Genomic DNA, 144,179 nt, shown 5'->3' with positions numbered 1-144,179 from the left:
GAGCAATCGTCTTCTCAGTTTAGAATTTAATCTGATAAGGAATAACCTGCTGTTGACATCAGTTTGGTAGGGTGGATGCAGCACTTGGACATTATGTCCATGTGTTTCATGTCTGGATGGCATTCAACCCTAGTCTGAGGAAAGAGATGCCTTTTGCAGCTGAATACAATTGATGTTGGTGTTATCGGGGTCTTCTAGGATTCTGAGGAATACTTCACTGAAATGAGGAATAGGATCTGAATAAAGGAGAACTCTGAAAAAGGAAGTACATATGAGGTGGACAGGGCCTTTGGAGTGCGTGGAATGCACTTGTCAGCAGTTATTTTTGTGCCAATAGGATAGATAAGTTTTACTGTTTACATACCAATTTGCTCTGTTATTGAATAATTTCTGTAGTAACCAGGGCAACAGTTCCATCACATGATAAATTCATTACTCCAAAGGTACACATCTTCATAAAGGAAATTCATATCATCATGTTATATAGATGCTTGGAAAATTTACAGCATTTGTTAGACAGGAATAGGTCCAGCAAATAAACAGGGTTGTCCCAGACTTTAGGTGGTGTGGCCACAGTCTATGCGTACTACAAGAAGTCTTCCCCCTGATTAGCCTGGATTAGATTAGATCTAGTTTAAGATCTGCCTAATAAAACCATGCTCTTGAATTTCTTTCCTTCTGTTTCTGCTCGTAGATATTGGAACAGAAGCACCCAGGTGAGGTGCTTCTCACCAGGTGAGGTGCTTCTGTCAGCACAGGATGGGAACAATAAATCACAGAATCATGGAATGGTTTGGGTTAGAAGGGATCTTAAAGCCCATCCAGTTCCACCCCCTGCCATGGGCAGGGACACCTCCCACTGGATCCAGTTGCTCAAAGCACTATCCAACCTGGCCTTGAACACCTCCAGGGATGGGGCAACCTCCAGGGAATGTCCATAGCTGGACATCTCCCAGACAGGTAAACTCTATTCCAGTACATCAAAGTAAATTAGCAAATCACTTCTATTAAAAGAGATGAGCCACTTCATAGGTCTAAACATTTTTCAGTGTGTGATAATTCTGGAAGTCAAAAGCTTTTATAAAATTAGTGGAAGAATTTCATCAGGATTGAAAACAAGGACTTTTTGTAGCCCGTACAACACATGGCATGGAGTGATGCTGAAGCTGTTGAACAATAGTTTTTCTTGTATGTAATGATACAGACAATATTCTGTCCAAGTGAAGGAAAGGTAGGAAAGAGGAACATAAAAACTAAAATTAAGAGATTCAAGGTGCTAAATTCTATGCAATCTGTGGAGAAATATGTCTTCAAAGTCTTCAGACCAAGAGAGAACAGGGAAGCAGCTCTATAATTACTCCAATGAGATAGTATGCCAACAAAAAAGGAACAATTAGTGATGTTCCCCAGTCAGTAGATATTTCTCCTTAACAGAGTGAACTATTGCAGAGATATGTAATTAGGACCACATAATGATAGGTTTGGTAACTCTATTCCTGTCAAAAAGGGAAGAAAATCCATCCTACTGATAATTGCAGGTTTCTCTGTGTCTCACTTTTTTCCATCCTCCCTTTCTCTTCATCAGATTCTTTAAAAATACCTGGCTTTTGGCTCACCATAGTTGAGTTTGACTCAGCAAATGCATTTATAGATGGCGTTCAATGAATTAGTAAAAAAACTGAGAGTGTGAACCATATAATTCAGAGATAAAAGTTCCTGGCTTGTGAAGTGAGAATGAGCGGAAGCACAAAAAAACCCTCTGTGATAATTGTAAAAATCCTGTTGGTGTCCTTTCGCATGGGTCAGTTTGGTGGTGGTGCAGTGTGTTTGGTTTTTTGTTTAATATAGACATTCCTTTGAGAGCCCCAGTGGTACTGAAGGACGCAACATGATGTGACTGCAAGTTCTCTGATCTCTTGCCACCTTACCAGCTCTTTGGTTAAGGATGCAATACAATCAGTGAATATTCCTTCTGCAAAAATATAGCAAGATTTCAAGTAGGAGGACCCTGGGCCCTTATGAAGCGTAGCCAAAGACTCCACAATTTCCATGTAAACCGGTGATGTGATGACAGATACTGCATTGCTTAAAAAAATGGAATCCTGAACAGCAGATAACGTTGAACAGACAAGAAGTGTCTTGGAGCCTTTGGCAAATCAATATGCAAGAAATACTCTGCACACGATTTTTACAGGCTAGATGGCATAAGAGATGACAACTTCAGCAACCAAATGCTGAAGCCATTATCAGTTTGTAACAACCTGTAAATGCTAGGATAAAAGTGATGCGGGTCCAGGGAGGTGGTTGATTCACCTTCCCTGGAGGTGTTTAAGGCACGGGTGGATGAGGTGCTGAGGGATATGGTTTAGTGTTTGATGGGAATGGTTGGACTCGATGATCCGGTGGGTCTCTTCCAACCTGGTTATTCTGTGATTCTGTGATTCTGTGTGATTCTTTGAAGTTGTTGGCTTCAGTGAAGTCTGAGCATTATGTCTAGGACTCCTTAATGGGATTTCAAAATGAGATCTCCAGGTTAAAAACTCAAAAATGTGATGCCAATTCCTGGGGAAAGGACTTAACTGCTCTTCCCAGGAAGAATGATCATTTTGCTATGCTAGGTCTGAGGACAAGGATTAATTTCATGGCATCCTGAGTCATTCTTGAGGTCAGCCAGACTCATTATTGAAAAACTCTACTTAAGAAAGAAAATGATAGAATGAATCACAGAATGGTTTAGGTTGGAAGGGACCTCAAAGCCTATACAGTTCCAAGCCCCTGCCATGGGCAGGGACACCTCACACTGGATAAGGCTGCTCCAAGCCCCATCCAACCTGGCCTTGAACACCTCCAGGGATGAGGCAGCCACCACTGCTCAGGGCAACCTGGGCCAGGGCCTCACCACCCTCACATCTTTCTTCCTAAGATCTCATCTCAATCTCCCCTCCTTCAGCTGAAACCCATTCTCCCTCGTCCTAACCCTGCATTTCCTGATCAAGAGCCCCTCCCCAGCTTTCCTGGAGCCCCTTTCAGTTCTGGAAGCTGCTCTAAGTTCTCTCTGGAGCCTTCTCTTCTCCAGGCTGAACAACTCCAACTCTCCCAGCCTGTCACTGCAAAAATACCTCCTCCAAAAAAGTTAAAAAGCCTAGTGCTAACTCATGCTCTTTTGGAGGAAACTGCTCATACTGCAAGCTGCTGAGTACTTGCTGAACATCAGTTATAAGTAGACAAGTTAACTGCTTGCTCATATTGGGGTTCTTGGCACCAACTTGGTGTTGGTTCTTCTTCTTCCTTGTTGGAGGAGTTCTCCGGTTGTCATGCATGAGGGATGGGCCTGAAATGCACCAGTTTCACATCTGAACTCAGTCGATGTAGATACCATGCCACCCGTGAAGCATGACAAGTTGACCATTCCTTTAGGTGACACCTCTGCATGCGCATTACCTGCAGCTCCACCTCCCCCAAACTGCTCTTTGGGTGGCACTTTTGCATTAGTAATCCGTTATAGTTTCCACTTTATTTGTTTCAGTAACCATGATCTTAGTAATCAGTTAAGACCTAAGTACAAACTAGTTAGATTACAGCATGACCTGGGCAGTAGGAGGTGCTCCAAGGTGTGAACCTGCTGCCCTGGGTAGCATTAATGGTGACAGTGAGCTGCTGACCAAACTTTGTCCACTCTAATACTGGGGAAGCAGTGACTGTGCTCCCCTTCTGGCATTGATGGAAGGAGGTGTCAGAGGAAGCCACTGATGGTGCACAGGTCATGTCAGGGCTACAAGTCACTCGAGCTGTGCCACATATTCTTGAGCACCATCTACTGGCCCTGTTTCTGGAATATTAGTAGCTATTTGCGAGTGTTATGTTGATTGTTTGCATCTAAAACCTTAACCGTATGACATCTGCAGCTTTCCTCAGCAAAGCAAGGTCAGTGAAACCAAAATGTGCAGCTGTTTATATTGTGAACTAGGAATCTGACTCTGTGACTTGAAAGGAAAACCTTCCTTTTGTTTTACTCTTACCAATGACTTCGTTCCTTTCCCAGAAATAACATCTTGCTTCTGCTTTATGAGGATGGCATGAAGCTGCCTCTAAAGAAATAATCAAATACCTCAAGCAACATCACATTGAGAGCAAAAGTCAATTTTCATCTTTGCAGACAGCTGGTAACACCAGGGGCCTCAGGAGGCCATGGACTCCACTCTGCTTTCTGAGTAGGATTGATCTTCATTTTCAGTCTGGCTGCAAGATCATGAACAAGGCAAGCAAGAAGTTTCATGCATGACCTGATGTGTTTAGGAGCCAAAGCCAGCAGTTAAGTTCTGCCAGGCTGGCAGCTGGTGGGTTTGCCCCCTGGGTGCTGCGACTGCATCATTTGATGCTACTGTTCCCATGGAAGTCCCTCTATAGTCCTGATTGTGACATATGTTGGAGATTCTGCATTGCCTGTTGTATTTATTCGCATCATCTTGTCTGCTTTACATCTGTTGCGCAATCTCTTTTGTAAAGAGTAATAACTGACATTACATTCCTGTGTGTAGAAAATGGGCATGAGAAAGACAGGTTGATTTATCTAAAGGATGTGATCGGCCAGTTATGGCTTATTCCCATTTTTAATGTGCTGGTAATACCACTACGTAATTAATAGGAATGGATTTTGCCAGTCTTCAAATTTTCAGTTGACTTGAGTGTATTCCAATATGGTTTTTTGAACTAGAAGCATCATCTGTCAACATCTGAAGTATTTTTTCACTTTACAGAACAAGCAAAGGAGCGAGTCTGTTTTCTAATGCTGATATAGGAGAGCTCGTTAAACGAGACGCAGAGTTATAGCAGCACTGAAACAAAAACCAGCTTTCCAAAAATGTAAAGAACAAGGTAGGCTTGAAATCTTCTTCCTGAAAAGATCTACTACCAAAAAAAGATTTTTACAGTGGCTTCTGAGATAAATTACACAAAGTCAACAAAAATTGTACACGACTTAGATGAAGTGGCAGGTGGAAACAGAAAGAAGGAATATTTATTCATGTGTGAATTTGCAGTTTGGTTTTCTCTGCTGACCTTTACACCAGCAAACACACTGTTAGGGGACCAAAGGCAGTAGGTACCTGCTGCCTTCAGGAGGGGGTTTGCACCTCCTCTTATATCCTGCCCAGCAGCAAGGATGCTCCTTTGAGGGGGACTCCATTCCCAGAGAAGTGCGTGGTTGTCCTGGGTATCTTAAAAACATGATTTCAAGTAAGTGTAGCGATGACCACTCAACTGTACTCCTATATCCAATAGGATGGGGATCTCAGCTGCCTGAAAGCAGTTTAAGACTTCCTAAATTTGTTCAAATAAGTAAGCATCATCTTTCAGAAAATTACCTACCGAATTCAATATAGATAATTAGAAGCGAGATCATATAAACAGTATAATAGTGTACCTTTCATCCCCATAATCTGTGTCCCTCCGGTGTTCTTAGATAACTGACTCAAAACAACCACACGTTGACTCAAATCTTTTTGGAGAGAACCAGGATCTTTGTTCCTAGGGCTATTTCTTCCCCCCTTTCTCTTTTGTCATTAAAAACACTAAGCCAAGAATATTATTCTTCTGAATTCCCAAACTTCTTGCTATGAATGCAATTCCTTCCATTACTACAGAGATAACGATCTATACTTACTCTCCTACTGTCAGCAGTAGCTCTCGCCTCCCAAGTACTGCAACCTGCAGAGATAAAACTTAACCACCTTGCTCCACAATTCATACTTTGTTTCTCCAAACAGCAAAATGGCTTATTTGAAGGCAAGAACACACTTTCAAGCGTGTTCATTTCAGTATAGAATTTGGTTCCTTTTGGATAATTTGTGATCTAACAAAACCAATCAGAACTCTAGTTTTGCTTGCAGCCTTATTTCCACCTCGACACACTGACCTTTACTTTTCTGCATATGTCCACTCATCTAACTTACAGAAATTGGCCCATTCTGCCCCCTAACTTTGGGATTACAGTAGGTGGGTTCATTTTTTACAAGGGCATGGAGTGATAGGATGAGGGGAAATGGCTTTAAATTGGAAAGGGAAAGATTTAGATTAGACATTAGGAAGAAATTCTTCACAATGATGGTGGTGAGGCCCTGGCCCAGGTTGCCCAGAGCAGTGGTGGCTGCCCCATCCCTGGAGGTGTTCAAGGCCAGGTTGGATGGGGCTTGGAGCCCCTGACCCAGTGGGAGGTGTCCCTGCCCCTGGCAGGGGGTGGGACTGGATGGGCTTTGAGGTCCCTTCCAAACCAATGCATTCCATGACTTTGGTTGGGTGATCAGTGCTGCTATTGTACATGAGAAAATGGAGAAATGTCTCTTGTAGCCTCGTTCTTGCCCTGATTCATGTCACAGCCAGACCTAGTTGAGTGGGAAGGATCACATTCCACTGCAGAGGGCTAGAGTTGTACAGCAGGACTGGAGTTATCAGCAGTGAGCATCAGGGTCCTCTGTCAGGATGGAGCATACTGACAACCTGTGAGCTTTAACCAGCACCACCTGCCAAAGTGGGTTACCTGGCCTGGGTTCAGAGCACCACTTCACTTACGCTTGCAAATCCAGTCTGTGGGCAGCATCAGGGTGACTTCATGGGGTTAAAGCTATCACGAGATCTTTGGTCTGCCAGCCTGTGAGGAAGGAAGATGCAGGACGAGTGTCTACCAGATACTCCAGGGCACTGAAGTTTGTAGATCACACCTTTGTGGTGCAGTGAGCATTTACTATTTGTAATTCAGAGCAGCATCAGGAAGGAAAACCCGACCATTTGGTAGGAACAAACTTTCTCATTGCAGTTAGAAGATGGTAGCTGGAGTGAGTTAAGGCTGCTTCCAAGCACAGAATCTCTAACGCTTCCTCAGAGGGGAGAAAATAAGATGACTGCTATTGTCCTTGCTGCCCCAATCGTTCTTAAAGGTGAAAGCACTGACTGCAATGTGAACATAATTTTAGGTCCTCTCCCACTGCCCATATGTGACTGTAAACAAAATACCTCCTTGTTAAATAATTAGCTGCTGGTGCACTACAGGCTCTCAAGCCCCAGCTGTGAAGTTTTGTCAAAGACAAACTCTTTGTTTACACACAAAAAGAAAATAAATAAAGAAATATTTATGTGAATTTTAAACCAAGCCTCTGAAACAATTAAGTGGAGCTGAACAAGTTCATAAAACAAAGACGAATGACGTGTCCCCTGCACCGCTTGGCTGGGTGCCCCCATTGATTGACTCGTAGAATGTTACAGGCGTTAAGTTGGTATTTTTCATTAGTTGCAATGAAATATGAGAATCTCTTACCTTTCCTTCTGTCCAGTTCTGCCTTGTAACTAAAGCTATGCTAGCATTATTTATTTGTGCGCAGGAAAGACTCAAGGCTACTTCACAAACTTGGGTCCTCCTCTAATCTCTTCAGTAGGTATTCCAGAAGTTTGTCTTATCCATATGGGACGGGTTCATCATGTGATAATGCACTTGTGGGCAAGAGGAAAATTTTATCAATAGCAGCCCTGCAGAGAAGGACTTGGAGTGCTGGTGGATGAGAAACTCGACATGAGCTGGCAATGTGCGCTCACAGCCCAGAAGGCCAAACGTGTCCTGAGCCGCATCTGAAGAAGCGTGGCCAGCAGGGTGAGGGAGGTAATTCTGCCCTTCTACTCCTTTCTTGTGAGACCTCACCTGGAGTCCTGTGTGCAGTTCTGGAAACCCAACATAAGGAGATGGATCTGTTGGAACAGGTCTAGAGGAGGCCACGGAGATGATCTGAAGGCTGGAGAACCTCCCCGCTGAGGACAGACTGAAAGAGTTGGGCTTGTTCAGACTGGGGAAGAGAAGGCTCCGAGGAGACCTTAGAGCAGCTTCCAGTACTGAAAGTGCTTCAGGAAAGCTGGGGAGGGGCTCTTTACCAAGACATGGAGAGAGAGGATGAGGAGGAACAGTTTTCAGCTGAAAGAATGGGGGATTGAGATGAGATGTTAGAGAGAAATGTTTTGCTGTGAGGGTGGGGAGCCCCTGGCCCAGGCTACCCAGAGAAATGGTGGCTGCCCCATCCCTGGAGGTGTTCAAGGCCAGGTTGGATGGGGCTTTGGGCAACCTCAGCCAGTGGGAGGTGTCCCTGCCTATGGAACTGGATGGGCTTTGAGGTCCCTTCCAACACAGACCATTCCATGAATCTGTGAGTCTATGAAAATATCAGATTTATTTGCAGCAGAAGTGTTTCATGGATTGCTTTGCATTCTGTTCCTCTTCTTCTTGCATGCGCGTACCAGTCAGAGCATTAGGTTTTAGCAAAGCCTGTTATAGCATCCACCTTAAATTTTATTTAGAATAACATGAAACAATGCTGTGGATATAACCCTGGAGGCAACTACATGTGAAGCCATTTATCACCTAAAAAAATGTGAGGAATGTTGAAAATAAACTTACCGTTCATAGTCATATTTTCATTTTTTTAACCTGTAGTGCTAAAGGCATTTTTCTTTGTTCTCTAAGCATTTTCCTTTCTTTTTATTCTTTATTTGTTTGATACCAAAACTGCTCCTGTATCAAAAAGCAACTTGAAATTATTCCTCAAAGTGTGAGAAATGCGTGAACTTAAGAGCACAAAGAACCAGACATCTTCACATCTTCCCCTCACCTTCCTCCAGCCAGAGGGTTTGTTGCTGCCTCACAATACATCAAAAATAAGCTCCTATGCCAAGGTCTTAACTACCAAAGCCCCCTCTTGTTCCTCATCACAGCGTAAGCACAGGCAGTGGGATGTCTACACAGTTACAGTACCCAAGGAAGGGACACGATGGGGCAGTCGTGCAGCTTCAGTTTAAGTCACAGAATCGCAGAATCACTAGATTGGAAAAGACCTCCAGGATCATTGAGTCCAACCATTCCTTTCAGTCACTAAACCATGTCCCTGAGCACCTCATCCACTCATCTTTTAAATACCTCCAGGGATGGTGACTCAACCACCTCCTTGGACAGCCTGTTCCAGTGCCCAGTGACCCTTTCTGTGAAAAAAAAATTTCTGATATCCATCCTGAACCTCCCCTGGCAGAGCTTGAGGCCATTCCCCCTTGTCCTGTCCCCTGTCACTTGGGAGAAGAGACCAGCTCCCTCCTCTCCACAACCTCCTTTCAGGTAGTTGGAGAGAGCAATGAGGTCTCCCCTCAGCCTCCTCTTCTCCAGGATAAACACCCCCAGCTCTCTCAGCCATTCTTCATAAGGCCTGTTCTCCAGCCCCCTCACCGGCTTTGTTGCTCTTCTCTGGACTCGCTCCAGAGCCTCAACATCCTTCTTGTGGTGAGGGGCCCAGAACTGAACACAGTACTCGAGGAGCGGTCTCACCAGTGCCGAGTACAGGGGGAGAATAACCTCCCTGGACCTGCTGGTCACGCCGTTTCTGATCCAAGCCAAGATGCCATTGGCCTTCTTGGCCACCTGGGCCACTACTGCCTCATGTTCAGTCACTGTCAACCAACACCCCCAGGTCCTTCTCCTCCAGGCAGCTTTCTAGCCACTCTTCCCCTAGTCTGTAACACTGCAGACTATTCATGAGAGCAGTTTGGTATCCGCAGTCAGCAGTGAACTTAGCAGGCTAGAGGTTCCTTTTGGTGCTGTTATTATTAGCACAAATAATGGGAGAGTCCCTCCAGGGCAGGGAGAGGTTAGTTTTTGGTTTTTTTTCATGTGGTTCTGCTTACAAGAATTGCTGCTCTAAGTGGTGAATTGTTAATCTGAACTGTATTCTCCAAGAGTGTGTATGAGTCTGGGTGTGCAACCCAGCTTATCAAGAAAGCACTTTCTTTCCTTTAATCTCCCAAATTCTCTCTTAGTCGACTGGAGAAGTGATCTGTATTCATTTGACGGTGACAACACCAAGGCAAGAGGTGGCTGTTTCAGCAGGAGGATGGAAAATGGCAAGGTCATGGCCTTGGGTCCTGCCCAGCCTTCCCCCAGTATCATGCCTTAGCTGAAATGCAGGAAAACCCACCAGCTTCAGCAGAGGTTATTTATACTGGCCTAGAGCAGAACAGGACTTCAATGTCCCACCAGGGAAAATGCTTTCCCTTTCCCCCAGTAGAAGGAATTCCACTACCTGGAACTACTACGCGTTTTGAAAGCATTTCAGAGAGTTGCAGAAAAGGTCGGAAGGGACCTCCAAGCCCATCCAGTTCCACCCCCTGCCATGGGCAGGGACACCTCCCTCTGGATCAGGGGCTCCAAGCCCCATCCAACCTGGCCTTGAACACCTGGATTGGGCAGACACCACTGCTCTGGGCAACCTGGGCCAGGGCCTCCACAGCCTCACAGCAAAACATTTTGTCCTAAGATCTCATCTCATCTCCTCTCTTGCAGCTGTAAACCATTCCCCCTCATCCTGTCCCTACCCTCTCTGATCCAGAGCCCCTCCTCATCTTTCCTGCAGTCCCTTTCAGTACTGGAAGCTACTGAGGTCTCCCTGCACCCTTCTCTTCTCCAGGATGAACAACCCCAACTCTCCAGCCTGGCCTCATGTGGGAGGTGCTCCAGCCCTGGGGATCATCTTTGTGGCCCATTTGATTGCACTTTATATATATAATTGCCAAATACGTTCTCAGCTTGGTAGGTGTAGAGGTAGCATGGATGCCAGTAAAATCCTTGGTAGGAGGTAGAGTAATACCAACCTAAGTGCAGCATGAGAGAGGAGGAACAAGGGAAAAGAACCCGTTGAAACCTGATGAAACTGCAAAGATTTGATTTGGAGTAAGTGTGAGGAGTAACCACAGGAACCGAGCTGCTTTTCGGAAGAGTGGCTCTTCCAGCAAGTCACATGCTTTTAAACCAAAGTTTCTGTCGTGTGTCCCCTGCTCGCCGCGTGGCTGGTGTGGAAAGATCCTGCAGCCTAGGGCTGTATTGCAGCAGCTGATGAGTAGAAAACTGGTTGTGCAGCCATGAAGGTGGAATTACAAATCAGAAAGCCTCAGGATTAAGATTCCGAAGGAGTAGAGTTTAATTACAGCAAGCTCTCTCAAGCATTACTACACAACTTGCAGCAATGTACACAATGCTGATAGATGCTAGCAGGCTGCTCGACAAGTTGTTCTACCATTTGACAACACAATTTTAGAAACACGTTTTCCCGACTGTGCTGTCTCTTAAAGAGCCAGGTGAGAATGGACTTTGTGTGGCTCAGAGGTCCCACTGAGTGATGGCGTCTTGTCTTCGACTGGGGTTCTTGATCTTTGGGCCAATAGAGCCCACCAAGAGGAGACACTGACAAACTGTTTAATTGTTTCTGTTCAGGATTGCTCGGTGTGCAAAAGCAGTAGCTGAAGAACTGGTGGCTTATAGAAAGCTTAAACTGACTGTGTTCCAAGTCAAACACAATGAACCATAAACCCAGTGGAATGTGGATGAAATTCATACCTTAGTGAACCATAAACAGGATCACTGATAATAAAATTCAACCAAAATGGAGCATTGCCTTCAGGACTCGGCTCCAGTGCCTTTTGATGACTCGCAGTATTATCAAATGTAGATGGTGTGTTGAATGCCGTAGTGTTGTAACGTTGCATTCTCTGGAACATCAATGCCAGAAATAATTTAACACCTGCACATAAATCATTTTGCAATTATCTTTTGGGAATTATTTTATCTTCATCTTTTTATTTTGTTCCAAATAAAATTAGAGAGGAGCACTGAAAGATGACACTAGGTGAAACGGAGGAAGGGTAGGAGCACTGTCAGGTTACATAAACTAAGTGAAATGTCTGTTTTCAATTATTTCATTTTCAGATTGACGTGCAGCTTTGGCTAAGGATTGTCAAACAGGATCTATTTGTGTGTGTGTGCATAGAGGTAATTAAGTGAAACTTTTAGCAACAGCGATATTGAAAATATATGTTCTGCACTCTTTAGCGTTAAGAGGAGAGATGATCCTCCTTTCCCTAAAGCAAAACAGCCATTTAATTTTGGGACTTTTTAGTCCCAATTTAAGAGGAGCTGGAGGTATAAAAGCCCTGTGCAATAAGAGCAGGATAACCGCCCGGGGTAACCTTTCAAAGTGGTGCTGAGTGAGTCATTGAAGTTAATGGAAACATTGCCGCTAAATCCCCTATGTCGTCCTTTGAAAGCCTAACCCCAGTTTTGGAAGGATATAATGATGGGCTGTATTTACAGAGCCGTATAAGATAGAAATAAATTATTTCATTTCAGTGCACTTTGTGTTTCAGTATTTGATGGGCTTTGTTTCAGCGGTGTTTTGAAAGCGGATTCTTGAAACCCTGTTGCAAACAACTTTATTTTCTACTCTGAAGAAGCACTTTGTAGTAAAATCTCCAAGTGTTTAATCCTCGCATTTCTGATAAGAGAGCAAACTGTAAATGCAACAAAGTAGATGCCACTTTATATTAGGTCAAAATGCCTCATGCAGGAAGTGCCACTAAATAAATAGCAGGGCACGCTCTGTCCCGAGGTATTTTCCTGTGTGCTTGTAGGAAGCAGCAACTGGCTTTTAGATTTATATAAATTCCCTGGAACTTTCTGTACCTTTTTTTTTGTAGCAAGGTTTCCCCTTGTGTGGAGAAGGGTGTGGGAGCGGGCTGTACAGAGGGAAGGGGCTGGCTCCCCCTCCATTTGCCAACAGGAGGTGAAAAAAGAGCCGTGGGGAGGGTTGCCCTTTTCAAAGAACAGGAAAAACGTTACTGGCCTGTTTACTAATTTTTAAATCATAGAACAGTGCAGTTAAAGGAATTGTGTAAGAAATAGTGTGAGGTCTTTGAGTAAAATGATCTTTCTGGAGGTGAAGAGAGGAAATGGCCTCAAGTTATGCCAAGGAGATTATATTGGATATTAGGAACAATTTCTTTCCTGACAGAGTGGTGAAGCCCTGGCAGAGGCTGCCCAGGGCAGTGGGGGAGTCTCCATCCCTGGAGGGGTTCAACAAGTGTGTAAATGTAGCGCTTTGGGATGTGGTTTAGCAGGCACGTTGGGGGTTGGGCTGACAGTTGGACTGGGTGATCTTAGAGGTCTTTTCCAACCTTAATGATTCTAGGAAAGCTCAAAATGCGCCTGGTTTACTTTCACACTCTGCATTCACTATAAAATATAATGTATGTTGCAGTAAAAGTCAATGCAAAACAGTAGAGAACATATTAATCTAGTTCATAAGAGTGATAGTCTCTGTTTAATTTTATTTTAAAATTAAGAGTATAACATCAACCTAACTATGATAAACATAGCTTATGCAAATCCATGACCAGTGATGGAAACGTTATACCTCAATCAGTGCCAAACAAGAGCCTTTTTTATTTGAATTAGAGATTCAATTTAAGATACCGCTGAGGAGAAAGATGCTTTATACACATGGGATTTCTTCATAGCATTAGTGCCTGAGTTAAGAGGTTACTTCAAATTTCTCTGTAGCCCAGTGGGATTTTCACCATTTCTTAGTTTACTACAAAACTAGAGCATCTCTGCTATGAGGACAGCCTGAGAGAGTTTGGGCTGTTCAGCATGGAAAAGAGAAGGCTCCAGGGAGGCCTTAAAGCAGCTTCCAATACTGAAAGGGGCTCCAGGAAAGCTGTGGAGGGGGACTTTTTATAAGGGCCTGTAGTGATAGAATGAGGGAGAACAGCTTTAAATTGGAAGGGGGAAGATTTAGATGAGACATTAGGTAAAAATTCTTCACAATGAGGGTGAGGAGGCCCTGGTCCAGGTTGCCCAGAGCAGTGGTGGCTGCCCCATCCCTGGAGGGATTCAAGGCCAGGTTGGATGGGGCTTGGAGCCCCTGATCCAGTGGGACATGTCTCTGCCCATGGCAGGGGTGGAACTGGGTGGGCTTTGAGGTCCCTTCTAACCCAAACTGCTCTATGTTTCTATGAAAAATGCCTATGCTGAACATCTAGCGTGGTGTTCATTGCCAAGATTTGGCTTCCACACCATCATTTACACTTCCACTAAACTTTAGAGATGTTGCAGTATGGAAAAATTATGGTTTAGATTTGAAGGATGTCTGACTGACCTTTGAAACATCTTTGTTTGAATAGTACTTGAGGGAGGCAGCACAGGGAGTTAAGAATAGAACTGAAATTCCCTGAATTCCTCTCCTTTGCCGCTTTCTCAGGGCAGTCTCTTTCACCGTACATTTTCTCCAAGTGTTTGCATGACTTTGGGATAGGTACACAGCACAGGGCTCTGACAGAGGGGATATGGCAATTCTTGCCAAGCTCTACCCTTGTCCTGTCCGGGAGGGGCTCCTGCACCTCTTCACTTCACAGTCCAGTGAGCCCTTGTCCTGTCCGGGAGGGGCTCCTGCACCTCTTCACTTCACAGTCCAGTGAGTCGGTGTGAATGGATGGTGAAGTAGACTTGATTTTAAAATGCCAGGTGAAACTGGAACTTCAGAGACCATAGGACATGTTCTCTTAATCGCAGCACAGCTGGAGATTTTGGTGAACGGGCAGCAACAAAATGCTGAGGGCTTCCCTTGACCTCACATCTGCAGAACTGGAGTCTCACATCAAGTTTCCCGTTATTAATGGTTCATATTCTTCGTGACGACTGTGGCTAGAACCACAGATGCTCCACCCATTGAAAAGAAATCTAAAGGGAGAGAGGAGACAAAAATTAGAATAGAAAAGCAAACCCTACTTAGAACAAAGTGAAATTTTAAAATTTAAAGCCTATTCTATAAATGTTGATCTAAAAGTGGTCAAAATACATAACTGATTCATGAGGTGTTGGTTTCTTCTCCCAAGTAACAAGGGATAGGATGAGAGGATATGGACTCAAGTTGCACTAGGTGAGGTTTAGGTAAAAAAATCATCAGTGAGAGGGTTCTCAGGCACTGGAAGGGGCTGCCCAGGGAAGTGATTGAGTCCCCATCCCTGGAAGTTATTTAAGTGAAGGATAAGTGAGGTGCTCAGGGATGCGGTTTAGTAGTGAACAGGTATGGTTAGACTTGATGATCTTAAAGGTCTTTTCCAATCAAAAGTTTCTATGACTCTATAGGTCCTCTATAGGTGATCACGTAGTCTCCTAGGCAGCCATGGCATAAGTTGTTTGGGGTTTTTTTATTAGGTCAGGATTTTTTTTTTTTTGTCTGTTATTAAAACAAAGTAAATCATACAGAAATATCACGTGAAATTGTGACTTGTTTCTGCTTTAATGCAGCTCTTGAAAGAAGTTCTAGTCAAATAATGTCTAAGTTAGTTGCCAGGACTCCAGACAAATAAGTAATTTTCTCTGGTTTGGGCTAGTACATGCCTGTTTTATTGCTTAATTATTTTTTCCAATTAAATAGCACACGCACTTGTACTGCAATATGGTATGAAAAAAGGCAGAAAGGTTTCAGCACCCATTAGACTCTGTCATCAGTTTAAGAGTGTTTGGATCAGAGGGGGAGGTCAGAAGTGGGGGTGACTTCTTCAAGTACTCTATAAAGCTTCAGATGCCTTGAGGCTTTTTGGAAATGGTAAGGTGTCACTTTAAAGTTTTTCATAGAGATGATATTCCTGTAGCTGGTGATCTACTCTATCTTTTGTTGAAATGGACAGATAGAGAGAATCTGGGGCTGCTCGTTGATGGGCTGTTATTCAAGACTGAGTATTTCAGTGTGCTTATAATTGCAGCAACGCCTCTGCCACAAATATTCACAGTTGGGGAAGGCTTCTCAGCACGTGTTTAGATGTCATTGACAAATACAGATTATTCTTACTTTATAGATGGAAATGAGGGCATAGGGATATCCTTTCCTATCATTCTTGGGAGTTACTCTTGCTGAACAGAAAGAATACTAAGGAAGCAAAGTGACCTCCGCAGTCAAAGGCAGAACTCCCTTTGTCTGTGATTAGGTGTGTGCTCACGTGATGTACTTGTTTCCAGCCAGCTGTTTGTGATTCAAACTCCTAGGTTTATGAAACGCAACAGTTTGTTCTTCCTCTGCTTCCTGCAATGGGACGAAAGGCAGCAAGGCTCCTCTTGAAATACCAGCCCTGCAAAGTGATGTACTTAGGCAGCCTTGGAGTATGTTTATACTGATTTAGCAAGTATGTGAGGCAGCAGCATGGAAGTGAAGAGCTCTACAGAGAGCTAAACTGCAGGACAGAGAGGAGATGGCATGACCTTACTTCACAGTTCACCATGAACTTCACACAGAATCGTCTTTTCAGACTTCCTAGAAAACCTAGTGGGGGCCCACCAGACAAGAAGGGCTTATTTTGTGGCTAGTGCTCTGCCCCCAGAGACCACTGTGCAAATTCTTCACTGCTTTATCATGGGACAGTGTCAATTGCCAACTCAGCTCAGGTCCTCCAGCCTAAGGTTTTTGGTGGGGAGGTAGAAGGGGAAAGGAAAAAAGATCATGTGAAACATATACTGCATGAAGTGAAAGCATTAAAATTAATAATGATCCTCTCCCTGTGATATCAGGTATTGAAACAAAGTTATCATGGATTCATGGAATGGTTTGGGTTGGAAGGAACCTCAAAGCCCACCCAATTCCACCTCCTAACCATGGGCAGGGACACCTCCCACTGGATCAGGCTGCCCAAGGCCCCATCCAACCTGGTCTTGAACACCTCCAAGGATGGGGAAGCCACAACTTCCCTGGGTAACCTGTTCCAGTGCCTCACCACTCTCATCATGAAGAAATTCCTCCTTCCATCTAGTCCAAATCTGCCCCTCTCCGGTTTATAACCATTGCCCCTCATCCTATCACCACAAGCCTTTGTGAACAGTCCCTCCCAGCTTTCTGCTTGACAGGATAAGAGGGAATTGCCTCAAGCTACACCAGGGGAGGTTCAGGCTTGACATCAGGAAAAAATATTTCATGGAAAGGGTCATTGGGCACTGGAACAGGCTGCCCAGGGAGGCGGTTGAGTCACCTTCCCTGGAGATGTTTAAAAGACAGGTGGATGAGGTGCTGTGGGGCATGGCTTAGTGATTGATGGGAATGGTTAGACTTGATGATCTAGTGGGTCCTTTCAACCTAGTGATTCTATGATTCTTGTAGCCCCTTCAGGCACTGGAAGGTCGCTATAAGATCTCCTCGGAGCCTTCTCTTCTCCAGGCTGAACTCTCAACCTGTGTTCTGTTTGAGGCATGTGGGGGCATTAAGAGAATCACAGAAAGTTACATGTTATGGGTAGGATATGTTAGGTTCTAGAACCACTGACACTGAAGACATTTTAAAGTGTTAGCTTCCACCTTAAGGAAAGGTTCAAGTAAATTGCATGTAAAACATCCCTATGTTTATTCTAGGGTGAAGTGTTGCCTCACTTGACTGTAAAAATGCACTTCTTGAAACAGAAAGCTAAGCTGAACTGGTTTCGTTTATCGTATCTGTGAAAGTGTATCACATTTCTTTCTTTCTTTCTTTCTTTCTTTCACTTTTCCTAGGAGAAAACAGAAGGAAAAGCTTTGATTGTAGGTTAAATAGCGTGTATCCTCAAACTGTTGCACCAAATTATTTCTTCTGTGCTTAATGCGTTTACTTTGAATCCAAAGCCTGGAGGTTTAACTTTGGATACCTTGAAATGCAAGTACACTTTGGTGATGGAGAAGGCATTTGCCTTCAGGTTGGGAAAAACTTAAACTAACGTCATCTCAACATGATTAGAGCTCTATGTTCTACTGACCTAGGGGCATGCATCAACAGGCAAGAGTCAGCAGAAACAATAAATTCATTCCCTTACTTTGGAGATGCAGCACTAACAAGGTGAAAATCCCTCCAATAAGAGTAATAAAGGTCATAATTATTAAGAAATCAGGGGATAAAAATATTTGGGTGTGTCATTGCAGTACTTACAGTATTCAGAATAAGGTGTGTGTGTGATGACATAAAGAGACATTATTAATAATCAACACAAAATTAAAGATCAGTCTTAGGAGTGAGGCTTAGTTTAAGGAAATTTTACCATGCTTATAGGCTTGCAGGGTCTGCATTTCCATTAAACAGTAGAAGTCTAAAGAATCAGACTTTTCTACTCCAGAATATATATCCTTATGCCAGTTATTAGAGCCAGTCAGTTCAGATTTATTACCTTTTTAAGAAGGGATCAACTTTTTGCCCTCCGGTTCTGTAGTGGTAGCACCTTGGCCCTCTACTTGGCCAGGCTAATTAGCAAAGGAATAACACTGTGCTATTTCCACAGTAGAACTGAATCATTTTAGTGATTTCTAGGTCTGATTCCATTATCACAGTGAAAATACATTGATGTGCAGCTCTTGTTCTCTTAAAAGGGGCTCCAGAGAAGCTGGGAAGAGAGTCTTGATCAGGGAGAGCAGGGACAGGAGGAGGGGGGATGGAGATGAGATCTTGGGAAGAAATGTTTTCCTGCAAGGGTGGGGAGGCCCTGGCCCAGGTTGCCCAGAGCAGTGGTGGCTGCTCCATCCCTGGAGGGGTTCAAGGCCAGGTTGGATGGGGCTTGGAGCCCCTGATCCAGTGGGAGGTGTCCCTGCCCATGGCAGGAGGTAGAACTGGATGGATTTTGAGGTCTCTTCCAACCCGGATCATTCTGTGTGTTCCTTCCCCTTTTTTCATTCCCAGTAGTTTCTAACAAGCAGTGGAACAGCTTGGGGTGGATGAGAATGCATCGTTCTTCTGTTGGTAGGGTGAATGTGACTCCTTGACTTTCAAATATCTACTGAACCAGCTACACAGGCTAGTGGGATCCCACAGAAGTTCTGCAGTTCATGTGTAAACTCACTCTGATTTTCCTGTATCTGATTTCTGTCGGTGTATGATGTATTTCTGGTTTGTGTGCATAGGATGTGTGTAAGTGCCCATCGTGGGTGCTGAAGTGAAATGCACTTTCTTCCCCAGAGAAGTTTCTAAAGAGTGGCCCTAACACAGAAGTAGCCTGGAGGCTTTGAAGGTTGGGAGGGGTGGAGCGATGGGATTGACTCTCTGGTGGAGTTGAGGCACCTGCAGACCCTGGACACCTGCTCAAAAGCCATTGCAGAGCTTGCATAATTCACAGCAGGGCTGTGTTGCTTCTGAGGCTGGCACCAGGGCAATGGGAGGTGTCAGCAGGTTCAGCAGGACTTCCTCTCTTTACAAAATAGGCTGTTCCTGCTTTCATGAACTTGGCAACTAACACCCATCACATCTGCAAGGCCTCAGGCTGCCTCTCTTGGCAGCATTCTCACCCACCAAATACTTGGAGGGAGCTCCACGTTTCTCAGCTCGCGTCCTGCAAAACTTCTTCTAACCAGGAACTGCAAGGTTTGACCCAAGCCAAAGAGCATTTAATCTCTTTAGGTTCTTTCAAGGACTTAGACTCGTGGGATGGTTTGGGTTGGAATGGACCTTAAAATCCATCTAATTCCACCCCCTGCCATGGGCAGGAGCACCTCCCACTGGATCAGGGGCTCCAAGCCCCATCCAACCTGATCTTCAACACCTCCAGGGATGGGGCAGCCACCGCTTCTCTTGGCAGCCTGATATGAGGTGTCACAAACTCTTTAAGCCATGGTACCTCACATTTCTAGAGCATATTTTGGGAATGAGAAGTACTATTCAGGAAGAACGCAATTCTTATCTTTGGAACTAAGGAATGGCTGCATTTATAGATGATTCCATGTATAAACACTCTAGCAGATCTGTGTAACGCCCTTAAAGTGTGTGTGTTTCCTCTCAGTGATTAGGAATTGGATTTTTTATTTTAGCTGCCTCTGTAGTTGAGAATATACAGTTTATAAATTCTTGTACTTCCTTAAACAGAATTTAAGGATGTCTTAGCAACATCTTTACAATTAAGAAAACACGTCACTCATTTGATCTGCTGTTTAAAATCTCAGGAACTGGTCTTTCTACCAGAAAAATAATGGAGATCATTTCTCTTTTTTACATACTAATGCAATGGTTCACTTCCCCACCTTTCAGCAAATGGGAATAGCCCAGCCTTTAAGTACATCTGTGCAAAGCCAGTAAAGATGAAAGTCCAATGCTTGTTATTATAATATAAATACTTCTACCATTTGTTCTTTGTGCGTGGAAAACTGACAGTGAAACTATGACAGTGACAGCCTGAACAGTGGAATGATGACGCAGCGGAAAACTTCACAAGATGCAACAGATGAGAACAATAATGCTGAGCCTTTCTAATCCAGACTTAAAATTTCAAAACCCAATGAAGTTTTGAGGCCTGAAACTCTTTTTACTGCACTATTGCCTATTTCCATTGAAAATATCTTCGTATACTTTGCTATTGAGAGCTAAATGGGCTGCAGGAAAAGGTTTCACCATGCTTTATCCTGGAGGACCAACATGGAATAAATGCATAACCCTGCTGATGTCTCTGAACTGGAACTGGAGTTAGGTTAGTTAGCAATCTGTCTGCTCCTTCCTCATGAGGCTCCTGGTCTGTTAACTCCAGAAGGCCTGGGCTGAAGTGATGCAGAGACGTCTCAGTAGAGAAGTCACCTAAAGCTTCGTAAGCTCCATTGCCACAGACTGCGCTTTGCTTTGCTGTATCAGCCTGTGGCCATGGGGGTCCTGGGAGACCCTACCAAGCTCCTCTTCAAATGGGGAAAAGGGATACCAATTAGGTGCTCTGCCGATGTTTCATTTGGGTTAAAGCTAGGGTAATCCATGCACATTTGCACGTATTGATTGCATAGTTAGTGTTTACGAAGGCATAAATGAGCTGAAGTTAATTAGTCATAATTTAACATGAGCTCAAACTCAAGCCTAGCAATACGTTTGAAGTGATAGAAAGGGAATAAGTCTTGAATCTTCCATGGGGAGAAATATTACCAAAGGAGGAGAATCCTGAAGTCTGAGAGCCTAAAAATTCTCTGTGGAAGAAATGCCTTCACTTCTGCAAATAATGCTCACTCTTTAGCCATGCAGTCCCCAGTAACTGGGTGTCTAGGGGTTCATTTCCATGGAAAATACATTTCTATATTTTACTGTGGCCAATTTTGTCATTATAATCTCTCTCATCTGTTTCTTTCTTGTTACACTGTTGACCCCAGCAGGTCCATGTGCTGAGCTCTGTTCTCCCACCCATGTGCTACACCAGAAATTGTTGGGCTTTCCGTCTTTGGATCCGCGTGGTGTATGTAGTGAGCTGTGAGAGCATTTGCCAAGCTACAGAGCTGTGCAAATGTTAGCTAGCTTCTCATCTGGCTACGCTTCAGACACATTTCCAGGGTATATTCATTTCTAATGTCAGATTTTTGCCTTCTGTTTTGATGTTCTCTCCTTTGGAATTCCTGAAACCTTTCCAAAATTTCAACTCCACACCAGACAGACCTATCTTTTAGGCTTCTTTCTCCATGAGGTTTTGTGAAGCCCTGTTGGAAATGAGGAGTGGCTTTTGTTTCCTCCGTGGTTTGCTATGAGACTACACTTAGGAGACCCAGCTCCACAAGACAGTGGTTGACTAGACTATCTTACCAACGCAGTCAGTTTTGCTGTCATTGCAGGTATGTCCTCCTGCAGATACAGAAGACAGTCATTTTTTGCAGAGGACAGGCTGAGAGAGTTGGGGTTGTTCAGACTGAAGAAGAGAAGACTCCAGGGAGAGCTCAGAGCAGCTTCCAGTACTGAAAGGGACTCCAGGAAAGCTGAGGAAGGGCTCTTGATCAGGGAGTGCAGGGATAGGACTAGGGGGAAAGTTTTTCAGCAGAAGGAGGAGAGATTGAGATGAGGTCTTAGAGAGAAATATTTTCCTGCGAGGGCTGGAAGGCCCTGGCACAGGTTGCCCTGAGCAGTGGTGTCTGCCCCATGCCTGGAGGGGTTCAAGACCAGGTTGGATGTGCCTTGGGCAGCCTGATCCAGTGGGAGGTGTCCCTGCCAGTGGCAGGGGATGGAACTGGATGGGCTTTGAGTTTCCAACCCAAACCATTCTATGATTGTCTAAGTTTATACTAAATAGCTGTCTTTGAAAGATGCCTGACATCTTCACTCTAGGCAACCACTTCAAATCAAGCATTGTACCTCACCAAAATTTGGTACGCTTTCTGCCGAACAGCCATGTGGCACTGCAGCTCACTGACCATCGGTCCTGTGCCTGTTCTCTCCTTTGAAGAGTGGTGTTTGTTGCAACAGGATATGTTTAGCTGAAGGAAACCATTGAGAGAACTGTGAAGAATTAACTTTGATTAGACATGTGAAAGTAAAAATATTCTTCTGCTTTGCAACCACTGGGACAGCAACACTGCCCAGGGAAGTGGTGGGGTCCCCATCCCTGGAGGGATTTAAAAGCTGGGGAGATAACGTGCGCAGGGATATGGTTTAGTAGTGGACAGGTGCACTTGGACTCAATGATCTCAAAGGTCTTTTCCAACCAAACCACTTCATGATTCTGAGTGACCTACCTCCAAGGTAGTTTATAGTATTGGTGCACATCACAGTAGCATTTTCTTCTGCTAGCAAGACTGACCTAAAGCAGAGCTTTCTCTTTCAGCCATTTCTTACTTATTCAAGAGTCTTTAAAGTGCTCCCTATTATTTTTCCTTCAGTTTAGCATCACGGGGAGCTCCCTCTCCCCTACTGTTCTTGGTCCGATGTGAGGTAGCAGCATCCTGTGGCACAGACCACCCTTGCTGAAGGAGCCACATTTCCTGGAAGTGACAGTAGTGCAGGGCATGGAAATAATGACAGCTGTCTGTAAAGTTGAGGTTGAAAAGAAATCCTATAAATATGAAAGCTTTCTATTACTTTTGCCTTGTAAAGGTGGATCAGGTAGAACCTGAAGTATAACTCCTGTTGCTACAGGATAGCATCTTGTGTATTTCTTCGGAGTTTTTATTCATGTGCTGGGAAGATCAATGGCATATCTCTGTGCTTCTGTCTCTGTGAGGGCTAGGAACCATAAATGAGCTAAAGAAATAAATAGCAGAGCTGTGGAGAGCACATGGGGTTTGATGGCCTCTTCCTGGTTCTACTCAGATAGCCCAGTGTGCTCATACGTGGGACGGTCACTGATTATTCTGCCGACCTTTGACGTAATAAAAGTTTCTTCTGATGGATAAAATTGTGCTGAGCCCCCATCCTGTCCAGATGCAGAGAATTGCCAGCAGGTGGCATGCAAAGGGTGCTGTTGCCATGGTGGGTTCCTTCGGTGGGGTTTGCCCCTTAAATTGAAATAAAAGATGGTGAAGTGAGAAACGCCCTGGCGATTACTGTTCTACTGTGAATAAGGACAACAGGCCAGCCGGCCTCCCCGCTTCCTCCAGAACAGCGTTGAGGAACCTTTTTGCTTTTGGAGATCTCATCACTGAGCTCGGGAGCCAGTGTCCATCTGTCTGTCCGTGAGGAGTCCGTGAGCCACAGCCCTCGCCTCCCCGAGGCTCCCGGCATTGACAGCAGCGCTTGACGGCTGGCGAGAGGGGCGGAAAATACAAGGCACTTTGTTTTGTGGTGCCATTGCGAATTTTTCTGTGACAACAGCTCAACGGGCTGGCCTACTGCCACGGGGAAACTCCGTCTGGATGAAAGCAATACTATTTTTTGTTTGTAGCCTTATTACAAATGTCTGGGTTTAAGAAACTCCTGCTTCTCCCACATTAGCGCTCTAGACAAATCTTGCGCTACCTTTGTGGCCGGGCCTAACAAACGCTGTCACTTTGACCTAATCCACTTTTCTGCACAGCTGTCCTAAAGTCACCTTTAGTTTTATCACATTTTAATGCAAACAAGGCCGGAAGGGTGCTTGTTTGGATTGAAGAAGCTGTGACAATTCATCTGAATGGGAACTTCAGTAACTGGGAAGAAAAATGTGACAGGGAGCTTTATCACCGCGCACAACGATCTGAAAATTATTGCTTCTTTAGAAGCCTATTCTCCTCTTGGGGCCGAGCACAGCCTATGCTAAGCAGCTAGACAGAGCTCTGAATGGTTTGCCGATCCTAAAGACAGATTTTAATTCTATTGTTTGTGGGTATCGCTGACTTTCCTAAGAGGTTTCAAAGACAGAACGAGGCAGCTGACAGAAGACGTCGGCGGATCTTTAAAATTCAAATAGCAAAGAAGGCTTTTGACCAAAATCAGTCAAACTCCAATGATGTTTGCTTTCAAAATTTGTCAGGTTCATTTAAAATGAAGTGAATTTGCAAAACATGCTTTTTTAAGCCTTTTGAAGAAAGTTTATATAACCATTAATTTCCTATAACAGCATGAATAAAGTAGAGAGATATTTTTTCTTCCTAAAAATCTGGAATTGCCGATTTTCTTTTCAGAAATTATCTGTTGAAACATTTACCAAATGTGGGCAAATATTTATACAGGCACAACACGTGTTTGTATTAATTATTTTTTGTACTTGAAGTAAATTCCAAGTGAAATCGCAGAAGTGCTTAAATATTGAAAAGCTTTATCACACACTTCGATAAAGCTGTTGCAAACTGAATATTTGAAGTATTTGCAGAACAGCGTAGAATGGATCCTTCTTGCAGCTGCAGAGTAAAATGTAGGTGCTGGGAAATAAGGGATTCAGTCTCCTAGGAGACAGCAAACTGGGGCTCATTGGGATCGAGGAAGCTCGGAGCTGCTTGGCTGGCTGACTCTGCTGTCCCGTAGCTGTGAGCTGAATTGGCCAAGCTGTGCACAGTGTAAGGAGCCTTGTGCAGCAGAAAAAGTGCCTCTCCAGGAGTTCACACACCTACCTCTGCAGCTGAGAATAGTGAAATATGTTCAGGAGCTGCACATCTTCAGCTCATGGTGCGGAACGCTTTATACAGATATTAAAATAACCCTTTGGCACGAAGATTAGAAATGTATTTACCTCCTACTGAATTCTCACAGGTGGAATTATAGTGGGGAGGTTTTATAACAATGCAAACAAATACCTGGAGTTGAGACGTATCTCCCTCTTAATGCAAGTGCATGCAAGTAGACAGGAGATCAAGAACCAAAAAGTCCACTGTGTGCATGACAGCTCGGCGTTTGCTGTGAAAAAGCTACTGAAATATAAGATTTGCATAGTCTTTTCTCTCCTTCCTCCTACCCCTGATTTCTAAGATTGCAAACCTTAGCGAACAGCAACAGTGCCAAAAAAAACCAAATGAAATCAGGGCAATTCCACTGTCAAACAGAAAGGATGGCACCTGCCCAAGGTGGTTTTGGTGACCACATCTGCCTGAAAAGAAATGGCTATCAGATCCCATTACTTTTATTCAAAGAGAGTCTACAGATTGTGCCGTGGCAAAGAAATATTTCAGTGTGATAGGGCGATTTTTGGTCTTAAAGGGACTACGTATTTTGAACTTTGATAGTCTTTAATAACAGCAACACCTTGCAGCACCATGATTTTCCTGGTTGCTTTCAGAAGCCATGTGCTTTGTGGCCAGTGGGACCAGTAGGGTGAGGGATGGGATTCTCCCCCTCTACTCTGCTCTTGTGAGACCCCACCTGATGTCTTGTACCCAGTTCTGGAATCCCCAGTGAAAGAAGGATATGGAACTGTTGGAATGGGTTCAGAGGAGGCCGTAGAGGTGATCCAAGGGCTGCTATGAGGAGAGGCTAAAAGAGTTGGTGTTGTCCAACCTGGAGAAGGGAAGGCTCGAGGGAGACCTTAGAGCAGCTTCCAGTACTGAAAGGGGCTCCAGGAAAGCTGGGGAGGGGCTTTTTGCAAGGGCATGGAGTGATAGGATACAGGGGAATGGCTATAAATTGGAAGGGGGAAGATAAAGCTTAGACATTAGAGAGCAATTCTTCATGATGAGGGTGGAGATGCCCTGGCCCAGTTTGCCCAGAGCAGTGGTGGCTGCCCCATCCCTGGAGGGGTTCAAGGCCAGGCTGGATGGGGCTTGGAGCCCCTGATCCAGTGGGAGGTGCCCCTGCCCATGGCAGGGGGTGGAACTGGATGGTCTTTGAGGTCCTTTCCAAGCCAAACCATTCAATGATTCTGTGATTTGTGGGATGCGCAAGAGACTGAGCTGGTACTGAAGACCTTAGAGGACTGACAGCTCCTGTTCCCATTGGAACTGCAGAGTCAAACCCAGCATATTCTGTTTTGACAGAAACCTGTGGCGCTTCTCATATGGGCCTGGGGACACAGCGGGGTGTTGCTGGAGAGAGGAGCTAAATCTGTAGCTCCGTTGAGCAGCTCGAGGCATGCGGGCAGCCTGGCCCCAGCCTGGCTGTGGACAGCTCCTCAACAGCTGCCGGCGCGGGCGGGAGGATTTCTAACCTCAGCAGAAACTCATTTGTGCATAAAGACAAAGTCTCCTACAGCAAGCAGGGCCTGGGGAGGGGTCAAGGTCTCTAAGCTGCCACCCTCAAGGACCCTGGCTGGAACATACCTAATTAGTTTCATAAAGCACCAGGACTGCAACACATCTTTGTATAAGAATTGGGCTGCTTCTGCCTGGGTCCTTTGAATACTGCCCTGGTGATAGCTAAGAGTGCTTGCCAAAGGAACCTGCCATCCTGCAGAGGTTGCATCTTTCCTTCAGGTAATTACATGCATTTCAGCCTTTCCTAATGCATATGTTAAACTGCAAGGCTCTTTTCAATCTGTTTGAAATACAATTAGAATTATCTTTAATTGTTATGACTCATATACCAAGACTTCTCTGCAGTGTTGCAAGTGCTGCTTCATAAGTTCTCCTCCATTCTTTCCATTATATCCTTTGCATCTTCTTACCACTTTCCCTAATATTTCATCGGGTCATGGCATGTCCTGAGTTGGACAGGACCTACAAGGATCATTGGGTCCAACTCCTGTCCCTGCACAGGACACGCCAACACTCACACCATGGGGCTGAGGGCATTGGCCAAAGGCTTCTGGAATATTGTCAGGCTTGGTGTCGCGACTGCTTCCTTGGGAGCTGTTCCAGTGCTCCACCACCCTCTGGGAGAAGAACTTTTTCCTAACGTCCAACCAAACCCTCCCCGGCAGATCTACCTGCGGTTCACTCGAGTCCTGTCATTGGTCACTAGAGAGAAGAGCTCAGCACCTGCTCCTCCTTCTCCCCGTGTGAGGAAGCTGCAGAGCACTTCCCTCAATTTCCTCTCCCCCAGTTTGAACAGACCCAGTGACTTCAGCTGCTTCTCACACAGCTCCCCCTCTAATCCCTTCACCAACTCCATGCCCTTCTCTGGATGCTCTCCAGTAGCTTCAGATCCTTTTTATCCTGTGGTGCCCAGAACTGCCCCCAGTGCTCAAGGTGGGGCTGGATCAGTGTGGAGCAGAGCAGGACAATCCCCTCCCTTGCCTGGCTGGATGCACCCCTGGACACAGTTGCCCTCTTGGCTGCCAGGGCACTGCTGGCTCATTTGCTGATCACCTTTCTGAAACAGCACACTTTTCATCTTTTCCACAAAATCGTGACTTAATCTGCCCATTAATTACTTAGTTAGGTTAGCTCAGTTATTTACTAAGTGGCAAAAGCAAGAGAGGAATTGAAGTCTGGGAAGCTACAAAACCCTATCTCCTTATACAGGAATGTCAGGTTGTTCTCACCTTAGCACTTCCATCCGTTTATAGTCAGGCACTTTCCAGGGAAGCAAAAAGAAACGATCCTTCTCTTCGTCCCTCCATACCTGCATGCCTCACGCTGACTGTAATTACCCTGAGTTGGTAAATTCTTCAGCTCCAGTCTGCTCCTGCGCTCGGTGGGTCTCTAATGGATCTGGTTATGCCCACAACAGCCCTATACACAAACCACTGGCATGGACTCCAGCGTGAGATAATTAACCACAAAGTGAGTTATATGTCCCAGGCTGAAAACATAATGAAAATCAAGGTCAGTTACCCTGCTGCAGGAGACGAGGAGGAGTCTTCTGCATAGGATTCTCATGCTTGACTTCTCACTCTTTCCAAGACTGCTTTTTAATATTTAGTGGAATTACATCTGTATATAGAAAGGTTTTAATCTGTTGAGTTATGAAGTAACGAGTGGTTTTCATGCTAATTTTTAATTCATTATTTTTAAAAAGTCCTTTAGAGCCCACTGGAGCTGGACTGCAGGGAATGGGAGAAGGAAACTCTTCTGATTCATTTTTAACCAGTGTTGCAGCAACAGGGACTTCCTGGGATTCTAGGGCTGCAGAGGGGATTCCTGGCAAAGCTCACAGCATATGGGCATCAACTTTGAAGGTTCTTTGGGCAATGTCAGAGCTGTTCTAGAAAATCTTTCATAGAATTATAGAATGGTTAAGGTTGGAAAAGACCTCTAAGATCATGAAGTCCAAGCATCTGCATGCCACCACTGTGCCTACTAAACCACGTCCCAAAGTGCCGCAACTACACGTTTTTTTTAACCTCTCCAGGGATGGAGACTCCAGCACTGCCCTTGGCAGCCTCTGCCAGGGCTTCACCACTCTTTCAGTAATGGATTTTTTCCTAATATCCAGTTGAAACCACTCCCGGCACAACTTGAGGCCGTTTCCACTCATCCCATCACTTGTAACTTGAGAGGAGAGCCTAGCACCCACTTCACCACAACCTCCTTTTAGATAGTTGCAGAGAGTGATAAGGTCTCCCCTCAGCCTCCTCTTCTCCAGACTAAACAATCCCAGTTCCCTCAGCTGCTCTTCACAGGACTTGTTCTCCAGACCCTTCCCCAGCCTTGTTGCCCAAAGTCAATAACTCCACACGGTGTTAGCACTGCTTACTAGGAGAAGCTGTTGGTTATTTTGCCTTGTCTGCTGCCTTGGTAGCAGACCCTCTTCCTTCCTGATGCCTTTGTGCAAGTATAAATGGGGGCAAAACTAGGATCTCCTGTTCAAGCTTGCATAGCAATTTTGTGGCTCTGTATACAAGCTAGAAATAAAATCCCACTTACTTGCTTAATTTTGTGAGCTGCCTGGAGAGAAGAACAGTGTTTTTCAGTCAATTGAGATCTGAGTTTTCTCTGCACTGGAATGCATTCTTTTTCCAAATAAGCATTAATCTATAGAATCATTCTGTCTGTGTATTGGGGCGGGAGAACATGAAGCTTTTGCAGTTCTGAGTGGAAACTCCATTGCAGAGCAGAGTGGAGATGAAGCATACGTGGATGGTGGCAGAAGCCCCAAATTAATAGGCAGTTATGAACAAATGAAGTAGCCTGAATATAATACAATTAACAGAAATTAGGGCAGGTTAAAAAGGAAAGAGTTTAGCTTGGATCACAGAGCTCACTACTGCACCTGTTACTTCATTTTCCATTACTTTATCCCTCCTTCCCAGCCGATGAAGATCATAAGCTATTTCTTGGCTCACAGTGACACTTCCCTTACTGTTACAGAATTGTTCCACTCTTGAATTTTATGCCATTATCTTTTCATCTCTTGTGGCTGATCTTACTAGTCTGCTTTACCTCTAGCTTATCCTTCCTTCTCTGCTCTGTTACCAGAAATAGTGAAATTCCCTTTGCATCCTTTCCTCTGTCCAAGGTAGGTGGGTTATCTTCCTCCTTAAACTTTCCCAGTCATCTTCTGAGTCCCACCCCCGAGGCAGCCAGATCACGTCCCTCCCTCACAACCTGCATACTTGCTTTTGTTAATTGTACCCCACCAGGGTCTAACATTTACAAGCTTGCTCTGCTGGCTTATCTGTTAAGCCCTCACTTTTTACCATCTGAACATCCTTATCTACTTAGTATTGTCCATTCTATGATATCTCCAAATGTATCAGCTGATTTTTTTGTTCTTCTTGCCCACTTTTACACTTCATATTTTAAATTTCCCCTGCTCCCTTTCTTCTTGTCACAGTGTGACAATAAACTTTTTTTTTCTGTCATTGTAAACCAGTCTGTCTTTGACTGCCTATCATGGAACTATGGAATCATTAAGGTTAGAAAAGACCTCTCAGCTCATCCAGTCCAACCCCACCGTGCCTGCTAAACTATGTCCCCAGGTGCCATGGCTACACATTTTTTTGACCCCCTCCAGGGATGGAGACACCGCCACTGCCCCGAGCAGCTTCTGCCAGTGCTTCACTACTCTGTCAGTAGAGAAATTTCTTCTAACATCTAATATGATTTTGAAGTGCTTCGTTTATAGTAGCATTTTCTCCTTTGATTCAGTTTCAAGTTAGAAATGTGACAACGAGAGCGGTCAACAAAACTCATATTTTGCCCCAGCATCACTGTTGCTCTCCATTACCCACCTTCCTATTTCTACAGCTAGCCCCTCTGCTTCTGTCTGCTCTTGATCTGAGAAACACATTCCATGCACAATCAGCATAGCTTGTCCTCTTCTAGGAGCTTCATCACACCCTGTTCTACAGAGAGATCTCTAATAAAAAGTCAGTTTGAAGATAGTTAGGCAGGGAGATGACTAAGAAAACCTACTCTGTTAATCATGAATGTGGCACAAACATGTCATAGAATCATAGAATAGTTGGGATTGGAAGGGACCTTAATGTCCATCCAGTCGTGGTGATAGGACGAGGGGCAATGGGTATAAACTGGAGAGGGGCAAATGTAGACTAGACGTAAGGAGGAGATGAGAGTGGGGAGGCCCTGGCCCAGGTTGCCCAGGGAAGCTGTGGCTGCCCCATCCCTGGAGGTGTTCAAGGGCAGGTTGGATGGGGCTTGGGCAGCCTGATCCACTGGGATGTGTCCCTGCCCATGGCAGGGGGGTTGGAACTAGATGATCTTTAAGGTCCCTTCCAACCCAAACGATTCTATGATTCTATAAGACGCTGTCTGTTACAACAAGTAATTAGATTTGGATTTCAAGTGAAATATTATTTCAGATTTTTTTTTCTGGGTGAAATATAGAAAATGGAAAATTAGCCTTATAGAGCCCATTCAATGGGGTGTGAAGAGCTGTGTAAGCTCTAGTCTTTTCATAGAATCATAGAATCACATCACCTTCACGTCATTTCACCTTCTTGGGCTGAATTGCTACAGCTACACAGCGAGGGAAGTGAACCCCGTTGGATTAACCTGTTCTTACATTGGTTTGTTCTTTTTGGTTTTAACTTTGAAAAGCTGAGGGTAAGGCGGTGTCTGGCGGGGGGTGGCCTTAGCTCAGGGTTGTTGGAGGGCTTTTCTCCTGGGGACCAGTCTGTCTCTGTGCTGCACGCTTGTGTGGCAGTTGCCTAGTGTAACCGGAGATGAATATTCTGGAACGCGCAATTTATGATAGCTGCGATCGCACAAGTATCAGCTGACGATACTGTGTCACGTTTTATTTCAAAGAAGTAGCGGTAACAATGGCTCACAGTAATAACAGTCCCGCTCCCGCCCCCGGGGGAAAAGCAGCGAATGCTATCTTGCTACATGATCTCATTTCTTTTAAGCTTTGCGCTAACCGCTGACATATCGCATAAATGCCTCCTTTATTACCTGCCAGTGATTGTCTTCTGTGTTGGGAACAGCCCCCGGAACCCGTGTCCACATGCCAGCAAAGTGCTTCGCTTACTCCATGTGAATTTGTCTCTGTCTGGCGCTCCGTGAGGCCCCTCTATACACCTGAGCATCCCGACTAACTTGGGGAGCCTAAATTACACCGCCTCTGAAAGGCCTTTGTTCAGGTGCCTCGGTGGAGCCGGGGCCGGGAGCTGGCGCGAGCCGGGGCTGTGTTTCTCTATCTGCCATTTTAGTTAGGGGTTGGGGTTTTCAAGTTGTGTCCAGCTAGTAATGTAGCCTGGCCACGCATCTCTGCAACGATTCTAGTTCTTATCTGTCCAGTTGCTTTTAAACAAAAGCAGCACTTGGTCACATCAAGCTCGCTACCTTATCAGCTCGCTAGCAGATAAAATAGTTATTTTTCAAATTGCCTCTCCCTTTCCAGTTTTAAATAGACCTTTTCAGTCATTTTAGTCTCTAGATACTTGTTCCACATGAACGAGAATACATGTTCTATTTTCTACAACTATTCATTCAAACTCCCTTCCCATTTGGACGGAGCACGTCCTCTCTCTTTCATTATGTTGTTTTTATCTGATTTGTCCGCCTCTGCTTAAATCATAATAAATGTGGGGGAGAAAGTAGTGCACAAGCCAGAGTGACCTCTTTTCCCAATGGTGAATTAGTCTGCCACACACCCCCATCCTTGGATGAGTTTGTCGCTGATGGAGTTGGTAGGTGGCACCTTCTACCTTTATTTTATTTCCTTTATTTTTCTGCAGTGTACTGTTTTGAAAAGACAGGCAATTATTGGGTACTTTGAGTACACAAAGGACTAAGTTCTTCAATAAATTTGAGCTTTGCACATAAATATTTTGATAAATGATGACTAATGCAGCAAAGGTAATAACAAACTGTTCAAGAAAGAGAATGGATCAAGAGCAGCCCTAGAGAGGAGGACTTGGGGTGTTGGTGGATGAAAAGCTCAACATGCCGGCAGTGGGCACTTCCAGTCCAGAAACCAACCCTGTCCTGGCTGGGACAGGGATCAGGCTGGGACCCAAAGCAGTGGGACAAACAGGATGAGGGAGCGGATTCTGCCCCTCTTCTCTGCTCTGCTGAGACCCCACCTGGAGCCCTGTGTTCAGTTCTGGATTCCTCAGCACAGGAAAGACATGGATTTGTTGGAGCGAGTCCAGAGGAGGCCACAGAGATGATCCCATTACTGGAGCAGCTCCCATAGGAGGACAAGCTGAGAGAGCTGGGGTTGCTCAGCCTGGAGAAGAGAAGGCTCCAGGGAGACCTTAGAGCAGCCTCCAGTGCTGAAAGGGGCTCTAGGAAAGCTGGGGAGGGATCTTGATCAGGAAGTGCAGGGATAGGATGAGGGGGAATAATTTTCAGCTGAAAGAGAGGAGATTGCAATGAGATCTTAAGAAGGAATGTTTTGCTGTGAGGTAGAGGAGACTCTGTACCAGGTTGCCCAGAGCAGTGGTGGCTGCCTCATCCCTGGAGGTGTTGAAGGCCAGGTTGGATGAGGCTTTGAGAATCCTGATCTAATGGGAGGTGTCCCTGCCCATGGCAGGGGGGTTGGAACTGGATGGGCTTTGAGGTCCCTTCCAACTCAGGTCATTCTATGATTCTATGAAACTACTTTGTCTGTGAGCTGTTTCTGGTTGCTGCACTCTGGGCTATACACTAGTACCACTCCACCAGGTCTCTAAAGATCTACAAGTCCTTCTGTCTGTGCTCTTCAAGCCAAGCCTGGTCTCAGATTTGCCAGAGTCTCTTAGTGCAGCTTTGTAGGGCTCCAGGATAAGCCGACGGTTCACCGCAGGGTCTCAATTTCAGTCCCTTTGGGGCTCCTACCACCTTTGCTTCTGGCTTGTGTACCACCCATGCAGGATCACATCGATCCCTGTCAGTGGGCCCATTTGATGCCTTCCAGTCCCACAGCCGTCTCACCAGAGTGGAGTTCACGCAGATTCACAGAATCACAGAATCACAGAATAACCAGGTTGGAAGAGACCCACCGGATCACCGAGTCCAACCGTTCCTACCAAACACTAAACCATATCCCTCAGCACCTCGTCCACCCATGCCTTAAACACCTCCAGGGAAGGTGACTCAACCACCTCCCTGGGCAGCCTGTTCCAGTGCCCAATGACCCTTTCTGTAAAGAATTTTTTCCTAATGTCCAGCTTAAACCTCCCCTGGCGGAGCTTGAGGCCATTCCCTCTTGTCCTGTCCCCTGTCACTTGGGAGAAGAGGCCAGCACCCTCCTCTCTACAACGTCCTTTCAGGTAGTTGTAGAGAGCAATGAGGTCACCCCTCAGCCTCCTCTTCTCCAGGCTAAACAACCCCAGCTCTCTCAGCCGTTCCTCATAAGGCCTGTTCTCCAGCCCTTTCACCAGCTTTGTTGCTCTTCTCTGGACTCTCTCCAGAGCCTCAACATCCTTCTTGTGGTGAGGGGCCCAGAACTGAACACAGGATTCGAGGAGCGGTCTCACCAGTGCCGAGTACAGAGGGAGGATAACCTCCCTGGACCTGCTGGTCACGCCGTTTCTGATCCAAGCCAAGATGCCATTGGCCTTCTTGGCCACCTGGGCACACTGCTGGCTCATATTCAGTCGGCTGTCAACCAACACCCCCAGGTCCCTCTCCTCCAGGCAGCTTTCTAGACAGACTTCTCCCATTCTGTAGCACTGCATAGGGTTGTTGTGCCCCAAGTGCAGGACCCGGCATTTGGCCTTGTTAAACCTCATGCCATTGGACTCTGCCCAGCGGTCCAGCCTGTTCAGATCCCTTTGCAGAGCCTCCCGACCCTCCAGCAGATCGACACTTCCACCCAGCTTAGTGTCGTCCGCAAACTTGCTCAGGGTGCACTCGATGCCTTCATCCAGATCATTGATGAAGACATTGAACAGGGCTGGACCCAGCACTGAGCCCTGGGGAACCCCACTTGTCACTGGCCTCCAGCTGGATTTCACACCATTTACCACCACTCTTATTATTATTATTATCCCTCCTCTGCCAACAGAGGAGTACAAACATTTCCAAATGTCACCTTACTTCTTCTCGCCATGCACACGTACCCGCTGTAACCAAGAAACAGGCCCTTTGCCAGCAGATTGCACAATATTCCACCAGCAGGACTGGAGCTCCCCAGACTTTTCTCCAGGCTGGAATTTTATGTGGGCTATTTGGGCTCCAGATGGAAACCACGCAACCTAAATAGCGGGGTTCCACTATGAGAATAACACTGTTTGAATGCTACTTTTAGCATTTGGGAATAAAGCTTTCAAGGGCTGATTTTTCCCTCAGCGTTGTTTCTGTTTTAACTCTCTCTGTATAATCTCTTCCTGCTGAAATTAGGACCAAAGATGCATTTGTACGCTACAGTTTCAACTGCATAAATAGCTGCTTCGCTTCTGTTGCCACTGCTCAAGCTGTCTAAACAACGGCTGGGAACGATGGTAACAACTAGTATGGAATAGCCCTGGGAAAGTGCAATAATGCAAACTTCGAATGGGGGTGAGGGAAATTGTCTTATTTTCTTTTCTTCAGAAACATGAACTGACTTCCCCCAGTTGTTTGCTTTAGTTTGCTGATTTGCCAGGTGCACGGATCCAGTAGGCCAGGGCGCACCCAAGACATTTGCCTGGATCGTTTTCTTTCCTTTTACATTGCTCTTCAGATCCTGTTGCATAAATTAACACGTCATTTTCCCACATTTGGTAACAGGGGGTTGGTTGGTGGTTAAACATGGTTTTATTCTCTCCTGCACTTGTGTTGAATCAAAAGTGTTGGGTGGCAAGTGGGTTTCAAGTACGAGGAGTTTCATCAGAGCGTAACTGTGTTTTCATCTTCTCTTGTGTCTGAAGGATGAGAGGAAATGGCCTCAAGCTGTGCCAAGGCAGGTTTAGATTGAATATCAGGAGAAATTTCTTCACTGGAAGGGTTCTCAGGGAGTGGAATGACTGCCCAGGGCAGTGGCTGAGCTCCCATCCCTGGAGGGATTTAAAAGGTGGGCAGATGAGGTTCTCAGGGATGGTTTAGCAGTGGACCAGAATGGTTGGACTCAATGATCTTAAAAGTCTTATCCCACTGAACAACTCCATGATTTGATGAAACCATCTGTCTCTTACTGTCTTCTCACAGCTGTGATGGTAGAGAGCTCACAAGTCTGCAATATGTACTGTGGTTTGGTGGTTTCACAGATTGTTAAATGCAATGTTTGCATGCAAATCTCAGTTTTTTCTGACCAACCAGAAAGCTTCTTATTTGGTCCATGTCTTATGAAGAGTAAATACCACCAATTCTCCCCACAACATGGGAATCGTTCTGCCCTTCAGTTTGATAGAGGTGAACATAAATCATTCAGGATGGTACCTCCAAAGCCAGCATCAGCAGTGGGGGTTGGGAGCAGTGATTAAACAAAGCGGCTGAAAGTCAGGACTCCTGACTGGCAATCTGAACTACAAATTTAGCTTTAAAAAAGAGACTGAAACTCTCTTTAAACTCCGTTAATTTGCACTCTGAAGTGCACATAAAGGGTAGCTGACTTATATTAGATCAGTCTGTAGCATTACTTTACATTTCTAAATGCTGGTAACTGGTGTCACTATTGTCAGAATCACAATTTTCAGTGATTGCAAAACCGCTCTCCTTTAGTGCAGGAACACATTCCTTCCCCGAGCACCGCGAGTGCCTTTGGCCAGCTTGCAGCGGAGGATGAAGAGCGGGAAGATTAGAGAGTCTGTCCTTTTTGCTTTCAAAATGAATTTTCATTCAGTAGTGGCTAAAGCTGCTGGACAGATGGCTTCAAAAAGCCCTTCGACTAATACATGTTGCCAGCCCTACATCCTCTCTTCTGTTAAACATTTCATTCATTATGCAGTTTCAAGGAATGGTGAGAGCCAACTCTTTCTGCCAGTGTCACCCCCGCACGTAACTCCCCCTTCATTCCAAAGAGCTGTCAAGAGGCATTTTTCTTCGAAAGGGGTAACAGTCTAAGTCTTTGCCACAATCAGCTTCTGAAGAGGAAGCACCTTGCGTTCACCAGAGCGCAAGCAAGTGCTGAGATGGAATTTAAAAAAGAGAAGAAATAAAGGGAGAGAAAAATCTCAGAGGCTCTCAGGGAACTGTTCAGCCTCACAAAGCTTTGTCAGATGTAGCGCGTGGTACAGACTTTGTATTAAAGATCCAGCTTGGTGTGCACAAATAGTGCCTCAGATGCTCCACAGGTGACCAGCAAGGGGAAAGAACTGAAAATAACACGGCAGCTTTTCCTTTCTACAAGAGCTTCTTAATGGTGCAGAGCAAAAGTGGCTATTTTTCATTCCAACTCCCATTTTGATCCAGCTCAAATTCATCTGTTGGTAGAAGTGAGGAGGAGAAACAACCAACTGTTGGTTCTGCTTCTGTTAAGTGTCAGAATTTCTTCCCTTAAAAATGCCAGGAATGAGAGCTCCTCTGGGGACTGCGATCTTGGCCTCAGCAAACAGCTCAGCAGTGGGACCGAGGGCACGACCGCACCAGGGGCAGAGCTCACGGTGCTCCATGCGCCGTCTGCCCGGGGCGAGTTCAGCTGTGCCGGGCAGCCACCTCTCCAGGTGCTGTAGGTACCTTGGAGGCACCTGCACTGAATTTCACCTGACTGCAAAGGATTTGGCAAAACTTTTCATGGGGATGTGTGAATTTAAAACAAAGTGCTAAAAGATAAGGACAGGCGGAGAGAGTTGGGGTTGCTCAACCTGGAGAACAGAAGGCTCCAGGGAGATCTTAGAGCAGCTTCCAGTGCTGAAAAGGGCTCCAGGAAAGCTGGGGAGGGGCTCTGGATCAGGGAGTGCAGAGGTAGGATGAGGGGGAATAATTTTCAGCTGAAAGAGGGGAGATTGAGATGAGATCTTAGGAAGAAATATTTTGCTGTGAGGGTGGGGAGGTCCTGGCCCAGGTTGCCCAGAGCAGTGGTGGCTGCCCCATCCCTGGAGGTGTTCAAGGCCAGGTTGGATGGGGCTTGGAGCCCCTGATCCAGTGGGAGGTGTCCCTGCCCATGGCAGGAGGTGGAACTTGATGGGCTTTGAGGTCCCTTCCAACCCGAAACATTCTATGATTTTTCTGGTCTATTCAACTCTAAATAACCATTTGTAACAGAAGGTGGGGCTGTGGAAGGACCATGGTTTTGTTCCAGTGTGCAGGCTTATGAAGGTGGGACCCTCAGTGTCCTGAGGAGAGTCACTGTGTTCACCAAGGCTCTGTGCTGTCACACACAGGAGGGCAAAAATTCTTGGGTTTATGCCAAGAAGGAATGATAACCATCTTTCCTTCTTCTTTCCAATATCCATACACCTGCAAGATTGGCGTGGTTTGGACTTCCTTCCTAACATGATGTCCCCAGCTCCTTTCTCTTCATTGGCATAAAAGTAGAAGGGAAGGGAAGGGAAGGGAAGGGAAGGGAAGGGAAGGGAAGGGAAGGGAAGGGAAGGGAAGGGAAGGGAAGGGAAGGGAAGGGAAGGGAAGGGAAGGGAAGGGAAGGGAAGGGAAGGGAAGGGAAGGGAAGGGAAGGGAAGGGAAGGGAAGGGAAGGGAAGGGAAGGGAAGGGAAGGGAAGGGAAGGGAAGGGAAGGGAAGGGAAGGGAAGGGAAGGGAAGGGAAGGGAAGGGAAGGGAAGGGAAGGGAAGGGAAGGGAAGGGAAGGGAAGGGAAGGGAAGGGAAGGGAAGGGAAGGGAAGGGAAGGGAAGGGAAGGCTCTGAATTCTGAAATTCTCTGTGTTTGATCTGCTTGCTGATAAATTTTCTGTAAAACATTTTGAGAGTAACCTCAGCCATTCAGAGTAAACGGAGGTTGAGACAGGAAGAGGAAATGCATTTCTCATTTTAAAATACATCTCAAACTCTTTTAAATTCAAGGAATTTAAAGCATCCTAGTTTTCTGGCTGCCTAGTATGAGGAGAAAGGATAGGAATTTTCCCCATCATAATAAGATTTCCTTAAGTTGCAAGAATTTCTTAAAGTGTTTACAAACCTGAGTGAGTTAACAACTGCTCACATGAAGAGCTCTGAACAGTCTGATACCCCTAGTGCACAGATTGTAAATACACATGAAAAGTAGCTCAGCAGATTAATTTTGACCCCAGTTATGACTTGCAAATCACTTCACTGGAATTTCAACGCATGGGACTCTGCAGACAGAATGAATGAGGGGAAGATGTGCCAGGGGAGGGTTAGGTTGGACATCAGTTCTTCCCCCAGAGAGTGGTGGAGCCCTGGAACAGCTCCCAGGGAAGCAGTCACGGCACCAAGCCTGACAATATTCCAGAAGCCTTTGGTCAACACTCTCAGCGCCATGGAGTGAATGTTGGGGTGTCCTGTGCAGGGACAGGAGCTGGACTCGATGATTCTTATGGGTCCCTTCCAGCTCAGGGCATTCTATGTTTCTATGGGACTTCCTTGCTTTGCCTGGTGTGAGCACTTCTCTTCTTCTAGTAATCAGCATTCAGGCCTTCAGCATCAAAATTATGTTTCTGAGAGTTTTATGAAACATAGAACTTAAATCTCAGGCTACATTTTAGAGGAGATTTATATATATGTATATTTCAGTGACAAAATAAATGTATCCGTCTTACAAGGTTGGGGTTGTTCAGCCTGGAGAAGAGAAGGCTCTGGGGAGACCTTAGAGCTCCTTCCAGTGCTGAAAGGGGCTCCAGGAAAGGTGCGGTGGGGCTCTTGGTCAGCTAGTGCAGGGACAGGATGAGGGGGAATGGTTTTAAGCTGAAAGAGGGGAAATTTAGATGAGGTCTTGGGAAGAAATGTTTTGCTCTGAGGGCTGGGAGGGCTTGGCCCAGGTTGCCCAGAGCAGCGGTGGCTGCCCCATCCCTGGAGGTGTTCAAGGCCAGGTTGGATGGGGCTTGGAGCAACTTGGCCCTGAACACCCTAAGGGATGGAACAGCCACCAGTTCTCTGGGCAGCCTGGGCCAGGGCTTCCCCACCCTCTCAGCAAAACATTCCTTCCCAAGATCTCTACTTAATCTCATCCTTTTCTGCTGAAAGCCACTACGCATTGTCCCATCACTACACTAATCTAGCACCAAGAGAACAGGGAGAACATGAGGTAAACCACAACCCTGCACCAGGACTGGTGGGTCCCCTACACTGACCTGTCAGACAGTCTTCCTGGACTACATTGCCTCCTGGACAGTATAATTCATAAATTCTCATATATTTATGATCAGAGTGTTTTGGTATCCAACCTCATTTAGTGTCCAACTATTGATATGGTCTTAAATAGTGACAAGACAGAAGTGACAAACCACCAGGGTAGTTCCATGAAGACCTGGATATCCCTTCGATACTATTGTGATTTGATGGAGTTACTGATTGCTGGTTAAAGACTTGAGCAAGACCAGTAAGAATGTACTGTGGGGAGAGTCTGAAGCTATTTAAGTGATTTGAAAGAGGGGTAGCAACTCATACAGCCCATGGAATTTAAGGCTGCTCTCTTTTGTCACAGACTGTGATGTCTTTTCGACTCTGCTGGAACTCAAAGTTGTCAGTATGATCCATGAAGTCAGAATGTACCCCTTCCTCCTCTCTCTGAGAATCTTCTGAACTGCAAACTGGCTTAAGTCCTGGTGGAAGATGCAATATGGGGAACAAGGAGAAGGAGGTCCCTGCTATTGAAATGCATGTGGCCAGTGAGATCAAAAGGCATTTTTAATGGTTTCAGAAGTGACAGAGTGAATAGGGAGCCCTGTAGCAAAGAAGCCATTGGAAGGGACAGTTCGAAAAGACCCAGTCATTCCCTGTTCCTGGATTAAATCACAACAAATGAAAGATAATGAAATCCAAGAAAATAATGAGATGTTTAAATGTTGGGAGGTAATCTGTTCTGAGCCAAATCCTGCATTCTAAAACACCCTGACAGAACCTGAATTTAGTTCACAACAGCATTAGTCACTGATTTTGTCTGGGTTTCAAACAGCCGCTGAGAATTTGTGCTGAAATGGCTCGGAAAGCTCAGTCTAAGGGCAGATGATAACGGTGACGTGACTGTCGGTACCAGTTTGTTCTCCAAAGATTGGAATAGAAAAGTCAAAGAGCTTCTTATCCAACTTAAATATTTTGGCTGCCACACTCAAAATCACAAGCACAGCAGGAGACTGAAAGGAAAGTTTTCTAGGCTTCAGTGTGAAACTACATCAAACATGTGGGTCAGCATCACCCAAGGGCGTAGTAGAGATCCCCTTTTATTACTTAGAAAATGAGGCTATGGCACATCTGTATGACAGGATGTAACATAGTTAAGGGATCCAGTATGGAAAGTGGCTCCAGGAAATCTGGGGATGGGCTCTTGATCAGGGAGGGCAGGGATAGGATGAGTGGAACGGTTTTCGGCTGAAAGAGGGGAGATTGAGATGAGATGTTAGAGAGAAATGTTTTGCTATGAGGATGGGAGTCCCTGGCCCAGGTTGCCCAGAGCAGTGGTGGCTGCCCCATCCCTGGAGGTGTCCAAGGCCAGGTTGGATGGGGCTTGGAGCCCCTGATCCAGTGGGAGGTGTCCCTGCCCATGGTAGAGGGTAGAACTGGATGGGCTTTGAGGCCCCTTCCAACCCAAATTGCTCTGTAATTCAATGAAAAATACTGAAAATACTATGAAAACACCCGAAAAATACTATGCTACTTATTTCAATCCAAGAAGGTACCTGCTACAGAAAGGAAATTGAGCCAATCTAAAAAGAGTTCAAGATGCTTCAGCATTTAAGAAGGTGGAGAAGGGAAGTAAGATGCACAGATGAAGGAGCTACCAGGTCTACCAGGAATTGTGAATGCCAATGCAAGGGACCTGCAGCTCAGGGATTGCTTTGGAACAGGACACAGTTGCAATATTGCTTTCAGCTGCATAAAATACAAAAGGTAGTGCTGTTGTCTGAGTGGAGTAACTGAGTGGAGTAACTGAGTGGAGTGCCATCAAACGAGTCTTGCACTATGTGTAGGTCATGGAATCCAGCAGATTGATCTCTCTTTGCTGTGATCTAGAAATGGAGTGATACTTGGCACTGGGCATTTGGGGAGATCCTCTGATCGTCTATTGATCGTTAGTTTTTAAGACCTGTCTGTCTTACTGGTTGCCGTATGGTGGTCATTGCCTTTAGCAACTGGAAGAAAAGGGGAAGTGAGTTGGAAAACTCAACCCCCATGGATGATTCCCGCATTTGTAAACTGCCACTGTTCTGCACTTCCCGTACACTGTAGCACAGAACCATGGAATGGTTTGGGTTAGAAGTCACCTTTACAGGTCATCAATTCCAAACCCCTTGCAGGAGCAAGGACATCTTCAACTGAATCGTGTTGATCAGAGCCCCATCTGTAGGACCCAGGATAGAGAAAATGCTTCCCAGGAGAGTCACCTTTTTAAGAGCACACGTGCTGCCATGTAGGTGCATTGCTGTGGGGGTTTAAATATCATTCTATATATGTCAGGTGCTGGCATCTCCTTCACATGTGAGTGCCTTGTTTTAGCAATAAAAAGATGCATCCTTTGCATGATCATAAATCTCACTGAAAGGATTAAAAGATATTTGGATGCTCAGACTTACTACGGCACAGTGAAGTTGCAGTATTTCTTTGCTTGGGATGTAGACATTATACAATTACGCATGTTGTAGAAATTATCCTAATTAATTGCCTCATTTAAGCAAGTATGAAGTGCTAATACATGAAATTACTCAACTCCCGTTCCTCATTTCATACTGTTTTAATCCAGTTCGTAACCTTCAATGAGATGCAAGTCAGACAACAGGACAGACATTCAGCAGTCTTGTCCCTGGGAAAACAAAGACAGATCTTGGTGACAAAAACAAGCTGGTTAATGACCAGCTTCTAATACCCAACATTCTTTAAAAGAATAATGAGGAATGAGATGAATGAGCAGATCTGTAGCCGACTCAATAATGACTTTTTTTTTATCTAACTACATCTGCTTTTAGAAGGTTTAAGACAATTTTGGCACATGATTGACTCATATTTGAGATAGATAGATAGATAGATAGATAGATAGATAGATAGATAGATAGATAGATAGATAGATAATGTCCAGAGAAGGGCAACGAAGCTGGTGGAGGGTCTGGAGCACAAGTCTTATGAGAGGCAGCTGAGGGAAGTGAGGTTGATTAGCCTAGAGGAGGCTGAGGGGAGACCTTACCACTGTCTACAACTGTCTGAAAGGAGGTTGTAGCAGGGTGGATGCTGGTCCCTTCTCCAAGTCACAAACAATTGGATGAGAGGAAATGGCCTCAAGTTGTGGCAGGGCAGGTTCAGATTAGACATCGGGAAAAAAATCTTCACTGAAAGGGTTCTCAGGAACTGGAACAGCTGCCCAGGGCAGAGCTTGAGTCCTCGTCCCAGGAGGGATTTAAAAGACAGGCAGACAAGGTGCTCAAGGATCTGGTTTAGTAGTGGTCAGGTGCGGTTGGACTGTTTGATGTCAAAGATCTTTTCCAACCAAATGATTCTGTGAGACTTGGGTTCACAGCTTTCTCCAGGAACTGAGATACTGACTATCACTGCCTTGAGATTCATCTCAGGGAGGCTTTCTCACCACTAGGCATTCATTCTCCCCTTGAACCAGCACAGAAATAATGCTAATATAATGTGCTTCTCGACACCTGGTTGCTGGTTACGACTCCATGATGGTGGCTCCCAAGGACATTATGGTATGTTCCCCTGATCCAGCCGGGAGCTGCTAGTGTGTCATTGCTAAGACATTTTCAAGGGTCGTGGTGAAGGTGCCTTGGTATTGGGCACTGGATGTTGAAATGCATGCATACATGTATGAGAAAATTGGATGCAACATTACCCAACTCCCCCAAAATAAAAGAGGAGCTGGGTTTCATGGATTTTCTTAGTGTGGTAGTTGTGTTCTTGAGGACAAAAATCACGCCACCATTGTCATTCTCTAGTTAGTGGCCTTCATTTACCCCATGGTCCCACGGATATGGGGATTTTATACGGTGATTCTGTCCACAAATCCTTTCAGAGGCTTTGAAAGTGATAGCAGCAATAACAGTGACTACAGAATGTGTCCGGTTTTGGAAGCGTTTTGCCAGACTCTGTCCTAATGCAATGTTAATGTCTCTGTCACTACTGGTGTTTCAGAGCATTGGTAATGCACGGCCTGGCTAAAACAGGAGCTCGGTGCAGAAAATTGCTCACAAGAAACAGCTTGTTGGCTAGATTTCCCCGAGAGAAACTCCAAGGTGCCTTTGTAACACAACCCTTTATTAAGGAGAGAAATTGAGTCAAAGGAAAGCATTGCAAGCCACCGGGGTTAACCAATACGCCACTTAAATATAACTGTAGTTTGTGTTATCTGTAACTGAAGAAGGTCATAGGATCTATCACTCGCGGTGGGAGTCTGTAGTGCCAACAAATTAGCATCGAAAGCTCTGGCTCGGCATACAGAGCAGGGCAATAACTGCAGCCTCTGAAAACTTCTCAAGAGAGCTGCAAACAGAGGGGAACAAGCTCCCTCAAGTTTGTGATCTTCCTGTCATTTATTACAACAGCTACGCTCTTGTTGCCAGCCTTAATGGGCTTGAGAAACTGTCAGTTGAGCCTTAGAAAGCAAACGGCGGGGATGGTGATGCCAAAGCAGCCAGTGGGAAAAGGAACCCCCATGAGGCGTGCCTCTCACTGGAGGAGCACTGCGGTCGCTCGCGGGGCGGCCTTGGCTCTCGGGGCAAGCAGACATCTCGCCTCTCTTTGCTTAAAGGATGAAGAAGGCAACAATCGGGTAAGCCTGGAAGAAAAAGGACTTCTGAGAGAGTGGAAAAGAAAACCAATTTACTTTGAGAGCAATGAATTTAAGTGCTTTTGCCCTTTCCTAACAAGACTGGGTAAGAAGGAGAAAAAAGGGAGAAAGCGAAGTCTCCTTCTTCTTCCCCTCCCCCTCGCAAAATCCTACATGCCCTTTTGGCAGAGATCCATCATTCACTTAATGTGTCCTGCTGAAATCAATTCATGTGTCAGGATTTGGAGAGCTAGAACAAAAATTGTTTGCTGATCCCATCCACAGATCACTCAAGAGGATTCATAAAGGTTAGGGGATAAAAAAAATAACAACCAAACCCACATTCAATATACTGTGTAACGTAATGCATTAGAAAATTACAGATTCCAACACAGAGGAGAAAATTCTAGTTGTACAAACCAGTTGGTCCAAGTCCACAAGAACCTTGAAGCACATGCGATGACATGAAAGGGGGTTTGACTCCTTTGGCGCTTGAAAAAATTGCCCTCTTCATTGTGAAAAACTGAACTGCTGAGGAAGAAGGGCAGGGATGAGAAGACACTCCTTCTGAGGGCAGCTTAGCGGGTGCTTGGGGGCACAATCCCTTCAGAGGAGCTGCACGACGCCAGGGCAGGACGCAGAGGGTGAGGGGGAGCACACGTCACCACGACAGGAGTGGTTCTCTCAGCCACCGCACCAGGCTGGTGCTCTGAGCCAAAGCCAGCTCCAACTCCCTGTTCTCTGCAGGTTTTGTTAGTTTTCGTATCTCCAGACTTCTTCTGGATCCTGTGTGGAGGACACGGGCCATTGCATACCCCCATAAGGGCAGGTGGGGAATTTTGTCCTTGAATGATAGAATCATTAAGGTTGGAAAAGATGTCTATGCTTAACCGCCAGCCCAACCCCACTGTGCCTACCAAATCATGTCCTGAAGTGCCGTGTCTATATAGTATTTTAACCCCTCCAGGGATGGAGACTCCACCACTGCCCTGGGCAGCCTCTGCCATGGCTTCACTATTCTTTCAGTAAAGAAATGTTTCGTGATATCCAATCTAAACCTCCCCTGGCACAACTTGAGCCCATTTTCTCTCATCCCATCACTTTTTACTTGGGAGAAGAGCCCAGCACCCACCTCACTGCAACCTCCTTTCCCTGAGCTGCAGAGAGCGATGAGGTCTCCCCTCAGCCTCCTCTTCTCCAGGCTAAACAACCCTAGATCCCTCAGCCACTCCCTGTAACTCTTGCTCTCCAGACCCTTCCCCAGCCTCATTGCCCCCCTCTGGACACACTCCAGCAGCTCAATGTCTTTCCCACACTCAGGGCAGGTGGGGAATGTTTTCCTTCAGCTGCTTGTCTTCGCAGACCTTAGGCTCCCTCTGAAATGGCTCCTGTTTTAGAATTCCCTGATGTCTGCACACTGACGCATTGAAATAATGTAAAACATGCCAGCATAAAACTAACCTCTTATGTTGTAAAAGTTGAAGGGGTGATGTGTGGTAAAGAGAGAAACCAAGATTCAGTCCAAGTGTTCAAAACTGCCTGCTAATGAGAAGTTCTCAGGACATGGGCATGAGCTGACTTGGCCACTGCATTGTCTGCTGATGTCCTGAGAGCATTCACTTTATGCTGTTGCAACAGATGCAAGTAGAACCTTGCTTTTTAAAATTATTCTTAATTAAAATGCAATTAAATGCATTAAATAGATGTTTTCTCTAATCTCACATTTCAATAAAAGGATTTGCTATAAATAATAGTCAGCAGAGCACTCAGGAATGTGTAAGGTCAGCTAACAACACACTTCTTGCTCTCCTGGGTTCACAAGGTTGCAGCTTCATACAGAATACAAAGTTCTTTGGAACTCAGTTTTGGAGTCCTCAGCACAGGAAGGACAGGAGCAAGACCAGAGAAGGCCATGGAGATGATTCAGGGGCTGGAGCAGCTCCCGTACGAGAACAGGCTGAGAGGGTTGGTGTTGTCCAGCCTGGAGAATAGAAGGCTGCAGGGAGAACTCAAAGCATCTTCCAGTACAGAAAGGGGATCCAGGAAAGCCGGGGAGGGGCTCTTGATCAGCAAGTGCAGGGACAGGATGAGGGGGAACAATTTTCAGCTGAAAGAGGGGAAATTGAGATGAAATGTTTTGCTCTGAAGGTGGGGAGACCCTGGCCCAGGTTGCCCAGCGCAGTGGTGGCTGCCCCATCCCTGGAGGTGTTCAAAGACAGGTTGGATGGGTCTTGGAGCCCCTGATCCAGAGGGAGGTGTCCCTGCCCATGGCAGGGGTGGGACTGGATGGGCTTGGAGCTCCCTTCCAACCCAAACCATTCCATGATTCTATGACTAAAATAGGAGATTAGAATTATATTTCATCTCACTGAAGATCACACCAACTACATTAGCACATGGACTGCTGAGCTGCTTTATGGCCTGACTGTATGTAAACAGTGCATGTAGGTAAACAGTGCACTGTAGGTAAACAGTACATGGCATGATGTCATACTTGCTTCAAGCAATTTGTTGAGTTGTAAATAGTACCAATCAATTCCTGTGACTGAATCCTGTGACCTTGGGTGTAATCCATGACTACGCTGACTTTAATGTATTTTCTAGCCTTAGCAGAAATACTTTTAGCTGCCCTTTCCCATTAACTTCCCATCTCACTAATAAAATACTAAGAGAATTATATTCACCACTATTGCCAATTTTAATCTGAAATGATTCTGAGTAAGGAGTTTTAAAGGCTGCACGTTGACAGGTTTGATCTCTGCTAGGCCTTGCTAGGACCAGCAGCTGTCTCCTCGGCTTTTGCTTAAAGCCAGACATACTTTGCAACCCAGGGTTGTCTGACCACAGGTTCAAATCTTAATTTCTTATTTATGCCCAAAGCAGCACATGGTCCGTGATCTCTTTCTATGGGGTAGGTTTTATTGTGAGGCTCCTCCACCCTGAAAACTTCCTTCTTCATGTCCAGAGTCCCCTTCCTGCCTCTCCTCCTCTCCACTAAACTTGCATGCAGGCAATTTTGAAAATGATCGGTACTTTTCTCCACTTGATCATGCCCAAAACCAGGAAAAACACAGAGTGATTATCTTTTTGTAGGTTTTTAAAGGGTATTTTGAGGAGGAAGATTGAGGATGGGACACCACAATGTTCTGATGTATATATGCTCAGCGGGTTTGAGGGGAGATTGCGATGAGATCTTGGTAAGAAATGTTTTGCTGTTAGGGTGGGGAGACCCTGACCCAGGTTGTCCAGAGCAGTGGTGGCTGCCCCATCCCTGGAGGGGTTCAAGGCCAGGTTGGATGGGTCTCTGAGCAACCTAATCCAGTGGGAGATGTCCCTGCCCATGGCAGGGTGGGGGTTAGAATTCAGTTGGCTTTGAGGTCCCTACCAACCCAAATCATTCTACAATTCTATGATTTTATGATCTGAGATGATTCCAGTGATCCAGGCTCACATCCTGTTAGCTGAATTATCTTCGTGCTGTAGATCATGGGTCAAAAATCTGCACTGAGCATCTGACCTGGCCAGGTTTCTCAGACTCAGAACTGCTGAGCTCTGATGCTATTGGCCACAGTTCAGTAGGCACAGTTGTGTTGGGCTAATGGTTTGACTGGATGATCTTAGAGGTCTTTTCCAACCTTAATGATTCTATTGCAACGCCATATATGTGCACTTTGTACTTGAAGTAAGGGTGAGAGCTCAGGAACAGAACTTCATCTGCCAAAACCTCTCTTGCTGTAATGGCATGAGAAATCATAGAATCATAGAATCATAGATCTGGCTGCTCCAAGGCCCATCCAGCTTGGCCTTGAACACCTCCAGGGATGGGGCAGCCCCAGCTTCCCTGGGCAACCTGGGCCAGGGCCTCACCACTCTCATAGTGAAGAAATTTTTCCTTAGGTCTAGTCTAAATCTGCCCCTCTCCAGTTTATACCCATTGCCCCTCGTCCTATCACTACAAGTCTTTGTAACCAGTCCCTCCCCAGCTTTCTTGTAGCCCCTTTCAGGTACTGGAAGGTCGCTATAATATCTCCTCAGAGCCTTCTCTTCTCCAGGCTCAACAATCCCAACTCTCTCAGCCTATCCTCACATGGGAGGTTCTCCAGACCTCTGATCATCCTTGTAGCCTCCTCTGGACCCGTTCCAACAGCTCCATCTCCTTCTTATGTTGAGGATTCCAGAACTTGGCACAATACTCCAGATGAGGTCTCACAAAAGAGGAACAGAGGGGCAGAATCCCCTCTTTCACCCTGCTGGCCACGCTGCTTTTGATGCAGCCCAGGACACGGTTGGCCTCCTGGGTTGTGAGTGCACAAAATCTCTGCATCTGGGTTTTATTTTAGGCTTGTGATAAAAGTAGAAGCTCAGTTGGTAGCAGATACAGCCATGGGGGACTCTAGTTCTCTGTTGTCCCCATGGAAATTTTACACTTGTAATTCTCAGTTCTGGGGTTTAATTGTCTTGCTAGCTACAGCAAAAATCCTTATTGCTTTGCAACAGCTTGGTGAGAACTTGATGTTGCAGACTTGTCTTTCACCTCTCCCTGTACTGCTGCACTACCTTCAGCATCCCCAGGCCTTCCAGTAATTTCATTTCAACAGTCTTGGCACTGTGGGTCTCAGCAGATGCATCAGGCTCAGTTTTGAGCTGTGAATATCATGGGCAAATCTGCAGCTCTGAGACTTTCTGTGCTGAGTGACGTGAGTATGTGAGTGGCAAGCAAAGGCTCACATAGTTGTTGCAAAGTTTGTTCTCTAAAATGGGAACTTCAGACAAATAGTACAGGCTGGCTGTAATTTAAATTCAATCAATATTTGGTTAAAAAATAAATAGAAAGCTTTTTAGATCGGTGATGTAAGGGAATGTTGGTTCAAGGAAGTAATTACATATTATGTAGAAAAAGTCAATTTAAGTTCTCAATAATTTACTTAAGTGATTTACTTGACTGATGTGTTGTCTTGACCCAAGAGGGCAGAGCAGCAGACACTAAGTTATGGCATCGTTCCAGCAAAAGCAGCCGTTGTTCCTGTCCAACATAAATCATTAGCTACTGTCTTGTTCCAGGTGTACACAGGTGCTATTAAAAGAAGAAAAAAAGTGATAAATTTTATGTTTGTAAACATAACTCTGTCAAAACTAATCCTGTTTCTGGCAGATGAAGATGTTATCCATACCACTTGGTAAAGCAATATACGTTTTCAGGAAATAAAGTTCCTAGTATATAATTAGCTGGAAAGGGCTGTCCGTAGGGCAGCAGGAGATGTGCTAGTTTTTAGCTGGAGAGCTCTGAAAGAAGCTGCCCCCTTTGCCCATACTGCATGTAAATGTCGGGGAAAGAATGGCTGGAGATGTGTGCTGGTGGTGGCCAAGTGTCAGAGAATCATAGAATCGCTTGGTTGGAAGACACCTTTGAGATTGTCCATACCTGTCCACTACTAAACCAGATCCATGTGCACCTCGTCTGCCCATCTTTTAAATCCCTGCGGGGATGGAGACTCATCCAGCTCCCTGGGCAGCTGTTCCAGTGCCTGAGAACTCAACGACACCGAGCAGATCAGCTCCAGGGCTGAGCCGGTGCAGTCACCTCTGTTTCTCCTTCCAGGCTCTAGATAGCAAGCAGATATTGGTGGCTTTTTAAGGATGCTCTTTGGACTTTTCCCAGATTACATATCATGCACATGGAAGATAGAGATTTCAATTTGTAGTCATGACAACAATCCTGGTGAACACTAGGGGTATTTTTGTTTGTCAGGCCGGTGAAACACAGAGTCCTTTCAAAAATTACCTTTTGTGCTTTGCACTTTCTTTCAAGTTGAAAGTGAACTTCAGCCTCTGCAAGGATGAAACCCCGAGCGAATCACTGGTGCTTCGGGTCGATGTGCGGAGCTGCTGAACTTAGTCTTGAGCTGCATTAAGTCTGTAAGAACAGCTTGGAGTCCCATGTGCTCATTCCAGTATAGAGGAGACCAACCAAGAGCTGAATTGAATCTACTGCTCAGTTATACTAGAATGTCTGCTGCTTCCTGGGTACAGTTAGGAAGGGATGATGCAACATGTTAAAAAGCTTCAAGTAACCCGTTAGTCATCCATTACACACCTTGTTCCCTGTTTTATACGTGTTCTCTTTAGTACTTATTGTAACAGTGCTAGGGGTACATCTCTTCTTGTGCTTCACAAGTGCCTCCCCTGGGCAACGGGACAGATGGTGCTCAGAGAAGCAGGCTCAGCTGTGGCCATCAGGGATGGCTTCCTGCAGCCATCAAGTTCTGAACACAGTTTTCTACTGGCACTTCTGAAGCTCTGTTTATAGAATTACAGCACCAAAGAATGGTTTGGGTTGGAAGGGACTGTGAAGCTCATCCAGTCCAAGCACCTGCAGTGAGCAGGGACATCTTCAACCAGATCAGGCTGCTCAGAGCCCCATCCAACCTGGCCTTAAACACCTCCAGGGATGGGGCAGCCACAGCTTCTCTGAGCAACGTGGTGCACTACAAACTAAAACAGAAAAAAAAACCAAAATGGCCCCAAAATGATAACCTAAAAAAAAACCTAAACCACTTCCCAGCTGTAATCCCTTGCAAATTAACATTGCATTGGAATATAATTCAACCAGCACTGATTCAGCATTAGTGCTAGAATTCATGATCTCCATTTAATTCCCGCAGACTGAAGATCAGCAGTTCTAGAAGGAGTCTCTGGAAGAAGCAGAAAGCTCAGAACTGAGGAGGAAAACCAGTCATATGGTAGTTGGACAGGATGGCGGTGAGCAGCATAGGTGCATTCTTCATTTAAAAATGCAGGTTTGCAGCCATAACATGAAAATGCCTGTTAAAAACCCCTCCTGCAGGGAGCTTGGACTGGATGACCTCTCAAGGTCCATTCTGACCCAAAGCATTTTATGATTCTATGATAATCAAACTCAGGCCACATATGACCTGGTAAGCCGCTTTCGGGAGGGGAATATAATGAGGGTTTAGAACGCAGCAAAAATGGCTACTGATAATTTTCCACATATATTCTTCCAGTAATATGTAGCTTAAAATTTCTTGGGCTTGGTTTGTATCTAGATGATTAGATTAACGTTTGGGACCTATTACTGTGACAGAAAAACAATAGTCTCATGATCTATCAAGGGTTTTAGATTTCTAGTTCCAATTGTAGATGTGGCTGATAAAGTTGTGGTTAAATTAACATGATAGCCCTGAAAACACTGAGTGATTTGTGTCAGAAGGGACTTTAAAGATCATCTAGTTCCAACCCCTCTGCCATGGTATTTTCTGTTTAACAGATAAGAATAGGTGTTGAAATTAATTCTCAAGGAATCAAACTGAACTTCAGTCCTTACAGGCCTTCAGTCTCTTCATAAAGCCTATAAACACCACAGACAGGGCTTATGTCATTAGTCTCTTAATGTTATAAACATTTAATGAAGTTAAATTCTAAGTACAACACATTGTAAAATCGATATGATCTTGCTGGGGAGACAAAGGAAAGAGAATTGTTTGAGTCAGTTGGAAAACAAATTAAGAATTATATTCACTTAACTTTGAGGTGGAAGGAAAAATGATGACCAAGACATATAGACCTATTCTATTCCAAAGGAAAGCAGGAATCAGGAGCAGGGGAACCATCGCTCTATGTTAGATGCCATCCAACATATATTAACACCACCGTCAGTGGCAGGCAGCCCGACATCAATCACTTGGGAGATGACAAGCAACGCTTTCCTAGAAATTGGAGGAGTTTCACTCTAAACACTGCAGCTCAAATACATCTTCCACAATGCAGCTGCTTTAGCAGATGGAGATTTCGGTGCTTCTGACCAGGTCTTCGGTATCGTAGAGTGAGCTGAGTGGGAAGGCACCGACAAGGATCATTGAGTCCAACTCCTGTCCCTGCACATGACACCCCAACGCTCACACCGTGGGGCTGAGGGCATTGGCCAAAGGCTTCTGCAATCTTGTCAGGCTTGGTGCCGTGACTGCTTCCCTGGGAGCTGTTCCAGTGCTCCACCACCCTCTGGGGGAAGAACCTTATCCTGATATCCTACCTGACCCTCCCCTGGCACATCTTCCTGCTCTTCCCTTGGGTCCTGTCATTGATCACCAGAGAGAACTGCCGTGCTGGATGCACCCCGGGACACAGTTGCCCTCTTAGCTTCCCATTGACCAGAACCCCCCGATCCTCTTCCACAGAGCTGCTCACCATGCCATCCACAGTTAACTTATATGAGGGACCATTCACCTGCTCCCAGTGTTGCTCCTGTTTCTTCAGCCTGTTTGGCTTTCAAATGCAACGCCGTGTTCTTCGGCTGGAGGACAAAGCTATTCCTCCCAAAAATGCCTGCAAACATCTTCCTATAATTGGCTTTCTAAGGAATATGTTGGAGGGTGAGGTTCTCTCACCTACTGAAATGGGAGCAAGGAACTTTACTGGCAGCCAAATGAGTTTCCTAGCATGGTTTAACGGCACCAAGTGTCTCCTCAAAGTGCTAAGTGGGAAGGAAAGAAACAAATAAAAATAAATAAAACCTTATTAGGAAGGATTACTTTGTAAAAATCTAAGACAATGAACAGGAAAAGTGAAAGGATAACGGACATGTTAAAATGCTGCTCAGAGGAAAGTGTATTTGTTCGTTCTTTTTAAAGCCCGTTATTTATTTTCTCTATTCTTCGGGCCTAATGTCTCACTAATGAATTCCAGGGGGATTTTTGAATCATGGTGATATCATGGGTTAAACCCCTTCTCTACTTTTTGAATGTAAATTCTTTTTGACATTCTTACTTATCGTGGAGCATTGACTTCTTTCCTCCAACAAAACCCAACGCTCTTTGGTTTTGCATAGTTAACATTTTGCTAATGGGTAGCCAAGATTCTCTCAGCAGCTCAACAACATTTTCTAAAGCACACTGGCGTTGTTGTAGCAACTGGTGGCTGATCGGTGAATAAAGCAGATGTCATTGTGGTGGGATAAAGGGAGAATAATCTATCACCCGGCCACTGCTACTCCTGCCCAAACAAGTCATCAAGATGACAACTCTGGTGCGTAGTCATTAATTAAGGCCTGTTCATCACCTTATCTCATCTCGCTGTTACAAAACCCACGTTACATTATGAATGCTAAGAATTTCTTAGCCCCTCACCGTGGCCTTTCTCATGGAGGAAGCACAGCGAGGATGTGCCGAGGCACTGACAGTTTGCCAGTTTCCTTTTAGGTTTTGATTGATTTTGCACTTTTGGCCAAGCTGGTGTGGCCTAAATAAACACAATATATGTGCTGGGAAGAGTTTGTTTCTTTACTGTTTGATCTGAATTCAGCTCATGCGGCTTGCAACTAAAGATGGGCAAGCATCAAAATATTCTGACTGGTACCCAAGCCGAGTACAAAAGGAGAGACAGAAGCAGATAAATTGCCTTTCTAACTTCTCAGAAAGGCTTTAATCCATTTCTTTCTTCCAGCTTCTATTCTAACTCTCACAATTTGTACTTAGTCAGTACAACTCCTTGACCCGAGTGAGTCACCTTGCATCCCCCTCTTTTGGTGGTAGAAAATAGAGCCTGGTTTAGTGCTGTCCTATTAAACACTTCCCGTCAGAATATCTGTTAACCAGTTAATACGTTTCCAGTGATGAAGCATCACAGCAACTTGTCCCTGCTTTCTGGAGACCCTGAGCCCTTGCACTGAGTTTCAGGTTGTGCCCCATGGAACTGCTTTCACATCTTCTGATTTAGAAAGTTTACTCTTTGCTACCGCCTTTGCCTCACATCTTTCTTAATTATTTGACTTAGAAGACAAAACATGAGCCCAAGTTTCCACCATCTCCCTGATGCGTGACTCATACTTAATGTGGAGGTTGTGTTCCTCGCCATGTGCTCAGCATTTAATGAGGCTGAGAAGAAGGAGCCTCCTCACTTCAGCTATAAGCAACCCGAATGCATTTCCAAAACACTAAAATCTGGACATGTGTTTTATAAATGGAGGCAAATCAGTCATTGCTCGAGCTCCTTAAAACAGGAGGGCAAAAGCTGAGAAATCGGGGCCCTATGTCTTTCACTGGCTTCGTTTGTGCCCACTGGGCACAAATCTGTGTCCTAATTTCCTGTCTCTTTATGGGGATAAGAGTGGCTGCCTGAGGCCAGGCTCGGCACAGGACATCGGTACAGCTTGGCACTACAGCATTAAAGATGGCCAAAAGGAATTATCCTGATTTTTTTCTTAAAATATGTGAAAAAGTGGGATTTTTTTGTAATAAATCATATATCTTCCAGTCTTGTGTGACAGCATGGTGGCCTAACCCTACTACCTGTACTCTGTCTTCACTGACCTTCTTCATTAGCTTCTTTCTTGCCAGGTATTCAATATCCTCTGTAGTTTCAAACAGTCCAGATCAAATTTAAATCATTTGAAAAACATGTTCTATGTAGATAGATGTGATGACCACAGTGCATATTTCCATATGCAAAAGAAAAGGTGCTAGGAGAGAAATCAAGCATGAGAAACATGAAGCAGGTTTCCTGCTAATTCAAGGGAATAGATGTTTGGATTTGGCTTGGATCAAATGAAATTGCCCTATGAGCTGCGTAACATCCAGGAAGGCTTAGCTTTGGCTAAAATCTGTCCATTTAGACAAGCTCTTTCTGTGTTGATTGGAGGACTCAGTAGTTTGCCTTCCATGCATTGTGGTTTTCAGGCTGTTTCCTCCTTAGGTGATTTTTCCTCTATTTTCGAAAGCTTTTCTGGGCTTTGCCCTATCTGTAACAGGCCATCTTTCAGCTTTCCTTATATGTCTCCTAGTTTGACTAGTTCTTCACGGAATCACAGAGCGGTTTGGGTTGGAAGGGACCTCCAAGCCCATCCACTCCCACCCCTGCCATGGGCAGGGACACCTCCCACTGGATCAGGGGCTCCAAGCCCCATCCAGCCTGGCCTTGAACCCCTCCAGGGATGGGGTTCTCAGTTGTGGACAGTAAAGATTCTCCAAATGATGGCAATAGTATCTTGAAGAAAAAGAATTTCCATCAAACTACATCAGGCTGCTTTTTAGTATGGTCAGAGAAAAATAATTCATTAGCCAATAACTGTCTATAAGTGAGCTGGGGAGGGGCTCTTGATCAGGGAGTGCAGGGATAGGATGAAGGGGACCGATTTTCAGCCGAAAGAGGGGAGGTGGAGATGAGATCTTAGGAAGAAATGTTCTCCCGTGAGTGTTCAAGGCCAGGTTGGATGGGGCTTGGAGTAACCTGATCCAGTGGAAGGTGTCCCTACCCATGGCAGGGTGTTGGACTGGATGGGCTTCGAGTTCCTTTCCAACCCAAACCATTCTATGATTCTATGATTATCTAATAACAATAAAATGGAAAAATCAGTAATTTCATAAAGCTTCAAAGCATCAAAAGAGGCTTTTGGGGTTTTACAGCATCACCTCTGGACAAGAGAATCACAAAGTTCTGGTATACTTCAAACACCTGCAGTCCTTTAGATCCAAGTACAAATCATCATCATTTTGACTTAATCATATGGTATTAATTTTTTGTTTCCAGAGGAAGGATTCCCTTAATTCTTTTCAAGATTAAAATACCTACCTTTGAGGTATGATTGTTATGATTTTGACCAGAAGAACATAAATTGAGTTAGAAAATGAGGTCACTTGCCACGGTGACAGCTATCCAAGATAACTGTGAATTAAGGGAGAATGTTTTGGGATCTAGATGAGCTCCATCATCTAAAGTTCTGCTGTGTGATAAACTTCCTGTATTTTTGAGTTTTGAACAGTTTTGGAACATTCAAACCTGACTCAGACTGTACAACTGTTGGTTGACAGCAATGGTATCTGTGGACTTTGGCCAGCCCTGTCTAGGCAGGTCAGTCGTTGAGTTTGCAGTTTAGGCCTTTTACCACGAACACAGTTGGAGAGTTTCTTGTTCATTCAAATCTTTGGGTTAGAAGTTGGGATCAGGATTAGTTAATACACTCATTTTGGAAATTCACAGTGCATATTTCTGGATACCTCTTGTAATGATAAGTGTAAAAATGTGTTCAGAAATACTGAATGATGATTTGAATATGTGCATCCTGACTGCAGTCTGCGGTCTTGCCGTATTCAACAAATTGATTTTTAAGTGTGGTCATTTAAAAACAGTTGTGTAATCCACAAACCAGTTTGTTAAGAGCCTTGTGTAAGTGCCTGTGTTCAGTTCTGGAATCCTCAGCAGAGGAGGGACATGGAGCTTTTGGGGTGAGGCCAGAGGAGGCCATGGGGATGATCCATGGGCACCTCCCACGTGAGGCCAGGCTGAGAGAGTTAGGGTGCCTGGAGAAGATAAGTCTCCAGGGAGACCTTAGAGTAGCTTCCAGAACTGAAAGGGGCTCCAGGAACGCTGGGGAGGGGCTCTTGAGTGAGGGGACAGGATGAGGGGGAATGATTTTCAGCTGAAACCAGGGAGCCTAAGATCATAAGAAGAAATGTTTCGCTGTGAGGGTGGGGAGGCCCTGGCCCATGTTGCCCAGAGCAGTGGTGGCTGCCCCATCCCTGGAGGTGTTCAAGGCCAAGCTGGATGGGGCTTGGAGCCCTGATCCAGAGGGAGGTGTCCCTGCCCATGGCAGGGGGTGGAACTGGATGGGCTTTGAGGACTGTTCCAACTCAAATAATTCTGTGATTCTATGATTCTGATATGGTACATGTTCATTGTTTTCGTTTTCAAGGTAGCTGTGTACCCTTATAATAACTTCACCCAATAAGCCACGTAAGAGTACATTTTAAGGATGTTTTCAGTTTAATTATCACTGTTGAAAGACATATCTCCATTAGGTTTGTGCATACATGGCAAAGAAAACTTATTAATTGACCAATTCATATTTTGTGTAGGAACTTTGAGTATTCAAGCAGACTGTATCCAGGTTAGTTGTCCTTTTCGAAGACTGAGAGGTAAAATCCTGAAAACTTGCTTAGGAATCCCAAGGCAGAACTGCTTCATTTTCAGGAATCAGGGTTCTACTATGAAATGAGGAGGAGGTGAGCTTCCCAATTCCTCTTCCTGCTCATCGTACTCTTCCTACTTCTTCAGCGTGTTTCCTTCGAAAGCCTCAGCTTGGTCATTAATGCAGACAGCAATCCAGCACTTCTCTGGGTTAGAAGAGACGAGGAGCTGTACTTTCCTTTGAGAGCTGTTTTCTGCTGTTGTGTGCATTTCTTTCCCATTGTGTGGTTCTTCGCCAAGTCAAAACAGAGCTTTTCTCTCCCCGAGGACAAAGAACAAACTGTTGTCTGGGGGAGGAATATCTACAAAATCGTAAATCTCTTGTCTTCTTCTGTTTATTCTTCATGCCATTCAAGCCCATTTATGAGCCACCAATTCACTCCAGACTCATGGCAGATCCTGATGGGCCAGATTTCTCCTGTCTGAGATGACACAGTCAAATTTCCAAATACTTTCTAGTTGAGGGCAGCGCTTGGTTTTCCTTGCTCTTTAATTCATAATTCCCAAACTGTTATTCCAGTTACTGAATTGACATTTGCTCTAATTAATGCACCCATCATCAGCGATGTTGTACAATGTAGGGAAAATGTGTACCAAATTCATCTCATTGTGCATCTAGTTCTTTATTACTGTGAATAAAACTGTTGGAAGACACTTGTCCTTCAATAGCAAGTGTGCTGGCTGTACATTGTACATCGCTGCGTACTGAAATACACAGGAAGCAGGAGGTTTACAGATTATTTTCTATGGCAAAATCACGCAGCAAAAGTAATAATTTGTAAGGTAACTCTAATTGGTGATGAAAACACACTTTTGACTAGAATACAGTATCCACTGACTATGGTGTGGTATCAACTAAGTAAAAAACCAATACAAACTGGAGGAGGGAGAGATTCCAAGATGAGATGTTAGATCTGAATTATTTAACCATAACGCAGTGTTGGAATTAACATCCAGACTGTGTGTACTTGCATTTTATGTCTTATCAATTCTTGATTTGTGGAATTTAGAAGTAAAAGCAGTGACTCAATTATCCCCCAAAACCGCTCTTATATCATTTTATATTGGCAAGTCATATGTTTGTAAAGTAAATTGTGTCAATCATTTTGTTTTGATATCCCATGCTGGTGTCTGCATTGCACCAAAGTTCTCTTTCGTGTTAAGTGGCAGGGCTGCAAACAAGTTGTATATTTAACCATCCCATCCCTGGAGGGCTTCAAAAAACATGTAGATGTGGTGCTTCAGGACATGATTTAGTGGGCACGGTGGTGTTGTGTTGATGGTTGTACTAGATGAGCTTAGAGGTCTTTTCCAACCTTAACGATTCTATGACTAAAATTCTACATTGCTAGGATCAGGCACTGCACGGGCTTGTGTTCTTACATAGATACCAGGGAGGTAAAGGAGAGGTAAAGATACCACCATGCTACATTCTGACAAGCTCTAAAAGTTTAGGTTGTTACAGTGAGACTTGGCCGTGTTTTTGGTGATATTTCTGTTTACTTTTTCTGGTTTTGCAGTCTTAGGTAGGAGCTTTGCCTTAGGTCAATGGCCACGAGATAGATCTGTACCCTCTACTCCTTGTAACGCTCGCTGTTATCCTCAGGACTCAGTGGTTTGGTTCCTTCACTGCTGCCTCTCTTGGCCTTATTAAAGGCATCAGATCCTGTAGCAGCAAGTAAGGAAGAACCTGCTCTATCCCAGAACACTCAGTATCATCAATAGCGCTGGGCCAGGTTTCTTACTCAATGAAAAATCACATAGAAATTGGATAATTTTTTTTGCTATCAGTCACAAAAGAGTCAAGCAGGAGGTACAGAATGGTCTAAAACCAGAGAACTATTTACCACTCAAATATCTGAAGGAATTAGTGGTGCTAAAAAGCAAATCCCATAAAGGGAATGCAAAATGGCTTAGGTGGGCTCTGAAAAACAAGTGAGCAGTCGTTAAATTTGCCTGGAGGTTTTTCTGGATTTTTGATCTCTCTGGCCTTTTGAGGGGGAAAGAAGAATGTAAATGCCTAAAAGAGCTGGACAGAAAAGTAAGCTTTGTATCCTCTCTCTGAGAATCAGACGATGTGTGTCGTGCTAGTTTTTACAGTCATAGTCTACAGTCTTCCACTGATTAAAATCCAATTTGACAGTACCACAATAGAGGGGTTTAACCGACAGCACACACAGCACATTTGCTAGTCATAACAGCACAGTTTAATGACTGACGCATGTGGGAAGCTAATTCGGATTGTTTTTTTTCCCTGAATGGGATAAATGAGCATCCAGTTAACACCAATCGTGAACTCAAGCCATGTGACAAAACCTGATGCTACATCCCCTGTTCTTGTTTTGCGTGTTCTGCAGATTGAGTCGCGGGTTTGCGCACACATCCGGAGGGAAAGCTCATCCTCCTTTCTGACCCAGCCACCAACTGCAGCTGAATGTACCCAGCTTGCTGCTGTTGTGTCCACAAACTAATTACCCTTTCTCTGTTAAATAGCCCAAGAATTACAAATTGTATGCCTGTTTTGCGAAAAAGGACAGGTTGAACAAGCAGACGTAGTATAAATAAAATATTTATATAAAAATAGTCTCTTACAAAATATACTCTCTTATCCTATGGTTGATTTTTTCCAAAAGATGAAAGTTTGTCTGGATTTTCTTATTTTTAGGCATATTCCAAACAGGATTTTATTAATGTTTCTTTCTTTAATTGAAGAAAAACAACAAAACTGGTAAAGATTTGTAACCCCTACCGCTTGACTTTTGTTCCAGACAACTAGCAGCAAACAGGAGTAAAACAAACAAACAAAACACCAAAACCAAACCCAGCAGTGTGTGTTCGTGTATGTACATATATATAAAGATGCTAGCTTTTGTCTTTAACCATCCAGTACTGTAGAACAGATCCTGCGAGTCCAACTAATAGAAACGTCCTAGGTAAGAATAATATACACAGCTCTAGTTTGTCCTTGCTGTTCCTACAAAATTATTCCACAACGAAAGCCAGCTATCTACTTGGATTGCAGAATAGTTCCCAAAGTGTTGGTAGAGTTCTTTTTAATTAAATAAATTAATATTAGTTTTATCTGAATAAATTGTTAAATATTGCTATTATTATGCCAAACTGTCCCAAATCCCTGTGCTAAAATCTGCAGCGCACACACACACACACACACAATAGGCAGATAAAGCACTGTCTACAGAAAATGCCAACAGTTCTACTCGCCGTAGAAGTGGAAAGGTGGGCAAGACCAGCAGAAGATTTTCACAAGTGTAGAAGCCTAAGTCTGTGTCATCCACACACTCACGTGGGCAATCCACGATGGGTCACTGTCCGTCCCATGCCATGCAAAGCCCTTCCTTGAGGATTTCTCCCCTACCCCTCCCTGCTCCGTGTACACTGAAGTTTTTGACCACCGTTTATTGAGTCCAAGAGTCGCCACGCTCAGACACTTGTCTGACTGGTGTCTCTTCACAAGGCAGTCAACGCTTCTTGCGTTAGAGGCACAGAGTAGCCAAGACAACCTTTTTCTCTCCGTCTTGTGTGTCACATGGCTCAAGGTGGGGTTGGTTGGTTTTCGTTTCTCAGTTGACTTTCATAAGAGTCTGAAATATGTACCCACATAAGCAATGAAACACGAGAAGAAAAGAGAGGGCTCTGTTCACCCTTTCTTCTGGGGAGAGCAGGTCTTTCCTACAGTCTGGTGTAGGTGTGTAGAGTGCATGTGCAAACGGATCCCTGGCCAGGGCCACGGTGGCCTGTCCAGCCCCATGGTCACTTACAGGTATAAACTTCTGTTCTCTCACTGCACGTGTTACATTTAACATAGCAGCACCAATGAAACTTGCAGTTGCACTGCCACACTCTCGAGTACTGATGCGTGTTGTACCCACGACCGCAGCACATCAGATCACAGCCGTTGGACTGCTGGGCTGTCTTGTTGCACATTCTCCCCTGTGTTCCCACGCTGCCAGTGACGGGGTCTTCTTCACAATAATTGGGAGATTTTTCTATGTACACTAAGTCTGTGTCCATGGGTTTGCGATAGGAAAGGGGCTTCTTTATTTTGAGGAAGGTGGGACGCTTGTTACGACTCGCTCTCACTGGTTCAACTTGAACAGCTTCATTGTATTTGTCCTTAAGGATGTATCCCAGCTCCCGGAATTTAGGCAGGGTTGTCCAGCATGTTTTAGTGGTACAGGATCCCGAGACCCCATGGCACTTGCACTCTAACTTCATATTTTCTTCTAGAATCTGCATTTGGAAGAACAGAGAATGATGCATTAATACAATCATAGAGTCAAAGAACCATTAAGGTTGGAAAAGTCCTCTAAGATCATCCAGTCCAACTATCAGCCTAGCGCCACCATACCTACAAAACCATGAAGTGCAACATATACAAGATTTTTGAACCCCTTCAGGGATGGAGACTCCACCACGGCCCTGGGCAGCCTCTGCCAGGGCTTCACCACTCTTTCAGTAAAGATATTTTTCCTAATATTCAACCTAAACCTCCCCTGGCACAACTTGAGGACATTTCCTCTCGTCCAATCACTTGCCCTTGGGAGAAGAGCCCAGGACCCACCTCACCACAACCTCCTTCCAGGGAGATACAGAAGGGGATGAGGCCACACCTCAGCCTCCTCTTCTCCAGGCTAAACATCCACAGCTCTCTCAGCCACTCCTCATAAGACTCGTTCTCCAGCCCCTTCCCAGCTCTATTGCCCTTCTCTGGATGCTGTTGTCCCCAGTAGAAAATGCTTACCAGTGTCATCTGAGTTCCACCTGCAGAGCTAATGCCTCATTTGCCTTTTGAGTTAAGCAGAGAAGATAACTTTCCCTGATTTCATAGCCCACGGACCACAAGTAAAATGAGACCCTCCTTAACCACAGCTTCTCTTCACTTTCATTTGCAGTATGACTATACAGTGCTTCAGATTTTTCCCTTGGTTCAATTTCTTGGTATATAGCAGTGAAATTAGGAACATTAGAATGCTTTGAAGGTTGAAGAATAGGTACTAGAACATGACTTTTGTAAAGAGAAGTTAAAACACAAACGGCATTTCAGTTCTTGCACCTGAAAACAACATAAGCTGGTGCAAGATAAAATCATAGAATCATGGAATGATTTGGGTTAGAAGGGATCTCAAAGCACATTCAGTTCCAACTCCTGCCACGGGCAGGGACACCTCCCACTGGATCAGGGGCTCCAAGCCCCATCCAACCTGGCTTTGAACACCTCCAGGGGTGGGACAGCCACAGCTTCCCTGGGCACCCTGGGCCAGGGCCTCCCCACCCTCACAGCAAAACGTTTCTCCCTAAGATCTCATCTCAATCTCCTCTTTATCAGCTGAAAACCATTCCACTCATCCTGTCCCTGCCCTCTCTGATCAAGAGCCCCTCCCCAGACTTCCTAGGGGCCTCCTTTAAGATGTGAACAAGCAGATAAACTCTATTGATGCTCTTGTTGGTCTCATGTTAATCAACAGTCCGGAGCAGGTGATCATTTATTCATACAAGCATCATCCATTCTAAATGTTGCAAAATCATGCTCCAATTTGGAAATCTAAGTATGATTTTGATGTACCATAGTCTTATGTTCTTCACACTTTCTGGAGGGTTTCAGGATATTTTGCCTTCTCTCATGTTGATAACGGAGCATGCAAAATGCCGCAGCTACTTTGCTAGAAAACTAGGTCTATCTTAGACCATAAAGAGTAAGAGTTTTGTCATCAATTCCTGTTAAATTATTTTTCCCTCCTTCATACTTCAAAAGCATCTCCAACACCTCAACAGCATGACTTGTTCCACCTTGTCTCATGTTCTTTTCTTTGTAGGGATTGCTCGTACATATGGCTGAGCTGTCACCACTTTTCTTCTGAGGAAAGCAAGCTTCATGTTCCCTTCAGCCTTCCCACCTCTTGAAACTTTATCCTTGTGTCTTCTTGCTCCTGCTGTTTGTTTACCAAACCACTCTTTGCCAAACAAAACTGGAGACCAGCTGAGTCCCTAAAGTCCTGAGCCCTATAACTGCCCTCACTGAGCAGCTACATTGGGTTAATGCTAGAACACATACCTGATTCCAGCAATTAATTTCCTCCTGGTCTTTGCTTGAAAGAGAACAGGATAATTCTGATGATTAAACTCTGCCTAGCCTGGCAGATAGCAGCACTGGGAAGCCCAGCCAGAGGGATTATCTGGGTCCAGGGGAGCGGCCACATAATTTCTCCCCTGCGAACCCCCAGTTGATGCGTGCAGCACCAAACCCGGGCAAACTAGAAGGCTGGAACGAGATCAGTGATATGGAAATTTGAATTAACCCTTTGTTATAGCTTCCTCCTACCAGTTCCAGATGTTTGGAAAATGTACCACACAGACACCATCCCCAGGAGCTGTCGTGCACAGCAGCCACCCATGAAGGAGCCAAGGGGAAGGCTGGACATATGTGCTGGGTCTTCGAGTCTTAAATTTCAGTGTGAATTGAGTGTGGAAAGGACAAAGAGCACATGTTCGGCTGCGCAGTCAGCAGAGTGTAAGCAGCGCAGTAGCACTGGCAAGTGTAGCTCTGTCCTGTCCTTGGCAGCCTTGAAAGTCATTTAAAGACTGCATGTAGTCACTTCTTATCCCCATACCTTTGGGTCTTGAGGCTGTTCCCATGTCAGCCAGACACAGGAATTGCTATTGCCTAACCTTAGGAGAGTTTGTAGCTGCTTCTTTACCCATTGCTCTTCCTCTGCCCCTTTTCAATGAAGACGGGGCTTGCAAAGGTATTTAAATAACTCCTTTTCCATTTTAACCTGTGACTGAAGTGTCACCACGTGTAGTCTGACTGCAGCGTGAAAACCCCTAGGAAGCATAGGTCCACAATTTTGGCAGATGTGAATTTAGCGTATATTGGGTCCCATTCTGTGCTACTGTTTTTAAATCAGATTTTCACGCAAACTACCTAATGACTGCCCTGAAACTCAGGCATGAGAAAGCCATATTCAGGTCTACATCTTAACTTGCAGTTCTGCTCAAGCTTTGGCTTACGTTTTGCATTATCTTGTTATCTCGAGTTTCTCTCTCAGCCACTGCATACTTCTTCCATTGCTCACTCATTCATAAGGTAGAACACTTAGAAGACAGATGAGGAGAGGGAAAAGGAGTTAGAGCACAGAAACCGGAAAAATAACATAAATTCTTTTAGCCTCTTTTGTACCTTTTAAAAACTCTCTTTTTTCAATTTGACACTAGCCAGGGATGCATTTCTCAGCCCTAATTCAATGACTGCTCTTGGTCAAGTCTTGCGTCCTGGTATGATGTTCAAACTTGCAACAAAATATTCCTAAGTCGCCCTCCATCAGGATCCACCAAATTGACTTGAAACATTCATACAAAATACGTCACGGATTAGTGTCATCTATCCAGGTTGGGCTTTATTCCCTGAAGTGGAGTTAAATAGCCTGAATTGTCTTTTGGTTTATTTCATTAACATCCCATTTACAGCCTGAGGTCTTGGAGAGAATGAGAGGTTCCACTGGAAAGAGCAGAGCAAGTGGCTGGAGCGGAACCATGTGGCCTTGTGTCACGTGCTGGTTTCGGGCTCCACGTGACACAATGCCAACCAGAACAAGCTTCTGGTTTTCTGGTCTCAGCTAAGGCTAGGTGCGACCGGTTAGGATAAAAAGGTCTAGTTGTGTCTGAATGTGAGAGGTTTGAGCATTAACTTGTTGAGCCCAATTACTAGGGATCCTTCATAGGCAACCAAAAATACTTGACGAGGAACAGGAGAAGGTTGATGGATGAGGAGGAATTTTGTCTTCTAATGCTGTGTCACATTTGTTGTTCTCATTTTTTTGGTAGACAGGTTTACTGGTGAACCCTCCAGATTCTCATCGCACTTGTTGAGTGGTGAGCACAGGAGGCAAGCATCTTGCATGTTGGGATGGGTGCTGCGGGTGCTTGGGTCTAGGCAAACAGAGAGGCTGCTGTGTGGCTGGTCATCCTCAGGCAGTGGGTTTTCTCAGCTCAAAGTCTCTGTTCCCAAGTCAACGTTCTCTGTGCCTCCCCACGTTTCCATCCTCTGCAGGCAACTGACATCCCAAACACATCTGCCAGGGCAGCCTGGGACCCCACGTGCCCTCCTGCGTGGGGTCAGGTACTGTGCAGCCGTGAATGTGGGCACGAGAAAAGTAAAGCATTCGACGCCACAGCTGTCCTGAAGGACTTCCAGCACAAAGTCATGAGCCAGCAGTATGCTCAGGTGGCCAAGAAGGCCAACAGCATCTTGTCTTGTATCAGAAACAGTGTGGCCAGCAAGACCAGGGAGGTGATTCTCCCCCCATACTCTGCACTGGTGAGGCTGCACCTCAAATCCTGTGTTCAGTTCTGGGCTCCTTGCTACAAGAAAGACGTTGAGGTCCTGGAGCATGTCCAGAGAAGAGCAGCAGAGCTGGTGAAGGAGCTGGAGAACAAGTCTTATGAGGAGCATCTGAGGGAGTGGGTGTTCTTTAACCTAGAGAAAAAGAGGCTGAAGGGAGACCTTATTTGCTCCCTACAACAACCTAAAAGGAGATTGCAGAGAGGTGAGTGTTGGCCTCTTCTCCCAAGTAACAGGTGATAGAACAAGAGGGAGTGGCCTCAAGCTGCATCAGGGGAAGTTTAGATTGGACACAAAAAGGGTTTTCAGGCACTGGAATGGCTGCCCAGGGAGGTGATTGAGATGTTTAAAAAGTGGGTAGATGAGGTGCTTGGTGACATGATTTAGTAGTCGACAGTTATGGTTGGAGCTGATGATCTCTAAGGTCTTTTCCAAACTAGTGGTTCTATTATTCTATGAAATTCAGTGACCACTGCACCTCCAGTGTGTTCTCCTGCACCAACTGGACTTTCCATAGAAACTAAATCCTGCCTTGCAATCAATCCACTGCCAATACCAAAGAGCCAGGGACCTTCCTCTGCACCACGAGAAATAACTCAGCCTCCAGCCTGCACATGAAGCAGAGGTAATTAGTGAGACAACACACACTGATTCCTGTCCCACCAAGGCCATAATCTTTCCTAATTTTGTCTGACATCAGATCACCTGGGTCAGGAAATATCTGCCTTCTACAAGTGCTTGCACACATACCTGTACTATAGGTCAAAGAAAACACAACTATTGGCAAAATAAGAGTGAGTTTTTCACTCCAGAGAAGAACAGAGCAGTGCTTGGAGAGTGGTCACAACATTTCTGTGGGCTGGAGAAGCCAATGGACGATGCAAAACTGCCTCTTTCAGCTTGTGGCAGATCACAGAACCGTTTGGGTTGGAAGGGACTTCAAAGCCCATCCAGTTCCACTCCCCTGCCATGGGCAGGGACACCTCCCATGGGATCAGGTTACTCAGAGCCCCATCCAACCTGGCCTTGAACAGCTTCTATTTCCACAATATACCGAAAGAGTAAAGAAAAAGATATTAGTTGGTCTTTTATTACAGGTGTGGTACTCATGCACCGTTGTCAGCACACACAAACAGAATGAGATGTGCTTTTTCCAAGTAACAAGTGATACAATGAGAGGAAATGGCCTCAAGTTGCACCAGAGGAGGTTTAGATTTGATATTAGGAAAACTTTCATTACTGACAATGGTGAAGCCCAGGCAGAGGCTGCCCAGGGCAGTGGTGGAGTCTCCATCTCTGGAGGGGTTCAAGCAATGCATAGATGTAGTGCTTCAGGACATGGTTTAGGAGGCATATTGGTGTTATGTTGATGGTTGGACCTGATGGTTTTAGAGGCCTTTTCCAACCTTAACGATTCCCTGATTCTTTTTTCCTGGGCAAGTTGTATTGTTTAAATTTGAGGACACAAGACCTCGTGCCCTTCACTCACTGCTTAGCACTGTGCAGAGTAGCAAATGAACACAGAAGACTGAGAGCAAGGCCAGCAAAAGCAGAGAGGAATGCAGCATAAAATATTTTCTCCTACATATTTTTCTTACACTTCTGATAACCTTCCTGACTTGCCGTGTACTAAATCAATTTATCACCATTTCTAGAATGAAAAAAAAAAGAGCAGTAGAAAATAAATGTCACAGGATGCTTTTACAGTTGTTATTTTTGAAGAAGAGTTGGGCTTAAGATAAAAAGGACATTGCTGTCTTTCCAAAAAAAAAAAAAATAATTAATGATTTACTGAGACAGATTCTGACACAGCCTAATAATGATTTTCTCAAATTAAATCCTAAGGCCCTGCCTATTTTGAAACTGCAGAGGCTGCTATGTGAGATAAAACTAGGTGTCATTATACTTCAGCTTTCTGCCACTGAGGGATCCATCTAGGAGAACACCTCATACCTCACCATAGCTACTCCTAGAAGAAACTTCTGCCAAAACCCTCTCAGTTTTGCAAAAGTAGCCATGGAAGTGGATTCTCTGTATGCGGCCCAGAGTCTGGATCTGTAATAGCTGCTCCTTCCTCAATATTTTTCTCTGACATCACTTCAAATCTAATCACAGCCCCTGAAAGTTCAAAGAAGGTTCTTAAATTTTTATTTATCTTCATCATGATACTGCTTCTAGAGATAGTGGGTATGATCATAGAATCATGGAATGGGTTGGGTTGGAAGGGATCTCAAAGCCCATCCTGTTCCACTCCTCTGTGATGGGCAGAGACACCTCCCACAGGGTCAAGGTGCTCAAAGCCCCATCCAACCTGGCCTTGAACACCTTCAGGGATGGGGCAGCCACCACTGCTCTGGGCAACCTGGGCCAGGGCCTCCCCACCCTCACAGCAAAACATTTCTTCCCAAGATCTCATCTCAATCTCCCCTCTTCCAACTAAAAAACATTCCCCCCTCATCCTAACCCTGCACTCCCTGATCAAAAGCCCCTCCCCAGCTTTCCTGGAGCCCCTTTCAGCACTGGAAGGTGCTCTAAGGTCTTCCTGCAGCCTTCCCTTCTCCAGGCTGAACAACTCCAACACGATGTGGCAATGCCTGATGTTATTAGCTCAGCAAACTCTGATACAGACTCGAGAGGAGCGATCCAGGCAGAAATCCACACTGCAACGTCAGACAGTGCCTCCTCAGAGCCAGTCTCACGCCAGGTATTCTCTTCACGCTCCCCCCTCCCTTTTCCACCATATCTGATAACAGCAAGCCAGTCTGTGGGATTCCTTGCCTTTTTACGTCTCTCATGAACACATTCCAGTTTTCCCCAGAGAGAAAGTACCTGCACCCTCACCTCTCTCTCTCCCTGGCCATCAACATGTAAATCGAAACCATTAATTCACGAGCTGGAACCGTGAGCTTCAGGTTGAGTTTCGCATACTCTTTAGGGATGTGGTTGGTGACAAATTTTTCTGTGTAATATCAAACACAAAACCTTCTTACCCACCCTTCCTCCCATCAGCAGGAAGTCCTGTTTTAAAAGTTTTTCTCAACCACGAATTACCAAACTAATGCTTAGGGGAGTTTTCTATCAGGAAACAGTGATAGGTGGCAGCCCTGGGGGTCCATACAGAGTGGGCAACACAAGGATGGAGAGCAGCCCTGGGAAAGGGTCTGGGGGTTCTTCTTGAGGGCGAGTTGAACACAAGCCAGCAGTGCCCTGGCAGCCAAGAGGGCAACTGTGTCCTGGGGTGCATCCAGCACGGCATCGCCAGCCGGGAGACAGAGGGGACTGTCCTGCTCTGCTCCACACTGATCCAGCCCCACCTTGAGCGCTGGGGGCAGTTCAGGGCACCACAGGATAAAAAGGATCTGAAGCTACTGGAGAGACTCCAGAGGAGGGCGTGGAGTTGGGGAAGGGATTAGAGGGGAGGCATGTGAGGAGTGGCTGAAGTCACTGGGTCTCTTCAGCCTGGAGAAGAGGAGATTGAGGGGAGATCTCATTGCGTTCAGCAGCTTCCTCACAAGGGGAGGAGGAGGAGCAGGTGCTGAGCTCTTCTCTCTGGCCATCAATGATAGGACTTGAGGGAATGGCAGGAAGATGTGCCGGGGGGATTAAGTTGGACATCAGGAAAAGGTTCTTCCCCTAGAGGGTGGTGGAGCACTGGAACAGCTCCCAGGGAAGCAGTCATGGCCCCAAGCCTGACAATATTCCAGAAGCCTTTGGCCAAGGCCCTCAGCCCCACGGTGTGAGTGTTGGGGTGTCCTGTGCAGGGACAGGAGATAGACCCAATGATGTTTGTGGATTCCTTCCAATTCAGGACTTCCTATGGTTCTGTGATAGTGTGTTCCTACTGTACTATTGGCAAATAGATTTGGAGATGAAGGATTCTTGCCGTGGGACTTGCTGTCTTCTGGGTGGCTAATGACAAAAGCCCAGTACTTGACAGCTTGTTGAGGAGTTACTGTTGTGATGGGTTCTTGGTACATTTGCTTGCAAGCATGGTCTGACTTGCACTTCGGTTTTGTGGATTTTTCTATTTAAAAGCAAGGGAAATATTTTAACAGCAGAAATGGAAATAATTTGAAAACTTAACTGCCAACGTGTTTGATAAACTCCTTGTTTTTAAAAAATAACTCCCGGGAGACCCATTATCACCTAGATTAGACTGGATCAGCACGGAGCCAAGTAAGTGTCATCATGTAGGAAGTTTAAAGATCAGTCATGAAAAGGAACTTGGAAAAAATAGTTCTGAAAAAAACTCTGGTTTCTCTTGTTGGAATATAGTTGAATTTCCTTAGAGGTTTACCATATTATTTTGTATTCTGTATTTTTCTAAGCAAAAGTTTGATTTCCTAGCCCCTACTGAACTGGGATTGTAAGATTAAGGAAAAATTTGTCTAGGATCATTATTTGCTGCTGTCCAAGCAAAACTGACACTGGGGCTATGATGGATTTTAGCTTGCGAAATACTGAATAGTCTTCTTGTCTCGCCTACCTGGGCACTTTGTAAAATGAAGCTGAAATAGACTGGAAAGGAGGATGGTGTTACAGAATTGCAGACAGAGTTGTTGGTTATATTATCTAGTTTGCCTTCTTATCACGACATAAGTTTTCTACAGTACACGTCTTCCTCTCCAAAAAGATACTGGATCGCGTGTCCATGCCAGAAGTGAATAAAAGAGCATGGTCAAGGAGTTTGGAAACAAAGAAACAGCATGGTGTTCCCTGACACTAAGACAAGTTACAAAGAAAATGAGACAGTGTTTTTTCTGGATTTGGACATGTCACCAACGGAACAATTCTTCTTAGGTCATATCTACCCTTCATATATTCTGGTCACAAGTTAAAAGTTGCTCCAAAATACTGATATTTCTAAACCAGCCCTCACTAAAACAGTGACCTATGTGGTACTTTCACAGAATCATTATGGAATGGTTTGGGTTGGAAGGGAAATTGAAGCCCATCCAGTTCCATACCCTGCCATGGGCAGGGACACCTCCCACTGAATCAGGTGCCTCAAAGTCCCATCCAACCTGGCCTTGAACCGGTTGCTGTTTTGCCGTAATGATCATCATTGTTAAGAATGTAATTTTCCCTGATCACTACTTCAGTCGAGGAGCTCAGTCCAGCAGTCAATATAGGGATCAGAGTTAATGACATCAATGAAATCTTAACTGACTGGTGTCTGCTGACCTGGGTGTCTTCAAAGTTAACAGAATTCTCCTGGCATCCTATGTCCAGTGTGTTGATTTTGGGACAGTGATCTTCATCCATACTCCAGGATTCTAAATGTTGTTGCCTCAAGGTAAAACGTAGGATGAAGCAGGGGGTTTTGCTTACAGGTTATGTTTTAGTGTGCTATTTCTGAAGAAATTGGAATTACTCCCAGACAATGTGCTAAAACTTACTGATGATCCTCAGTTTAGGAGCACAATGAGTTAAAAATCTTGGGGGTTATTCCTTGGAGGTGCTCAAGGCCAGGTTGGATGGGGCTTGGAGCAACCTGATCCAGTGGGAGGTGTCCCTGCCCATGGCAGGGGGGTGGAACTGGATGGGCTTTGAGGTCCCTTTCAACCCAAACCATTCCATGGTTCTATGATCCAGGCAGGGATGTCACTGCTGACCATCACCTTGGGCCAGAGTTATTCTTTGCATTAAGAAAATGGGGAAAACAGGAAATGACACAACTAGAATTCACCCTTGTCACAGCTAATGTACACAGAGAGAGAAATGGTGCAGGGTTGACCCATTCCCACCAAACTTCATCTTCCGTGTAACTTTCCTCACTGGTAAGGAAGCACTCGAATGAAGCGGTGCTGGCATCGAATAGCAAAGAACTGGAAGCAACCAGGTAGAGCGTTTTGACAAATGCTTAAGTTGTCAAGAGAGAAGTTTCCAGAGAGTGATAGAAACCAAAGGAATGGTCTTACTTGTTCCAGACAACTCATCAGAAAACACCTCTTGTGCTAAACTAATAAAGCCAGGTACTGGCAGGAGTACTAGTTGCAAAATAATATCACTTCATATTGCTTCCAAACATGTTTAGCCAATAGCCACACACAGTTAATTATAGGTTCATTTAGGTGCACACCCTGCTATGTGAGTTAACCCTTAGGTACTCAGCAAATAATTGTATGCAAGGCATATTTCTCATACTGAACATTTCTCATACTAGATTTATAACAATTTCAGTTCTCCAAGAGAGCATTTTTAGGATGTTTTCCCTTTCTATCAAGCTTTTCAGGTGATTTCAAAGCACTTCTACGTTAGTTCTCCTGCCTTTATAAAAGCAGAGTATTTGTCAGCTTAACTTCTTCATTAACCCCTTTTGTCTAGAAAGAAGCACCAGGTATCTTCACATTTAATTCACAGAGCAACATCTTTAAGCTTGAATCCTAATACCCAACATACTTTTCACAGCTTGGTAGAAGATGCTGGAGATGTCCCTGTTGTCTGCTCTGCCTACCTACCATTCATTAAGCAGCGAAGAGCACCTGAGCCACCTCAAACTCACTTCATTCCCTTCAGCCCTGCTATTTTGTGGAGATAACAAACCTAGACTGGGGCAGAGGCATCAAGCCCATTGCCAGGGAGGGTTGTCCCCTGGGTGGGATGTCACCATGCTGGCACATCAAGTGGCAGCTGTACAGGCAAGTGATAGCTATTCTTGTCACTAAGAGAAATTCCCCGTAACTCCTCACACTAATCAACACACAATTATTTCAGTTCTCATAAGGCAGGAACTTGATCACAACATATGTTTTGTGACTGCACTTCTACACGCTTTGTGTTTACACTGCAAATCATTCACTTTATCATAAAGTCACAATTATGGTATTAATTATAATACTCTTGTGAGAATAATTATTCCACAAAGACAACTTTCGAATTAAGGTTTTCACATCAGCTTTTTCCTCCTCTGGTTGCAGTTGAGACAATAGATCCATGTTTTCCAATAGCTTCCCCTTATCAGAGACATAATCCTACCAGCAGAGCCCATCTCTGCAGCCGAGCAGCTGCCAAGATCAGCACGCCCGTATCCAGGCCAAGAATTTTAACAAGGATCTTCTGGCCTCTTGTCAATGAAAATTTCCTCCCGTACAGGAGAAAGTGGAATTTCCTAATTTATAATGCCAGCGCAGGCTAAGCAAACCTCTCTGCCTCACTGTCTTGCTAACCTGCATTTCTCTTTTTCACTCTAACAGGTAAATTTTTTGTCTTATAGGTGAGCAATCTCATACTAACAGAAATCCGCCTTCCAGGTCCTGTAACATTTATCACCGTATTGATGGACATAATTCCCCTTGGTCAGCTCACCTTCGAGACCAGGCATAGCTGCTGCTTTTTGTTAATATATCAGCCTGTTTACTACTTACGGATGAGTAAAGTAGCAACACTGAACAGTACCATTGATGGCTCTTTTTATGGAATCATAGAATCACAGAATGGTTTGAATCAGAAGGGACCTCAAGACCCATCCAGTTCCACCCCCTGCCATGGGCAGGGACACTTCCCACTGGATCCAGGTTGCTCCAAGCCCCATCCAGCTGGGCCTTGAGCTTCTCCTCGTAAGATTTGTTCTCCAGACCCTTCCCCAGATCCATTGCTCTTTTTCTGGATGTGCTCCAGCAGCTCCATGTCTTTCTTTTGCTAAGCAGCTCAAAGCTGCACACAGGATTCCAGGTGCAGTCTCACCTGCATAGAACATAGGGGCACAATCCCTTCCCTGCTCCTGCTGGCCACACCATTTCTGATACAGGCCAGGATGCTGTTGGCCTTCTTGGCCACCTGGGCCACTGCTGGTTCAATTCACAACCAAAAAGTTATCTATCTCCTGTAAAGCATGCTTCTGCAGGAGAACATCTCCACTGTTTATGTTTCCTGGAGCTTTTCTTTTTTAAGAAGCCTTTTGGACATGAGTTCTTTACTCCCTATAGAAACTATTTACACATTAACTCTTGTGCCATCTCAATCGTTAATGGCTTCATGACTGCAGGGTTTCTGTAGCCAAAGATAACAGCATGTGCTATGACTCAATGAAAATCTCATATGGGAATAACCCTGGAAGAGAATACATGGTTGTATTCTTCCTTGTGTGTGGTCTCCCATTTCATGTAAGATCGAGTGTGCTTAAGGCAAGGCAAGTTTCCTTAGCACAGGCCACCGGCTGATGCTACCAGGAGTGCTAGTGGGAGATGTGACTTAGAGCCTATGAATACTGACACTTCCAATCTGTTGCTCCCAGGAGACCAAATGTAGGTGCAGCTCACTTTTAAGTACCAGAAGGCTGAGGGTCATTTCAATAATCAGTTCTAATACAAATTAATACTTGTGCCTTTTGGTACTAATTGGGCGCACAGAGCCAAGCATCCTCTCTGCAATTATCTGAAACCCTTATCCTTTAATAGACCCATTCTACATTTTTCCAGTACCAAAACAGGCCGTGTTTGTCTCCTTGAACTAAAAGGTTATTCTTCATTTAATCGATTTTTTAAATTGTTTACTTCAAAATACCTGGAAATTCTTTCCATGAAAGGTCAGGTCTGTTCCAGTCATACAGCTAATGGCAGCAATTATTGCCTTTGGTGAATGATCAGGACTTCATGACTTCAGAGTTTTCTGCCACCAAGCGTCTAATAAGGTTTTCAAACCAAACCATCTTCACCAAACTATTAAATCTTTACCAAAACCTCTCTAGTCTCTTCTTAGCCCATGGAACCATGTTTGTTACTGATTCATCATTGAAAGGCTCTGGGAAACGCACCTGGAGATGCTTTCAGCTCAGACCCTGCAGGTTTAGGCTGTAAGCACAGAAGATTCCCATTTCTGTCCCTCATGACAGAGCATGGTAACAGAGATCATAGAATCAAGAGATGGTTTGGGTTGGAAGATAAAGATCATCCAGTTCAAACCCCCCTGCCACATCCCACTGGATCACTAGATATTAGGGCTGTTGTTCTCCAACATGAGAGAGACACTGGAGACTCTACCAAGCATCCCATTCAAAGGTGGTGAAAACAGTGGGAGAACTGAACAGCAACGATGTTTGTCTAGATGATGTTCCACTTGGAGCACTGAATGACAACTGTATGCTTTGTGGGAAATGTCGCTAACGGTCCAGAGAGAAAGACCCAATTAAACTGTAACTCACAGCACAGGAAAGACATGGATCTGTTGGAGCAAGGCCAGAGGAGGCCACGAGGGTTGGAGCACCTCCCATATGAGAAGAGACTGAGAGTTGGAGTTGTTCAGCCTGGAGAAGAGAAGGCTGCAGGGAGACCTTAGAGCACCTTCCAGTATTGAAAGGGGCTCCAGGAAAGCTGAGGAGGGGATCTGGATCAGGGAGGGCAGGGATAGGATGATGGGTAATGGTTTTCAGCTGAAAGAGGGGAGATCAAGATGAGATCTTGGGAAGAAACACTTTGCTGTGAGGGTGGGGAGGCCCTGGCCCAGGTTGCCCAGAGCAGTGGTGGCTGCCCCATCCCTGGAGGGGTTCAAGGCCAGGTTGGATGGGGCTTGGAGCCCCTGATCCAGTGGGAGGTGTCTCTGCCCCTGGCAAGGGGTGAAACTGGATGGGTTTTGAGATCCCTTCCAACCCAAACCATTCTGTGATCCTATAAAATGTCCAAAAATGTGTGCCCCAGCCCATGGCTTTGCTGACAATATAATCACTGTAGTGAACATCTGATTATTTCAGTTATAAAAGTGCATGATATTAAATCTGGAATTTGAGATCTTTGCTATTTGTGAACAGACCCTGGCCCACAGTCACAGGTCTCTTTGTCAGCAGCATCGTGGATTGGCAGCTCCAGTGATCACATACGTGAAATGCATGTTTTTCTCATAATGCCAGAATCCTCTAAATGTGCGGCTGCAGGTAAATGATAGCATTTATCATTCCCTAATCTTCAGTGTAAATCAGGAATTCAGTTTTCAACCACGTAAGATATAGGAGGGAGTTGAAAGCCAAAATACGAGTAGGACCATGCATCACAATTTCTGATTAGGTGAAAGTGGAGGACAACCGGAATGAAAATTCATTCTTGCGGATTACAGTTCTTGTGCAGTCCAATTCCCCCTCATAATTTAGACTAACATTAATGTTCACTTTATCTTTCCCCTGGGCTATTGAGAAGATGCAGAACTTGTCTGTCAGGTTTGGACTTGTTTTAAGACTATTATCTAGAAAAGTAGGAAAGCCATAAAATAAAACTTTGATCCTTTCAAATTCAGACAAATGCTGTATGAGTCCAGTGGATGTATGAATTTATCCACACCTGGAAAATTATAGAATTATTAAGGTTGGAAAAGACCTCCAAGATCATCCAGTCTGACCCTCAACACAATATCAACGTGCCCGCTAAAGTATGTCCTAAAGCATCCTAAACACAGATTGTTTGAACACCTCCAAGGATGGAGACTCCACGGCTGCCCTCGGCAGCCTCTGCCAGAGCTTCACCACTCTGTCAGTAAAGACATTTTCCCTAATATCTAATCTAAGCCTCCCCAGGTGCAGCTTGAGGCCATTTCCTCTCATCCTATCACTTCTCACTTGGGAGAAGAGCACAGCACCCACCTCACCACAACCTCCTTTCTGGGAGTGATAAGGTCTCCCTTCAGGCTTCTCTTCTCCAGGCTAAACAGCCCCAGGGACCTCAGCTGCTCCCGGAACCCCCAGGCTCCAGCCCCTTCCCCAGCTCTGTTCCCTTTTCTGGACACGCTCCAGTCCCTCAATGTCTTTCTTGTAGTGGGGGGTCCAAAAGTGAACCCAGAATTCAAGGTGTGGCCTCATCAATGCTGAGTCCAGGGGGACGATCCCTTCCCTGCTCCTGCTGGCCACACCATGGCTGATCTGAGCCAGGATATTTGCCCAGCAGATTCTTGTTGGGCACTGCAAACACTCAGGAGGGAAGGGGATGTTTGGAAGCACTCAGCTGTGTCCTGTGCTCCCACCAACCTCAATGGGAATTTTCCCATTCAGTGAGCTGGACTTCCTCCAAATTCAGTGCTTGGCCTTTCTGGAAATCCTGCTGCCCCTGAGAAAATGTGAGTTGATGAAGTTGCCAGGAAAGACTTTGTTGCCTTTAGGGCTCCTTTTCTAATTGCATTCAACTCCAGCTGTGGTGCCAGACCCTGAGGCTGGAGAGCTTGGAGAGAAGGGAAGGTACTTTGAGCAAGAGGGCTGAGAAACGTAGGAAATGCAGGGTAGGACAGGATTGGGTTTACCTTGGATAATGTGCTATAACTGGACCCAGGTCTGTAGGTGGACACTCCTTTTCTCTACCTGGACTGCCATGTCAGTCTGAGGTACATCAGAAGCACCTTTTACTTGTTTGATCTGGTCACAGTGAGGTATGAGCTACACATAAACTTTCTCCTAAACCCTCTCCATCTGCCCAGTTGTATCTTGGCAAAACATTGGACAGCTTGTTTCAGCAACCTGGCTACCAGGACATTCCACACAGGCATATTTGGTGCATGTGACACTAGATTTTCTAGAAGTTACGTGACTTTTTAGCAATGGAGCAACATTTTTGATTTAAGACTACCACTGCTTTTAGAGTAGAAGTGCTGTGTGTTGCTTTGGCTGCTCTGGTGAGACATCACCTGGAGCCCTGCATCCAGTTCTGGAGTCCTCAGCAGAGGAGGTACGTGAATCTGTTAGAGTGAGTCCAGGGGAGGCCACAGAGATGATCCAAGAGCTGGAGCACCTCCTGTATGAGGACAGGCTGAGAGAGTTGGGGTTGTTCAGCCTGGAGAAGAGAAGGCTGTGGGGAGACCTTGTTTATGAAAAAGCTTTTGAACAAGCAGGCATCACAACTGGTTCTGTTTCTCTCTTCAGGGTCCCTCAAAGGAATATGTAACTAGGAAGGGAAAGCTACTCCTGAAAAATGCTTTCCAGCTTCAAGCCCAGCTAAATTAGGAATGTTTCACCAGTAGTGAGGATCTATCGGCAAAGAGGAAAAATCATTCCTCAGCTTTCAATTTAAGGAACGTCCCTCATGTTAAGAACGAGAAGCTTCTGAACACAAAACTCAGGAACGTTTCTGTGCAGATGCCAAGAAAAAAAAAAGTGGAAAACCATTGGAAAACGTGAAGAGTGATTGCAAGGGCATTGTTGAGTTCTGAACTCCAAGAAACATGCTGCTGTGTGGCTGATACTATAACATCAGTTGATTGCTGGTGCCAGGAGGATCGGGGCAGCCTCACCTAGTTCTGTTCTGCTCGACGCGGGTCTCCCAGACTCTCTGGAGTCTAAGGCAATTTTCAGCAGCTCCAGACACAGGCAGGATTTATTCTGGTGTGCGTGTGCCATTAGAGACATTCTGATGGAGCTGAGAGACAAATGAATACAGAGGTACATGCTTTTGGTTACCATTAACCAGTTGTGTTGCTTGCAGAGATCGCTTAGGGCCAGATTACAGCTGGTACAGACACGTGGGAAGGACTCTTCTTGCCCACCGTGGATCCCGTGTCCTCCCGGCACACCGACTCTGTACTGCTAGCACTGCGCTAGCCAGGCAGGATGCAGAGAGTCAGAGTCATTAAGGTTGGAGAAGACCTCTAAGATCTTCCAGTCCAACCATCAAAACCGCATCCCTGTTCATCTTCTGGAAACAGAGCTCCTACCAGGAGCTGCTGGACACCTGGGGGCCTCATGGAAGGTTGTGGTCTTCCTTGGGCTGGGACTGCGACCCCACAAGCTGCTCTCCCTCTCCACTGCAGGCAGCTGAACTAAGCTGCGGGTGCAGGCAGGAACAGTGTTTTCAAGTGCTTTGAGACTCAGCTCAGACAGTTGTTAGATCTCCAGAATTTTACGCCTAGATTCAGAAAAATTACAAATGTGTAATTGTTTGGCCACATCTCTAATTATTAGGTTTGTCTCTTTTCTAACAACATGCTAGACGCTTACAACCTCAAAGTGATTCATCTGCAAGAGCTTGTAGTCTGGCTAGGGGGTAGTTAAAGGGAGAGGTACCCTGGATGAAGTAGAAAGAGCTCTCTCCTCTAGAGGACAGTTCCATTCTTGCAGTGATGTGGTGACTGCAGACTGCGCAGGAAATGGAAGGAGTTCAGAAAAGTTGTATTGCAGCAATCTCCTTGTGAGAGCAGAGATGCCAGCAGGTAAAAAGAGTGAGGAGTGTCACAAGTCTAGGCTTTACAGGATAGCTTGGGAGAACTCCTAAACTCCTTGCTTTCCAATACTTCAACGTTACAGTTTTCCCTAAAGGATAAAATACTATACACTTCAGTCTATTGTGATTTCATAGAATCATAGAATGTCCTGAGCTGGAAGGGGCCTACAAACATCATCGAGTCCAGATCCTGTCCCTGCACAGGACACCCCAACACTCACACCATGGGGCTGAGGGTGTTGGCCAAGGGCTTCTGCAATATTGTCAGGCTTGGGGCTGTGACTGCTTCCCTGGGAGCTGTTCTAGTGCTCCATCACCTCCTGGGGGAAGAACCTTTTCCTGAGATCCAACCTAACCCTTTCCTGGCACATCTTCCTGCCATTCCCTCAGGTCCTGTCATTGGTCACCAGAAAGAAGAGCTCAGTGCCAGTTCCTCCTCCTCCCCTTGTGAGAAAGCTGTGGACCATGACAAGGTCTCCTCTCAGTCTCCTCTTCTCCAGGCTGAACAGACCCAGTGACTTCAGCTGCTCCTCACACGCTTCCCCTCTAAACCCTTCACCAACCCCACGCCCTCCTCTGGACACTCTCCAGTAGCTTCAGATCCTTTCTATACTGCAGCACCCAAAAATTCCCAGAAAGCTGCATGATCCACTTCAGCAAACACCTGATTTCTCATAACCTGGCTAGATATTTGCAACAATTCTCTTTAGGCACATGCCACACTCATCCTACGAGCCTCAGCGCTGAAAGGGAAAACTGAACTGCTCCTGATTCAAAGGATGAAGCTACATTGCAAAGTTAGTGCACCTAGGTGTGCCCCCAAAGAGAAGCGCTTGAATAAAAATCCACCTTGATGTGCTCTTGAATTGCAAAAGCCTTCTAACGCAGCCTGTGCCCGTGATTTATAACAATGACTCATAATATTGCATTATGCTTAATATGATGTAATGCTGATGCAAGATGCCATTCGTGGAATTTCAATGTCACAGAGAAAAAAAGAGAGGAGAGAGCAATCTGGTCATGGACTTGCCGTGCTGTCAAAATGAGAAGTTTACAGCCAAAACACGCAGAACCTTTCAGTACCTACTTTGCTGGGTTTTAGCAGGACAACTTGGAGTATAACATTTTTATTTCCCGGAGCATAAATAGCTCTCAGGCATAGGTTATTGTGTTACTTACAGTAATTCAATTAACTTCATACTTGAGAAGACAAATTTGCTAACAGACAATTCAGTCTTGCAATTATAATCCTTCACGTGGAAGTTTGCAGGGCAAATCAAGATTACGCCTTTAAATTAATGCAGGCTTTATCTCTCTTTCCTGACCCAGATGTTATGAATTCTCCTCCTGTTCTCCCTGTACTGCTTGCTTCTTCCTGCCGTGAATCAGCACTTCAGGAAACACTAATTCAAAGAGAAAAGACACCCTAAACTGTTTCTGGAGGTCAGAAATAGCTGGTCTCCAACAGGGTTGACAAATGATGCAAGGCTTCTTGGGCTGCTTGGGGCCAGTTTTGTAGGGTGTGTGCGTCCCCTGTTTTGAACTCTGCCCCTTGCCCTCCGAGTAGCCTGGGAACTTGTGCCTCTGTGCTACAGAACTGGGTCCTGGCGGTTTGTCCCGACAGAGAGAGAAACAGAGAGTTAGGACCCTCTCCTTTAACTGGAAGGAAAGCCATGACTTGCTCCACCCCAGCAGCGGAGGCATCATAGGTGCTCATTCTGCAGGAACCATTGGCATCGCTGGCAGTGTGGGAGCAGCTGGAAAAGAAGGCTTTTTCCACACACTGTGATCACACTTTCAGGTGAGAATGTTTCTTGCTGCATCCTTGGTGTGTGCATGAGCATTTTTCAAGCCAGGCTGTTTAGGAAAGGGAATAGCAGCGTGGATGTTCTCCACGTATGACCTCTAAAATCCTCCACATCTGACACGACCATTTTTTGTTTGATTCTAGAAAGAGCTGGCAGGTGCTTGTGCTATTGCTCTGACCGTCATGTGTTCAGTAGGTTCAGAGAAGCTCTTGTTGGCCCTGCAGGCAGCAGAGAGACTAGGTGAAACAAGACTATAAGAAGGTGGAAAGTCTGGAAAAGAGATCTCCAGAAAGTCTGGATCAGACCTGGTGGTCCTCTGTTGGTTTACACCATGCAGACCTACCTATGCTCAGTGTCCTTGGTAAGCCTGGCAAGGTGGCAACTGTGTCAGCTCTTGCTTGCTGAGACAGAAAAAGTTAAGCATAGAAGAACAGAACAGTTTGTGTTGGCATGGACCTTAAAGACCATCCAGTTCTAAACACCCATCATGGGTAGGGACACATTCCATCAGATCAGGTTGCTCAAACCCTCATTCAACCCAGTCTTGAATGCCTCAAAGTGATTCTTAAGAACACAACTAGATAATAAGTATGATTTACTAGACTGAATCTGGAATCACCTGCAGCTGGTGTCATCCTAAAGAAGGACCTTTTCACAGGTCATTTGTGTGCACCTGGGGCAGTGAACACAGCACATGGTGCAATTCCACATGGCAAGACCAAAGAAGTAGAGAGGACTAACTTTTGCACAGTGTGGCAGTGCCCACAGGTGAAGATAGGAATAGATATTAGATAGGAATAGATAGGAATTGAAGAGCTACGATATTTTTAGAAGCTCAGTAGGTGCCAGTTCATCTCCTAGGTGCATAAATACCATCAAAATCCTAGCCATGGGCAAGTAAAAATAGACAAGAATTTGTAGCCCAGAGGAAAGCCACTGAGAATAGATTGTGTGGAGTTTGATAAGATCCATATTGCTCCAAGAGGGAGAGTACAACATTGAAACAAGTCAGTGTTGTGAAGGGGCTACGTGGCAAGAGACCTAGTTTGCCAAATACCTGTAACGGCCTCTGTCTGCCAACTGTCTTTAAATACCTTGATCTTTCACACAAGAGCAAAGCCTGAAAGGCATCTCTCTAGCAAAAGCATCATTCGTTCCTTCTCTGCAGGACGGTAGAGCAACATGCCTCTTTGCAGTGGTGTTACTCGTTCTTTCCCCCAAAGATTTCAAACAGAGATTTGTTCGAACAAAGATCAGTAATTTTGCTCTGTAAGAGATGCAGGAAGAAGTGCAGGAATATCTGTAGATCAGAACAGTTCCTGAGCCTTCTGGAGAAATGGCAGATCGCCAGAGATAGGACGCACCACCATGCTCCCAGATAACAATGGGTAGAGCTGAATATTCCAGGCATCATCTTTTACGACAGCAAATTATGCACATATACATGAGAAACACAGGAGCTTGTGTCCTCAAGGGGAGGCTGTTCAATGCTTTGTCTTCCCACAGGCCAGCTCTGGGACTGATATCTTTCCTCCTCTACCCTAGTCCCATAACTGGGTGGCAGTAGATTCAAGAAGCGCGACATGAGCTGGCAATGTGCAATCACAGAGCAGAAAGCCAGCTGTAAGCTGGGCTGCATCAGAAGAAGTGAAACCAGCAGGGCAAGGGAGGGGATTCTGCCCCTCTGCTCTGCTCTGGTAAGACCTCACATGAAGCCCTGTGTTCAGTTCTGGAGTCCTCAGCACAGGAAGGACATGGAGCTGTTGGAGCGAGGCCAGAGGAGGCCATGGAGATGATCTGAGGGCTGGAGCAGCTCTCACACAAGAACAGGCTGAGAGGGTTGGGGTTGTTCAGCCTGGAGAAGAGCAGGCTCTGGGGAGACCTTAGAGCAGCTTCCGGTACTGAAAGGGGCTCCAGGAAAGCTGGGAAGGGGCTCTTGGTCTGATAGGGCAGGGACAGGATGGAGGGGAATGGTTTCCAGCTGAAAGAGTGGAGATTGAGATGAGATCTTAGGAAGAAATGTTTTGCTGTGAGGGTGGGGAGGCCCAGGTTGCCCAGAGAAGTGGTGGCTGCCCCATCCCTGGAGGGGTTCAAAGCCAGGTTGGATGGGGCTTGGAGCAACCTGAACAACTCCATGTAAGAAATTGGAACTGGATGGGCTTTTAGGTCCCTTCCAACCCAAACCATTCCATGATTCTATAAAATGCAAATTCTTTTTTTCCCAGTACCTTGGAGTGTTGCATTTCAAGCAATTTCCTAAGACAGCAGCCAGTTCTGTCTATGGTTGCAGTCCTCTCTAGGTTCATGGGTCATTTCTTGGGAATCTTTAGTGCCCTATCAAATAAAAACTGACCTCTCAGGGAATCAGCTTTCCCACAGAGCTGAAACTCCTCTACTATCTTTTATTTCCATGGATTTGGGCCTGTACAGCAAAGCAGACTGTGAGACTGGTGTTTTACCAGGCTTTTCATATGTGTCTTCATTATACCAGAAGCCAAGTACTAAAGATACTGAACCTCTGAGCATTTGATTAGCAAATACTGATGATGAGTCCTTGAGTTATCCTCAATATTCAGTATTAATTTTGGTAGCATTCTGAACACTGTGTTTGCACAGAGAGCCAGACACACACGTTTGAGATACCAGGCAGAGTAAAAACCATAATCTAACCTATAAAATACTATGGTAGCATTAAATAAAAGCTAGGATTTTATTTGAGGTGGAAATGGCTTTTCTTCATTGCCATCTCCTTGGCTCCAGTATAAGTGGAGACGTCTCAGAGCCTACAGGTAATTACCACGACAAAAATAGTATCCACAAATGAGCTGCTGTTCTGAACTTCCTCCTCCCATTTGCTTCTAAGTCACCCAATCGTAACGCTACTATTGGTACAAACCCGTGGGAACGCAAGCAGCGGAGAAAAGAGGGAACTAAGAAAGCAGGATTCTGCCCTAGTACTCAGCACTGGTGAGGCTGCACCTAAAATCCTGTGTTCAGTTCTGGACCCTCCACTACAATAAAGACATCGAGGTCCTGGAGCGTGTCCAGAGAAGGGGAATAGAGCTGGTGAAGGGGCTGGAGAACAAGTCTTACAAGGAGCAGTTGAGGGAACTGCGGCTGTTTAGCCTTGAGAAGAGGAGGCTGAGAGGAGACCTTATCACTGGCTACAACTGCCTGAAAGAAGGTTGCGGAGAAGTGGGTGTTGGTCTCTTCTCCTGAGTGGTAGGTGGTAGGATGAGAGGGAATGGCCTTAAGCTGCATCAGGGGAAGTTCATATTGGACATTGGGAAGAATTTCTTCACAGGAAGGGTTATCAAGCACTGGAACGGCTTCCCAGAGAGGTGGCTGATTCACCAGACCCGGAGGTGTTTAAAAGGTGGGTATATGAGGTGCTTGCGGACATAATTTAGTAGTGGGCAGGTACAGTTGGAGTTGGTGATCTTTTCCAGCCTGATGATTCTATGATTCTATGAAACTGGGCACCCACAAATCCATGGGTCCTGATGGGGTGCACCCACGAGTGCTGAGAGAGCTGGCAGGTGTTATTGTTAAGCCACTCTCTATCATCTTTGAAAGGACATGGAGAACAGGAGAGGTGCCTGAGGATTAGAGGTGGACCAACATCACTCCAGTCTTCACAAAGGGAAAGGAGGACCCAGGGAACTGCAAACCAGTCAGCCCCCTCTACCCCAGGAAACATGGAAAGCTCATCCTGGATGCAATGTCTAAGCACGTGGAGGAAAAGAAGGTTATCAGGAGTGGTCAGCATAGATCACCAAGGAGAAATCATGCTTGACCGAGCTGATAAAATTCTATGATGGTGTAACTGGCTGGGTAGATGAGAGGAGACCAGTGGATGTTGTCTGCCTCAACTCTAGCAAGGCTTTGGACACTGTCTCCCATAACTTTGTCATGAGGAAGCTTAGGAAGCATGGGTTACATGAGTGAGCAGTGAGGTGGATAGAGAACTGGATGGATGGAAGAGCTCAGAGGGTTGGGATTGGAAGTACAGAGTCTCCACAATGAGGGTGGGGAGGCCCTGGCCCAGGTTGCCCAGAGCAGTGGTGGTTGCCCCATCCCTGGAGGGGTTCAAGGCCAGGTTGGATGGGGCTTGGAGCCCCTGATCCAGTGGGAGGTGTCCCTGCTCAGGACAGGGGGATTGGAACTGGATGGGCTTTGAGATCCCTTCCAACCCAAACCATTCCATGATTCTATGTAATGGCAAAGGCAGCAGCCCCTGATCCACTGGGAGTTGCTGCCCAGGGCCCCAGGAAAGCTGCTGAACTCCCGTCTTCCTGAGCACGGGTTTTGCAGGAGCTGCTTTCAGCTACCTGGTCCCGCAGAATGGGGAGGGAGGAGGAATCTTGCTGTGCAAAATGCTAAACTCAATCCACTCAACAATTTAGCAGTGAGGCAGCTTGCGGTCTCTGCTACTGCGTTTTTCCCCTCATAGAGGTAGTCCTCCCACAAAGAGCAAGGTTTAACAGTTGGGTGAAAATGATCCGTTTTCAAATGAGTGAGAAGTTCATGTCTGAACCTGATGAGAATCCCAGTAGCTTGGCAAGCTTTTTATCGTAAACACCACTTGACTTCCCAGATAAAATGTTTGTTTGCTTTTTTTCTTTTTACAACTATAAAGAGTAACATTTAGACAAATACTTGATGGACAGATGGTCCAACAATCTTGTATAACTTGCAAAGGTGCCTAGTTGCCCCCTGTCAAACGAGGGGAGCACTAAAGCACACTGTGGTTCTCCTGCACTGCACACAATCTAAGCCCATCTCCAGGCCCAAGAAGGAGATGGTCACGTCTAGAGTTTCTTACCTTCCGCCCAGCCTCATTGTTGTGCAGGTTCATGAGCGTCCTCGCATTTTGCTTAATCTCCCGGGCATCCACAAACACTTTGGCGAATCCTATTCCATATCTGATGTCAGCAGAGCAGCCTCCCCATTTCCAGCCTTCCTCTTTATGGTACTGTCCTTGTTTTTCTTTATCACAACCACAGTCACTCAGGTTACCCTGCGTACAAGCAGCCGTGATTGCATGTGCTACTCCAGCGGCAATGATGGCGTACGTGAACGCTGCTTCTCTGCTCCCTGAAATTAAAACACTGCTGTAAGTACATGATACAACATAGACCCATAGAATGCTTTGGGTTGGAAGGAACCTCAAAGCCCATCCAGTTCCCACCCCACTGCCATGGGCAGGGACACCTCCCACTGGATCAGAGTGCTCAAAGCCCCATAGAATCACAGAATCATAGAACCATTTGGTTTGAAAAGACCTTTGAGATCATTGAGTCCCACCATCCCTGTCCCTGAGCTCCTCATTCACCCATCTTTTAAATCCTTCCAGGGACTGGGACTCGACCACTACCCTGGGCAACTGTTCCAGCACCTGAGAACCCCTTTTTGAGTGAAGAAATTTTTCCTGATGTCTAATCTGAACCTCCCCTCGTGCACCTTGCAGTCATTGCCTCTCATCCTATCGCCTGTCACTTGGGAGAAAAGACCACGACCCACCTTGCTACAACCTCCTTTCAGGGAGCTGTAGACAGTGATTAGGTCTCCCCTCAGCCTCCTTTTCTCCAGGCTGAACAGCCCCAGTTCCTTCAGTCCCCTCTCATAACCCTTGCCCTCCAGACCATTCCCCAGCTCTGTTTCCCTTCTCCAGAAGTGGTCCAGGACCTCAATGTCCTTTTTGGAGTGAGAGGCCCAAAACTGAACCCAAGATTCAAGGTGATTACAGGGGATGATCCCTTCCCTACTCCTGCTGGCCACACCATGGTTGCTCCAAGCCAAGATGCCATTGGCTCTCTTGGCCACCTGGGCCACTGCTGGCCCCTGTTCAGCTGCTGCTGAACAGCACCCCCAGCTCCTTTTCCACCAGGCAGCTTTCCAGCTGTTCTTCCCCACACCTGGAGCATTGTATGGGGTTGTTGTGACCCAAGTGCAGGACCCAGCACTTGGCCTTGTTGAACCTCACACAACTGCCTCAGCCCATCAGTCCTCCCTGTACAGGTCTCTCTGTGGAGCCTCCCGACCTTCCAGCAGATCAAGACTTCCTCCCAGTTTAGTGTCACCCACAAACTTGCTGAGGGTGCATTCGATCCCCTCATCCAAGTTGTTAATAAAGATATTGAACAGAACTAGACCCAGCACCGAGCCACGGGGACACCACTTGTAACTGGCCTCCAGCTGGAGTTAACTCCATTTACCACCACTCCTTGGACCCAGCCATCCAACCAGTTTTTTACCCAGCAGAGGGTCACCTGTCCAGGCCAGAGGCTGACAGTTCCCCAAGCAGAACACTGTGAGAAACCATGTCAATGGCTTTACTGAAGTCCAAATCCACTACATCCACAGCCTCCTCCAACCTGGCCTTGAAACCTGGGGACAGTAGCTAGAAAAAGATAGTTCCCATGGTGTTCCTTCATCAGGCAGCTATTATTAGAAGTGCTGTAAATCTGCAGGCACAAGCAGGTCCCTGCTCTTCTGAGTATTGATTTTTGTGAATGTTCACTCTCTAAATGATAGCTCTCCATAAGGGAGTAGGAGACAAAGTATCATTGAGGCATCTTCCTATTTCCAGATGGTACCACAAGAAGGAAACCTGAAATTTTTATAGCAAAAGAGTAGGGTGGGAATGCTTTAGGTCAAAAAGAAAGAAAAAAAGAAAAAAAGGAAATGCGTGGAATTAGGGGTGAAATTGCTAAAGGATACATATACTATCTTAAAAATATCAGCTCAGAAATGGGATTTTATTTCAATATTTAATTCTATGCTAAAAGGTATTTTTACAGGAAAAGACTCTCTGTTAGAAACTTGTTCTGAAAATATTCTACCTGAATTGGAACATTTATTCAAGTTGTCAGTGCCACAGTGTTCAACAGAGGTATTTGTGCAAACTCAATGAAATCAATTTGGGGTTTAATTTCAAAATTTCCAGGATGGAACAAACTCCTGTATGGTTGTAGGTGCCACAACAAAAGCAAAACAAAGAAACAGCCTCACCAGAGGGCTGTGAGGAAGTGGCTTAGTTGAGACTATTTTCATAGAATCATAGAACCATGCAATGGTTTGAGTTGGAAGGGACCTCAAAGCCCATCCAGTTCCACCCCTGCCATGGGCAGGGTCCCCTCCCACTGGATCAGGGGCTCCAAGCCCCATCCAACCTGGCCTTGAACCCCTCCAGGGATGGGGCAGCCACCACTGCTCTGGGCAGCCTGGGCCAGGGCCTCCCCACCCTCTCAGGAAAACATTTCTTCACAATCTCTCTTCTTTCAGGTTAAAATTTATCCCCTCTCATACTATCCCTGATCAAGAGCCCTTCCTCAGCTTTTTCCTCATTAACTTCCTTATGGCAATGAAGTAAAATGGAAAACAAGATGCCAGAGTCAAAAATCTGTTAATAGGCAATTTCGTTCCCATTTATTAGCACAGGCGATATTCCCATGGACACTGCAGTGCACTGTATTTATTAAGGAAGTATCAGACTTCCTCAAGGGATTTCTTGTTTCCCCTTATTTAAAAAAAAATCATAAAATATTGAATTTTTATGACTGTTGATATTGAGGACAGAATCACAGAATGGTTTGGATTGGAAGGGACCTTTAAGATCACCTAGTTCCACCCCTCTTGCCATGGTCTCTCTGGAACGTGTGGGGTTTTGTGAAGACTTCAACGTGAGCTATAAATCCCAGTCTTTATATGTCTTTGGAGTTGTGCTCTGAGTGGTTCTGCACAGCTCTTTGAGGAGACCAGAGGAGGTAGGTGGAAGTGGGGTCCCACTCCAGAGTGAATCCACCAGGATCAGCCAGGATACCTTTCTGACTCCTCCTCCAGTTTATTCTCATAGAATCATAGAATCGTTTGGTTGGAAAAGACCTTTGTGCTCATTGATTATAACCATACCTTTCCACTATTAATCCAGATCCCTGAGAACCTCGTCTGCCCATCTTTTACCTCCAAGCATGGCGACTCAACCACCTCTCTAGGCAGGCATTCCATTGCCTGAGAACCCTTTTAGTGAAGATATTTTTCCTAATATCCAGTTTAAACCTCTCCTGGCACAGCTTGGGGGTGTTTCCTCTCATCCTAGCACTTCTCACTTGGAAGAAGAGCCCAGCACCCTCCTCACCACAACCTCCTCTCAGGAGCTGCAGAGAGCAATGAGGTCTCCCCTCAGTCTCCTCTTCTCCAGGCTGAACAGCCCCAGGTCCCTCAGCTGCTCCCAGAACTCCTGGGCTCCAGCCCCTTCCCCAGCTCTGTTCCCTTCTCTGGACACACTCCAGCCCCTCAATGTCTTTCTTGTAGTGAGGGGCACAAAACTGAACCCAGGATTTGAGGCGCGGCCTCACCACTGCTGAGTGCAGGGGAAGAACGACAATGTTCAGCAATATCCTCACTATTTTAAGTTCAACACACTGACAAAACCACTGATCAACAGAGGAAGGTATAAAAAGAAGTCTCAGTCTCTCCACTGAGGGGAGAAATGTTCTACATCAGATTTCTGTTTCATGAAGCAGCAAATGGGGCAGCATCCAAAAACTATTTTTAATTGAAATTTGCATCTGGGTCTGGTTTTCCTTTGGTTGGATCATCTCTGATCTAGCAAGTTGTTTTCAAGATCTAAAATAAAAAAACACTGGGACATGGTTTTTAACCTGACGAACTCAACATTGTAAAGACTAAGCAGCTCATCTGCTTCTTAGAGGGGAGGAAAATGCAATGCAGAGAGTATAAAACCAGCACAACCGGAACCAGAATCGAATGTCAAGCTTAATCGTAAAATATATTATACACACTAAGTTATTTTATAAGTTTGTCTTTTTGGTGGCGGAAAGCCTAGAAGCTTTTGAATACTCAGAGTTAGGAGATCACAAGGTAAACAAAGCAAGTGTCTGGAGGAATTGATCCAGGTAGGAAGTCCCTGAGCACTTGTGCAGTATTGATGAGGTGGCACAGGCTTGTCACGTCTGCATCAAACTAGCCCTGTTTTCCATCAATGATTCACTTTTTTAAGCTTCATTGCTCTTGTTTGGCTCATAGAAATGTCAACATGTAGGGCAGGGGTTGGCTTAGGTCATTTTTGAGTTTGTTTCCTCTGAGCTTCTTCTGATGATCTAGAGCAGACTAACCAGAAAAAGAATTGCTCCATATCCTGCCTGTCTCAAAATATGGGTAGGTTGAAAGGCACAACCAGGTTCCCAAAGTTACACAATTTGGGAAATGACCTGATACAATCCTCCTTTATTTTCTTTCTTGTTTACTCTTCAGCCTACACTTTTGACGTGCATCTGACAGCAAACGTAGACCTGTGTCTTACTCTCCCTCTGAAAATTTAGTGGTAAAATATCAAGACTTTGGCTTTAGAAACAGGCCAGGCTTTGATATCAACTCAGTACTGAGAACTCTCTCAAATTTACTTTAAACTGTAGGTGGTGGTGACTGTAGCATCACAAAATCCTCATAAGGAGGAACAGCACATCTGGTTCAGGAAGACAAAAATATCATAGAATGGTTTGGGTTGGAAAGGACCTTAAAGCCCATCCAGTTCCACCCCTGCCATGGGCAGGGACACCTCCCACTGGATCAGGGGCTCCAAGCCCCATCCAACCTGGCCTTGAACCCCTCCAGGGATGGGGCAGCCACCCCTGCTCTGGGCAACTTGGGCCAGGGCCTCCCCACCCTCATTGTGAAGAAATTCTTCCTAATGTCTAACCTAAATCTTCCCCCTTCCGATTTAAAGCCATTCCTCCTCAACCTGTTGCTCCAGGCCCTTGTAAAATGACCCTCCCCAGGTTTCCTGGAGCCCCTTTCAGTACTGGAAGCTGCTCTAAGATCTCCCTGGAGCATTCTCTCCTCCAGGCTGAACAAACCCAACTCTCTCAGCCTGTCCTCATTGCAGAGATGCTCCAGCCCTCAGATCATTTCTATGCCCTCCTGTGGACTCACAGGACTCCAGATGGGGTCTCACAAGAAAAGAAAGCTGGCAAAGCAGGAGAAATGATACAAAACATAGGACAGGGCAAGGACAGAGCTGGCAGCGATGCATCATCACACTGTATGAGAGACAAAGGCCACTTTAGCTGATGGCCAGAATAAGCGAAACACTTCTTTCCTAGCAAAAATAGTCAGTAGGCTGATGGTGTCTTTAAGCACGTTCCTCTTCTGTATAGCTAGAAGTATGTGGAAACAGCTATTCTGCTGTCTTCACCTTCATTAAATGGCTAGAAAACTCACTGGCTGCAAGAGTGGACTGGGATGTTTTAAACAGTGAGATCAGAAGGGAGATTTCAAAGAAGATTTAAATGAAATGCACACTTCGGCATGAGCTTCTCTACCTCTCTCCTGAACAATCTCCTGCTAGAAACATTGGGTGAAAACCACCCTTCTTGCAGCCAGTTCCCACTGAATCAATCCTTACAGTGTAATTGGATTAAAATCTATAATGTCTTAAAAATATTCGGGGAAAAATTAAAAATTGAATTTAAAAATCCTATAATGAACAGATCCGTTGATCTTTGTGGAGGACTGGTAAATCCAGATGGATCAACTTCAGAGGGTTCTGTGGAGGCTTTTCCAGCCAGTGACATGCAAGGGGTGTACATAAAGCCACTTGTGATGAGTTACCTGGTAGAATTAAAAATGACGGCTGCCTGAGACCTCCAGGAGTGGTGGAGCTACATGTGTACAACAATTGTAAGCTGTCCTTTCAGCTCCCAAATGACACGTTCTTCTCATTGTGCCAAATAAGCAAAGGCTAAACACACACCACAGCTGAACTCCAAGCACTAAAGACTTCAGAAAAGGAGCTGGCAGCCTTTCAGAGGTTGCTCTGGTCATTTACAAGGCATTTCTAACCGTGGCAGCATTTCCAGGTATAACCTCTACATTACCACTAGCGATGGTCAAGCTCAGTGCACATGCGCTGAGGCTGATGGGGAGAAGGAGCCTGTCCCTCTCCTGACCCATCAGTGGGGTGTGGGCACCGACCTCTGCACGGCTCTGCCACCTCCATCCAAACCTGGGCTGCCCTCAGCCCAAACAAGTGCTTCAGGGTCAGGTGAACACACAGGCTTTTCTTCATGCTTCAGACATAAACATTTCTCTGGTCTTTCTCTTCCTTTCTGGACTTCAACAAGGTACACGAAGTGTTGCAGCAAGGTACAGAAGTGTTGAATGGCAGATACTTTGGCATCTGTGGCTTCCAATATCTCCGCAGATCTTCTCTGTTGATGCAAACCATCTTCTCAAGCACTGCAGTCCTGTCTTCAGACCCTTCAGTGAGCAGCGTGTGAGAATCCCAGGCTGGCTCTAACTTTGTCTCTGAGCTCTGCACCATCAACCACACCACAGAGTGTCAGATGTCATAAGGGGAAGAGCTAAGATTATCACCGGGAAGGGCAAACAACAATATTATCAGCACAGGTGCCTCTCCTGCCACTGAGCATAATTCATAGAATCACAGAATGGTTTGAGCCGAGAGGGACCTCAAAGCTCATCCAATTCCAACCCCCCTGCCATGGGCAGGGTCACCTCCCACTGGACCAGGTTGCTCCAAGCCCCATCCAACCTGGCCTTGGACACCTCCAGGGGTAGGGAATTCTCTTCAACATCTGCATGCCTTGGGCACTGATCCTGCAAACACTCCCACACGTATCTTTGCTCCTGTACATAAATGTCTGTGAGACCGCACTTTGCAAGCCTGCGTACCAGCAGCAAAGAGTGCTCTGCAGTCTGGTTTTAATTTGGCTAACTTCATTTTGTTACTTCAAAATCTGAACAATTTGTGAAGAGCTTCATTCACACCGGTTAGAAATGAGAACTTAGTTTTAAAAGAAGCACAAGACCTTGATGTTGTGTCGGCAACAGGACCTAAGCCTGCAAGACAAAGTGGATTCCCTTGCGGGAAGGCAGTATGTGCTCAGCAGTTTGGTACCACTAAGCATGGTTTTAAATAGGTTGGCCCGCAATCACCCTCATAAACTGACTAAACTGGGAAATAAAAAGACAAATTTCTGTCTATCTCACTGGAAAACATGGATTGTACTTTCTGCTATTTAAAGCCAAAGGGTCAGAGAGGGAGTTATCAGCAGTGCCGTGAGCTGAACTATGACCGTGAAAGTATAAAGATGGAAAACACAATGTACCTCACCAATTATGTGCCACAGCTAACGCTGCCTCACATCTCCCTACAGAGGTCCTAACTCACAGCTGGGAGAAATGAAGAACAGAATCATAGAGTCATATCATAAAGTCATGGAGTAGTTTGGGTTGGAAGGGACCTTAAAGATCATCTAGTTCCAACTCCCCTGCCATGGGCAGGGAGAGAACAGAACAGAACAGAACTCTGTCTACTTCGGTGTGCGCCTCCTCCTTCTGTGGTAGGCGATGTATGGCTTGCATGTTCTTCATTTCTATCTTTCTTTAACCTAGCAGGCATGACCGTAGCTTAAGAAAATAATTGCTTTTTCTTATAGAATCATAGAATCACTAAGGTTGGAAAAGACCTCTAAGATCATCCAGTCCAGCTGAACCATAACAGTTCAAGTGTTGAGGGTTTTGGAGCCTTAAAATATTGTAGGGACTTGCAATGAAAATAAATAACCTAGCAGACTGGTCATTGCAAAGAGTAGTAAAAATAAGTTGAGTTGCTGTAAGAGGCATTTTAGGCTTGCGGGGGGGAGAGTGTTAGAAACTGCCCGCTTTCACAAGCTAAGATCTGTTTCATCAACACATTAAATTCCTGGAAAGGAAACACTGCAGGTATAGTGACTATTTTGAAAATACCCTCTTTAAGCTTATAAAAGAACAGCTCAAGGCATGTGCATTATGAAAATCACAGCCTGTGTTTTGCAGTTCACGGAGTTTCCCCTTTTCCAATAGGTCTGATCCCTCCACATCACTGCCCGACTTCAGAGACCCCCACGTGCTGACCCTGCGAGCAGAGAGAGTTCCTCTGCCTTCCTAATGAAATGTAATCTTTCAGTTGCTCTGAAACATGTACTCACAAGACACATCCAAAGGCAGGTATGAAAACCTTCTGGTGGGAATTCCAACTGCAGTTGACCTTAGGGCAATGTTTTATCTTATTGTGACAGTCCCTGCTGAGAAAGATTGAATTTTTGGCATAGAGCAGCAGGCTGGGTTTGGGATGTTCAGGCTGTATTTCAGCCCTGGTCTCTGTTTGCCATTCTCATGCAAGACACTGATATTAAAAACTGGTTGTAAGTGTTGGAAGCTTAACATAGAAATGCAAATTCTGTCCCTGCTTGAGTTGATAGCAAGGCTCCTGTTAATTAGAATGATATTTCTTTTCTCTATATCTCAAGGGTTTCATAACACCACTGGTTCAGAAAACAGAGTATTTATCCATCAAAACATGGGCCACACTGAATAGAATCATAGAATCGTTTGGCTAGAAAAGACCTTTGAGATAATATATTCAGTGCAGCTGTACCTGTCCACTACTAAACCACATCTGCAAGAACCTCATCTTCCCATCTTTTAAATCCCTCCAGGGATGGGGACTCCACCATTGCCCTGGACAGCTGGTCCAGAGCCCAAGAACCCTTTCAACAAAGAAATTTTTCCTGATATCCGATCTAAACCTCCCCTGGTGCACCTTGAGGTCCTCCTTGGAGGTGTTGAAGGCCAGGCTGGATGGGGCTTTGAGCAACCTGATCCAGTGGGAGGTTGGAATTGGATGAGCTTTGAGGTCCCTTCTGACCCAAACCATTCTGTGACTCTGTGATTCCATAAAGAGGAGCTATCAATGGTGTAGTTACTCCTCGGCTTGTGAGCATCACGAAGAGCATAGTTACTGTTGACTCCCCATTCCCAAAGTTGCACACTGCAAAATGGGCTAGTCAGGTGCCTGGTGAAAAGCCTTTGGCACTACTCTTTTTGTGATCCACCAGAGCTCAAATCTGATTGTCAGATTCTATCAAAGACACCCCTGGCTGCTCATTTGTTTAGGCTTGAACCATATTTCACTTGAAGAGACGTGTGCAGGGGGTTTTTGGCCTATCCTGCTTTAAAATCTTGGGTTTGATTGTGTGCATCTTCAGGCACAGAGCTGCTGACCACCGTAACAAATACCTTTGGTTTTAGAAGTGTCCGTAATTGCAGTGTTGCATCATCTCCATGGGTATTTTAAAATTCTCTTCGTGGCTTTACATTATTAATAAGGTGGCCACAAAATCGCCTAGAAAAAGAAGTCCTTGTGTTGATCTTGGTTGCAACTTTTATGTTTCCTGTCAAATTGATGTCACTTTTACTGTTATTTCTCTTCACAGAATCACAGAATGTCCTGAGTGGGAAAGGACCCACGATGATCATCAAGTCCAGCTCCTGTCCAGGTATGGGACATCCCAACATTCACACCGTGGGGCTGAGGGTGCTGGCCAAAGGCTTCTGGAATATTGTCAAGCTTGGGGCTGTGGCCACTTCCCTGGGAGCTGTTCCAGTGCTCCATCACCCTCTGGGGGAAGACTAACTTCCAACCTAACCCTCCCCTGGCACATTGGCACTATCATCACCAGCTGTCATGATATCTGCTGTATGTCAGTAGGGAAGAATCTCCCTTTTGGAGGACAAACTAGATAAAATGACACAAGAAACAGAGAGCATATGCTGTGTCCTGGCTGGAAGCATGCTAGAATGAGCTGGAAACTCAAGCCATCATCACAATAACGCCGTATGAAGCATGGCTAAATTTAAATGGTTGCTAACTATAGCTCTGCAACTAAATTAGCACTGGAAGACTGATTAGACATGAATTTGTTAAAATACAGACACACTCATGCTACAGATTAGAATAGGAACATTTTGTTTGATGCTTCCCTTCTACCGACTTCAAAGTGAGTCACCAAGGCTTGAACCCCTGTTGACATTTTAAAAACAGGAAAAAGAAGCACCAAGGAAACAAAGTGCCAGGGTCATAGAATCATGGAATGGTTTGGGTTGGAAGGGACCTCAAAGCGCATCCAGTTCCACCTCCTGCCATGGGCAGGGACACCTCCCACTGGATCAGGGGCTCCAAGCCCCATACAACCTGGCCTTGAACCCCTCCAGGGATGGGGCAGCCACCCCTGCTCTGGGCAGCCTGGGTCAGGGCTTCTCATCCTCACCCTCACAGAAAACATTTCTTCCTAAGATCTCATCTCAATCTCCCCTTCCTTACGTCAGTGGTCACTGGTCCCTCCACCACACAACAGCAGAGCCATGAGGAGAGGGTTTGCCTCCTGAATCACCCTGCAGTGGCAACAAGAGAATGTAGTTTGGGTACAACTGCATAACTTTCATAAAAGACATTAGCCACTAAAGGTGAAAGTGATGAAACCTGGTTTTGAAGAGATTAACTTGATGTGCCGACAAAACTGTGGATTGGGTAATAGTTCACAAGAATGTGTGGTATCCAAGGGAACGTAATTGTATGGACTCACACACGAGAATCGTATTAGCATGAGAGTTACTTAAGCCCATCCTCCCAAATTGATCTTAGGCTTTGCTCGTCGCGCACGTTCAGTGCTGCGGTGGCAAGGGGAGCCTCATTACCATCATTCTGAAGTCATAGCCTAATCATAGAGCAAGTACATCAGCACCACTCCAGAGCAAAGCCCCCTCACAGAGAATGCAGAATGAGGTCATGAACGGCCCACTGACTTTATTGCCAGGGGTAAGACAAAGGTGCCCTGCGTCCTCCCGAGGTAATGACTTTAAGGATGCAATCGGCAGAGAGATGTAATCGCCCGCTGAATGCTATAAAAAGTACGAATGCATTAGTTGCAGTTTGAGTAGAGACTTGTAGTACAGACCGGGTCAAAGGACTGAGATTCTAGATATGATGGTGCCAATTAAAAAAGCCACAGGGGTATTATGTCTTTGCCCTAATGTTAACCTGGATTGTTCTTGTGCACAGGAACCTTAAAATACATCCTATTTGTTACATCATCCTTTATGTCACAGACTCATGGAATTACAGAATGGTTTTGGTTGGAAAGGACCTCACAGCCCATCCAGTTCCACCCCATGCCATAGGCAGGGACCCCTCCCACTAGATCAAGGACTCAAAGCCCCATCCAACACCTTGAACCCCTCCAGGGATGGGGCAGCCACCACTGCTCTGGGCAACCTGGGCCAGGGCCTCCCTAACCTCACAGCAAAACATTTCTCCCTAAGATCTGATCTCAGTCTCCTCTCTTGCAGCTCAGAACCATTCCAGTACTGGAAGTCACTCTCATGTCTCCCTGAGCAGAGCAGAGGGGCAGAATCCCCTCCCTCACCTGCTGGTCACACACACACATCTTTCTTTTTGATGTCACACATCTCTCTCTTTCCTGCTTCGGGTAGGACACATGGTCCTGATCTCCTCCTGCTTGAGGGCACCAGATTTGATGGATGGGTTTAGGGCATATAGACTTTACATAAAAATGTATAACCTGTTTAAAATTGAAGGTTTTGGTTATTCTTTTAACGAATTTTATCATTTGGATGACATTCAACACTTGACTGCGCTCTGAAACCAGCGATGAATTTGCCCAATCCATCTTAGCCCCATAATGGATAGATAGAACGTATTAAGAGTTGTCACCTCAAAGACAGATCAAAGTCTACTTCCTTTAATATTGACTTTCTTTAAAAGGACCTAAATATATCCCGCTAGCTAAATAATTCAATTTTGGGAGGAGGGGAGGAACTGAGTGCATGTTTATCCAACAGACCACAATAACTCTGCAGTTTCATAAGTTGTTGGAGAAGAAGAAATCCTTCTCACATTTTCTGTTTGAGGAAATGTTACTCTTAATGTAAATGAGCCCAAAGCCGTCAGCCGTCCAAACGGCCTCCTCCCTGACCTAAATAGTGAATGCTTGCATGGATCACTGACAGGAACAGCTCAGCTCAAGGAATAGAAACAATGAGCTAATCTGAAGAAATGGTCCTTTCTCAGACATTTCACGGTGTTGTGCAGGGTCGGTTTTGTAGTCCCTACTTGACTCACTCTGAGTCTTATCAAAGGTGTCAAAAGACCAGTAACTCACATGGGGCTTTCAAATGCAGTCGTCTTGTTCTCTTGCTGTTCTTTCCTTAAATATCTAAGTTTTGGAGAATACCCATGTCAGCGTGCACACGAGTGATAAAATACACTTGCCGTTAACTTCTTGGGACCTTCAGAGCGGTGGCAGCGCTGCAGCTCTGCCTTGCAGGAGAATGCAATGAATGAGGTACTAGGGCTGGTCCTGCCACTGTTCCATGTATAATGAAATGGTGCCTGGAGCCCGCGCAGTCCAAAGGGCTTCCCAGCCAGCCAGAAGCCAGGCACAGCTGCTGTGCTACTGCCTGGAGCTCTTCTAGCTTTTGCTCTCAGTCCATTCTCATAAAATAGCCATGGTTTCTATCACTGTTTGACTGATTTTCTGGTTTTTTGCATCTAGATCTAGGAGGCAGAGAGACCTCAAGGCTGGAAACCACACATCCCCAACTTCAGCTTCTGGTTGCAGAATGCCGTACTCTGAGTAATTAGCTTTCAATGATAGCTCTAAAAATGGCTCTACCTGTATTTGCAAAAGATTTCTTGCTTTTGTATTTTGGGTAGTGTAGAATCAACAAACATTGAATAAGCTTCACCATTACTCTGTGGTTTGCAGTGCAGGGGTATGAGAGACTTAATCCCAGCTCTGTTTCCTGAGCTATTTCTGTTCGTCATTATTAACGCTTGTTTTAGTCAAGAATTTTGATTTCTTTTGTACTGTTGCAATAACCGAAAGAAATGGAAACTGGAAATGGGATCTTCTGCCTGTTGACCGGGACAGTCCATTTGGAAATGTCCTGATGTCTCAAACCAGAACACACCCATTCTTTCTGGCTGGGAGGGAGGGCACTAGACAGAGTTGCTATGGAATAACTATTTCATATGGAGGACAACTTTTATAATGAGACACAACAGAGAGAAACACCAGGCCAGTATCACTGTGGAAGTGTCTGCACCCCAGATATGCATTTCTAACCCCTCTCTTACCACTACCTTTAACCAGGATCACACACATTTTCATGTCCTTAAGCACAGAAATGGGGCTGCTGTCCCATGCACACAAATGGAAATTTGTGGGAGCAGGGCAGTGAAGCGCTGCGGTGGAAGCTAAGGGCTGCGGAAGCGCTTTCCTGAACCACAGCAAGGAACCAGAGCAGGTACCCAGCTAGGAGGAAGCCCCGACATCCAAACCTATCAGTAAAACAGCTACAGCATCCAGGTGAAGCCTCTCAAGGTGATGGACCTGCCTGGCTGGCACAAGCCGTGTGAGCTGGTCTTTCCAAACGCCAGCAGCTGCCCCCCCGTGACAATGCCCGCGTGTCCCCCTTTGGTGTCGCGTGGGTGGGAGCCGGTCGCTAGTGAGCAGAGAGGCGACATACCTACTTTGAGCTCCTTCCCGAAGACGGTCCTCTCTCCTAGGGCAGAGCAGTTCCAGCGCCCGTTTCGAAACTGGAACTGGCACTCGTTGATGCCCATCTGGGACCCTTCCCCGATGACGATAATAGCGTCGGGCCTGCTCTGACAGATGGCCCGCTGCCGGGGAGCAAGCCCCGGGATCTTGTTACAGATGATGCTGGCTCCCAGGGCCACCACAGAGGAAAAACCCCTGCAAGGACAAAACACCAGGGGTGGCTGAGGGGATGCTCATAGAATCATGGAGTCGTTAAGGTTGGAAAAGACCTCTAAGCTCATCCAGTCCAACTGTCAACCCAACCCCACTGTGGCTAATAAACCATGTCCTGAAGGGCCACATCTAGATATTTTTAACCCCTCCAGGGCTGGAGACTCCAGCACTGCCCTGGGCAGCCTCTGCCAGGGCTTCACCACTCTGTCAGTGAAGACATTTTTCCTAATATCCAACCTAAACCTCCCCTAGTGCAACTTGAGGACATTTCCCCTCGACTCATCACTTGAGCTTGGGAGAGGAGCCCACACCCACCTCACCACAACCTCCTTTCTGGGAACTACAACTACAGAGACTGATGAGGTCTCCCCTCAGCCTCCTCTTCTCCAGGCTGAGCAGCCCCAGGTCCCTCTGCTGCTCCTCATAACCCTCGTGCTGCAGCCCCTTCCCCAGCCTTGTTGCCCTCCTCATCCTGCAGGAGGATGCCGTGATGCCGCTGCTTTCCCACGCCGCAGGATGCAGCTTTGGCAGGTGCCCCTGGAAAGCTCGCACCTTCCCCCACCTTCCCTCTCCCTGTCTCCACAGCCAAAACCGAGCTCAGGAGCGCATGGGCTCCTGCCAAAAGCGGGACCCAACTTCCTCGTTGGGACAAGAAAGCGCAGGCAGCAGCGGAGCCCGGGCCACGTGTGGGCACCGCTGGGAGGGTTTTCCCTCTGTTGTTGGACAGGAGGGAACGGGGCAACCCACGCTCCCAGCCCCAGGCTGCACAGGGGTGTGCAGTGACGCTGGAGACAGGGATGCTGCGGGCTCGGGGGATGCTGCGGGATCAATAATGCTGTGGGACCGGGGGATGCTGCGGGATCGGGGGGGATGCTGCAGGATCGGGAGATGCTGCAGGACCGGGAGATGTGGGACCAAGGGTGATGCGGGATCAGGGGGGTGATGCGGGATCGGGGAGGTGATGTTGGACTGAAGATGCTGCAGGACCGAGGGATGCTGTGGGATCGACGATGCTATGGGACTCGGGATGCCGCGGGAGCGGGGATGCTGTAGACCTCGGGATGCTGCGGGAGCGGGGATGCTGCGGGAGAGGGGACTCTGCGGGAGCGGGGAGCCGGCAGCTCCCTTCTCCCCCGCCGGTGCGGGGCTGCAGCCGCCGAGGGGGTTCGGTGCGGGGCGGAGAGGGACCGCATCCCCCTCCCCACCGCTCCGCGCAGCGTCCCGGGGCCGGGGACCCCCGGCGGTGCGGGGGCTGCTGAGAAACAACCGCGATCCCCGCCGTCCCCGTCTCTTTTCGCGAGTTCCCGAGCTGCCCGGTAGCAGGTCTGGGCAGGTTGGGCGGGGAGCGCGGCTGTCGGAAAAGAGAGAGAGAAAAGCGAAACAAAAGGACTCCTTTACCCGATCTTGATGTACACGATGCCCAGGCTCAGGAAGATGTGGAAGATCCAGCGCCTTGTTTTCCTATTCATATTCCCGGCTTGCCGGTGTCTCAGCCCAACATGCGAAACGCAGCGCTGCCCCCGGGGCCGGGCGGAGCGGGGCTGAGAGGGGCTGAGAGGGGCTGAGCGGGGGCTGAGAGGGGCTGAGAGGGGCTGAGCGGGGCTGAACGGGGCTGAGCGGGGGCTGAGAGGGGCTGAGAGGGGCTGAGAGGGGCTGAGAGGGGCTGAGCGGGGCTGAGAGGGGCTGAGCGGGGGCTGAGCGGGGCTGAGAAGGGTCTAAGCGGGGCTGAGAGGGGCTGAGCGGGGCTGAGCGGGGCTGAGATGGGGCTAAGCGGGGCTGAGAGGGGCTGAGCGGGGGGCTGAAAAGGGTCTAAGCGGTGCTTAGAGGGGCTGAGCGGGGCTGAGAGGAGCTGAGATGGGGCTAAGCGGGGCTGAGAAGGGGTTGAGAAGGGCTAAGAGGGGCTGAGAAGGGGCTAAGCGGGTCCGTGCGGGTCCGAGCCGTGCGGGTCGGTGCGGGTCAGGGCTGTGCGGGTCCGAGCCGTGCGGGTCGGGGTCCGGTTGGGTCCGGGCGATGCGGGTCTCCGCGAAGCCGGGCGGGTCCGGGCGGGTGCGGGCTGCGGGGAGGCTCGGTGCGGGTCAGTTCCGCGCAGGGGAGCGGAGCAGCCCCCGCCGCGCTGCCCATGGCCCCGCGCTGCCCATGGCCCCGCGCTGCCCCCGCCCGCAGCGCGTTATTCCTGCGGGATCCCGGCGGGCGCTCCCCCCGCTGCGATGCGCACCGTCTCTCCTTCTCTCTTCCCCCCCCCCCCCCCTTTTTTTTTTTTTTCCTTCTTTCCTCCCTCTTCTTCGGCTCCTTGGGCGTGTTCTCCAGAGGAGGGAGTTGTCCAGCCGGGGGGGGTTGGGCGGTGGGAAGCGGGGGAAGCGGGAGCGGCGGGCGGGTCTCACCTGCGAGCCCTCCCGCGGCCCCGGCGGCGGCTCGGGGGGGTCTCACCGGGGGTGTCGCCGGGGGTGTCGCCGGGGGCAGCCCCCGGGGCCGGCCCCGGCCCGCCGGGCGGCATCGGCCCCCCCCGCGCCGCTCCCGCACCGCCCGGCGCCGCCAGCGCGGGGCTCAACCTGCGCTCCGCCGCCTCGGGGCCGCCCGCCCCGCGCCCCGTTTTATCCCCGCGCCCCGGCCCCGACGCTCCTCCCCTCGCTCTGCCGCCCCGCGGGGAACCGGCCGCCCCGGGCCCTCCGGGAGCACACACCCGCATCCCGGGTGTCCTACAGCATCCCGGGTGTCCTACAGCATCCCGGGTGTCCTACAGCATCCCGGGTGTCCCACAGCATCCCAGGTGTCCCACAGCATCCCGGGTGTCCTACAGCATCCCAGGTGTCCCACAGCATCCCGGGTGTCCTACAGCATCCCAGGTGTCCCACAGCATCCCGGGGGTCCCACAGCATCCCAAGTGTCCCACAGCATCCCGGGTGTCCCACAGCATCCCAGGTGTCCCACAGCATCCCGGGTGTCCTACAGCATCCCAGGTGTCCCACAGCATCCCGGGTGTCCCACAGCATCCCAAGTGTCCCACAGCATCCCAAGTGTCCCACAGCATCCCGTGTATCCTACAGCATCCCAGGTGTCCCACAGCATCCCAGCTGTCCGACAGCATCCCGGGTGTCCGACAGCATCCCGGGTGTCCTACAGCATCCCAAGTGTCCCACAGCATCCCGTGTATCCTATGGCATCCCGGGTGTCCCACAGCATCCCAGGTGTCCCACAGCATCCCGGGTGTCCTACAGCATCCCAGGTGTCCTACAGCATCCCGGGTGTCCGACAGCATCCCGGGTGTCCTACAGCATCCCAGGTGTCCTACAGCATCCCAGGTGTCCTACAGCATCCCAAGTGTCCCACAGCATCCCGTGTATCCTATGACATCCCAGGTATCCCGCAGGACCCTGGGTATCCCGCAGGACCCCTGGGTATCCCGTAGCATCCCAGATGTCCCACAGCATCCCAGATGTCCCACAGCATCCCGGGTGTCCTACAGCATCCCGGGTGTCCCACAGCGTCCTGGGTGTCCCACAGCATCCCAAGTGTCCCACAGCATCCCGGGTGTCCCACAGCATCCCAGGTGTCCCACAGCATCCCGGGTGTCCTACAGCATCCCAGGTGTCCCACAGCATCCCGGGTGTCCCACAGCATCCCAAGTGTCCCACAGCATCCCAAGTGTCCCACAGCATCCCGTGTATCCTACAGCATCCCAGGTGTCCCACAGCATCCCAGGTGTCCGACAGCATCCCGGGTGTCCGACAGCATCCCGGGTGTCCTACAGCATCCCAAGTGTCCCACAGCATCCCGTGTATCCTATGGCATCCCGGGTGTCCCACAGCATCCCAGGTGTCCCACAGCATCCCGGGTGTCCTACAGCATCCCAGGTGTCCTACAGCATCCCGGGTGTCCGACAGCATCCCGGGTGTCCTACAGCATCCCGGGTGTCCTACAGCATCCCAGGTGTCCTACAGCATCCCAAGTGTCCCACAGCATCCCGTGTATCCTATGACATCCCAGGTATCCCGCAGGACCCTGGGTATCCCGCAGGACCCCTGGGTATCCCGTAGCATCCCAGATGTCCCACAGCATCCCAGATGTCCCACAGCATCCCGGGTGTCCTACAGCATCCCGGGTGTCCCACAGCGTCCTGGGTGTCCCACAGCATCCAGAGTGTCCTACAGCATCCCGGGCAGCCCGCAGCATCCCAAGTATCCCACAGCACCCCGGGTATTCCGCAGCATCCCAGGTATCCTACAACATCCTGGGTATCCCGCAGCATCCCTGGTATTCCACAGCACCCTGGGTATCCCGCAGCACCCTGAGTATCCCGTAGCATCCCAGATATCCCGCAGCACCCCAGGCAGCCCACAGCATCCCGGGTATCCCACAATATTCCGGGCATTCCGGGCATCTTGCAGCACCCCAGCTATCCCACAGCATCCCCAACAGCCTGCAGCATCCCGTGCAGCCCACAACATCCCCGGTATCCTGCAGCATCCCGGGCATCACACAGCATCCCAGGTATCCCTCAGCATCCCCGGAATCCCGCAGCATCCCCGGCAGCGCCGCTCCGCCTCGCAGGGGGCACGGAGGGAGGACGCCCCGCCGAGAGCCCGCACGGCCCTGGCCGGGCTCGCAGCAGCCGCCGGGGCAGCGGGGGGAGCGGGGAAGGGGGTGAGAGGAGCGTCCCGGCTCCTGCCTGCGGGAATTTACATGGATACGGTGATTTATTTTATTACCCGCTTGAAATATTTCAAACAGGGAGGTTACCGAGGTGATAACAGCGGTGCGGTGCGGGGCTCGTTCTGCTGATAGCGTCGGGGGGATGCGAAGGGATACAGGGAGATACGGGGGGATGCAGGGAGGCAGAGGGAGTTGTGGGGAGATGCGGAGCGGCCGGTCTGGACTGGTCCCTCTCCCCTCCCTTTTCCCTCTCCCGGCTGAGCGGTTCCCGGTTATCCGGAGCTCTCCCAGCCCCGCTCCGCCCGCAGCCCCCCCGGGCGGGGATCGAACCCCCAGCCCCGCGGAGCGAGCGGCCCCGAGCGCGGCCCCGCGGGGAAAGGCTTTGTGCGCGCGCCACCTGGCGGGGGCGGCGGGAGCGGCAGCGCGGGAAGGGGTGTGGGGGGGAGAGGGGAGAGAAGGGAAAGGGGAGAGACGGGGGAAAGGGGAGAGGAGAAAGAGGGGAGAGAGGAGGAGAGGGAAAGAGAAGGGAAAGGACAGAGAGGGGAGAGAGGAGAGGACAGAGGAGAGAGGAAAAAGAGGGGAGAGGAGAGAGGAGAGAGGAGAAAGGGGAGAGGAGAAAGAGGGGAGAGGAGAGAAGGGAGAGGAGAAAGAGAGGAGAGGGGAGGAGAGGGAAAGAGAGGGGAGAGGAGAGAGAGGGGAGAGAGGAGAGGACAGAGGAGAGAGGAAAAAGAGGGGAGAGGATAGAGGGAAGAGGAGAAAGGGGAGAGGAGAAAGAGAGGAGAGGGGAGAGGAGAGAGGGGAAAGAGAAGAAAGAGGGGAGAGGAGAAAGAGGAGAGAGGAGGGGAGAAGGGAGATGGGAGAGGGGAGAAATGGGAGAGGGGAGGGAAGATGGCAGAGAGTGGAGGGGAGAGGGGACAGGGGACAGGGGAGAAGGGACAGAGGAGTGGGGAAAGGAGAGGAGAAAGAGGGGAGAGAGGAGAAAGAGGGGAGAGGGGAGAAGAGAAAGAGGGGAGAGAGGGCAGAAAGGGGAGAGTGGGGACCGAGTGGGGACAGAGGGACAGGGTGGGGAGTGAGACAGGGCAGGGAGAGGGGAAAGAGTGGGGAGAGAGCAGGGAGAGAGTGGGACAGATCAGGGAGAGCGAGACAGAACAGACAGAGCAGGGAGGGGGGGACTGAGAGGGACAAAGAGGGGACAGAGGGACTGAGGGGGACAGAGCAAACAGAGCCTGACAGAGCAGGGCAGACGGGACTGAGCGAGCAGATCAGCAGGTCCTGGCACCTGCAGGGGATTCGGGGCCGTGGAAGCCGCTGCCCCTATTCTTTTGCAGCCTCAAGTGCAATAAAGCAGGCGGCTGGCCCTGCAGCGTGCCCAGCGCCGGCACTAGCCGGTGGGCAGAGCACACAGCGGGTACCGGGGAATCCAGGGCAGCACAGAGTTCTTGTGAGGTACAGGGACAGGGATCAGGCAGGGTGGGACGGTCCCACATAGGATCATGGAATGGTTTGAGATGGAAAATACCTCAAAGCCCATCCAGTTCCACCCCATGCCATAGGCAGGGACACCTCCCACTGGATCAGGGGCTCCAAGCCCCATCCAACCTGGCCTTGAACCCCTCCAGGGATGGGGCAGCCACCCCTGCTCTGGGCAACCTGGGCCAGGGCCTCTCATCCTCACCCTCACAGAAAACGTTTCTTCCTAAGATCTTATCTCAATCTCCCCTCTTGCAGCTGAAAGCCACCCCCCCACACACACACTCCCCACCCCCCCATCCTACCCCTGCACTCCCTCATCAAGAGCCTCAAGTTTTGCTTTTTTAATTTATTTCTGATACTGAAGCCGGAGATGTTCCATCCAGATCAATCTCAGCAAGCTGGCACAGCACCAGGGGTTTGAGATAGGTCAGGTCTGAGCAAATTGTTTTCTTAGGGTCCAGTAAGTGCAGAAAATGGCAAAGCCTCCTCAGAAAATGAGGATAAATAATTTACTGGATAAATCAGTTCCTTTCTCTTCCTCTGTTTGCTCCTAAAGAAATTGTGACCTGGATATACGTGAGCATGTGAAGCACACAGAAAACACCCACCATTCCTGTGCAGATTACGGGAGGGTAATCTGTTTTGTTTGGCAAAGTTTCTCAACCATTATAATCACCATATCAAATGTTGTAGACCTTAAATGCTCTTTCCAGCCATATGTGGTCTTTCGAGTGGTCTACAGTAACTCAGCTTTACCTACCATCTGTTTTATGGTGCATATAGAGATCTCCAGCTTCCTTTTTTTCACACACTGTCTTTCTATTTATTACTTTCTAACCTCTGCGTAACAAAAGTAATTCAAGGCAAGAGAAATGATTCTATTTCTCTTAACAAAGTTACAGGCAAATCAGTGAATTAACACAAAACTTGGAAAAGCGATTAGAAATTAACACCAGGAATGTAGGAGTCAGGAAATCACCCGTGGCAATAGGAATGAACTTGAAATTGTCTTCTTAGAAGGTTTCGAGAAGTTCCTGGTTTATAGTGGTTGGAACGGGATGATCTTTAAGGTCCCTTCCAACCCAAAACGTTCGGAGTCCATGATTCTGTAAGAAGATGCCTGCAGGTAGGAATCCAGCTCTCTGGATTCTTCACTTGGAAGAACTTTGCAGCTTTTGCTGCTCTGTGAAGCACAGTCGCCTGCATCGTCACAAAGTGGCAGGCCTGTTTCAAACATGTTTTTTCTGCCTCTGCATGAGAGTCTGAGACAACTGGGAGAGTCAAAGTCACTCTGTTTCTGAGGAACATGCCCCACGTGTGGTCAGCCACCCTTTGAGCCAGCGCGGGGCAGACCAGGCCACAGCTCTTGCAGGGTATGGGCTGGCAGACAGACCAGGATACCCAGCCAGGCATTCACAGTTAAGCTCCAAGGCATGTGGGAAGCCAGAGCAAGGTGAAGGCGCTCTGCAGGTCTGAAACTGCAGGTCCTCTGTGTCTATGCAGGTTCCAGTGCACATCCCACATGTCCTGCATGTGTATCCTGGGAGAGAACAGCCACCCCACCTCCCCACCCAGCCTGCAAGCAAGCAGGCACCGTATTTTGTGCACAGTGGAAGAGGAAAATCCTTAAGAGATTGATTGGTCCCAAGCTATCACAAGGAGAACTGATGCATGGCAGTTTCTGATTCATGATGTGAGCCATGGGGTTCTCCTGAGATGCCCACAGCCATGAGGAATCTCACTCTCAAGCAGAGCAAGTAGCTTTCGTAGAATCATAGAATAGTTTGAGTAGGAAGGGACCTTAAAGGTCATCTAGCTCCACGCCCCTAGCATGGGCAGGGACACCTCCCACTGGATCAGGCTGCCCAAGGCCCATCCAGCCTGGCCTTGAACACCTCCAGGGATGGGGCAGCCGCAGCTTCCCTGAGCAACCTGGGCCAGGGCCTCACCACTCTCATCATGAAGAAATTCCTCCTTGTAGCTAGTCTAAATCTGCCCCTCTCCAGTTTATACCCACTACCCCTCGTCGTATCACTCCAAGCCTTTGTAAACAGTCCCTCCACAGCTTTCTTGTAGGACCCCTTCAGGTACTGGCAGGTCACTATAAGATCTCGTCAGAGCCTTTTCTTCTCCAGGCTTTATTCCAGATATGATCTGTTCACTCTCACCTTTTCCTACCCATTTCTTTATTTAGCAGCAGCAGCTTTCTTCTGAACAAAGACTAAGCCCAAGCTACACCCTTGAGCCATCCATCACTTGTTGCTACAATGGTGTTTCTATTGTCAATTGTTTGCCGGGGTTGCTTTCTGAGGTTAAGCAGTGCGATGATTTAGTACACCAGCTAATCGGCTCTGAAATATATTCTCAACATAAATTAGATTAAAAAAAAATAAAAATAATAAGCTTGAAAAGTCTGTTGGTGTCGACAGAAACCTTCTGGACTTGACAAACCCACAACTGGGTCCTGTAGTTCCCTCTAGTCTGAGATTCAGGGCTGCTCCTGGTCTCTGCGCTACCATGGGCTGGGGACACCGAGTAAGGAAGCGTGCACAATGCCCGTCTGCTCAGTGTGTGGCTCTGGTCAAGGTTATTAATGTCTCATTTTTCATAAACATAAAGAAATACAAGAAACCTACCCACGTAAAATGAAAAAGAAAGGTTGCCTGTCTTTTCTTTTTTTCCTTTTTAAGATGGCCTCTGATAACATGAATTCACAAGAGAAAATGTGGTTAAAAGGCCATTTTGTAACTGGATCTGAGATGCACTCAGCATCAATACTCCAACTCCAGCTCCCTTTTATCAGGCTGATCAGAGCCACACTGCTTTGTTGTCAAAACATCTCCTGCAAAAGCCAGACCAGAGAGATCTTTCAGGAGCAAAAATGTGAGGTTAATATCCCACAGCTCCTAAAGCCCTCCTTAAAGGGTGATTAAAAAAAATACAATAAATAAATAAACAACATTTGCCAAGGCAGTTCATTTCCTGGGCTCCTCTTGGCCCAGTCCCATCCTATCATCAGCAACCACAGTGACTTCTCAGTTTACAGAGGTATTCGTGGGGCTGCAAAATGAGCAATAAATAGCCTGCTGCTGAGTTTCTCTCTGTAAGGAGTAAATGACATAAGGAGCTGGGGCAGGACAGAGCTCAGGGAGGGCGAGAGCCACCAGGGTGGGCTTCCAGAGTAAGTCTTCTCTGGTTTAGAAGGTTTGTGGCAATAAAATGGTGACACGTGCCTTGCGCTTGGTCAGCTTGGTGACTTAAACAGGCACCCGATCAGCTAGATGACAGAATCATAGAATCATCAGGTTGGAAAAGACCTTTGAGATCGAGTCCAACCGTACCTGTCCACTACTAAAGCATATCCCTAAGCACTTCATCTGCCCATCTTTTAAATCCCTCCAGAGATGGGAGCTCAATCACCTCCCTGGGCAGCTGTTCCAGTGTCTGAAAGCCCTTTCAGTGAAGATGTGTTTTGCTTTTTCCTAATGTCCAATCTGAACCTCCCTGGTGCAACTCAAGGCCATTCCCTCTTGTCCCATCACTTGGGTGAAGAGACCAGCACCCACCTCTCTACAACCTCCTTTCAGGCAGTTGTAGACAGCGATAAGGTTTTCCCCCAGCTTCTTCTTCTCCAGGCTAGAGATGATCTAGATGGTTCACCAGCCACATGAAATTTCACAAGGGCAAGTGCCAGATTCTGGCCCTGGGACAGGGCAGCCCTGGGGGTCCACGTGGAAGTGGGGAGAGAGGTTGGAGAGCAGCCCTGGGAAAGGGTCTGGGGGTTCTGCTCGAGGGAAAGTTGAACACAAGCCAGCAGTGCCCTGGCAGCCAAGAGGGCAACCGTGTCCTGGGGTGCATCCAGCACGGCATCGCCAGGCCAGAGACAGAGGGGACTGTCCTGCTCTGCTCCACATTGATCCAGCCCCACCTTGAGCACTGGGGGCAGTTCAGGGCACCACAGGATAAAAAGGATCTGAAGCTACTGGAGAGACTCCAGAGGAGGGCGTGGAGTTGGGGAAGGGATTAGAGGCGAAGCATGTGAGGAGTGGCTGAAGTTACTGGTTTTGTGCAGCCTGGAGAAGAGGAGATTAATAGAATCATAGAGTCATAGAATAACCAGGTTGGAAGGGACCCACAGGATCATCGAGTCCAACCATTCCTATCAAACACTAAACCATGCCCCTCAGCACCTCGTCCACCCATCCCTTAAACACCTCCAGGGAAGGTGACTCAACCCCCTCCCTGGGCAGCCTGTTCCAGTGCCCAATGACCCTTTCTGTGAAAAATTTTTTCCTAATGTCCAGCAGATTGAGGTGAAACCTCATCATGCTCTTCAGCTTCCTCAGAAAGGGAAGAGAAGGACAAACAGGTGCTGAGCTCTTCTCTTTGGTAACCAATGACCGGACCCGAGTGAACAACAGGAAGATGTGCCAGGGGAGGATTGGATTGGACATTAGGAAAGGGTTCTTACCCCAGAGGGTGGTGGAGCAGTGGAGGAAAGCAGTCACAGCCCCAAGGCTGACAATATTCCAGAAGCCTTTGGCCGGCACCCTCAGCCCCACAGTGTGAATGTTGGGGTTGCCCTGTGCAGGGACAGGAATTGGACCTGATAGTCCTTGTGGGTCCCTTCCAACTCAGGACATTCTGTGATTCTATAAGCTCAAAACAGGAGTTTGAGAAACCCAGAGCAGGTTTGCACCCTTTGAGAGGGCAGTTCAGATGCCCAGGTCCCTCTGAGGTGTGCTCCAGGTGGAGCCCATCCAAGCCAGGCAGATGGTGACCTCAGCAGTTAATGCAAGCCAGCTGACATAAGTCGTTTAGGCAAGCACATGCACCTGGGAGCTAATTACATCCAGCCTCATCAAATTTGTAACGGATGGGCTGAGAGTGTTTAGGAGTTAGCTGAGGGGAGATATAAATGACCAGAAGCCAGCAGATTTTGCATGAGGAAGGAGTTGCCCTGTATGAGCAGAATCATAGACTAGTTTGTGTTGGAAGGAACATTTACAGGCCATCCAGTCCCACCTCCTGCCATGGACAGGGACATCTTTAACTCAATCAGGTTGCTCAGAGACCCATCCAGCCTGGCCTTGAATGTTTCCAGGGATGGGACCTCCACAACATCCCGAGGCAACCTGGGCCAGTGTTTCACCACCTTCACAGTAAAAAATTTCTTTCTTCTCTCCAGTCTAAATCTGCCCTCCCTTAGTTTAAAACCACTCCTCCTTGCCCTGTCGCAACAGGCCTTGCTCAAAAGAGCAGTTCAGGAGTTCCCTGGCTGTTCAGTGCTGTAGAAGATGCCGCTGTTCTATGCCGCTCACGTGCAGCTCTGTGTCTGTGTGTGAGTACCCAGGCAGGTGTTCCTCTGCCCTGACTTCTGATCTGTCCCCTGGATTTTGGAGCTGGACAGAGCCTGGGGAGCTCTGGAAATGAAAGTGTGTGAGTCCAAGATTTCTCTGGGTTTGGATTTGCTCAGAATTTTACCTCTAAGTACAACTGAAGGAATAGTTTATGTTAAAGCTATAGTAATGGGTTGCTGAACCTGCCCTAAGACTCAGCTGGGGAATTCCACCCACACTCAGCAAGTCTGCAGATGATACCATGCTGAGCAGTGCAGTCGACACTCCTTAAGGCCAGGATGTCATCCAAAGGGACCTGGACAAGCTGGAGAGCTGGGCCTGTATGAACCTTGTGACGTTCAACAAGACCAAGTGCAAGGTCCTGCACCTGGGTTGGGGTGATCCACGGTTTCAATACACAATGGGGGATGATGTGATGGAGAGCAGCCCTGCAGAGAAGGACTTCAGGGTACTGGTGGATGAAAAGATGTACGTGAGCCTTCAATGTGTTCGTAGCCCAGAAAACCAACCATGTCCTGGGCTGCATCCAAAGCAGTGGGGCCACCAGGTCAAGGGAGGGGATTCTGGCCCTCTATTCTGGTGAGACCTCACCTGGAACCCTGCATTCAGCTCTGGAGTCCTCAGCACAGGAAGGACATGGAGCTGTTGGACCAAGTCCACAGGAGGGCACAGAGATGGTCCAAGGGCTGGAGCACCTCCCACCCAAGGACAGGCTGAGGGAGTTGGGTTTTTTCAGCCTGGAGAAGAGAAGGCTGTGGGGAGACCTTAGAGCAGCTTCCAGCGCTGAAAGGGGCTCCAGGAAACCTGGGGAGGGGCTTTTGATCAGGGAGGGCAGGGATAGGATGAGGGGAAAGGTTTTTCAGCTGGAAGAGGGGACATTGAGATGAGATCTTGAGAAGAAACTTCTTACTGTGAGGGTGGGGAGGCCCTGGCCCAGGTTGCCCAGAGCAGTGGTGGCTGCCCCATCCCTGGAGGGGTTCAAGGCCAGGTTGGATGGGACTTTGAGGAACCTGATCCAGTGGGAGGTGTTTCTGCCCATGGCAGGGGGTGGGACTGGATGGGCTTTGAGGTCCCTTCCAACCCAAACCATCCCATGATTAAGTCTACAGAAAGATGGAGTATTAATAGCAGCATGGAGGGAAGAGAGTTGGGTTGAAAAACCGGATGTCAAACTTTGATCTTTGTTAGCCATGGCTTGCTGGTGTTGAATATAAAGTCCTGCTGGTGTCTCTTGGTGACAAAACCTGCTGGGTCCCAGTGGTTTAGCACAGAATGTGCTGAACTCTGGGAGTTGCTCACAGCACCAGGGCAGTGAGTAAGGAGGAGGAGGACGAGGCCGCACTGTGCTTAACACCGGTTGCTCCAGAAGTTCCGTGAGGTCTTTGTTGGACAAAGTTACAGTGAGCAGGGTGATGTGCAGCGCAGATAGCTAGTGTGGCTGGGCGGAGGACGGCAGCATGGACAACAAGGGTGTTGTCCATTCCCTGAATGTGTGCAGGGCGGAGCCACAAAACCCTGTTTGGGAAGAGGTAACAAATAGCATGAGGAAATCATGTGGAGATCAGGGGAAGCAAATTCCAGTTTGTGGCAGGAAGGAGAGAAAGGGTGGAGAAGGTGGAATGATGGGGAGGAAGGCACAGGCAGACCCAGGTCTACTTTGTGTTCTGATGAAGGCTGACCCTGCACTAACGTGTATTTGCAAAGCTGACGATCAGCAGAAGGTGTTTGGAGACTGCTACAACTAGTGATGAGGTTGATATCACTATAATTATAGCTATGATTAAAACAATAGGGCTCAAAACCTGGCTTTTTTCTCCAAAATGAAGCTTCCCTTTGTTCTTTCCCCTCTACTCACAGATTTGAGATGCGCCTTCACCAGGCTGATTAGAGTGCACGAGGCCACAGTGATATCATCGGGTGAGAGAGAGTTATGAGCACAGCACATCAACTGCATGAAATAGTGTATTTTTGTTTCCTTTCCATTTTAGCCACTACCTAACTGTCACCATAAAACTGGTCTTAAAATAGCTCTGCAGGTACAAACAAAACAGGAGAAGAACTGAACTAGATTTTGGTTTCCAGCCAAGTTCATTCAAACAGCCTTCGCTAATAGGAGAGTTTTGGGGGAATTCTGACCCCAGAAAGGGGGTGGTAGAGTGTAGCAGATACAGGACTCTTATCAATAATTCCTTATCTCCTTGCAAAGCCAAGAACTTTGCCCTATCTACCTACTCAGAGATATATTTTAGGTCAAGAGGGAAGGCAAAATAGGTTTGCATTCAAGATTTAGTTTAAAATGATGTAAACAGTATTAACCAAACTGTCAAAACTGCGTTCATGGAAAACATTCAACTAAGCTAATCCATGGGTTTGGAAAGGTTGCTTGTGCAGACACTTAAAGCACATTGGTCCACCACAGGCCTGGTGATGTCTTCAGCGAGAGCCACGCAGCCCTCCAGTTACACATGTACAAAGAGATGGTAGGTGCTCGATCCTTGGAAACATTCAAGGCCAGGTTGGATGGGGCTCTGAGCAACCTGATCTGGTTGAAGATGTCCCTGCTCACTGCAAGGGGGTTGGACTGGATGACCTTCATGGTCCCTTCCACCCAAACCGTTCTATGATTTCATAGAATCATGCAATCACTAAGGTTGGAAAAGCCCTCCAAGATCACCCAGTGCAATTGTTCAAACAATACCAACATGCCCACCTTTCCAGACAGAAAAGGTTGTAAGCAGTTGGGAGGTCGAAGGATCTAGAAGACAAAGTGATTGCTTCCTAGCATGTACTTTGTACAGTTGAGAAGATGTACCATGGCAACAAATGAGCATCAGGCCACAAGGGCTAGAGGTTGTCTGGGGATCTGGGCCAGGGTTTTCATGGTGCTGGGTTGTTCTGGCATCACTGACTTCAGCAGAGCTTGCTGGCTTAAGGCAGATGAACTGAATCAGCATCAGAAAACTCAAATTTCTTTGTGCTGCACTACAATGCTGCCCTGCCCTTTGCTGCAGCTCCTGTGCGGCCACTCAGATGTCACCAAGACCAGAGCTAGAGGTGGGGTCCTCTCTCTGATGGCCAGATTAGGACACTCAGCACCTTAATTATTGCCTGAGGGGAGACCTCATTGCAGCTTCCTCACAAGGAGAAGGAAGAGGAGCAGGTGCTGAGCTCTTCTCTCTGGTGACCAATGACAGGAGCTGGGGGAATGGCAGGGAGATGTGCCAGGGGAGGATTAGGTTGGATCTCAGGAAAAGGTTCTTCCCCCAGAGGGTGGTGGAGCACTGGAACAGCTTCCAGGGAAGCAGTCATGGCCCCAAGCCTGACAATATTGCAGAAGCCTTTGGCCAACACCCTCAGCCCCATGGTGTGAGTGTTGGCGTGTCCTGTGCAGGGACAGGAGTTGGACTGAATGGTCCTTGTGGGTCCCTTCCAGCTCAGGACAGTCTGTTATTCTGTTCTAGTGCCCATCTGCCAAAACTGCTGGTTCATGTGTAATCTTTAACTCATGCTTCAAGTCAAATTGCTTTCCATCCATGTTCTCACTGGTTTGGTTTGAGTGAGTGCTTTGTCAGTAAGGGTGTTTGCTTTGCTGCTCATCAGAAGGAAAAGCCTCAAAAAACACAGAGACGTTCTGCCTTTCCTGGAAGTATTTGGGAGCCATGGCTGGGAAGTGTGTAAGTGCACACAAAACCCCTTTGGACAACTTGGAAGTCTCTGCTCCTGTGAAATTATTTTCTTGTGGAGCACAGCAAGGGACTCTTGAAAGGTGTCAGTGTTGTACTTCAACTGAGCAGAAAGCACAGAATGAAAGGATCCCTGAGTGGATTTATAACTCGATAAAGGATATCATAGAAAAATAGAATGGTTTGGGTTGGAAGGGACCTCAAAGCCCATCCAGTTCCACCCCCCCTGCCATGGGCAGGGACACCCCCCCACTGGATCAGGAGCTCCAAGCCCCATCCAACCTGACCTTGAACATCTCCAGGGATGGGGCAGCCACCACTTCCCTGGGCAACCTGGGCCAGGGCCTCCCCACCCTCACAGTAACAAATTTCTTCCCAATATGTAATCTAAATCTCCCCTCTTTCAGTTTAAATGTGGTAGGAGAAGACTCTGATAATTCAATCTGCCACAGATCTCTGTGCTTTGCAAGCCAGGACTTCTTGACAAGTGGCATAGACCTACCTACAGGTTGCCTTTCTACTGTAGCGTCTGCAAATGCTCAAGAAAAAGGACCCCAAAAACATTGTTACGTAAGTAGAAGATGAGGGTGGAAGTGACAAGAGTAATAGGAAAACCCTGTTCATCAATATGGTGGCTGTAGGAGGAGTGGGAAGCACTTTCGCAAGTATTCATAGGGAGCTCTAAGTGGCAATTCAGCCCCCAGAAAGAAGGAAGATGATTCCTTGGAAATAAGATACTGAGGGATAAAGACCATTGTAGTGGGCTGGCCGCGGAGCACCTTCTTATTAATGAAAGATAGTGTGTCTTGAAGGACCTTGACACCAAAGTCAAGTGATTTCTTCTTGATGTTAAAGAGGAGGTGTCAGAAGAAGGACGCGAAAGGAGTAGCCCGTGTCCAAATGCTGGTGACTGACTCTGCGGCAGAGCGCTGGAAAGCCGTGAGTAAAGCAAGAGTGCAACTGGCTGTCTGATTGCGATGTCAGATGGTGAAAGTTCAAGGGAAGGAACCATTGGAAAAGGCCATCAGTTCTTAGGACACTGTGCAGACAACCTTCAAGAGGATTAAACCTCACCTGAAGAAAAGGATTCATAAGCTGGGCATTAAAAGAGATTGTAAAGCCTTGATGGGTTGTGGTGTGACTGTGGTGTGGGGTTGGGTGGAGGTATGGGCAGGAGCTTTGCTTTAGGCAGGAAGAGACAGAGTTAAAAGGAGATCTAAATAAGAACTGACCTTCCACAACCAATACTTCTCATTTGCATGGAAGGGGCAAGTCTGGAGTTCAGCAGCAATAGGGGAGGTGTTTCTGCAGAGGCGGTCATTGAGTTTGTGCATGGAGATGAGTTTGGCATTTCTATTCTTTTTGGTAGGTGGTTTCTTTTCCTGAGAATGAGATGGTAGGGGAAAAGAAACCAAAACCAATTCAAGGCTGGTGAAGAAGACTCCTTAGCAAATGCTGTATGAGTGATGGGAAGCAGAGGATGAGGGGTGCAGAATCTAGAGAACAGGATCTCAAGAAGGATGTGTCAACATGCTAAAAGTAAATGAAAAAAAGACACAGGCAAAAGTATCTGACTGAAACCTTGGTAAGAAGAAGATATGAGAGGTCTTGACCAGAGAAGTTTCCGTAAGATGTGAGGAGCAGAAACTGTTGGAGGAACACCAGGATACTACAAACAGCAATGAGCTATGGGACACGGTGATGTATTGAAGGGCAAGAGGTCGAGGCCAGCAGGTCAAGGGAGATGATTCTGCCCCTCTATTCCACTCTTATGAGACTTCTTCTGGTGTCCAAGGCCAGGTTGGATGGGGCTTTGAGGAACATGATCCAGTGGGAGGTGTCCCTGCCCATGGCAGGGGGTGGTACAGGATGATCTTTAAGGTCCCTTCCAACTCAAACCATTCTGTAGAACCATCGAATCATAGAATAGTTTGGGTTGGAAGGGACCTTAAAGATCACCCAGTCCCACCCCCTGCCATGGGCAGGGACACCTCCCACTGGATCAGGGGCTCCAAGCCCCATCCAACCTGGCCTTGAACACCTCCAGGGATGGGGCATCCAACGCTTCTCTGGGTAGCCTGGGCCAGGGCCTTCCCACTCTCATCGTGAAAAAGTTCCTCTTTATGTCTAGTCTATGTCTATTTATCTGCCCCTCTCTAGTTTATAGCCATTGCCCCTCATTCTATCACTCCAAGCCTTTGTAAACAGTCCCTCCCCAGCTTTCTTGTAGCTCCTTTCAAGTACTGGAAGGTCACTATAAGGTCTCTTCAGAGCTTTCTCTTCTCCAGGCTGAATTCATGATTCTATGAAGAGGGGAATTTTTTGGTGCCTTTGAAAGAAAGGAGATGCTAAGTGATGTTAGTAAAGGGAAAATTGAAGATTTCAAGGTTAAATGAGAAGGGCTATCACTGATTAGAATTAAAAGGGATGACGGAGACTGATACAGTGTGGAGAGGCTGTTGGAAGGAAGAACAGACCAGTGCCCTGCCATAGAGATGAGGAAAATCAGCCAACTCATATTTCTGGAAGAGCAAAGGAGCCAGGAGAAGAAGGTGGCTGAGGAGACAGAATCACAGAATGTCCTGAGTTGGAAGGGACCCATAAGGATCATCGAGTCCAGCTCCTGTCCCCTGTACAGGACACTCCAACATCCACACCGTGGGGCTGAGGGCATTGGCCAAAGGCTTCTGGAATATTGTCAGGCTTGGGGCCATGACTGCTTCCCTGGCAGCTGTTCCAGTGCTCCACCACCCTCTGGGGGAAGAACCTTTTCATGATGTCCAACCTAAGCTCCCCTGGTGCATCTTCCTGCCAGAAGTTGCATCATCCAGAGTTGCAGAAGTACTTCTTCAGATTCAGCTGGATCCTACAGCTGCGTAGTTGGGAAGGTGACGTTATAGAGAAGTAGAGAGAATGAATTTGCTGCTGCATTAATAGCCTCAGGGACAAAAAAAAAAAAGTGAAATGAAGTCAGTAGGGCAGCCTCTGGAAGGCAGTCCAGACTGGGCTGGAATGAAGCTTGAAAGCAAATGAGCAATTTTCAAATTGAGAAAAGGACAGGAAGGAGAGATCTACAAACAGAGGAGGAAAGAAAACCTGATTGCATTATATGGATGAGCAGTGAGCAGAGTGGGGATTTGTGCCATGGGGAGATGACGAAGAGCAGTGCTAGGTGAAAAACATACCAGAGCAACCACTTCAGAGAGGCTGAGAGAGTCAAACAAGCTGCAGATCAATTGCAGCTGTGAGGACACAGGGATGCCAAAGTAAGAAACTGGTTCAGTTGTCACATCATAACGTAACACCACCAAGAATGGATGTGGGAATGTGGGAGGAGAAAGGGCTTTGGATCGAGAATGGAGGGTGAAGATGGGGAGAGGCTGGGCGAGAGAAATGGCTTGGAAGCAACAGAAACAGGAGGGACCCCCAACCGTATGCGCCAGGTCTGCTCCTGATCCAGAAGCTCAGAGAAAGGAAGGTGCCTGAAGGAGAAAGAGAGCACAGGTGAGGTCCTCAGAGCTGGAGGAGCTGTGGGTGCCTGGGAAGAGTGTGCAGAGCTCAGAAACAGCTGGGAGGGGTAAGAAATGCAGCGTAGGGCAGATGGAGATGAGGGGCCAGTGTAGCTGAGTGGAGAGGGTGGTATGCCAGGAGGACAGGGACTTGATCCAGAGTTGTCAAAGGAAGGGATGAGGAGCGTGGTGGGAAGAGGATAGGCTTGGCATGGAAAATGGGTGGGCATAAGGAAGATAACAGGGCCAGATGCTGGTGTGAACAAAGGGTGAGGTCAGTGCAACGGCTGGGTGGCAGACGGACACGTGTACAAAAACAGAAAACAAGAGGCAGCTCCTGCCTGTGGTTTCTAGAGACGGTGTTTGCCTGCCTGCAATCAAAAGTGATTGATTAGAGTATTAGGCTGGTGCTATTTTGGCCGTGTGACTTCAGATGCTGTAATCTAAGCCCACTGCGTGCTTATCCTTGCGGCGAGGATAACTCTTTAGGCACAGGGATGGCTTTGGGGGGACACGTGTCAGAAAGCTCTTCCCCAAACGGCTTTTGTAACCCTGCCACTCCTCTCATCAATCACCCAGGTCATATAAAACTGGCAGCGTGCTTCCTGTGAGAGTGTTGGGAAGTTTCAAAGGCAAAGTGCACTATTGTTTAATAGCCAATTATTCACTGGCATTGATAAACAGGCTCTGCTTGAGATTACCGCAGCAATTACTCACTCTCCTAATTTAGACATGGGGAAAAATTAATTCAAGCTTCCAGTTGATCATTTATATCTTTTGGCTTTTGTTATACACATCATAGCGCACTGAAAACAACTCCACCATGAAGGAAACCGATCTGCTGGAATTGATAACGAGTTTTGCTCTCATTCTGTCACTGTCTGAGTCCAAGCTGAAGGTGGTCTTTCACATTTTGGGAACATAAAAATATGAAAATCATTGTGTTAAGCTATAAATTAAAAACAAAGGGAAGGGCTGTCACTGTGGTCAGGAGGGAACTCCATGTACAGTTAAACAGGCAAATAAAACAGTGAGATCTTTAAGTAATTTGACCTCACCTTACCCCAGACCATTCTTCAAGTGTTGATGGACCCACCTCCAGACGACATCCAAGATGTTCAGGGAAAGCTTGTGGAGAGAAATGCGAGGACGCTGCCTGGTTCAGAAGGAAATTGTGGCAGGAGGACATCAAATTGTTAACAGTTTTTCCACCAGTTGCAAAGGGCATAAGGATTCCGTGGTGGCTGGCAGCTCAAGTCCTCAATACCTGAGCAAAAGCACCTTCTCCGGGGTTTCTCCCTCCCTTGGCTGTGTGGTTTCACTTTCTGTGGCTGTCTCGACATTGGCAGCCGTTCAGCTGGGCTTGGAGAAGGGCAGGAAGAGCCGTTCCTCCACGTACGCCGGTGCGAGCCTGACGGCACATTCCTTAGAAGCACAAATCGCATGCGAGGTAGAACCTCTCCTGTGCCTGGTGAGGCCTCGCGCTCTGGATGCAGTGACCTTCAGCTCTGAAGCCGAGGAAGCCTTTCAAATCCTGGTTTATTTGCCCCAAACGGTGTCACTGCAGCGAGCTTTTCTGTTCATGCACAGCTTGAGTGACCCCAGATGATTTTTTTTGCTCCCATTGCTTTGCAGAAGCAAGGCCACCGCTTTCAGCAGCTCCAGAGCAAATGGGAGCAGAGCACAGACAAGGCTCAGTGACCAGCTCTGGTGAAGTGGTGGCCGGGAGCATTTAGCTGGGCTGAACTCAAGCTTGGTCCAGTAGCAAAGATCTGAATATTGTTCCAGCTGGGAGACAGAATTAGGCCTCTGCTTTTCCCTCCTTCAGTGCAGTGAACGTTTGATTAGCAGCAGTTCGTTGTTCCTAATGGTTTGCCTGGACAAACAGGAGGGCAGTGAGGGTGTGGACCACAAGTGTTATGAGGAGCAGCTGAGGGACCTGGGGCTGTTTGGTCTGGAGAAGAGGAGGAGGAGGGGAGACCTCATTGTGCTCTGCAGATCCCAGAAAGGAGGTTGTGGTGAGGTGGGTGCTGGGCTCTTCTCCCAAGTAACAAGTGATGGGATGAGAGGAAATGGCCTCAAGTTGCACCAGGGGATGTTTAGATTGGCTATCAGGAGACATTTCTGTATGGAAAGAGTGGTGAAGCCCTGGCAGAGGCTGCCCAGGGCAGTGGTGGTGTCTCCATCCCTGGAGGTGCTCAAAAACCTTGTAGATGTGGCACTAAACATGGTTCAGCAGGCACAGTGGTTTGGGGCTGATTGTTGGACTGGATGAGCATAGAGGGCTTTTCCAACCTTAACGATTCCATGATTGTATGATCTGCTGCCCCTGCTCCTCGCACTGTGGCTCTGGAGGGTGGAGGTGCTGCCATCTCTTCCCACCTCTGTCACTGGAATGCTTGGAGCATTTAAGTGCCATGCGAGCAGAGCTATCCCAACTCTGGGTTGAGGCACTAATCCCTGGAGGGGTTCAAGGCCAGGTTGGATGGGGCTTGAAGCCCCTGATCCAGTGGGAAGTGTCCCTGCCCATGGCAGGGATTGCAACTGGATGGGCTTTGAGATCCCTTCAAACCTAAACCGTTCTAGGATTCTATGATTTGGAGTTCATCTTATCTGAGCTTATCATGCACACTCAGGAACTGTGTAATCCAGCTGCCCTGCTTAGCCAAAAGCTAAAGAGTTTCTAAAGTTTATTTCCTGCTTTTATGGCAACTGTCTGTCCCTTTATTTATTTTCACCGAAAGCGTCTGGGGTGCTAAAAATAATTTTGGGAGTAATTCTCATGACAGACTGTAGAACAATCGCAGGCTGCAGTCAGAGCACTTGGGAAGTGAAGGATGCCTCCTTGCCCAATCTCTTCATATGAACTCCCATCATTTTTAATTTTTGTTTTGTAGTAAGGCATTTTCTGCTCCTCGCAGTCGAGAAGAGCTGACGGCTCGCATTGTTGTTACCTTGAAAAGGGCAGTTATCATGGTTAATCCACCCTCCAAGGTTCTTCCTCAGGATAATTATTGTTGCGGTGATTCATCTTGCAGACCCTGCCCTTCCTTATTCGCACAAAATATCCTGCTCCCGGCAATATTTCTGGGTCAGGCTCGTGCCACACATGTGATTTCCTCTCGGGCACACAGACAAGAGAAGATGGATTTAAAGGTCAGCCACCGCTGAGCCAGCCAATCTCAGCGTGCTACACAGGCAGCTTCATAGAATCATGGAATCGTTTGGTTGAGATCATTGAGTCCAACTGTACCTGTACCCTGCTAAATCATAACCCCAAGAACCTCATCTTCTCATCTTTTTAAACACCTCCAGGGATGGGGACTCCACCACTGCCCTGGGAAGCCTCTTCCAATGCTTCACCACTCTTTCAGTAAAGAAATATCCATCTAAACCTCCCCTGGAGCAACTCGAGGCCATACCCTCTCGTCCCATCCTTTGTTACTTGGGAGCAGAACCCAGCACCCACCTCACCACAACCTCCTTTCTGGGAGCTGCAGGGAGCAATGAGGTCTCCCCTCAGCCTCCTCTTCTCCAGGCTAAACAACCCCAGGGCCCTCAGCTGCCTCTCCTAACCTTTGTTCTCCTGACCATTCCCCAGCTCCATTCCCCTTCTCTGGATGCACTTCAGCCCCTCAACACCCTCCTTGTAGCGAGAAGCCCAAAACTGAACCCAGGATTCAAGGTGCGCATTTGTCCCACTTCTGGGACGTTATCAGATGGGTAATGGTGCCCTCAGTAACTTCCACAAGCCATCAGCAGCTCCTTATTTACAAACTGGTTTTCCGCTAATAAATCCATCTGAGCAATATTCTGCATTAAAATGAGGAGTCTACAAAATCTGTTCTTGTACCTGGAATACAGAGTAACTGTAAGTTTTGGGAGAGAGTCAATGATGCAGCTTAGCCATATTGGATGCAGAAAAAGCTCTGTTGGTTCATTTTCCTTTATGAAGTGGCTGTTAACACTCCCTTCCCAACACTAAAAAAAGAATTTACATAAAAGATGGTGATACAAAACCTTATCTCATTAGCGTATGTCATTAGGTCATTAGTATATCTCATTATCTCATTTCCAGCAGGAGCAGGGATGGGATTGTCCCCCTGGGCTCAGCACTGGTGAGGCCACACCTCGAATCCTGGGTTCAGTTTTGGGCCCCTCACTACAAGAAAGACATCGAGGGGCTGGAGCTGAGGGGTTCTGGGAGGGGGCCAAGGGCCCTGGGGATGCTTAGGCTGGAGGAGGTTAAGGGGAGACCTCATCGCTCTCTGCAGCTGCTGAAAGGAGGTTGTGGTGAGGTGGGTGCTGGGTTCTTCTCCCAAGTAGCAAGTGATGGGATGAGAGGGAATGGGCTCAAGTTGTGCCAGGAGAGGTTTAGGTTAGATATTAAGAAAAATATAATCACTGAAAGGGTTATCAAGAACTAGTAGAGGCTTCCGAGGACAGTGCAGGAGTCTCCATCCCTGGAGGAATTTAAAAGATGTGGAGATTTTTAAGCTAAAGGTGGTGAAACCCTGGGCCAGGTTGCCCAGAGAGATGGTAGATGCCCCATCCCTGGAAACATTCAGGATCAGGTTGGATTGTGCTGAGCAACCTGATCTGGTTGAAGATGTCCCTGCTCACTGTAGGGTGGTTGGACTACATGTCCTTCCTAGCCCCTTCCAACCCAGACCATTCTATGATTCTATGAGATGCGGCACTTAAGGACATGGTTTAGTCGTGGAGCTGGCAGTGTGACGTTTACAGTTGGACTTGATGATCTTAAAGTTCTTTTACAAACTAAATGATTTAACAGGCTGCCCAGGAAGGTGGTTGAGTCACCTTCCTTGGAGGTGTTTAAGGGATGGGTGGACGAGGTGCTGAGGGACATGGTTTAGTGATTGATGGGAATGGTTGGACTCGATGATCCAGTGGGTCTTTTCCAACCTGGCGATTCTATGATTCTATGATTCTGTGACTCCGGGTGAAGGTTTGCAGGGCTGCGTGGGAGCAGGGTGGGGAGGTGGCATTCACTCGCACTGCACGCGGGGCGGGGGTACACTGCCTCTCTTGTTATGCTGGAAAATTTCACTGCTCCTCTCTTCAGTGGAAAACATTATCACCAGCACATCCTGGCGTGTAATTTTTGCCTCATTTATTATTGTTTAGCACTGGCTTTAATGCTTATGGTGCATTTCTAAGGTACTTAAAGAGGGTTGGGGTTTTTCAAGGAAACATAACTCATGGGGGACAGGGGAGGGAGAATCCTGAAAGTTTTTGGCACAAATTGAGTCAAATTTTACTCAACAGGAAAAACAGAACCTGTGCAGGCTCTAACATGAGTTCTGCATAGCCCAGAGGCTACAGGGAAGGGAATGCCCAACAGGCAGGATTACTCAGGAGACCTGGGCCCTGCTCTCCCTGCCAACCTGCTCGGCAGCTCTCTTCGTACATCCTGTTTTCCCCAGTTTGGGTGCAAACCACCGCATTTTGTAGTAGGCAGATGTTACCCAACACCTGTGGTTCTCTAATCTCGGGTTTCTTCTCAGGATACAGAACCTGGATGAAACCCAGTGATGCCACCACAACGGCAGGTCAGAAGCTTGGTTCCCCCCACCCGCCCTTAACCATGGCATTTGTCCTGAAGCTCGCAGCTCCTCAGCTCACTCGGTGACACTTTCTGATGACAAGCTGCAGCAGGAGGAGGAGACCACTGTCAAAGGCAGCAAGCAAAAGCTCTACTAGGTGGTTTCACCATGCAGGGCCAGTGCTTGCCCCTGCTGCTGAGCTAGGAAGCACCAGGACATGATGGTATGAGTAACCTGATCCAGTGGGAGGTGTCCCTGCCCATGGCAGGCAAGTGGAACTGGATGGGCTTTAAGGTTCCTTCCAACCCAAACGATTCTATGATTCCATGATTCTATGACGCTCTGGTGTGGGATTGAGCTCGAGGTGCCCCCAGCTTTGTCGCCTCCCCTCCACAATACTGCTGGCTGTGAGATCACTCTGAAGTGCATCTTAGAGGCGTAGCACCCTGCTTGGGCTGAGATCAGTAAGGTAGCTTCAGGTCCATGGTTTCCAAGTAAGATTGGAAATGCATATTAGTAGGCAATTTTTATGCCATTGTGTTTCTAGGTAAGATGGCAGAACCTTGTGGCAATTTGGTGACAAGCTACTAAAAAAAAAAGTTCACTCAATTTTACTTTAGGTGCTTTGGAGGACATCAAAGTCTGGAGGAAAGCACCTCTAGGGACATAGAATCACAGAATCATTAAGGTTTGAAAAGGCCCCTAAGCTCACCCAGTCCAACTGTCAGCCCAGCACCATCGTTCCTGTTAAACCATGTCCTGAAGTGCCGTGGCCACAAGCTTTTTGAACCCCTCACAGGGCTGGAGGCTCCACCAGTGCCCTGGGCAGCCTCTGCCAGGGCTTCACCGCTCTGCCAGTCAAGACATTTTTCCTAATACCCAATCTAATCCAACCTAACGTGCCATCTGATGAAGAAGTGATCAGGACAGTATTACATCAGACTCTAAAAACAGCTTCAGTCTTTGTAAAGTTAAGTATTGAGGAACGTCTTTGACTCTGCTCGTTTTGGCACAGGATGCACTTCAGTTTCTATGCACCAGCTCCTAACAGTCACAGCTTCATCAGGCAGAATGCAAGTCATGAGTATCAGCTCTTGACATTGTACAAATCTCATTTTGGAGGAGCTAAGAAGTTCAAACTACACCTCTCCCTTCCTTATCCCTCCTCATTTTAGGGAGCTACTGAAGGACGAGCCGCTTACACGCTGTGGATCCATATATGAATCAGGTTTCATGTGTGACAGCATCTTGGGATAGTGGAATTGATTTAATGCTCCTGTCACCTAGCACTTTATGAGTAGTTTTTAGGAGTACTGAGACCACAGGTGTCTCCAAAGGCATGTGTGATCCATCAGGCAATGTCTAAAGGTAGCACTGAACACCCCAGACGACCGGGACTGGCAATTGCATGATTTGATCCTCCTCGCTGCACTTTTTCTGCTGTGCTGGGCTTAACTAATCAGCTCAATGTCATTGATATGGGAGAGCTGTAATGGCAAAGGAAGTACTTTTTCCAATAACATTTTCCTAGTTCAGAAAAGACCTTTTCAGGCACCAAAAATACAGTCCTTAGTAGCATTAGGTGACTGGTAATAGCCTGATTTTGAAGATCGCTTTAATTCCACAGGCTGAAATAGAACCGTGTCCTATTTCCTGACACATATGAGCCCTTCTCACTGAGGTTTAAGTTTCTGAAACCAACTTGTATAAAAATACAATCCCAGTAAGACCATATATGCAATAAGAACAAATCTGATTTCTTGTGTTTCAGCAAACCATACACTGACATCTGATGCTTCCAGGAGCTCCTGACTCATCTTTACAGAACCATGGCATAAAATATACAACTTAGCAGGTTTTACAAAATCTGCTTTCTTGATTAAATTCAACTCTACCTCATCTGCTGAGCTCGTTAAGGCTGAACAGTGGTCCAATGGCCACACCACTCACTGGTGCCTCTAGGACTGAGGAACTTCAATTGTCTTTTGTGAGTCTCAGCTGAAACCACTAACACTCAGCTGAACTTGGCTGTTTTAACCAGTGCATCTGAGACTTCCCTTCCTCTCTCTTTTTTTTCATTTCTGGCAATCAAGGAATCACAGAATCATGGAATAGTTTGGGTTGGAAGGGACCTCAAAGCGCATCCAGTTCCACCTCCTGCCATGGGCAGGGACACCTCCCACTGGATCAGGGGCTCCAAGCCCCATCGAAACTGGCCTTGAACCCCTCCAGGGATGGGGCAGCCACCCCTGCTCTGGGCAACCTGGGCCAGGGCCTCCCCACCCTCACAGGAAAATAAAAGGGCCCTAAATCTAACAAACATGAAAATTCTAGGTGTGTGTTGCTAACATCTCTCCACGTTCATTTGATGGCTGAAGGTTAATTGCACTACATTTTTTCTCACAGCTTAGGAGGAGGTTGGACACAGAAGTACAAAGAAAAACTCGTGGTTAAGAATGCAAATCCCCTTCCCAACCTGGGAAACTCCAGTAAGAGAGTTCTCTTTTGAGGTAGGGTTAAACTCTGCTGTGTGTACCTCTGGTGGTGGCTGTTCTCTAGGAGATCAATTCTCTTCTGCATAAAACAAACCATAAAAAAGAGAAGCAGTTCTTGTCTGCCACAAACGCAGCTCTCAACACAAGGCAGTGCTGCAGCACCTCTGCCATGGTGACAGACTGGGAGAACTGGGGTTGGTCAGCCTGGAAAAGAGGAGGCTGAGGCGAGACCTCAGAGCAGCTTCAAGCACTGAAAGAGGCTCCAGGAAAGCTGGGGAGGAGCTGTTCTGAAGGGCAGGGAGTGATTTGTTGCAGGGGAATGGCTTTGAATTGGAAGGGGGAAGATTTAGATGAGACATTAGGAAGACATTCTTCACGATGAGGCTGAGGAGGCCCTGGCCCAGGTTGCCCAGAGCAGTGGTGGCTGCCCCATCCCTGGAGATGTTCAAGGCCAGGCTGGATGGGGCTTGGAGCCCCTGATCCAGTGGGAGGTGTCCCTGCCCATGACAGGGGGTGGGACTGGGTGGGCTTTGAGGTCCCTTCCAACTCAACCATTCCATGATTACAGCAAAGGGGAGTCAGCGTTTTTAATGTGGGAAGTTCCTGTCCTGTGAACGTGGCACAAGTGCCCCGAGTCCCCTTTGGAAGCAGGAGAATGTGCATTCACAGTGTTTTGTCTTACAGAAAGAGCTGAATAGGTCTCAGGTTTCAGACGACCAGGAAGATTTCCGAGCACACCTTCCTGAGTGGAAGGGCACAGAACAGAAACAATTCTCCTGGGACGTGGATCTGCACTGAAGCTCTATTCTATTTTTGGAGCTCTACTGGAATGTTTCCAAGACCACCATGACACAATTACTTCAGTCTGGGTGGTAAACGTGTCTCTACTGTTACTGCAAACTCTTCTGCACTGTTTGCTGTGCATTCTTGAACCACTGCTGCTTTATTGGAAGGATTCCTGCTGTGTTGTCACCTCATCCTTGGAACCCTCTCTGAATACACAGATGGAAAAATGTAAACATACCCTGTGCCTTGTTGGACAGATGTTATTTACAGGTGGAGCCCACAGGTAAATCATGGTATGAACTAATCTGATGAGACGAAGACTGCTAACCACAGTGTCATTCCCTTCTAGGTTGAGCCTTATCACGTAATCAAGCTGCTTCCAATTACAAGGAAATAAATGCCGGTACCTGTTATAGGTAAGACAGAATCAGTAGAGCGATGGGTGTCAGGCATTAGCATCCTTACATAAAAAGAACTAATTAACCATGTAAAAAGATCGAGTAGTGCCGCCTTCTTTCATGAAGACACAGAATCATGGAATGGTTTGAGTTGGAAGGGACCTCAAAGCCCATCCAGTCCCACCCCCTGCCATGGGCAGAAACATCTCCTATGGGATCAGATTGCTCCAAGCCCCATCCAGCCTGGCCTTGAACACCTCCAGGGATGGGGCAGCCACTGCTTCTCTGGACAGCATGGGCCAAGGCCTCCAACCCTTATGAAGAATTTCTTCCTGATGTCTAATTTAAATCTTCCCCCTCCAATTTAAAGCCATTCCCTCTCATCCTATCACTCTACACCCTTCTAAAAAGTCCCTCCCCAGTTTTTCTGAAGGCCCCTTCATGTACTGCAAGGCCACTCTAAGGTCTCTTCGCAACGCTCTGTTCTTCTGGCTGAATAACCCCGACTCTCTCAGCCTGTCCTCGTACAGGAGGTGCTCCAGCCCTTGGATCATCTCTCTGGCCTCCTCCAACAGCCTCCTCCTCTTGAACAGTTCCATATCTTTCTTACGTTGAGGATTCCAGAACTGGACACAGGACTCGAGATGGGGTCTCACAAGAGTGCAGTAGAGGGGGAGAGAATCCCCTCCCTCACCCTGCTGGCCACGCTGCTTTTGATGCAGGACAGGTTGACCTTCTGGGCTGTAAGCGCATGTTGCTAGCTGTTGATAAGCTTCTCATTAATCAGAAGCCCCAAGTCCTTTCCACAGGGCTGCTCTAAATCACATCACCTCCCCATGACTGGATGGGGCTCTGAGCAACCTGAGCAAGCAAGATGTCCCCGCTCCTGCAGGGGGGCTGGAAAGGTTGCCCTATAAAGGTTCCTTCCAACCCAAAGCATTCTTTGGTTCTATGATAAAGACTGTCAGTAATGCATGAAGGAGGCTAGATTTGATGTGGCTGAAACAGTACTGCAGTAGCTCTGAAGTATCTGCTCCTCACAATACACTGAATGCAGGGAGACGTGAATCCCCCAATTCAGGTACTTGTGCCTAAGCAACACTTCAGTTGCTGTGAAGAGGGCTCCTGGTCTTAACTCTTCAAAAAAACCTCCTTGGTTCTGATAATAATGTTGAGACATAAACAACTTCAGCCAGAGATGAAAAAAAGCTTCCTCTGCTTCTCATTTTCTGAAGTTGACCATTAAAGAGCTGCTTTGAGGTCCCTTCCAACCCAAAGCATTCTGGGGTTCTAGGATACCTCAACAGCCCTGCTTATGCAAAACCCAAGGTACAGTTAAGACCAGTAAAGCTCAGCCTCTTACAGTCCAGATTTACGTGCAGCAATTTAAAGTGATGCTCAGAAACCAGCTCTGGAGTAAGCAGAACTCTAAATAAGCAATGCTGTAAATAAGCATTTGACCCCCTCCAGTGAAGTCTTGTACCCAAGCTCTTTAACAAAAGTCATAGGTAAAGCTAGAATAATTTTTAGTTAACACCAGAACAACTTGTTAACACTAATTATAGTTAATGCTATTATTTCTGTAACATGGTCTTGAATTAATTTCAAGAACATGGGCACTATTTTCCTGCAAAATTCACTTCCTTATTTTCGAGAAAGCAAAGTTCAGTCACCTTTAGAGTTGCACCAAATGTTATATTTTATTAACTAAAGCAAATGCGTACAATTAAATACATACAGGATGTTCAATATAAGCATATTTAACATGTTTATAATATCCACAATCCTGTCTTATTGTCAAAAGTTTAAATAATGGCTGGTGTGGGCCATAACGCAACTGGTTAATGTTGCAGGATGCTCAGCAGCTCAAATAAAGCCTCTGTATCTCATAGCACATGTGTCCAGCTGGAGCCCTACCAGAACTATCGCTGTGGTGCAGTGTAATTACATAAAAAAAATTAGGTTTTGACATACCATTTCATGACAGACAAACCACGCAATCATTCCTTTTAACTGACTGAAAAGTTCCCTCCTGCAAGACTGCAAATGATCCATGATCAAAAGCCTGTTTTATTAGGAGTGCCTAAACCTGCAGAGAAACCAGCCGCTTTCAGGTGAGCTGCAACCTTCTGGGGAAGGAAAACAGTAGCGATTTTACTTGCAATGCACAAAGCCAAAGGAAGAGGTATTACAGTTCTCTGTTGAAGTACAGAACAGTAGTTAAGAAAGCGCATAGCAGCTCCATCCTAAGCACAAGAAATTCCATCTTACTTTCGAAGGAGCTGCCTTCCAGACAGAGCCCCTTACCTGCAGGCTCTCTCACCCCATTCTCACCCGAACAGCACATGCACCCTCAACGCAGCAACCGCCACGCTGAGTTCCAGCTCGCAGCACTTCACTCGAGTTTGGAACCAAGTCACCTGATACACCGGTTTGCATCAAGAGTTAGAAACAGCTTGTCATTTCTCTTCTTGGACCAAAGCTGCAGAGGTTAGGATGGAGCCCAAATGGTCCTGGTGTTACAGTAAAGCCCTAAGAAAGGCAGCAGGTTGTATAGTTACCTCCTTGTGAGCAAAATCCCTGCCCTAAAACTATGCAACCTACTACCTCTTCCTAGGAGCCCAATGCTTCCTTTCGCAGTTCTTCTCACTTAGCAGCTGCTCTGTGTAGGCCGTTTAGCAAACAAGCAGCTTCTGGTCTTCTGCCTTTTAGGCTTGGACATGCTGTGCAGGTTAACACTGTTCGCACTGCTAGGTTAGCGGGTAACCAGCTTTAGCACTCCAGGCTCACAAATGGCTCCATTTTCACTCTGACATGCTATGCTAAACTTTCAGCCCCCAAAAAGCATGTTCATGTTTTTCTGACTACAGCAAGATGCTGGCTGGTTAGGCCAATGTGGAAGCAGTTACACTGGGTACACCTAGGACATCAGGAGGAAAAAGAACACAATAAGCTTAAAATGCCTTTGTTATAAAAAACATAACCACCTCAGAAAGAAATTACAGTTCTGGAGCCTGGATGCTCAAACCTCATAGCTTTACACCCCCCGAAACGATGAGGGGTCAGTTCTGGCCATTCAACACTTGAACTTGGCATTACATTGCTTAAGCTTCATTTGCTAGGGACTTGGAGAAAAATAAACAGATTTATTAGTATAGTTTTATGTTTTTTTCCCCCAACCTTTACTAAGCAGCTGGAGTAATGGAATTTTAATACATTCTAGAAATTCAGGTCTCGAACCAACTTAGGTCACAGTGTACAAGTTTGAGCTACCTGTATTTTTGCATTCAAACCCGAATTATTGGTAGAGAGTAACTTCTGCCCTGTAAGGCATTCCCCTGTGGATCTAGTAATGCATCTGGGATATCCAGCCAGCACAGTGCCACTCACCTTGAAAGAAAAGTCACATTAGTCAAATATATCATTTGAGGGTTGCACCATTCACATTGACTGTCAATCCTGCAAGCTCTGTCACTAATTCGATACTTTACAACCCTAAATTTATCAGACAGATCTATTTTCACTCAACGTGGACAAGAACGACTGCAAAGAACCGCGGTTTGTTTTACTCCGCAGGGAAGGCAATAGATTGTATAGTTATCTCCTGAACAGGGTAAAATAACTACCCTACAACTATACAATCTACTACCTCACTCTGACAGAGAAGCAGACAATTCAGCAAAGAGCAAAAGCAGCCACCCATACATTTCATTCTAAAGGATGTTTGATAATTCAGTTCGCGATGTGAAACCCCACAACTGGATCGGTAATTTGGGTCTGATTACCCCACTATATACACACAAGAATCAGTCTATTCTTGACTCATTACATGAGAGAAATTTATGTAGATTGGTAACCTAGAATTAGAAAAATTTAACCACAATTACTCAGAGGTGTTACAGAAACATTTTCTCCTATAGGAAGTGTTACAAGTATAGAAACTTGGCAGAATCTGATGTTGCATTTAAAGTGGAAAGGTTTCCATTGTTGCTTTTCTGCTGCTTTAGGAAAGACAGTAGATTGTATAGTTATCTCCCAGTTGTGGGTATGACCCTAAAACTATACAACCTACTACCTCATCCCACAGTGCAGGCGTCTTCAGAGCCGATGGAGAGCGAGCGTCGCTTGACTAAAGACAAGTTAGGCAAGCGGCAGACAGCACTGACAGTATAAAACACTGAGCACAGAAAAACCATTCCCCTTACTGCCCCAGTCAGATTCCTTAATTTCAAAGTTTTACCGATCACTTAGGTCTCAATACATTTCATTTGCAGAGTCAGCAAGTTGTAGCAGTCACAGCAACTACAGTCATTAACTTTTCTGTTAAAGTGCTGTTTGTGTTCCACAGATGTGACCTCTCATCTGAAATTAGAAGAAAAGTCTATCAGAACATCGTATGCAGACCCAAACTTCTTGTTCTTTAGAACTTAATAAAGTCTAGGATCACAGGTCTGCAGCCAATTTACATGGATCACAGTGAGGCCCCAACATTCATAGCTCTGATTAAATAAATATTATTAATATTACATATAGTAACTTTTTTCAGCTATCGTAACAACCGCGCAAAGAAAATCATGTACCATCAGAAGGAGTAATTTGTCCTAAATGACATAAAGTTCCCTGCACAGACACTCTTTCAATATTAAAAAAACTCATTAAGATTATGGCCTGACTTTTAATTGTTAAGCCTGCCTTATGAAAAGGCCACTTAAAATACACATCTGATCAGAAGCGAATGGGTTTCTCTAACTGCTCCTGATACAATCTTAGAGCCAACTGCTACATCAACACAGCCTAACATGACCTTGAAGTTAAAGTCTTAGGAGTACTGAAATTGCAATACTTGCCAGCCAGACGTGTGACTTACAATCCCCTTCGTAGCAAAGCCATCTTGAGCACAGAGCTGGAGAGGAAAACTGTTTTGTCAACGTCATGTAAAGCAGTTGAAAACGTTTACAGAAATGCAGTTTTTCAAACATTCAGTACATGTTTTATTAGTACTTCAGCCCAGTTCTAACTGGAGGGCTTCAGACCACTCTTCAAACAAAGCCTTGATAGAACAAGAGCGCCCTAATTCATCAGAACATCCTTGCCAAAAAACACAACGCGTGATCCAGTGCATTCATAGACAAAGGGATGACGTTATTCCTTGAGCAGAGCAAAAATATAAAAGTACTTTCCAGCCCCTTCACTCCAGAATCCTCTGTACAAATGCTGAGGACAGATTTTGGTGAGCCACTCAAAATTATAATTGCTTGTAATTGCTGTATATGCCATGATTTGCTTTTTGCTACCTCATACGCCTACCAGACCGCGGACTTCAGCATGCACAGATGGACACACGTGGTTGGTCCTCATGTCTAAACCAGAAATAAATCAGAACAGGAGCACTGGGACAAAGTCAAACTGCTACAACGCACTGGCACACATCACATCCTTCTGAATCAGCGCAGGCAGAAGTCCTGCTGCCAAGCACATAGTCAGTAGGGAAGCTAACATGTCCTCAGCTCCCTGCTCCTGCATCCAAACCTTCAGCAGCGGAGCAGAGTCCAGAGAAAGGCCCCACTTTTCGATGCTGAGGCCTGGCCCGTGAGTTCAGCCGCAGCGAGAGCCAGCTCGCTATGTTCACTGCGTCACTCCCGTGAACGCATGAAGCAACAAAGTCCCAGATGTCTTCAGTTCCAGAAGGGATGTGAAGAGGAAGCTGATGATTCCCTGATGTACTGAGAACGTTTTAAGCACTTTCAAGAACTGAATAGGTGTTACCACACAAAAAGTTTCTGCCAAATGTATAAAATACACACTTCTAAGTCTTCTTTTAAACCAAAGCCTGAAGGACACAAGGACTGGAACAAACCTAGAAACCCCTCTGTTACGTTTCACCACCTTTGGGCAGAAGTTAGTTATAAACATAACCAACCTAAGAAGACATTCCAAGCAGCTTTTATTTCACTTCCATCGACAGCAGGACCTCTCAGTCAAGTTCTGTTACAAGAAATTCTAAGTCATCTTCTGCCACCACTGCCAGCTTTTCCTGTTAAGTAACTGCAGCTCCTCAGTCCTGAAGAATCCATCTCCTTTCAGCTTCCTGAACCAAAAGCCCTTCACCTAGTACACACTGTGATGGGCTGTTATTTAAGGTTAAAACAAAGTCCTTGAAAAGCTCTTATTAATGACTTCCAACACTCTCCTGCCCAGCACAGCAGTCTGGCTTGGGATTAGGAAGTGTTTAGAGGATGTCAGGAAGACCTCACTCTGTAACAAACACACCTTATGAAAAATCATCACCTATCCCAGCCTCTAAGTCTTGCAGAAAAGCAGTTTTATTGATGTTGCATCACTCAGGTATCATTTTTTATTCAGTTTAATACTAGAAGGGTAGAGAATGGAAAGAATCAAAGCTCAAGTCACAATCTCCTTTCAGAAGGAGTGCAGATCACCTTTTGTTAGTCTTGTTCTACTGGGCATTCACACAAAGCCTGGTGATTTAAACCTTTGCTTCACGTTACTCCAGCCGCCTTAGAAGTTTCTAACCTGTGGTTTATTTCCAACGGCTGTTAGGAACTCCATCACCTCACTGCAGTGTCCTTGCACAGAACGACATCTGCCAGGTCTCCTTGGGGGCCTGCTGCATGCTGCCTCTCAGGCACCACGCAGTGAGGTTTCCTGGCACACAGAAGGAAAGAAGCTTCATGTACAGCACGCTTGATGAGTTGTGCTCCTGGCACAGCCTCTACTGCTTTGGTACATTCATTCTTCAGTGGAATCCACTACCGCATACATCGCTGCTCCTGATGTTACCGTGCCAATGAGGCAGTGTCACCTGCAGCAATAAACACTTGGGCATGAGACTTTAAGCTGTTCAGAAATACCTGTTTAATTCTGCATTCCTCACTGATAGCAGGGCTTGAAAGTGCTATTTTCCTAGTCGCCAAGTGTTTGCACTTCAGAATTCCCAAAGCAATGAAAGTGAAGAAAACGGCGCTGCAACTGTTCACCTCCCACACAGCCCCGGCAGACGAAGGCCTTCGCTGCAAACATGACTTCAGCAATGCCGCCTGCTGCAGCCGAGGCTCAGCCTGCACACAGCTTTCACCACGCGATGGAGCTCCAGGGTTTAAAATACCAGCACGAACACCGATTCCTCATGCCATGATGTCAGCAGCACCCCCTGCACTGGAGCTGCACTTCCCGACTCCCACAGGCTCTTTCAGTGAGTGAATTCCCGCAGGTCAAGCATCCCAAACAACTCCACACAGACTTACAAACTCGGGTTTGTTCGTTACAGGTGGTTTTTTTGTTTCACTGGTGGGGACTGGAGAGAAGAGGAAGGGATTAATGCAAACTCAGTTATTTAGCACAAATTAAAACCTCTCCCTCTCCTGCATTCACAGCTTTGGATCATGCCTTCCCTCGCATTAACAAAGGGCTTGTCTTGCTAGACTCTCACCCCTGATTTGTGTCCAAGAGAAGTGACAGCAGGTTTGCTCCAGCATGCTGGAGTGTTTTTGAGCTATCTGTAAGTTTGACACCTCTGAAATGGTCCTAAATTGCACAAGAAAAAAAATCAGCCACTGCCACATCCTTGTTTCGCAGCACACAGCACAGCAAAAGTACTCCTAAGCTATCCTCAAACCTGTGAAAGAGAAAAAAGTAGCCCAAATGGCAGCTAGGATTTCTATTTATTCCTCCACTGAAGGAACAAAATGAGTGTTTGTGGCAGTAACAAAAGTAGTGTGTCGTTTCAGCATGATCCTGTGCTCTCAGTGCAACCCTGATGCTTTATTTCCCCAACTTATTTTGTCAGATTTGCAGCGCAGAAGAAACAACCCAAAGCCGAAGACAAGTTTGTAGAAGCTATAGTTCCTACAAACCATGCTTTACCGACACCCGCTATACATCGTGTGGTGGTAAATAGATTAACTTCAGGTACACAATGCTGCAGGGCACCCTTCCGTGAAAAGAACATTTGGAACGGTAAATTCCTAAACAGCTTATTATCTGAACAGACTGCTGTACTCCAGTGCTTAAATTCAGCTTCAGAAACACAGTGGATAAAAATAAGCATAAAAGAAAGGTCAAAGCTGTAAGTCAAAAACCTGTGTGCAGAATAAGACTGAATGCATTAGAGGTTGCTTTTTTTTTTCTCCCTACAGGCCAAGCAAATTCACATGCACTCAAAAAGGGGCACTGACCAATAACGCCTGCCAGCTGCAGCCCAGGCACCTTTTTAAGAGACCCTTTCTTATGCCCAAAGACTTCAAATTAAACACCTCTCTCTGGAAAGGCCAGTCCACTTCCACTGCAGGAAGGGCAAATCCCACCTGAGCAATCATTTGAACTGGCAAAGAGGAGAGAAGGAACACAATCAGTTTCAACGCACAAAGCTCTACACATTTATACCTGTGCTTTACCTCTAAGGACAAGCAGCACTGACGCTCAGGCACCCAGCCTGGGATGCAGGTCCACTACATCATATCTTGGAATTTTTAGAATCATGGAATGGTTTGGGTTGGAGATGACCTCAAAGCCCATCCAGTTCCACCCCCTGCCATGGGTAGGGACACCTCCCACTGGATCCGGTTGCTCCAAGCTCCATCCAACCTGCTCTTGAACACCTCCAGGGATGGAGCAGCCACCACTGCTCTGGGCAACCTGGGCCAGGGCCTCCCCGCCCTCACTGCAAAACATTTCTTCCTAAGATCTCATCTCCATCTCCCCTCTTGCAGCTTAAGAAGGCAGATTTTTACAAAACAGTGTAAGATCAATAGCACTGACTGTCACCAATTACATGCTTATCCCATGTCTCAATCAGAAATGCCAAAGTAATTTTACAAAATCTAGATCCCACTTACACTGAATTGCTTTAACACATTCTGGTTTTGATTCATTTTAACATGAACTAGTGCTGGTTTGCCACATTTTCAATTTGAGTGTTTGATTTTGACTGTAGCTACAGATGGGATATAAATATCCAGAAACTACAGCTTAAAAGAAGTCAGAAGTCACCACTGCCTGTTTAGTGAGTGAAGCAGAGGTACTGTCGAAAAGTAAAGCGTGGGATCATAATTAATAATTTCTGATACGAACAAAGAACCAAATACAAATCCTAGCACCTTCCTTTACACACGTGATTTTACATTAAACTATTTGCCTGTGAGTGGGGGGGTGTGTTACGACACGGGAAATGAGAGAACACGATGTAGTTAGGACAATGACTGCACTAAAACATTTGCAGACTTTCCCAAAAGCCTTTTGGGAAGGCTTTTTTGGATCCATGTCTGTAAGGAATATCTGTATGAGCACCCTTCAGTTCAGCTATGGCTTCCAACAGTCCCTAGGCCCCAGCGTGCTCTTCAGAAGAAAGATAGGAATGGTTGGACTCCATGATCCAGTGGGTCTCTTCCAACCTGGTTATTCTATGATTCTATGAAACTATCAGCTTGGTTCTTTGTTTTTGCTTCAAACAGGAGGATTTACTTATAAATATATGAACGTGTATTTATTCGATAAGCTGGTGGCCCCTAGGACATGATACCAGCACGCAGGCTAACGTCTTCTGCATAAAGCTTGCACATTAACATGATAATTACACAAATTCAGCAAATAGTGCCATTAGTTCACGAGAACGTAGTGTTACGTCATTGGTTGGCAACACAAGGAAACATCCACTGCCCTTTATAAGTCCTGGAGCTTTTTAATATTCAGCAAATGAACTGGTGTTTTCTTCTTCTAACAACAGCAGAAAATACCAAAGGCATTTATTAAAAGGGAAGTAAAATAAGGATACGGCTCGTTAGGACAAAAACAAATCAAGCAATTTGATGTTTTTGCTAAGCTTCCTTTTGCCAAGGCTCCAGCTGCCTTGTGCAAAGTAACATCCTGGCATGAGCTATACGAATCAAGGTTGCATTAAAGGCACACAGAGGAGAACTTGGTGAAAAGTTGGGGGGGAACGTTACCATCAAAGGCCTGGAACAGCTTCCTGTGAAGACAGGGTGAGAGAGTGGTGTTGTTCAGCCTGGAGAAGACTCCAAGGAGACCTCACTGCAGCCTTTCAGTACGTAAAGGGGCCAGATAAGAAAGATGGGGACAAACGTTTAGCAGAGCCTGTAACAACAGGATGGTTTTAAACTGAAAAGGGAGAGGTTTCAACTAGATCTTGGGAAGAAGTGTTTTGCTGTGAGGGTGATGAGGCCCTGGCCCAGGTTGCCCAGAGCAGTGGTGGCTGCCCCATCCCTGGAGGGGTTCAAGGCCAGGCTGGATGGGGCTCTGAGCAGCCTGATCTGGTTGAAGATGTTCCTGTCACTGCAGGTGTTTGGACTGGATGAGCTTCATGGTCCCTCCCAACTCAAAACATTCTATGATTTGATTTTGTCACTAAGCTTCCTTATGCCAAGTCTCCAGTCACAAAATAACTTCCTGGCACGACCTATGTGAACTGAGCTTGCATTTAAGGTACAAGAAAGCACAACCTGGTTAAAAGCTGAAAATATTGTCATCGATAATTTTATGTTATATTATATTTCATAACAAATCATATTATCATATTATATAGTAAAATACAACCATGCAGCCACTCAGTAAAGCCCTTTTCATGAGGCAGCTCCCGCAGGGCAAGAAAACCACTACGCAACCTATTGTGGCATGTTGGATACACTGGAAAAGCTGCAGCAAGTTTTTACAGGGACCGTAACGAACTTGGTGGGGAAGTTTGGGCTATGTGTCACCCAAGTGACGCTGTGAACAGAAGATGAACTGAAGAGCAAGAGCCACACCATTAAAAAACTGCTATGGGGAAGCCAAAAGCTGGGATGCTCATCCACCTGAAAAAACAGCATGAGGACGCCCTGCTGCTTAAAAATTGCATAATTAGAATGATAGAATGGCTTGCTTGAAAAAGACCTTTGAGATTGAGTCCAACTCTACCTGCCCACTAACCTTAATGAACACTAATTATGTTAAAGAAGGGTTACTGCTGTCCAAAGGAAAGATTCATTCCCTCAAAACCTCCGTCACAGATGAAATCTGACCCACGGGTAGGACTCAGCATTGTTCTGCAGGGTTTCCATGTTTTTAAGGAATTTCCCAGGGCTGGAAAGGCTTACAAGAGGCACCCCAGTAAAGAACTGTTTCATGGCAGCCCCTGGGGACGCTCACCTGCTTGAGGAACTGGGGCGAGGACAACCTGCGGCTCAAATATAGTTTAATGACAATCATAGAATGGTTTGGTTGGGAAAGAGCTTGGAGATCAATTCCAAACGTAGCTGTTCACTAACATTAGTGAATGCTAATTATGCCACAGAAGGGTTATTGCTGTTGAAGCGATAGATCGATACCTTGAAAGCATCCACGACAGACGAAATCTGACCTGCTGTTAGAACCCAGCATCGTTCCGCAGGATTTCCTTGCACGTTTTTAAGAGACGCAGGACTTTTACAGGGCTGGGAAGGCTTGCAAGAGCCACTCCAGTCAAGAATCATTCCTAGGGATGCTCCTCCACTTGAGGAACCAGGGTGAGGCTTAAGCCCGGCTTAAGGAGAGTCACAGAACGGTGCGGCGGGGACCTTGGCGCCCCACCGACTCGCTGTTACGGGGCCCCGGTGAAGATGCCCCCGCCCCGGTGCCGGCAGGGCCCGATCCGCCCCGGGGCCGCGGGGATCGCGGCTCCCCCGACCCCGTCCCCCCCCCCGGCCAAGGTCTCTCCGGGCCCACACGCCGCGACCGGAAGTGACGTCACGCGCGCTGACGGAGCCCGGGGCCAATCCGGGGCGCGCGCCGCCGCGGCGCCGCCAACCACGGGCTCGCGGGGGCGGGACTTCCGGCCCCTGCGGCGAGGCCTCGGGACGGGGCTGAAGGCCCGGCCGACCGCGAGAACCGGCGCGGCGTTGGCGCCGACGCCCCAGGAGCGCGGCCCGCCCCTGCGGGGCCGCGGCGCCGGGCGGAGAAGGCGGGAGGAGAAGGCGAGCGGAGTCCCCCCACCACCCGACCCCGCGGCGGGGACGGCGCACAGCCCCGCCCTCCCGCGCCCCGCCGGCCGGCCCCTCCCGCGCCGAGGCGGCGGCGGCGGCGGCGCCCCCGTTACCTGCCGCGGGGCGCCCGCCGCCGCGCCGGGACCCGGATGGAGTCGCGGCCGCTCCGGGCGCCGCCGGGCGCGGGGCATCGCGGGACGGCGCGAGGCGCCCTCATTGGCCGGCGCGCGCCCGGCCCCGCCCGTCCGTCACAGCCCGCCCCCCCCGCCCATTGGCTGCGGCGCCGCGGGGCCCCGCCCCCCGCGCGCAGAGCTCGCGGCCCATTGGTCGGCGGGCCGCGAGCACCGCCCGCTCGCCCGCCCGCCAGCGGCCGCCCCTCCCGCCCATTGGCTGCTGCGCCGCCAGGCCCCGCCCCCCCGCGCGGATCGCGCTTCTCATTGGCTGGCGGGCCTTAGGCCCCGCCCACTCCGCCATTTATGTCGGGCGGCCGCGGGGCCTTCCCGAAATGGCGCCCTCAGCGGCGGCGCGGGTCGCGGTGTCCCCTGCCCCTCTGCGGGCCCTGCGGAGGGAGCGGAACGGCCTCCAGCCGTGAAACTGCGCCAGGGAGGCGCTTTTCCGAATTTGTTAGGAATAAAGGAGGGTTTTCTCGATTTTTTAGCAAAAAAGGAGTCGCTTTCCCCAATTCGTTAGCGAAAAAAGGAGACTCTTACCCCGGCTTGTAAGAAGAAAGGAGGCGTTTGCCCCAATTTGTAATGAAAAAAAGGAGACGCTTCCCCAACTTGTTATGAAAAAACAGACACTTTGCCCGGTTTGTTATGGAAATGGAGATGCTTTCCCCGTTTTGTTACGGAAAACGAGACGTTTTCTGCATTTTGTGATGCAAAACAGGGACACTTTCCCCGATTTGTGATGAAAAAAAAACACACCTTCCCCAATCTGTGATGAGAAAAAAGGTGTTTTCCTGAATTTTCTATGAGGAAAAGACACACCTTTCCAGACTTGTTATGAAAAAAAAAGGAACAGTTTCCCCAATTTGTTAGGGAGGGAGAAAGGAGAAACTTACCCTAATTTGCAGGAAAAAAAGGAGAGGCTTTTCCCAATGTTTAATGAAAAAAAAGAGACAGTTTCCCCAGTTTTTTTCTTTTTAAAAGAAACGTTTCCCCCAATTTATTATGAAAAAAAAGGAGAAATTTCCTCCAATTTGTTATGGGAAAAAAAAAAAAAAGAGAAACTTTCCCCAACTTGTTATGGAAAAATTAGATGCTTTCCCCAGTTTGTTACAAAAAAAAAAAGAAGCAGCTTTCCCCAATTTCTTCCAAAATAAAGCGGGCCCATTATATGCACCATCTTTTTAGCAAAACTAACCTTGAATGGGTGCTGTGGGGCAAATTTAAGATCAAAAATAGTAGCAGGGTGAGCCAAACAAGGATGTGAGAACAAAAATACAAGGACTAATGATTTAACTTTAACACCAGCAAGAAAGCTGCAGAAATTCATCAGTGAAGGGCTGTGGAACAGTCACTAGAGGTTGTGTAAAGGCTGTAGAATAATACATATAATGTATATACAATGATTTTGGGGCGTATGCACAGTGAAAGATAAAGATAGTGTGACTAGTTATGAATAAGCATTTCTGGGAATGCTATGAATATTTATCTGTAGTGTATAAAATCATGTAGTCTGTGTTGGGGGCTTTACACTTGAGTCTGGAGGATCTATCCCCTTGAGCATCCAGAATTGGTGCAAACTCTGAGTAAATAATGTCTCCCTTGGTGATGTAGAGATTGGGAATGGATCTGCACTTCAGACAACACTTCCAGCCACTTCCATGTTGCTTTTCATAAGGTGGTGAGGCTGGAAATCAATCAAAACTCTGGTGTTGAAGGTGCGAGGCGAGTGCTAGTGCATCAGCGTTCACCAGTGGGACCAGGGAAGTGATCCTTCCCCTAGACTCAGCACTGGTGAGGCTGCACCTTGAATCCTGGGTTCGGTTTTGGGACCTTCACTACAAGAAAGACATCGAGGGGCTGGAGCATGTCCAGAGGAGAGAACAGAGCTGGGGAAGGGTCTGGAGCCCAGGGGTTGTAGGAGCAGCTGAGGCTGTCAGTCTGAAGAAGAAAAGGCTGAGGGAAGACCTTGTCGCTCTTCGCACCTCCTGGAAAGGAGGTTGTGGTGAGGTGGGTGATGGTCTCTTCTCCCAAGTAAAAAGTGTTAGGACAAGAGAAAATGGCCTCAACTGGTGCGAGGGGAGGTTCAGATTGGATATTAGGGAAAATTTCTTTACTGAAATGGTTGTTAGGCATTGGAACGGCTGCCCAGAGAAGTGGTGGAGTCCCCATTCCTGAAGGGATTTAAAAGATGTGTAGATGAGGTGCTCGGGGATATGGTTTACAAGTGGACTGGTATAGTTGGAATCGATGATCTCAAAGGTCTTTTCCAATCAAACAATTCTGTGATTCTATGAAATGCTATGATTAAAAACAGACTTCATGTACAGATCTCTTTTCTCTGTGGCTCAGTTTTTCCAGGGTTGTTGGGGTAGAGATATATTCAGAGTGTGTGAGTGCACAGAGTCTTGTCAGTCTGTGTAAACAAGCTTTTCCATTTCCTTCTTTTGAGAAATTTTTGAAATAATGAGACTTTTGTCAGTTCTTAACAAGGCTCTAAAGTTCAGAGTTTGAATGATGAAGTTTTTGTGTGTGTGGTGTCCTGTCTTAAATTCATGAATTAGAGTTTTTATCACAAATGAGAGAAGGGAACACAGAGTTTTATTTTGGGTGATGAGAGCAACACAGATCAAACAGATGCACCCACCACCCGTCTGGGTGAGGCAGACGCTTTGCCCATCAAACAAATGGAGCCCTCAAGAGCTACCAGCTCAACCCAGATGCAGTTTTCATCCTCGTGGAGGTAAAACTGTGTCACGTAACTTCTGGCAGCTAACAAATGACTCTTTAGCCTTTTTTTTTTTTGTTTCAGATGGAAGTCGCACGTTTCCTGGTGGATCCAGAACCTGCAGCCCCAACGAGGGGCTTTTGTCAGGTGTCTCCAGGTCCCTCCTTTCTCGGCACTCCTGCACTTCCAGCGTGGGTCACAAGATGGGGTGCGGACACCCAGACAGAGGCTGCCTGTGTAGCATTCGGCACTGAAATACCGTCCTGCCATTGCGTTTTGCTTCAGCAAAGCACCCAGGCAGAGTTCACTAGAACTTGTAGTTATTGTGGCTGCCCCATCCCTGGAGATGTTCAAGGCCAGGCTGGATGGGGCATAGAGCAACCTGATCCAGTGGGAGGTGTCCCTGCCCATAGCAGGGGGTGGAACTGGATGAGCTTTGAGGTCCCTTCCAACCATTCTATGATTCTATAAGCACAGATCTGTGGTTTGGCGAGTCCCTAACTTGTCACTCCACAGCAGCCTGGCTAGCAATGCCACCCAAGAAAGCAAGGGCGGGCCGAAATCAACAACTCGCTCTTCTCTCTTCCTTCACCGCTGGATCCCAACACAGCACAACAGAACCCTAGAGGCAGGGAATCCACGGCTGCGGCCATGCCTACCATATAAATCACACCTGCACATCACAGGGCTTGTGGTGCTCTGAGACTTGTGAACATTTGTTCTCACCAACCACATCTGGAGGAGGGGTTTGGACTGTCAGTCCATCCTGTGCACCACTGGGAAGCTTGCAGCACGTTTGGTCTGGCCAGGATGTTCTGTTTCCCTCCAGCACTGGTGCCTGGAGGCTCACTCCCGGCTTTTGGGACAGGTTGTCCCACCAAACAATACTCAGAAGGTCAGAAGGAGAGCACGTCAGGAGCGTGGCTGCTGGGCCAGTCGCTACTTCAAGGCACGAGAACAAACTCCATCCCTGCAGCACAGAGGGCAACTCCAACTCTCCCTCCCCGCAGAGCAGCTCCCACCCCCCTTATGGGTGACACCAGCTGACTAAGAAATCTTTCCTGACAGAGTGGTGAAGCCCTGGCAGAGGCTGCCCAGGGCAGTGGCAGAGTCTCCATCCCTGAAGGGATTCAAAAAATGTGTAGATGTGGCACTTGGGCACATGGTTTATTAGGCACGGTGGTGTTGGGCTGGTGGTTGGACTGGATGATCCTACAGCTCTTTTCCAAGCTTAACGATTCTGTGTTTCTACGTCTGGATCTTGATTTGATCTGTAAGCATCAAACAGTTGAAGCATGTAGGATTTCTTTCTATGTTGAACCGGTCTATTTTTAACTCTAAATCATTTGCAGTTCTGAATAAGAACTTTGGAAAAGGTCAGATTCTTGTTTACTTAACTCTATCAAACTGGATAATCCGTCAATCCTGTAAACTGGCATTCCAGTCTGAGTCCTAACGCTGCAATCAAACCATGCGGTGCTGCTGATATCCCAGTTGTTTCTGTCTTAAAGCATAAAAACACCTCTGCAAAGCGCAGTGCAGAGATCTGCATTGATTATTTTTTCGTATTATTATGTTACACATTTATTTACACACTTTTTTTGCTGAACATAGGAAATTTGGATATTTTGGATATTCTGGAATTTTGGATAAGGAATTGGTTGGGTGGTTGCACCCAGAGGGCAGTGGTCAATGGCTCCAAGCCCAGCTGGAGATCAGGGATGAGCATGGGCCCTCCGGGTCTGTTCTGGGACTGGTGTTGTTTAATACCTTGATCAGCGACTCAGACAATGGGATCAGGGGTACTCTCAGCAGTTTGTGGATGACACCAAGCTGAGTGGTGAAGTTGACACCCCTGAGGGATAGGATGTCATCCAGAGGGCCCTGGACAGGCTGGAGAAGTGGGGCTGTGAAAACATCACGAGGTTCAACAAGGCCAAGGGACAACTCTCAGTATCGATACAAGCTGGGGGATGAAGAGATTGAGAGCAGCGTTGCAGTGAAGGACTTGGGGTGCTGGTGGATGAGAAGCTCAACACGAGCTGGCAATCGGTGCTTGCAGCCCAGAAACCAACCGTGTCCTGGGCTGCATCCAAAGCAGCGTGGCCAGCAGGGCCAGAGAGGGGATTCTGCCCCTCTGCTCTGCTCAGGTGAGACCCCACCTGGAGCCCTGTGTTCAGTTCTGGAGTCCTCAGCACAGGAAGGACATGGAGCTGTTGGAGCGAGTCCAGAGGAGGCCACAGAGATGATCTGAGGGCTGGAGCATCCCCCATATGAGGACAAGCTAAAAGAGTTGGGGTTGTTCAGCCTGGAGAAGAGAAGGCTGTGGGGAGACCTTAGAGCAACTTCCAGTTCTGAAAGGGGCTCCAGGAAAGCTGGGGAGGGGCTCTTGGTCAGGGAGGGCAGGGAGAGGACAAGTGGGAACAGTTTTCAGCTGCAAGAGGGGAGATTGA

General features: G+C 47.0%; 1 protein-coding gene across 1 annotated transcript; it reads right to left on the bottom strand.

The window, feature by feature from the left end:
- Nucleotides 1-56,771: 56,771 nt before the first annotated feature.
- On the bottom strand, nucleotides 56,772-100,474 carry WNT7A (Wnt family member 7A). Its single transcript, XM_069865693.1, has 4 exons — nucleotides 100,337-100,474; nucleotides 98,694-98,920; nucleotides 85,102-85,373; nucleotides 56,772-61,233 (listed from the first exon to the last, which is right to left on the bottom strand). The coding sequence occupies exons 1-4, from the start codon at nucleotides 100,405-100,407 to the stop codon at nucleotides 60,754-60,756; spliced, it is 1,050 nt and encodes a 349-aa protein (XP_069721794.1). The 5' UTR covers nucleotides 100,408-100,474; the 3' UTR covers nucleotides 56,772-60,753.
- Between the last annotated feature and the right edge of the window lie 43,705 nt (nucleotides 100,475-144,179).

The sequence above is a fragment of the Phaenicophaeus curvirostris genome, chromosome 11, assembly GCF_032191515.1.
Source record: "Phaenicophaeus curvirostris isolate KB17595 chromosome 11, BPBGC_Pcur_1.0, whole genome shotgun sequence".
Taxonomy (NCBI): Eukaryota; Metazoa; Chordata; class Aves; order Cuculiformes; family Cuculidae; genus Phaenicophaeus; species Phaenicophaeus curvirostris.
The sequence above is the reverse complement of the archived record's forward strand: the minus strand, read 5'-3'. Positions and strand labels throughout refer to the sequence as shown.

Excerpts from the sequence above, each read along its gene's own strand:
- WNT7A (XM_069865693.1), bottom strand. The coding sequence starts at position 100,407 with ATGAATAGGAAAACAAGGCGCTGGATCTTCCACATCTTCCTGAGCCTG. Across the intron at positions 98,921-100,336 it reads ATCGTGTACATCAAGATCGG|GGGTTTTTCCTCTGTGGTGG; the intron begins GTAAAGGAGTCC and ends TTGTCCTTGCAG. Across the intron at positions 85,374-98,693 it reads CGGGAAGGAGCTCAAAGTAG|GGAGCAGAGAAGCAGCGTTC; the intron begins GTATGTCGCCTC and ends TTTTAATTTCAG.